The sequence below is a fragment of the Cebidichthys violaceus genome, unplaced genomic scaffold (genome assembly GCF_023349555.1).
Source record: "Cebidichthys violaceus isolate CVI_PGR_0920_01 unplaced genomic scaffold, fCebVio1.0.p SCAF_22, whole genome shotgun sequence".
NCBI classification, from domain to species: Eukaryota; Metazoa; Chordata; class Actinopteri; order Perciformes; family Stichaeidae; genus Cebidichthys; species Cebidichthys violaceus.
In genome coordinates, this window is record NW_027176395.1 from 1,120,097 (window position 1) to 1,228,847 (window position 108,751).

Here is a 108,751-nt window from a genome sequence, read left to right on the forward strand (position 1 = left end):
GCTTTACTGGCAGTGATTAGTTGTGTGAGAAGGATGCAGTAAGTATCTGAGCTGGTGATTTTGATCAACATGCTTTCCACTTAGCTGCAGGGTTGGAAATGAATCATCTCTTCATGCGTGATTTGATTCTCCGCAGACACGAAAACTTCCCGAAGTTTGAATGAAGAGGCGTGTTCAAAACGCTGCACTGACATTCTTTCACTTTACATCATTTGAAATGCATTTTTTTATGGACTTATGACTCAATCTGTGTCACATCGTATCATGTGGCTTCTTCATGTTGTTGCATAACAGAAGCCAAAGTACTTTAGTTTTATTTATAGGAGAATATGATCAGAATGCAGACCGTGTGGAATCACTCATGATACAGTTGAATATGGCAATAAGGTGGACTTGAGGCTGTGGGATTGCTTGTTTGAATCCACACACACACACACACACACACACACACACACAGGTAGATACAGAGCTGTCCCGAGTGTTAATGTGTTGTTGAGCTGGTGTGATTGTGCAACAGGGCGTCTCTGGAAGAGGAAAACCTCAAAGGGTTGATGGATAAAATACCTTGGAATGTGTCCATGGTTGAGGTCCTCTCTGCCGTTCATTATGGAGATTACAACACTGTGTTTGGTGTTTGGAGGATGAGGGTTGATGCTCGTGTCGCACAGAGCGACAGACCTCCTCTGTTTCTCAACCTGGTGATGAGGGATGAGTGGAATAATTGACTGAGCCTAAACACGTTACGTCCTTATTCCAGACAGAGTGACTTCCTGAACTTCCTCTTTAAGAGAAACTCTCAAGATTCAATCATCCTGACATTTGCGTTTGCTAATTATCACTATCACATTACAACTCATTTAACAACAATTTGCACTAATTTTGTGCGTTCGGTTATGACTGAAATTCCAAGAAAATCTGGAGAAAAAAACTTGAAACCTGTGCAAGAAAGAGGAACAAGCATCGGATTGATCCTCGTCTTCATTCCCTAAGTGATTGGTTTACTTCCTGATTCCTCCTGTGACCTCTTGTGCAAGTTAAGTGTGACGTTACATGAGGACATTTATTGTCGTTGTTAACGCTAGCAGCGTGGCTGTAGGGATGCTAAGGTCAGTCGGTTGGTCCGTCTGTCCGTCTGTCCGTCTGTCCGTCCGTCCGTCCGTCTGTCCACCTCTTTGGTCCAGAAGGAAAACATGTCAATCCAGCCGTTGGATGGATTGACATGTTCCCCAGAGATATTCTTCGAGCATCAAAACTACATTTTAAAGGCAAATACCTTCAAAACTTCAAAGCGTGTTGGTTTTAATGTGCACTATTCATTAAGATGTTAGCATGCTAACATGCTAAACTAATCTGGTAAACATTATACCAGCAACCCCTGAAATAACACTCCAGAGTGACACCAACCCTTACAGAGTCAAGAAAAGGATTTAAAACAGTTTATTAAGTGATTTCTATCATTCTGACCGTGAATAAAGCATTTCCTCCAACATTAACTTTCAACCCTAACCCTAACCCTAACCCGTACTTAATAAACGTGTAAAGAAGACATTGTAGTCCTCGTTTCTCCCCAAACATTTCCAAAGCTCTGACTGTCAGAGATGCAGTTTGGAAAACAGCCAAACCCACCAATCAGTCGGCATCAACAGAATAACTGTCTCATGCTTATTAGGAAAGTCAAATTTGATTTTGTCCTCGCTTGCAAATACCTCTGGCAATGCGTCGAGTTTGGGGGAAATTATCAAAATGTTTGATACCTACATACACACACACACACACACACACACACACACACACACACACACACACACACACACACACACACACACACACACACACAATCTGTTCATGAAAATCAAATCATAACAAAACAAATATGTGTGACGCGTTTAATCCTCATCTAATTTATACACAACCAGTTACTTCTACCTTAACTGCTGGCTCACCCAATATTAGATGAGATATAATGTTTATATCCACTCTGGCGGTACAGTTTGTACTCACGTATTTTGCAATCACTCTTGCAGGTGCTTTCCTTAATTGTCATAATGTCTGTGATTTATCTGCACGTCTGTCGTTTCAGTCATGTGATAACCACACACGTGTTCACTCGCCACATGGAACGGGTCTCATCTGCATGCGACCAGCGGCTCATGACTGTGAGTAATGGCGTCCGCTGTGCCTTTAATTACCCACATTTATAATTAATTAGGAGTGAACTGTGCAGCCAGTGCAGCCATACGCTACAGAGTCACGAAGTCCACAAGTATTAGCAGCAAAATGTACTTGAAGTATCAAAAGTAAAAGTACTTTTGCTACGCAGAAGTACTCCTGTGAGCGTTACTGATGGTAGACATGCTGCAGTTCATTTTGTGATATATATCGTTGAGGTTTATTAATCGATATAAAGCATGATATTATATTCCACATCTGATCTGTTGCATTGACAGCTACCTCTTTAACGCACAGATCCAGTGACGGACACAGTTTTGTCGTTGGCTGCTTGAACGTGACCTGATCTCTAACTCCCCTTCATTCCCCGTCTCAATGAGCGAGTCCTCATGTCTCTGTGGGGTCACAGACAAATCACCACGTTAAGAAAAACAACATACCAGCAGACCATTTGTTTCCCCTCGGAAAAAAAATGAATGTGTGTGTGTGTGTGTGGGGGGGGGGGGGGGGGGGGCCTATAGATGCCGGTTCAAATCCATTTGTACGTTGGACGCGTGAGGTTCAGGTCACGTCTCGGGACCTGCACTTGGATCTCCACACTGTGTAGGGGGGACCTTGTAAATCACTTAGACACGATCAGGACCAGGAGGAATGTGTTCCTCGGGGTCACGGAGCTCGTCGAACACATTCCCACATCTGAGTTAATCAGGGAAGAAGACAGGAGATTTCATTCATGTTGATATCCCCGTGTCACACACAGACACATGGTGGTGTTGTTGTTTCGTTCTCAGACCGATCCCCCGATTAGGATTCATGTTTCCGCTGAATTTGAGTCAAACGTTGCCTTTAAAAGCAAAACATTTGTGTGTGTGTTTGTGTGTCAGGGTTTAAACCATGTTGTAACTGAAGTAGGTTCACTTCATCTCTATTCCTTTAAAAAAGAAAGTCACAAGGTACTTCACAAGTCCATAGAAAAAACAACAGTCAATAAGTTCCAGTTTTTCATTTTGAGGATTGGTTCTTTGTCTTTATATGTGATGCTGCATCAGTAATTTAGACTATTGATTTGACACAACAAGCTATTTGGAGACATCGACTTCCCATTTTATAGAAACAATCGGTTGATTAATCAAGAAAATAATCTGCAGATTAATCGATAATGAAAATAATTGTTAGTTGCAGCCATAAAATAAAGTCAAATTTAATTTATTTTAATAGACCTTTAGACTAATGGGGGAGTTTTATTAAAATATATTTAAAGCTTATAGAAGCAGATTTAAACACTGATACAGATATTTTAGCTGACATTTGTGCTGCTTCCAGTATTTTTAAGATGATTTTTTAAGTATTTACTTTCTAACCAGCAGGGTGCTGAAACTCTTCACTCAAACAGACCAATGGATCGAGTTAGCGGCTCTTTAAAAACGTGTTTCTTCTACATCTCTCAACCTCTTTATCTGAAGGAGAAATTGCAATTCATTTGGAAAAAACACATAATTCTACTATAGAATACAATAACGATACTTATGTAAAGTACCCAGCCTGTTTATCATATCAGAAGTGATCAAAATATTACAAAAATCTTTCTCAGATGTCACACGTTAGCTTCCAGTCGTAGTTACTGTAGAATTATGACTTCTTTGCCTCATGTTTACCAACATAACTTCAGTGATCCATAACCAGAGGAATGACAGGTGTGTGTAATATTCACTTTCTCTGGACAAGCTCCGAATAAATATATCAAAGGTGTCAAATGTGTGTTAAAGTGTATCAGAAGTTAGTGAGGCTTCAGTGTGTGTGTGTGTGTGTGTGTGTGTGTGTGTGTGTGTGGTGTGTGTGTGTGTGTGTGTGTGTGTCCTTGTTGTGTTGCAGCTCAGCACAGAAACACAAAGAGGGAATGTCACACTAAAAACAATTGAACTGAGGAAGTTATCGCGTTCTTGAGTTTAGATGTGTGCTGTTAAATTCTACACGTTTAAAAACACTTTTATTTATCCATCCGTCCATCGCCCTACCGGTCCATCCCATTGTGTTGCAGCAGCAGCAGCAGCAGCAGCAGCAGCAGAGCTCGTTTGTTCTGTGAAGTGTGCGCTGAGTCAGCCAAAGCTGGGCTTCACTCTGCCGCAGCAGACTGATGTCTGCCTGCAGAGACGCACTAAACCCACACTCTGCAGCACTCTGCTGGGCTGCGGGCAGACTTTTATACACTCCTACAGCTTGATTCCACTTTGACTGATGTGCGTCCTCACGCAGACAGATGAGGAGGTAGTTCTCCGGCTGAAGTCAGAGAAGCTTCCTCCACATGTGTTAAATGTTGGCGTTAGCAGCTCACGTGTTGCTCCTCCTCCTGTGTGACCTCTCCCTGAATTCCTGTCCTCTCAGCAGCAGCAGCAGCAGCTTCTACCGTAACTCTGCTTCTGTCTCGTTCTCAGCAGTGAAAAACAGACTCTGTAGTTCACCGGGAGAACAATGAAGAGCAGTGAAATGTGACACTGCGGTAAAAGACGATACGTGCCGCAAAAGACTCGTTTTAGCTGCTTCATCGTGATCAAAGTCCAACTAGAGACAGCGGCTGCAATGAAAAGCTTCAGCTAGAAGCCTGGACACTGTACATTAAATCTGTGTCAGTTATTTCCCCGTGCAGCAATGTTTGTCCGTAGAGTCCCTGTTAAAAACAGAAGAATGAACAGATGCATACGATGAGCCACGTTTGAGTCGGTTTAAACCCAGGCAGCCGTGTGGGAAGCTTTCTGCTGTTGTTGAAGTAGAGCTGACAGAGGTAGGAGGTAGGAGGTAAATAAGGACACTTATTGCATGTCTTGTACTCTGGGTACAATTTGATTTGATTATTCCTATTTTATGAGAGGTATTCACTCCAATTTGTCTCTTTTTACTCCACTGAATTTATCAGACAAGCACAAGTTACTACTTACTCTCAAGATCAAGATTTATATTTCTATATTTTATTTGTTTTATTTGATAGGGACAGATGCTTAAATCAGCCATCCAATGCAGGTGTCACACTGTTTATAGCGACCGCTGGTTTATAACTCAAGTCTCTAGAAGGCTTCTATGAAGACAAACAGAACGTGATGCACCTCCTAAATACCACTTACACGTTAACGTGCATTTGATGATACGTCCTCTTCTGTAATGCAGTATTTTCCCATCATAGAGTAAAGGATTTTAACACCTGTACTGATGTATTACACCTGCAGTACTGCAGATGTGTCTGCTGCAGACACATCTGCAGTACTGAAGGTGTGTCTGCAGCAGACAGGTAAACACAAAGACTTTACATGTTTTACTCAAAACGCTGGCTTTGAGCAAGAATCTTTGTCTGTGATGAAGCTGCAAAAACACCCGGACCACAGCGTCACCCGACACCACCCAATACACGTTTTAAATCTGCACCGTCATGCTTACCTGCAGCGCACATCGGTTCTCCAGTAACACAGCCACCAGAGGGCAGTGTCGGCTTCCTTTTGACTCTTATGGAGAACCGTACAAAAAAGGGAGATTTTTGCCCTGAGCTCAGCTTCCCAGGTAGTGTACTGCCTGTAAGGAGCTCTAACGCTGTAGGTTAAAATCAGGGCAAAGCAAAACCCACAGCATCCATGCAGCACATGCAGTCAGTAGCGTATTGACTAACGCCTCATTGTGTATGCATGGCTGGTGTGCAGTAAGGCACGCTTTATGAGAGGGTGGCAGACATTATGTGTAATAATTTGTCTCAGTTTATTGTAGTCTGGGTGTGTTTGTGTCTTTAAACACACAATCATGTCTGTTATGTAATGAGGTGTAAAGAATAAAGACTCACACGAGGCAGTTTGTGTATTTTTTTTTTTTTACTGTATTATTGAATAAAATCTATAAAATCTTCCACAAAAAAATACAATACATTATTATTCATCATCCTTCAGTTACATTTATATAATAATAATAATAATAATAATAAAACAGCGTATGCTTTACAGACCCGACTGACACTCTCACTTATAAATAACACCGCAGAGTCCTCTCTCATAGATTATGAAAATAAAACATAATAAAAACAACAGAGAAGTGGTTTTAATGCTGAAATCCAACACTGTATTTCTGTGCAGAGGGTCGGGAGCGAAAACAAGTTGTTGAAGGAGCAGCTCGCTCCTCGCACATCTCTCTCCTGATTGGCCGGTGGTCTGAGTCTGTGCAAAACAAGCTCTAAGCCCCTCCCACTGGACTAGTGACGCAAGCTGCTTCCTCCCTCCTCCTCCTCTTCTCTTTCCCCCCTCGCTGCCACCTCCTCCCTCAGCTAGTTTACTGTCATCCTGTCAGGATACGTTAAGCTCATAGTCACTAGTGTTCACCGAGCACCGGGGGAAGAAAAAGAAGGAAAAAGGCCGAGAAGAGGGAAGAAACAACGGAGGCTCCCGGCTTCACAACCACATAAAGCCTCCACAGAATGAAGAAGTAGGTCCAGTAGTAAGGCACATGGTGAGACAGAGACGAGGACGGATCGTTCGGGTTGGAGTTAAAGCGGTGAAAGAAAGAAAAGAAAGATGAGAAGCGGGAGTGTCCGGGTTCAGGAGGTAGAACGGGAGCAAAGCACAGATCATGAAGGTCCAACATGTGCTTCACTCGCTGGTGATCGGAGGTCCAGTTAGAAACACATCCGTAGAATCGTCAAAAACACACAGGCTTCTGTCGACACTTTACAATTCTGAGACGTGGCAAAAGTCCTGGTTGTCGACCGGAGGCGATCAGCTCCTCCGTCACAACCGGACTGAGATTACATTATTATTTAAAATACACGTTTCATACACAGACGTGTTTAAACACAAGCTGCCGAGAAGGATGAACCTCTGGTGGAAGGTGTGAACTCTGGTAGTTTGTCCCAAAGCAGAAGACCATAAAGAATCTGAATTATTAAGTTACACTCACGCCCCAAGCAATAGACTCTACATACACATATACCTGCTGCAGTTTGTGGCTGACTTTTCACTCATAAATAAGAATATGTTACGCTCTCTCAACAGCCAGATGTCATCCATTTCTATTCCCGTTTCTTGTGATACAAACATAAAACGTGGACTTCATCTCCAGGGATTGTTTATGAAACATCTTTGGCTGAACCACATTCAGCGGTTCACGTTCTCCTTTAATAAATACGTAGAGACACGACGACAACCGCTCAGTCCCGGAGCTGAGAGGAAACCCCGGCCTTTGCCCTCCCGGTTGGCTGAAGCTCACTTCCTCTTAAGTGATTGAAGGGATTTCAATTAATAATCAACCAAAGTGTGATCTGTGGCCGCTCAGGTCCCTCCGTCCTGACGTTTGAAACGTACGGTACGTTTGTGTTTAGACGTTGTCACGCGGTGACCTCACAAGCGTTGCGATATACTTCTGGTGCGCCGACTCACTCCAGACGCGTCTCATCTGCTTTTTTACTACAGATTATTGACTCGCCACTCAAAACACGAGCTACAGAGCCGGCGAATGTAGTTCCTGCAACTGTAGCTGCAGAAATTGGTCTCTGTGTCTGTTGAAAAAGTTTAAATCCACTGAGACTTGTAGAAAAATATCTGTATGTGCCTCCACCTGAGTTATAACAACCAGAAACAGTATAAGACGTCTCCTCAGTGTCTCCTTAGTGTCTCCTCATCTCATGAGATCTCTGAAACCAGATTCCTCATCTATAGCGATGAATATGTTTAATTTGAGGCACATAACTCAAGATGTTGGTTTCTTATAAATTAGTTAATGTGGGAAGAATTAAATAGAATTAAAACCGAGCCTTGAAGATCAACGGTCAGTCCCCGTTTGATTGTGTGCAGTAAATGTTCAGGAGTTCGTGCTTCAGGATCAGGACTTCACCAGGATCTCCATGATGTGGTCCAGGTCGTTCAGGTCCATCCGACAGGACTGGAGACCCCCGGCTCCGCCGTGTGCGGGAGGCCGCGTCTTTGCGTCCTCGTCGGCCCAAAGCGACACACTGACGGGCCACAGGGAGCCCGCCGCCCAGCTGGAGGGCAGATCCGAAGTCTCGTACATCGACGTGTCGATGTCCTCGAAGATGTCCATGTCCAGGGCGAGGTCGCCCAGGTAGCCTATGGCGTTTACGGCGTCGCTGAAAGTGTTGATCGCCGCAGCGGGTAGTGATTTCTGCTGCTGGTCGGACGAGCCGTCGGCCTCCTGAGAGGAGAATTCTGGAGACAGCGGAGGAGACGGAGACAGCGGAGGAGACGGAGACAGCGGAGGAGACGGAGACAGGTCGTCCACACCGTCCTCCGCACACCCGGGACACGTAACCGCCACGTCCTCTCCGAACTCGTCCCCGAGGAGGCAGGACTCGCCGTGGACGCCGTGGAGGAGCAGCGCCTCCGACGCCCCGTCGCTCTGCATGTCCTCCTGGATCTGCCGCAGCGTGTTGATGAGCAGCACGGAGCGACGCAGGCTGAGCTCCATGCCGGCCTGGTAGCCCCGGAGCTTCTCCATGCAGAGGCCGAGCACCAGCTGACGCTGCTGCAGGTGGCTCGGGTCGGACTTGGACGGAGCCGCGAGGAGGAACCCGTCCACGTCCTCCACATTATTCTGCTCCTTCTCCTTCTCTGCGGCGTGGAGGGCCTCGGCCTCCAGCTCCTCCAGGCAGCTCCACTTCCGCTTCACACCGCGACCCAACATCGCCCTGCATCGACGGACACACAGGTTAATGGATGCAGCGGAACGCACTTTTTAAAAGACATGTTCAACCTAAACACCACAGGTTCAGGTGGTTTTATGCTGAACTGACATTTAGTCAGATTGGGGGGAAAAATAAGACACTTGAACACAAATAGTAGAGAAACTGAGATATTCTACGACCTTTATTTAAATAATAAACCCAGTCAAACTGACAAGACATGCCAAGTAGCAACTAATTATGTAATTATTGATCGTTGTAAAATCCTGATTTACATAATTTGAATATACATATGTGTGGGGGTGTGTATGAAGTGTGTGTGTGCAGGTATTTACAATGATGGGCGTGGATGAAGTGTAGGTTTATAGTATTTATGAAAGTGTTTTTATTGGAATATATTCATCTTGTGAGACCAGAGTCACCCAGAAGACTAAAGAAAAGCAAAATATTGGATCATTCCTGCTCTTTTAAATGATTCATTGATTATGATACATGTTCTGTAGAGACATTAATCCACCAATCGCTTCACCCGTAATTCATAAAGTCTGCTTAACTGACAGCAAATTATAAACCAGCTTTGAGGGCAGCAGCTTAAAACCAGTCACGTACTAAACTATGTAATAAACTATGTAATAAACCTTGCATCCAGTTTATGTAACAGCACCAACCCAGCAGACATGGATAGTTTCTGCTTCACTTTCCATTTGATCAGCTCCTAAATAAACACCAGAAAACTCCAAAACTGTTCACATTTTATAATGTGGAGTTTGTGTTTTATCCATTGAAGACATTTGAAAAGTATTCTGTCTCTGCTGTGACTCACTGTGAGACACTCTCTACTCATCCACCCAGACATGACGCTGAGACCAGGTTAGGTTATTATAGATAGATGGATGGATAGATGGATAGATGGATAGATGGATAGATAGATAAATGGATAGATAGATGGATAGATGGATAGATAGATAGATAAATGGATAGATAGATAGATAGATAGATAGATAGATAGATAGATAGATAGATAGATAGATAGATAGATAGATAGATAGATAGATAGATAGATAGATTTGTAGGTACAGGTAAAGCAAATAAAAGCAATAAAACTATTGAATATAAAACGGCACAATATATACAATAAAATAGAATAATATTAAACTAACTAACGAAACAATAGTGCAAATAACAAATGAAGAACACATGAAGCCTAATTTGATGAGTTTAACCCCCATCTAGAGAGACTTAAAGTTTATTATATGATTAAATAACGTGTTCCTACGATGTATTCTCTTTGAAGTAGTAAAATAAACCGGAATAATGTCACACCATCGTACTTATTTCACACGAGAACCCCTTCACGGACTTGAATGGGGGACACACGCTCGCTCCAGTTTAAACCACATTTAAAGGGAGAACATATACACACAATATATTGTAAGTTAATGATTAAAAAGAGGTTTTAAAACTACCTTAAAGTGTCATGAGGCGTTAGAATCCGTCGTGTCTTCGTCGCCGCGTTCCTCTGCTCTCGAGCCCAGAGGACCGATGAGGCACCGCTCGATTCCAGTCCCACGAGCTCACGAGCGTGTTCGTGATTGGTCCGTTCCGCCGTCGATCGAAGGCACCCGCCTCCTCCTCTCACGTGGGCAGCGAATGTGCGGACGTTTGTTCCGACTGCGAGCTGCCGCTGCGTTCAAGTGCTGCTCAGGGAAAAAAGACATCTGAAAGAACATCCGGGGCGCACGTGAGCGGGGTGAAAAAGTGGTCAATTTGATCGAGGAAAATAGGATTTTAAATATAAAAAGGTCTATTGTTGTCTAACAAGTGATACAGTATGAATATAAGTCTTGATTGTAGTATAAAATACACATTAATACAAACTGTATTCATTGTGTGTACCCTGAATCACAACAAGAACATGGTTGATCATGATGGAAGAAGTAGTTCTCTAAATCACATTATTTACTTAAGTAAAATAATACCACAGAGTAAAAACACTCTGTTACTAAAAGACCAGTGTTATTAGTAAAAATGTACTCGAAGTTTCATATCTACAAATACGTGTTACGCAGTAAAACAGCCCCGTTTCAGTGTCGTTACTAATGAGATAACACGTATGCATTTTTACATTGTAGCTGGCTGATGTGGAGCTCATTTGACCTACTTTACTGGGTACTTTAGTACATAAGAATACATCATATTTCACAAACTGATCACATGTTTACGACGTAATATCTTAATCTAAAAAGTAAACAGTAGCTGTAGCTGTCAGATAAATACAGAGGAGTAAATAGTACAATTATGAAGTCGAGTGTAAAAGCATAGTAAAAGTAACATGAAATGGAAATAGTCACGTGAAGTACAAGCACCTAAACAAGTGCGTTGAAGTACAGTACTTGAGTAAATGTACTTGGTTACATTCCACCACTGCAAAGGGGCAGAGTATTGAGAGTATGCTGTATTTTGTGATATCAAATTGTTATTAATAACTCTTTAACTGGTGTCACGTGTTCCTATTTTAGTAACACAATAACTCTGTGTTTCTATGTTGTTTTTAGATGCCAAATATGTCATGACTCAGTGATTTAAGAGGCTCTCATGTGAGCTTCAATACATCAGGGAGTGCAAATGAAACAAATAGAAGCAACAACGTGTTTCAAAAGCATTTATGCATCAAAATATTAACAAACCAATATCTATATATCAGTGTTAGAAATATCTAGAAGGCGGAGGAAGTTGCAGCGAGCACCTGAACGCAGCATTTTAAAGAGACAGATGACTCAGAGAGGAGGGACGGAAGGGGGGAAGGACGTGACAGGAAAGCCCAAATAAGGAAACCCTTCATTCACGTTTTTCAGCTTCTTCCTCTTGAAGCTCTCACAGCTTCTGCTTCTTCTTTCCTCTTCTTCTTCTGCTGAACAGAAACTAAACACATCGCTCACAATGGTTGCTGAGCTACATTCTGAGGTGTTTTATTGGACTCATGTCTGGACTCATGTCCAATAAAACACATTAAAACCCCGAAATGACGACGTGTCTTTGAGCTCTTTAAACTTTAAAAGACACCCAAATTATAACCTTTATGCATGCAGGCATTAATTAATTAAGGATTTGTTGTAAAATAATAAAAAGTCTTATTTTGCAACAAACCCGTAACCTTATTTTATGTTATTTCTTTGGTACAGTAGTTATTTTAAAGTACGTTAACGAGCTTTGGGGTTAATTTTATTACTAAGCCCAAACTAAAATGTTTCTATTTTTTTGACGAATAGTTCTCTTGACTTCAGGTTTATGAGCGCCACGTGAAGTTATCACTTATTAACTTTTATGAACCCACTAACGTTGTTTAAAGGCGGTGCAGTCGTCTGACAGCAGACAGCACACGTGTGTTTTATATATATATATATATCTATATATATATAGATATATATATGAGAGTCACAGACGTCTCAGAGGTTCGTCTCTTGAGACACTGCAGGAGGTTTCTGCATCACATTCAGTGTTTTCTCCGCTGCTGCGTTTTTTTTTTAGGACACAATAGTCTCTTTCTGTAATGACTCGTCTCTCCTTCGGGCTGCCTTTTCGCTGAGTCACCCAGAGGCCATTAATCTTTAACTATGGGCAAACGAAGACTAGGCGGCAGGCCAACGTGCAGTAAGCTACAACTTCATGAAACAAGCACCCTTTGACAGCTTCAGACGAGACTTTGTGGATGTTTAAGACGACTGAAAAGTAGCATTCGTCATCAAGAGAAACAGACAGAAGTCCTGTTCGGTTGAACCCAGCTCTGGATTTTTATGCAACGTTATCATGTGAGAGCACCAGAGGACAAAGGTGGAGTCACATCTTATTCTCTCCTTTAACTTGATGTGATTACAAACACAAATCTGCACTCAACAGTTACTGTTAGCAGTGCCCTTGAGCAAAGCACCTATAACACCTTCAGCACTTACCTGATCCGGCCAGCAGTGGAGATGTATTCTGAGGACAAACTGTAAAAGAATGGAGCTTAGTGGAAGCACCGTGAAGACGACTCTAAATACTGATTTAGGCGTGTTCAGTGTCTCGGTGTTGTGCAGACACGTTGGAGACGCATTGATACGAGAACTGAACCGTTAAATACTATTTCCAGCCACACTGGAACTGTCCATTTACTCTAATTCAGTTCCACATAGTTACCTCGGTCAAGGATCAATTTGTTCCTTCGTCAGAACCGATCTGTTGGCAACCTCCGCTTCTGCAAAATGAAGTTTATGCAGAAGTGTGTTAAAGCTGCATTCTCTCTAGTGTCCACCAGGGGACGACTCCTCTGGTTGTATAGAAGTCTAGTCTAAAATGACTCTACTTCTCTCTTGATTTATTCCCTCAGTAAACATTGTAAACATGAGTTTATGGTCTCAATCTCTAGTTTACAGTCTTCTTCAATACAGCATGATGTTCATTTAGTACATTATGCTCCATTTAGAGTCAAACAGACCATAAAGCAGGGGATGCTTTAGGGGCGGGGCTACACAGTGATTGACAGGTCGCTACCATGGGGTAGTCCGGTCTGGGAGTCGTCCTTGTTTTCGTCTTAAAACTTTAACTCTTTCAGTGTTTTCAGTTCATGAAAGTTAATTGTAACCTGTTTGGTCACATAAAAATTCAGCGTCCGGTTGTTCTTAGCTCCGCCCTCTTGTGTCACTTCTGGTTCGCAAAAGGCCAAAATGGTGACGACCTTAAAACCAAGACGGAGACGGACAAAACCCTGAATTCGAGGCTTCAAAGCGGCGGTCTGCAAACCAATGGGTGACTAAGTCCTCTTCTTATATACATACAGTCTATGGTACCGATCCAATACCAGCGTGAACAGCCGTTTTAGGAAATTCTGCTTTTCAGATGTATTTTCCTGCAGTAGGAATGAAGGTTTTGGTCTTTTAGTGGGTATTAACAGTAAAATACTGTAGATTATCAGCTGTTTTCCTCAAGTTCTCCCAAATAAAAAGGTCAAATCTTTGTAACGTTAAAACAATAAAGTAAACCTCTGAAGAACAGTTAACACTTTATGTCCAATAGTAAAATAAGTGAGCCAACACACACATCAATAGTTGCACCTTTTATTATAAAAAATATTTACAAAGATGCTACAATGTTTTTTCCTTAATATAAAAAAAATGCATACATTTTACAACGGTAATTAGTCTTTGAAGTTCTAGCTCCCATTCAGACCAGAGTGACATCCTTCAGGAGTGTTGTGGTAAGGTATTAAGCGTGTCGTAATACTGTATTTGTGTCAATACATTTTGTTTGCCTGAGTTAAATCTTTTCATCACGATGATAAGGAACAATTTTGAAAAATGCATTTGATTTTCCACATCTTTAGGAGAAAGGCAACTGTTTGCATAAAGGAATTAAAGGACATTTGAGTCGTATACAATCATTTTGAAACACGTATGACAGAGCTGCATAGTGATTTGAATAGTAACCCGGATATTATTATTATTACTAATAATAAAAAAAAAAAAAATGTGAGGAATAAATAGGTACTGCATTCAAAACGGAGGGCAAAATTTGGATAAATATAATTTCATCAGGCCTCATGGTTGATTTGATACGTCAATATGGCATGTCTGTACCTAGATATAATAAATACAATAAATAAAACAACAATAAATTAGATTGTGTTAACACACAGAACTCTTCATTTGTTGTTCTAACAAATGAGAGAAAGAAATATGGCTTCTTGATGCAGTTATCACCCCGGGGTTTCTCCAGATGCTTCAGGAAAAAAGCTGTTGTTGTTGTTGTTGTTGTTGTTATTAGATCTGTATGAATAGCAGGGCGGGAGGATTACTGGACCCTGTAAACTGAAACAGTCACATGTTAACCAGCGTTTGGGTTGGTGGCTGGCAGCAAACCCCCCCCCCCCCCCCCCCCCCCCCCCCCCGCGCCCCCCCCCGCCCTGCATAAAGCTTTTGAGAAAATGAAAGAACAGCGCCTTTAAAGTGTGACGATGCCAGTCCTGACACCTGTTACAGTCGACTTGTTATACCAAACCATGGGAAGACACTGTCTCGAGTCTGGCTACATTAAAATCTTAAAAACCGCTTGGGAGGGAAAAATAATAATAATATCAAATGATACTTGCAAAATCCCCCCAGCTGTATAATGCAAAAAAATATATTTCTATATACACATACGTACATATACATATATTCCATTCATAATTGCTCAAATCTTTAGGAAAATATGCATTGATTCATAGATTTGGATTTACAATTTGTTCTGGTTTCTGATGCATGTAGTGTGATGAATTGTTCCTCAGTCCATGTTACAATAAATAGAAATGGACAGAATGGCAGAGAGTACGACCAGAAGGAGCTAGTATGACAGAATGTATGACAGACGTAAACATGGAAAGTACGTAAATAAGAATGCATCATGGTATAGGTAATTATCTTTGCCCTCTCACGGATATTGTCAAGTTTTGGATTTCATCAACAAAGTAGGAAACTAACCGCCAGCAAGGCTTGTGAATCCCAAAATTCATTAATTTCACCGTCGCTACTTTTACTGCCAATTACATTTTTCTTGAATAGAAGATGAAGGTCCCAACAGCAGCTGCCGACTTGCCTAAGAGGCCGTTAGAGCGGACTAACTACACCTCTAACAGCCCGTCCCAAAATCTACTTGGCTTGCTGTTAATTTCCCACCTTGTCCCCAAAACCTTCAACAATCTCCACGTGTAACAATACCACATACAGAACATGCACATGTGTACTGTGCATAGTCTGGAAAGAGTCTCAGGGATCAGTACAGGCCAGAGGAATGTTCGGAGTTTCAGGATCCCACTATGATCTCCATGATGTGGTCCAGTTCATTCAGGTCTGACCTGCAGCTCGAGCTGGAGCTGAGGGCCGTGGGCCCGTGAGAGGAAAGGCTCTCCAGCAGGTCGTAGGGGCCCATCTTTGGGGCGCTCTGCATGCCCGTCAGCACCGTGTCGAGGTCATAGTAGGACGGGTCCACGTCTGAAAACAGTTCCTCGAGGGCAGGGTCAGGGGGCGGCGCCGGGTGCTTGATCTCAAAAGTCCCAAAAACCTGCTCCCCTGTCCTGGAGTCTGCGCTCAGGTGGTCCCGGTCACCCTCCTCTCCTTCCGACACACACTCCTCGCTGTCCTCCTCTTCGTCCTCCTCGCACTCACCGTCTTCCTCCTCCTCCTCCCAGCAGGGCCCCATGCCAAAGGGGCCCGCCAGGTACGAAGCAGAGGACAGCTGGGGGGAGACGGGCGACAGAGTGGACATGGTGACCTCTGTCTCCACGTCTCCCTCCATCACCACCTCCTCGGCGTGGTAGCCTTCCTCCAGACCCACCACGGAGAAGGGCTTCGGGCTCTGCCCGGCCTGAGCTGCCGCGTCCGTCTGCCGGCATAGCACCTCGGTGGCCACCAGGCGGTCCGTGGGACACTGGGCGGCCGCCAGAGCCTGGGTCATGATCTGCCAGGTGCCGTCCTGGGTCATCTCCTCCTGGATCTGCCGCACCGTGTTGGCGATGAGCACCGAGCGGCACAGGTTGGGCTCCACCAGCATGTGGCAGAGCTGCAGCTTGATCAGCGACATGTCGAGCAGCGACTGCCGCTGCAGGCTGTAGGAGGACGTCAGCGTCCGAGCCGCCGCGGATGGGGCCACCGGGACCTGGTCACCGCCGGGGACCGGCTCCTCTCCGGAGTCTGAGAACTTGCGCTTGGTGCCCTTCGGGAACATGTTGTCTCTCTGTGGCGACGGCGAGGAGACAGAAACACGGTCAGACATCCCAACACTTCTGAGCATCAACTCATTTATCACACTGACAAAAAACACTAAATGTTCTGAATTTCACTAGCTAAGATCATAGTGAAAACAATAAGTGCCATGTAATTACTGCTGTAACTGTGTGATGCAATGAGGCTATGTGGTGTGTTATTGTGTATGGACATCAGGGAGCTACGGCTACAATCTGCTCAGCAGCAGCTGTGACTTTATAAGTAAACTACAGGTCTAAACTCTTTATGGACTACAGTAAACAGTAAATTGTTTGTTGTAGTTTTTTTCTTAAAGTTTGCTATACCTTTCCTGTTGAGAGGCACAGGCAATAGCAATGCAGCTCGGTCCCGGCTGCAACGCTTCAAGTACTTTTGTACGAGCGACAAGCAGCTTTTGTTCAGCACCATTTCTGCCCATTTTAGGCCAGTCTGAAGCAAGACTCCTGCTGGGCGGAACAACCACACTTTTAACAGACCACTGAGCCACCGAAAATAGCATGGTTACCAGCTAAATGCAAACGCTGCGTCAAAGTAAGCACAGGCTACAGAGACCTTTGTCAGGAAAACAAACACAGCACTCAAGTTACATGATCGGTGCACTTCAATTCTTTCCCACTGCCACCTGTGATCAAGAAAAGATCCTGATCAATAAGGTGCTTTTAAGGGGTAAAAGTGATAAGAATATGACAAATAAAAGCATTTACAATATCACAATACAATATACCACCATGAACCACTAATATTTACAAGGGATGTCAGGTTTCCGGGTCTACACACACACACACACACACACACACACACACGCGCACACACACACATACACACACACACCGAGCTTTTCAAAAACTAGTAGAACAAGATTTTCACTTTCTCTTCGCTGAGGGAGGGGAAGAAAAGTAGAGTGAACTTCCTTATTACACACCGTTGGGCACACAGATGTCTTACAGGAACAAAACAACACTCCTGCCAACATGATCGGCCCCCCATCTCCCCAAAATAACCGGGATGCAGGTAAACGGGAGACGGAGCTCTGAACAGCAGCCCGGGGCAGACAGACAGAGAGAGAGAGTCCGGCTGAGTCTCTGTCGGCAGGGCGCTTTTGGGTGAATGAGTCCACTTGGTTCAAATGTCCATTTGTGATACATTTCTTTAAAAAAAATAATCCCAACAAGTAAAAACCAGGGATACAATGGCAATAGCATTGACACATGTTGGACTGTGAAAGCATAGCATTAGGGTTTACAGAGTAGAAAGCAAACAGCAAAGAGTTGTTAACAAGTTTACAAAAATCTGCCCACTTTCCTGTGGAAACCAAAATTACACTAAATGCAAAACACACTGCTGTTATTGTCACAATTCACCTCCAATAAAACAGAATTTGTTTGACTTTAAATGCAAACCTAAGGCCCTATAATCGGAGCAAATTACACACCATCGTAAAATGAACACACTCAGGAGTGCCGTGCACGATTTTACAGCCAAGAACTGGGATGACGAAAACATAATTTTACATTGAATCAACATGTCATCAAACAAAGTAGAGATTTCTAATTGGGGATTGATTGTAAACTTCAGCCTTCAATAGGGGGAGTCACTGCGCTTCTTCTCACACATGAAAACCTGACATCAAATGAGAAAGCAAGATTAAAATGACAGCTACTGTCTTCACCTTCATACCAAAAAGAGAAGTGGATCTAAGGTACACTGTGTGGGAACCGTTACTTTCTTTGAGTCCTCGCTTGCAAAAGGGAATAACATTTCCTGACAATGGACAGAATAGGAAAAAAATAAAAAAAAGAGTCATTTATGAAAGAGCCCGAAGATCTAAAATACAAAAAAAAAGGGTGAGAAAGCAATTACGGACATATGTTGTCTTCTTGTGTGGTGCATTTTGTGGCTGGCCCCTGTTAAACAAGAGACACTAGAGAGCACTATTTCCTCAAAGGAAAAACAACAACAATGTGTAAAATAAGGAAATGAAATGCAACCAGGAAGACCTACAACCTGGGAGAAAGCACACTGCACAGTGAGGAAAGAACAGTTTGGGACATGACAGTTGTTTTTCACAAGTATATGTGTATATATGTGTATATATGTGGTTTTTGAACACCCTATAGTTTAGCATTTTGGGGTTAAATCTCAATGAATCTACTAATTTAAATCGTAAATCACTTAAATCCGGATCACTCCGACGTTGCACCTGCAGCAGACAAACATAAAGCGGACAACTGATGCAAAAACATCACTCACAGAATGTACAAGGATGAATAATAAAGATATATTAAACTTCTGACACCAATAGTGCTGCTACTAAATCAACTAGATGTTTTAATAAATTCAGAGAATTTCAACTACATGTACACCCTCTTAAACAAAACAACAAAGCACTGCAATAACACCAAATGTAAGCTCGTTACATAAAGAACTACAGCCTGAACGTGAACAGAAACCTCTGACAGTTTGTAAACATGAGAAACTTTATTGTTGTTTATTGAGCTGCCTACACATCTGTCACATCTATACATTGCACATATTCTCTCTACTTCATACCGTGTAGTTTTGCACATTCCTGCATTAACTGTATCAGATCTATCATTTTAAAAACAATGTATTTTACATATTTCTGTTGTAAATTTGTCTTTTCTATATTTGTTTCTTGACTTTAGCGTTGCTTGCTTTTAATTTAGTTTTTTTGTTAAAGACCAAAAACACTAAAGCAAATTACAAATGTGTGAAAATATGGTAATAAACCTGATTAAATGATATCTATTTGAAGAAATATGCTGTCTGCTACAGATGCTTAACTGTCATGTTTGAGATCCCAATGTAGTACAATCAATCACGTAAACCCACACATCCACAGTTAAATTCTTATTTAAAAAGGACATGAGTAGCAAGTTTGAGTCACACTGTTTCAACAAGATTTAACAAGAAGATGCTGACACACATATGGTGTTCAAAAACTTGTCTAGCCTATATCAGGAAATGAGTAATCAAATCACTCGTGGAAATTATGCAACTACTACTGAGGTCTTGTATTACACAATGACATACATATATATATATACATATATATACATATATATATATACATATATATATATATATACGTATATATATATATATACGTATATATATATATATACGTATATATATATATATATATATATACATACGTATATATATATATATATATATATGTATATATATATATATATATACATATATATATATATATATACGTATGTATATATATATATATATATATACGTATATATATATATATATATACATATATATATATACATATATATATATATACACATATATATATATATATATATATATATATATATGTATATATATATACATATATACATATATATATATATATATATATATACATATATATATATATATATATATATATATGTATGTATGTCAAACAGCGCTACTACATAGTGTTGTGTAAAAACATTACTACCAAACTGAGCTCTTGTATTATGCTAGGAGCCGAACAAAATGCAGCCTCGCTTTACGTCAATGGCTCCTACTTTACGTCAATGGCTGCTAGCATGACCCATCCCCCACACTGCACACTGGAAAAAAACCACCACTTTCACACAGCTCAACGTACTAAATTATGTACATAAACTTACAAACACGGCGGCGTTGTGTTTTTAAGCATTTCCCCATCAATAATATTATATTTACACTCTCAGCCGCCACTTTTAGAGCCGTTAAACAGCCATTAAAGGCGCCGTTGGCCGTGACTGCCGCATGCTTTGTCTTTTCAGCATCGCGAGCGACAACGAGGCCATTTTGCGCTAGTAGCTAACAGCTAGCCACTAACAGCTAGCCGGCTAGCTTATGCTAATGCTATGGATTTACGCTTTACGAGCTGCTATGCTAAGCTAACTGGTGCTAAGATGTTCAGTGAAACGAGGAGGGGGGAATAAAGCGATGGTACAAAAACGCTTGGCATTTGTCTCAGTTTGGTTTATTTATTTTTGGGTTTTACCATTAAATCACCAAAAAAAATGAATGCTAGCTAAAGCTAATTAGCCTAAAAGTGCCCACCCACACATCCTCCGAGGTCCTTCCTCCTTTTCTAGCCCAAAAACAAGAGTTTTCGCCGCGGCTGTGTCTGTTAAGTTCCTTTAAAAAAAACAACAAACGAGCACCTGGTTATAGCTGGTTTATAAGTCGACTAATCGCCGGGTGGTCGGTCGTACTCACCTCGTTGTTTGTGTTATTTTATTCCCGTCTCGGTCATAGGATCGACGGCAGAGAGAAAGCGGAGATCAGGTTCAGATGAGATCATTCATGCCACGGCTTCAAAAAACTGAACTACCTCCGTCCTGCTGCTGCGGAGCGGACGGCAGGAGGGAAGGAAAGGAGGGAAGGAAAGGAGGGGGAGGGGAGAGCCGACAAAACAGACATATGGGATTCTTCTGTAATGATTTCTCTTTTCTCTCCTCCAATAAATGATTTAATTTGACAAACAAAGTGAAAGCCTGTAGTTGTCCTCGAGAAAAACAAAATGTTTAAATATTACAAGTTATTTATGATATTTGTTCTGCAGTTGCTCTAATCTTTATTTTTTTTTAATCAAAGAAAAAACAATAATTAGTGGTGAGTAATTATTCAGAATATTCACAAATTCTAAACATAAAAAGCAGATCACAGCGGTGGAATGTAACTAAGTATATTTACTCATTTATTATTATTTCTATGTTATGTTTCTTTATACTTATAATCCAATATACTTTTATCTGACAGATATTATAAACCAGATATTGTAAACCAGATATTATAAACCATCCATCCAACCATATATAAACCATCTTAATGTATATAAAGTATTTAAATCCACCTCAGTCAGCCACAACAGTAACATGCTGCTTACACATGAATGCATCAGTATTAACAATCTATGGTTGTATCTGTCACAGGGGCCATTTTTTCGTTATCTTTAATAGAGTATATGTGTTGAATTTAGTGTCCATGTTTTTCCCTTTCATACATTTGTCACTGACATATTTAGCAGCTAGTTTTTTCACCATGACAGGAATATAGCTGCATTGTTTTGACATGACTTACGGGGACACTTAATGGAACTGAGCCTTCTTTTTTTAAAAAGACCTGTCATGATAAGTCAAAATGTCTTGTCGTGACAAAGGTCTATAGGTGGCGCTAATGCAGCAGCATAGACATGATCCCTCACCTGCCTCCCACCTCGGTAAAGTACAGACAGTAAGATGTTTTCTCAGTGTTCAGTGATACGTACCGCAGTAAAAGAAGTGCGGGCTGTTTGAAACCAGAGAGAATGAAACAGTCCCTTCATTTGCCTACTTACCGTCTAATATGTAAACTCAGTGGAATGTGTTTACTGAGAGCCATGTAAATGCTCCAGCCATGCCATTAGTGGTGCATTTAATGATCATCAATGTCAGAAAACTGTGAAAACGCTCATTGCAGTTTCCTGAAGGTGAGGTCTTCAGATGTCTCAGTTTGTCCGACCAACGGCAGAAAACTCAATGAAATGTATTATATCAAAAACATTTTTAACGTTATTTATCCCGAGGGATGCTGCTGTGAAGCGGTGCCACACGAAAGATTGAACATATACGTAGAGAGGGCCAATTTAAAATAACAACAAAGGTATGAAAGTATCAATAAACCGATGAATTTGTTGTATATACACTATATATATATATATATATATATATATATATATATATATATATATATATATTCCCCTGGGGATCAATAAAGTCTTTAATTAATTTGTTGATTATATTTTGTAATATTAATCTGAATCTGGGAGGTAATTTAAGCTATCACATAACTGTATCTGAGTAAAAAAGTACAATATTTACTTCCGTATTTTAGTGAAGTAGTACTTGAGTAAATGTACTTAGTTACATTTCACCGCTGAAGATAGACATGAACAATATTTTATTGTGAATTTTATCAATGAAATATCCTCTTGTTCTCTAAAAAGATCTGTTGAAGGACAATATGGATTTTCAATTTTTATTTAATTTGGCATTGTGCATATTTTGGAATTTGGATATCCAGATGTATACAACATATAACTAATATTCCAAAACATTCAAATAATACATTTTATTTTATTTTATTTTATTTTATTTTATTTTATTTTATTTTATTTTATTTTATTTTATTTTATTTTATTTTATTTTAAACAGAAGTACTAGACATTCGGATCCACCCTCCAAACCAGTTGGTGGCGGTAACTCACCAATTCATTGTAAACCTCAAAAAAGAAGAAGAAGAAGACAGCCAGCAGCAGCCAGAGGCTTCTAGAAACAACGTGCACCGGGACGGTCGCCGGTAAAAACCACTCTGCTCTCTGCTCACAACGTTACAGATCAACACGTCGGGCTGAACATGGCTAAATGGGGAGAAGGGGACCCTCGTTGGATCGTGGAGGAGAGAGCCGACGCGACTAATGTCAACAACTGGCACTGGTGAGATATAAAGAAAGGACATTGACTAGCTAGCTAGCTAGCTAATGCTAACATCACACACACACACACACACACACACACACACACACACACACACTGATACAACATTTATGTCGAGATTACAGCTGTTATTTTTTATTTTATGTTAGTCCTATACGCAGATTAACCTGTGTTTATTATTCATAGACATATTATGAGTGTAACATGTAGAATATTATTGAAATAAAGGATTACGTTCGAGGGATTTAATCGAGCTAACATGATCTTTTTCAAGTTAGCATTGCTGCTAGCTAGCTACTGTAGCTTCTGATGCTTTTACTGTAGCTTCTAACGCCTCTACTGTAGTTTCTGACGCCTCTACTGTAGCTTATAGTGCCTCTATTGTAGCTTCTAGTGCCTCTACTGTAGCTTTCAGTGCCGCATCTACTGTAAGCTTCTAGTGCCGTCTCTACTGTAGCTTCTGCCGCCTCTAATTTAGCTTCTAGTGCTTCTACTGTAGCTTCTAGTGCTTCTACTGTAGCTTCTAGTGCATCTACTGTGGCTTGTAGTGCCTCTACTGTAGCTTCTGATGCATCTACTGTAGCTTCTAGCTAGCTACTGTAGTTTCTGATGCATCTACTGTAGCTTCTGATGCCTCTACTGTAGTTTCTAGTGCCTCTACTGTATAGAGGTTGTTAGCCGTCGATGGTGAAACACATGTTTTGGTGTGTTACTGTTGTTTCACCTCTAATACGTGAGGTAACGTTAGCTCCATTTACTGAGTAACTTTAAGTTGTATTTTATGGTTTGTAGCTAATCGGTGGAATATTTATAAATGCATTGATTTTTGGTGATCAGACAGTTGTTTGACGTCAATTATTTTTTTATACCACAATGAAACTTCTCATTCAAGAAAGAGAAGATGTGAGTTTTGAGCCGTTTACCCATTTCTGACACGCTCACTTTGCAGGACCGAACGAGATGCAACAACCTGGTCGTCGGACAAATTAAAATCCCTGCTCCTCGGTCTGAGCGTGGAGAACGACGAGGGGAGCTGTGAGGTGACAGAAGTCAGCAAGGTGGAAGGAGAAGCCTCCATTAACAACCGCAAAGGGAAACTTATCTTCTTCTATGAATGGAGCCTGAAGGCTACCTGGACCGGTGAGTAGAAGCCCGAGGCTGCTGTTGCTGTTGTTTTGGGGGGAATTCAGTCAAATCTGTATGAATCTGTATCTGTGGTCATACGTCTGCTAACAGTAGTGGTGACTGTGTCTGCTGCTGGATGAATACACAGGAAACTAACTCGAGCTGCATTCTTCAGTGCTCGTTTCCTGTAAAACGAGGACCACGTTCTCATTTTGTCAGTCTAATGCTTCCTAAATTAGAAGAGGACAGGAACTCAACAGCTGATCAAAAAAAAGTTTTCCTTTTGTTAGTGACCGTGGCTAAGTGGAGAGCAAGGCCGCCTTTCAATCAGAGGGTTGGCGGTTCGATCCCTGGCTCCTGCTCTACTAGTCTTGTGTCAATGTGTCCTTGAGCAAGACACTTAACCCCAGAATGTCTCCCGTAGCTGTGTCTACGGTGTAGCTAGATACTGAATTGTAAGTCGCTTTGGATAAAAGCGTCTGATAAATGACCGTAATGTAATGTAATGTTATAATTCTAGAGAAGAGAGAGGCTTTGAATCTCTGCTGACACCTGTGTGGTCTTTTGTTTTCCCAGGAGAGTCCAAAGCAGGAGTCAAATATACAGGAACCATTGACGTTCCCAACCTCTCTGACGAGAACGACATGGAGGATCTGGATGTAAGTGTCTCCAGAGATCTTGTGTGTTTTTCTGACTGGTGATAGGAGCAGTGTGCTGATGACCGCTCTGTGATTTATTTATTTTTTTGTCCAGATTTCTGTTTCGTTGAATAAAGATGAACCGGAAACGCCGCTGACCAACCTGATGAGGAAAAGAGGAGCTGATAAAATCCGTGAAGCCCTGGGGAGCTACGTTGGGTTCTTGAAAACAGGCGAGTGAAGCCAGACGTTAATAAAAAAACAGAACGCTTCGGTCATCAGCCGCAAAATGATTGTCACAACAGCGCTCACTTCTGTTCTACGTGATCAGAAAACAGGATTGGACCTTTAACAGAGTCTTGATGATTCTTATTTTAAGGTTTAGGGTTTACAGAGATACATATGTGAAGTATATTCTTTATGAGTTAAAAAGTGCAATGGGAGAAATGAAAACACGAATGCTATAACATTTTAAATCTTTGTTTTCTCTAAGAAACAGTTCAAATCTACATCAAGGTCTCTCTTTTTGAATAGTAGAATTAACTTTATTTTGTTAAAATATTGACTATAAACATCCTCATTCTTTCTCTAATGAAGCGTTTTACGGTTTAGTTCTTTAGTGCTTGTTTGTTTAAAGTGGACTTCTTTTGTATCTGTGTGATTTAAATACTTTTAATTCAGTGTTTTTACGCTCACTTTGTTGTGATTGCAGAGTTCACTCAGGGAATGATCCTGCCGACGGCTAACGGCGTGCCCAAGTCCACGTCGCAGTCCAAGGCCACGGTGGACAACACTCGGGTACGTCTCTCACTGATCATCTCCGGCCGTCGGCCGCGTTCTACATTTACAGACAAAACTCTGAATCATTTACTGTAACAGAACCGTCGCGGTGTTTTCCTCAGTGATCGTCCCTCACCACGCTTTTGTTCTTTGAACAGATTTCCTCCTCGAGCAGCACAGCTGCTCCCGCCAACACCGGCGTCAAGATCCCCACCTGTAAGTTCAGCATGAGGGAGAAGTTCCTCACCTCCCCGGCTGATCTCTACAGAGTCTTCCTCAACCAGGAGGTGAGCGTCACCTGGTTGTCCTGTCTAGTCTGACGGACGACGCAGATTCACTGCAGACGGGTTCGATGCGGAGCTCAGCTTCCATGTTTGTTTTTGACGATTAACAAAGTGTGTTTGTCTGTGGTGGATGTGCAGATGACCCAGGCGTTCACTCACGCTCCGGCGACGGTGGACGGAGAGAAAGGAGGAAAGTTCCGTCTGCTAGAAGGAAACGTTTTTGGAGAATTCACAGAGCTGGTAAGTCTCAACGTTTATACTAATAATTATTTTATTTGACTGTTTCTTCTCATGTGCAGCTCATTTACTCATTGTTATACAACTTTTAAATGAAGATTTTATATATGTATATGTATATGTATGATTGATTGATTGTCAGCCATGCAAAGTTAAAGTTGTTGTTGTTTTTATTTTTGTACATTTTGTGGTGTTCGACCACATAAGCTTCAGATGAAATGAATAAATGTTAACGATGAATCCTCTCTCCTCCAGGTACCTGATGAGAAAATAGTTATGAAGTGGCGATATAACAACTGGCCCTGTGGTACGTCCATGTATTTATTATATATTTATAATATTTATGATATATTTAAAGAGGTGTGTGTGTGTGTGTGTGTGTGTGTGTGTGTGTGTGTGTGTGAGAGAGAGAGACTGACTGCCATAAAATAAATCATTTTTACTTAAACTGTATCGATTCAAACATGCTGAACATCACTTTTTTATTATAAAGCTACATTTGCAGAAACAAATTTAGTAAAAAAAAAAAGCCAAACATTGGATGGTTACATTTTCTTTAATATGACTATTCAAAAAAATGTAAGATTTAAAGGAATCTTTTTCTTATTTCCTCGTACAACATACAAATTAAAACTTTATCTTTATGTTCCTAACTTAAAGGTGCAATTTCATGTTTTCATGTGTGAATATATGAATCAACAGAAAAGTACCGAGTATATTAATCAACAACTCTTAATCAACGTACTGAAATATCTATTATAAGCTCTACTATTCAGAAACAACTAAATGTAGAATAAATAATGTTTCCTTTAGCTTTTACCGTGTTTATTTATTACTAAAGGTTAAAGTGTAACTTTGTGACTCTGATGATGATGATGATAATAACTTTATTTATATAGCACCTTTAAAAACAGAGTTTACAAAGTGCTTTGACAGACAAAGCAGCAAAAACAGAAAGCTCAGCGAGACGGTCGATACGAATAAAATCATTTAGTAAAATCAACAAATACAAATAAAACACAAAATGGACGAGCTCACTGAAACGCCCGTCTGTAGAGTGTGTTTGAAGAGGTGGTGTAAAGCAGAGCACTGGTGTTAAAGAGTGACTTTGCTCCACAGAGCACTACGCCACCATCTCCATGTTGTTCTACGACCGCAGCAGCGAGACGGAGCTGAAGGTGGAGTGTCGGGGCGTCCCGGACGAGGAGGAGGAGCGCACGAGAGAGGGCTGGAAGAGATACTACTTTGAAGCGATTAAACAGACTTTTGGCTACGGAGCGCGACTCTACTGAGGACGGGGTTTTTTCGCTGTAGTCGACGATTTTCTCCTCTTGTTTGGATATTTTTGTTTTTTGTTTTTTTTAAACTTCTTGTTCCTCCGATCTCTCTGACACCCGATGTCCCGCTGTAACGGCTTCATAGCTGGAGTTGACAAAAGAGACAATGAGGTGATTCTGTCACCAGTCTTGAGTGTAAATGTTTTAATTTTGTCATCGTATTTAAATTTGCCCCCGTCAGTATTTGGGTCAGTTGTTCAAAGGGAGCGTAAATGGACTCTGGATTAAATAAAGCAAAGATCTATTGAACCACTAATGCAAATTGGCCTCCGTCTATAAATATGTAATTACTGCAAGAGTTAAAATAAATGTTTGGGTTTTCTTTTACTGGGAAAAAAAAAAAAAAAAAAAGTTATGTTGGTTTTTTTTCTACTTATACTCTTTTCAAGTGTAACTGTAGTGACGATGCATGTTTCATTTCAATGACTACTGGACCTGAAGTCCGTCTCTTTCTTCGGTTTCCTTTCATTGAGACTTTTCTTCACGTTCATCATGAGGTCAGACCGACTCGGACCAAACTGTCCTCGTGCAGCTAGCTAGAAGAGGAACTCCAGTCTCACGGTGTGCTAGGTTTGGCTTTCATCATGTAAATTTACAGTAAAAATAAAAGAAAAACGGTTTTCAGAATAAAATGCATTTATTTATTCAGTCATTTCACCTCACAATGTAAAGAGATTAGTTTCTTGGAATAAACCAATCCCTGTATGCTCTCCATTTGTTTTTATTCATGTGACCCTTTTTATACTTCACATTAAATCACAGATGTTGGAATTATTTATTTACAGTTTGATTACATTTCATATGTTTACCGTCTTTAAAACGTTCGCTTACAAGTGCTCTGAATATTAAAGGCTCTGAACAGAAGCCAATCAGGCAAATATTCAGCAAAACAAGTTTAGTTTTAAAGGCTGGAGCATAAAAACTATTATTATAATTAACTGTAATTGGAACGGAAACATAATCTGACCGGAGCATATCTTCATATCAACGCTCAAAGGATGCTCTAAAGCAAATTGCCTGAATACAAAAAAATATATAAACAATTTAAATTGCATAATTTCAGTTCATTATACTGTAGTGTAAACGTACACAGTGCAATTTACTTTGAACTAATCTGCTACGAACAAAAAAGGGTTTCCAAACTAAATCTTTTTTTCACAAAATAAAACAAAAATCATAAGCAGCCAGAGGTCTAAAGTATTACATAACTGAATAATAATAGTTAATATCCTCACGTTAACCAGCGAAGCTTAGATAAAGATAAACGTTCAAACTAAAGTGATGAAGTGTTCCTCTGGTTGGTCGCTCATGAAGAGATGATGAAGAGCTCCGACTCCTGAAGAAACAAAGCAGTGATCTCAAACATCGTCTCCTCTCTCCTCAGCTCAGGAACAGAACAAACTACTTTAATCCTCAGACGAAACAAACGACACGTTAAGAAGAGTAGAGCTGGAGTGTAATGCCCATCCAAGCCTCACGGGGCCGCTGTTGTAACCGCTTCTGTTGTATTTACGGGAGAGGATGAAGGTCTGAGGTGTTTTCACCGATACCTACACAGGAGCTGGAGTCGTGGTCCAGTGAGCTCCGTCGAGGCTCCGCCTCTTCCACTTCAGCAGCTCTGTTGACAGAACCGTCGTGTCGTTCAGTCCTGAAGAGAACATCATGAAAGATGAAGATTAGAAACGATGAGAAAACTAACATCGTTTCATGCAACACATTCCAGATGTGTTGCTTTTTGCTGTCAGACATGACAATCAATTCTTGCAATTTAAAGAAACTAATTCAGATTATTTGACTGCTTGAGTAACAATCTACAGTTAAAGCAACACTAACGGGCTGCTTGTGATCACAGCTGATGAGGCGTTTCTACCTGAACGTCGGCCACACGCTCATCCCTCCGTCGGCCTTCTGGCCGGCCGGAGACGAAGCTCGCTCCACCAGGTCTTTGAGGAAGTGGAAGAGCTTCTCAAACTCTATGCACTGCTTCCTACACACACACACACACACACACACACACACACACACACACACACACACACTATATAAAAGTATTCTTTTATTGTCCTCCCTTCAAATACACACAGTAATACATTTTAATAAATATACGCTAAAAGAATCTGAAGAAGTAACCATGAGTCTAAATTTGTTGAACTGTGGAAGATGAAAGAAAAGAGTAATGTGTCGCCTTCCACTGATGTTCATCTGTATCATTTCTTTGATTTCTAGAATACCGATTTCACAATCAGGATACTATGAAGATAAAAGTGCATGTTGTACAATGTTAGTCTGTCATACAGGCAGTGAATGCATCACAGCTGGATTAGGGCTCATTTCTTCCTCACTAGGATGTAAAGATAATTAGTGGCTTCATGTGGACTTCCACAGGTCTGAGCGGAAGCTTCTACTCACATGTGAGCGACGGACACGACGTGGCAGCGCTTCGACTGAGTTATCAGACAGACTTTGGTGAGCAGAGACTTCAGGAACATCTCCAGAGCTCGAGCTGATCGCTGCAGTTCAGGACATCAACACACCTCTGCTCGTCTGCTTAGAGGCAGTAAAGTCGCCGTCTTCCCTCCAGGACTACGGCCCTGAGCAGATCGTATCACCTGCAGGGATGTTGTTTGATGGGGGGGGGATATCTTGTTGAATTAGTCACTGTTGCAGCACTTTGTTTTTGTTAATTAATGCCTCGTTTAAAAGCAGCAGTGAAGCCTTTTCCACCCTGATGATCATAAACAGGGATCGTGAGGAGGAACGTTGCACACTTTTGAGTTTTTGTAAGGCCATAGAGGAGAGACTACAACTCCCAGCATGCTTAGGGAGGAGTTGGAGGGAAACAGAGAGGGAGAGGACTGCTGCAAAACAACAAAGGTATGAAAGATGAATGAAAAAGCAGCAACACCTCCAGACAGCTGAGTAGTTCTTTATACATCAGCAGTATGATGTAAACACACACACACACACACACACACACACACACACACACACACACACACACACAGTTAATCCATGTAAACGTTTAAGAAGGATACAGATGATCACAGGAACAGCCACGGCAATCCTCCCCACCTCGGCGTCCTTCTGCATGATCTTTTTGATGCGACTCTGGGACCAAAAAGACAAAAACAAAGAATTCACAACAAATTCAGAGACGTCACAGAAGTTACACTGCTGCGTTCACAGGCGCCTCGTAAACCAGAGCCTCCTAGATCTGAAGTCATGAAAGCAACATGTAAAGCAGTCAGAGCTCACATTTCTAACTCTAATTATAAATATACCATAGACATTAGTTTCATTAAATGGTTCATTTGTCATTCATTCATTCATTCATTCATTTGGTAGCAGTTGACACCTCTGACTGGACCCATATGTGCACTTATCTCTGTTTACATTAAATAAATCCATATCAAAGAAGATTCAAAATACCAAAGAAGAAGAACAGAAACAAAACAGACGCACCAACATGCAGTTTGTTACTGATATTAGTTATTTGCAATAAAACGATTCATAATCAACCATGAATCTGCTCTTTATACAACTGATCCATGTGTTTTCATTCATCATTTCTTTCTTTTTTTCTTTTACCTCTTTATTCTCCTTCATAATGTGCAACGTTTCTGTTTTTTAACAGTTTCATTTTGCCATCTTGTCTCGTCCAAACCAGACCTGAACACACCTCTTACCTGTGGAGCACGTTCCCATCACTCCGCGCTACATGACCGCAGCTAACCGCTTAGCTTTGACTCTTCTCTTCCCCTTTAAACAGCTTCATTACACCAGAATAACGGCTCTACTCACGGGAGGGAAGCGTACACTGTATCGTCTCTTGTGTCCGGACATCTCACTCGCTTTAATCCGCGCGGTTCGGTCACATTCTTCATGTTTTTACCGCGAACCGCCGCTGAATCCATTTGTTTACCTTCAGCAGGAACACACACACCTGAGGTCAACCAGCGCGTGACCCCCAATAATGACGTCACGACCCGCGCAGTTTCCCCTCTCTAGTTCCTAATAAATAATAATAATAATAGCACCAAAACACCGAGGCACACCCTTCTATGTGAAAACATAACCTGATTGTGATTCTGATTTATGAGAAACAGTAAACTTTGGGATCAATGTGATTGTTCTCTGTTGATGTAAAGAAATAAAAGAAACACAAAGCTAAACATCAAAGCACACACACACACACACACACACACACACACACACACTTTTTAAGAGCTCCTGTCAATCAGAGACATACGAGCCTTTCTGACAATCATAACGTGAACATGATGTACTCTTATGTACTCTTATTCATCCAGGTACAAAGTCGTGTTTAACTTCAAACAATCTGCTGTGAACGGTTAAAGACCGTTAAGACAACACAGACTGCAATTATGAATGGATTATCGACAGTTTATGACCGAGAGGCTCTCCGACTACAAAGGTCAAAGATACCGGTATTCTTACGGTTATTTAAACACCAATACAGCTTCAGACCTGTTTTAATTCCTACATTTGTGTTTCCTCTGAGACAGACGACAACATGCTAACGACACGTGTGCTGCTCCTGGTGTGTTCATTAGCTCCGTGTCACGCAGACGGTGAGCTTTAGAATATCTCAACGTGTAGTTTCTAAAAACACCTCCTATATTTTACATTCACAATGTTTCCTCTCTCTTACAGGCTTCACCTTAGAGGAAGAAGAAGATTTCAACCAGGTATCGTTTCAAACATTCAACTCTGTTTTCTACGTTTAAACTTCTAGTACAGGTTTTATCACATGTTCCGTATTTATGCTTCAAGTTGTCTTTTATTTAAGGAGCGTTGGTTCTAAACCTGTAGCTGCTTTTTGTCACCGCTCTGAATAAGTTAAACACATTTTCTTTTATTAAATATCCAACCTGAAAAATGAGCCAGTAAATGATGTATAGCTACATTCTATTTATTGGTAAACCTTCATAATAACCATCATTAATTCATAAATACACACACTACAACATTTTACTTACTGTATGACGCATTTTGTAATGATTACCAAATGATTTGTAAACAATTTAAGAAATTGTTTGTAAAACATACAAATCAATTATTAACTATTGATAAAGTATTGACTCTCTATCTAAATACGGTTAATAGATGCTTTACAAATTACTTATTCACCGTTTCACAGTATAATAACGTGTTATAATCAGCAGGTGCATCGAGATAGTGTTTATTGACGGTTTAATAAACGATTAATAACGATTAACAAAGTGTTAATGAATGTTTAACAAGCTTTGCTTAAAGGTTTACAAATCATTTGGTAATCATTGAAATATGCTCAATATACTACATGGAATGTTATAAAGCTTATTCATTTATTAATGATAGTGATAATCATTGTTTGATGACATGACTTGTTAAATGAGCTTCAGTTTATTCAAGATGTGTGCTTTAGATATATATATATATATATAGTATACTAGAGATATATAATATATTAGATATATAGTATACTAGAGATATATAATATATTAGATATATAGAATACTAGAGATATATAATATATTAGATATATAGTATACTAGAGATATATAATATATTAGATATATAGAATACTAGAGATATATAATATATTAGATATATAGTATACTAGAGATATATAATATATTAGATATATAGAATACTAGAGAGATATAATATATTAGATATATAGAATACTAGAGATATGTAATATATTAGATATATAGAATACTAGAGATATATAATATATTAGATATATAGTATACTAGAGATATATAATATATTAGATATATAGAATACTAGAGATATATAATATATTAGATATATAGTATACTAGAGATATATAATATATTAGATATATAGAATACTAGAGAGATATAATATATTAGATATATAGAATACTAGAGATATGTAATATATTAGATATATAGAATACTAGAGATATATAATATATTAGATATATAGAATACTAGAGATATATAATATATTAGATATATAGAATACTAGAGATATATAATATATTAGATATATAGTATACTAGAGATATATAATATATTAGATATATAGAATACTAGAGATATATAATATATTAGATATATAGAATACTAGAGATATATAATATATTAGATATATAGAATACTAGAGATATGTAATATAATGCTCACAGTATATAACTGTTAACATTGAGCAGGTTTTAATAGCTGCTAATCCTAAAAGAAGATTGATTTAAACCACTTTCACACCTCAACCCTTTTTTGCATTTTTTGTTGTTTTGACGAAGCAAGAGCTCAATTCTGCATAAAATACTTCCGTTTTTTGGTATTTATTTCCAGAGCTCTGTATCAGGAAGTCTTCCTCTGTGGTTTAGTGGGAACAAAAGCAGCAACAGTCCCACATAAAGGACCAATGAGGTCGCAGGGCGAGCGAGCGAATCACTACTGTCCAGTCAGCTGTGGTCTGGACTCCTCACAACACATGGCTGCCAGATTTAGCTACCGCAACTTGTTCTTTTGGGGGGGGGGGGGGTTCAGGTTCAGGCTGAGAGTCAGTTACAGTGTGCAGCGCTCGGACCGGCGTTGGGCCAGAGTTAGCACTTAGCCCGGTACACTTGATGCATTATTCATCAGGAGTTCAAGCTGCCGGTGTAGCATTACCCCCTCCTATCAAGAAGGGTTGCGTAACGTCAGGAAAGACTTGGCGTGGATGTTTTTCCCGTGTGAGCAACAACAAAACAGTTTTTTATGGAGTCTTGGACTTGAATTTCACCTTTATCTAACCAGGAAACCCTCATTGAGATTAAACATGTGTCATGGTGGAGATAGGCAGCGATACCGACGAGATACAGACATAAAATCAATAAACCACATCGGACAGACTTAGCCACAAAATCTGAAATACACAGAAATGTGGTTATAAAATCCCAAATGTCATTTCCAATACAATCACGTAGAAAGATTTCATCCTAATAACAACCACAAGTGTAGTTTAAAACAACCCAAGAACGGTCTAAAACCAAAAGTATTGACCAATCAAACACCAGAACATCAGCTTTAGCTGCGTTTCCATCAAGAAGTTCTCCGTCATTTTAGACCCACGACTTCTTTTCAAGGAACTTCAGACCAAAAAACCCTTATGTTTTGTCTTACATTTACTGCTAAATAGAATTAAATGAATCACTTTGTAATAAATTAAATGCAGAGGAGGAAAATGAAACTAAAAGCGTCCGTCTGTTTGATGGTGACCGCGTGAACGTAACCGCGTTGAAGCTCGTCATCTCTTTTCTACAATTATTTGGGAAGCCAACAGCAAAGCCCAACTTGACTTTTCATGTTATAAAGCAAAGACAGATGTCCTCCCCTCATCCTAAAATGGTCCTGAATCGGCTCTAGAGTACTTTCTTGTTGAATGAAGCGGTACACTGGTTCCAAGCTGTGTGTGTTTGACCAATCAGCAACGGTCATCCCTTCAAACCTCACCGCCAAAGCTCCTGTACTTTCAGAAAGTGCTACGCCTCCGACCCAACCAGGGCTTTTTTGGGGGGTAAATTGTCCTTGAATTTAATTAAGACCCTGGTCCCTGTGTTCGAAACACAACCAGTTCCTCCAAAGGTTCCTCAAAAGGTTCCTAGTCCCTGGTAAAAGTCCATGAGGTCCAAATGCAACAGGTTCCTCAACAGGTTCCGCAACAGGCTCCTCAACAGGTCCCTCAAAAGGTTCCTCAAAAGGCTCCTAGTTCCTGCGCAAAATTCCTGCGGTTGAAACGCAATAAGTTCCTCAAAAGGCTCCTAGTCCCTGGTAAAAGTCCATGAGGTCTAAATGCAAAAGGTTCCTCAAAAGGTTCCTAGTTCCTGCGGTTGTAAAGGGGCAAATTTAAACATCCTGAGTAAACCATATCAGCTCCATTCAGAACAAACAACCCTGGAGTTAAAACTCCTAAACAATAAACACATTAACAGAATGTGTGGTGTGATGTTTTTCCTGCAGGATGTTCTAGGAACAGACTTTCTCCGGCGTCCTCTGCATCCTTCATTCTTTTGTCCGGACATGAGTCCGTCTCCCACCGTCCCCACCTCAGGTGAATGTCCTTAACCAGCTTCTATTCCTCCACGTTTCACCTGCAGAGATGATACTTTTCACTGCACCATAAATATGTACGACTATATATTATTATAGGTTAAGGTTTGGAAAGTTTTGGTCTTAAATACCGTTTTTGTGAGAGAACAGAAGAAGTTTATTCTTGATTATTGATCCTTGAATGTAATGGGTTAGTTTAAATGAGATATTCTGCCTGAATGACACTGTGTGTGCTTATAATATTACTATAATATAGCTTTTAGTTCCTTAAAGGGGCTCAAGAACAGCTGATCAGAGCTCTTCTTCTTGTGTTTGTTTGTCTTCTGTTGCAGTTGAATTTGTGAAAGCTGCAGACGTGAAAGTCATCGCTGCGCTGGGAGACTCTTTAACGGTGAGAGAAGCGCTGATTTCTTTCTGCACAAAGTTCTAGAAATAGAAATAGTGACAAATGTAATATTACAATGAACTGTAAAAGTTTATGTTGTTATGTAAATCATTACAGTTTATAGTGGAAACCATTACATGCTAAAGTAAAGTTAATAATATGTTCATTTAAATGCTACACTGTTCCTTTAAAAAGGAAAAATTAGATTTAATGTCATGAATATTATTGTTCAGTGGGGGAAGAAGTACAAAGTATTCAAAATGGAGGTCCTGCATTCAAAATCTTACTTAAAAGTACAAATAAAATTGGCATCAAAATACACTTAAAGTACCAAAAGTAAAAGTACTCATTATGCAGAATGGTGCATTCGTAAATATTGTATTTAATTGATTATAATTATTGAAACATTACTTTAGTGTTGCAGCTAGTAAAGGTTTAAACAGCCGGTAACTTACTCACATTTTATATCAAGTAAGTAATATCAAATATATGTAGTAAAAAGTACAATATGTTCCTATTATCTAGTGGAGTAGAAGTACAAAGTAGCAGAAAATAGAAATACTCAATTAAAGTACTCAGGTACTGTACTTGAGTAAATGTACTTAGTTACATTCCCCTCTTGTTATTATTATTAGTAGTGTTAATTAAAGCATATTAAGACTGTCACAGTGTTTCTCCTCATGAAGAACATTGTCTCATGTGTGTTTTTATTTGCAGACAGCTATTGGTGCCAACGGTTCCACGATTCTATCGATTCCTTTTGAATTTCGTCAACTGTCTTGGAGGTAAATCATCGCCTCCATTTCAGATGATCTTGTCTTATTTTGAAACCAATCAAGATTGTTTTAGCATAATTCAGTTACTTCATTTGAAGGAAGGGTTGGTAATCCTCTTCATAAACATTTTTTATGTTTTTGTTGAAAATGGGCGACCGGCCTTATGTGTGTTATTTACTTTCTTTATGGGTCTGTGTACGTTTTCATAGTTTACTTTTTGGTTTGACCCAAAAACCGAGGAAAAAAAAGCAGAAATACCATTTCTTCCAAAATTATTATTTTTGTTTTTATTGTCGGAAACAAAAAAAACAAAAACGAGAGAACCAAATTCAAACATGGTCCATATGCGTTCCTTTTTTTAAATTTGGGGGTGTGGCTTATGAGGTCAGACTTTCTCGCTAGATTTAGCAACTTTTGGAGCTAATGCTGCGAGCTAGCTTACTCTTGAGTACCACTTCACTTGTGTCTTATGTAGCCAGTCACATTATAAGTGTGATGATTTAAGCATGTTGGTCTGACTTCATTCATTAAAAACTCTTTCCCTTCTTCAGCATCGGAGGATATGGAACCTATCAGAATGTCATCACACTGGCAAGTAAGTTAGTTTACAGTCACAATATGATAACTTCAATTTGTAAAATAAAGACCACAGACGTCTGGGTTAGCAAATTGAAATAGCCGACCTACTCTAGATCATTTAGGTTTGTGGGATGACTTCTCCTGCAGAGATTGAGATGATTTCTGAATCCCAAAAAATTGTGAAACTGAAATCCCTTCATTCCAGGATGACTTGACTTCTTTGAACCAAAACGGTCCGTGTCTTCATAAAGCATTTTGTTTTGGTATACATTAGAGATATTGGTTGACAAAATCTCAGGATCCTTTCTTAAACTTTGAAACGTTTTCCGCTGTCCAGATATTTTCAAACTCTTCAACCCCGGTCTGCTGGGTCCGTCCCCCGTGTGGACCTTCCACGGTCAGCCGACGACCGTCAACGAGACCGGCTTCAACTTCGCCGTCACCGGCCACAACACGCTGTGAGTCACTCACTACTCTGTGGGATCCATTCATTGGTTCTTTGGATTTTCTCACGACTCAATTTGGTTTTTTGTTTCTTCTGTTGGTTTGTTGAAAACTCAATGTGAGCTGTGTGGAGTTAGCTCCGTAGGAAATGTTAAATAACTAAATAATGGAGTGTAATTTCAAACTGTACAATAAAGTTGTTTATTGATCACCAGAGGGGAGAATATACAGGTTAATACATAAGAATAGACGAAAATAACAAAATGACAGTCTAGTATATGCAGACAGCGTACACAAGATTAATAAATAACTAAATAATTAAATAAAATATATAATAAAAAACTGTATGAAACTTCAAGATGTTTGTCTTTGAGTTCAAAGATCAAAATAAGTGGTTGTAAATGGTTTGATAATGTTTTATTGATTGTAACACGGTGACTCAACAGTCTGCGTGTTCTCCTGCAGAAACGTCTCCGACCAGATACGACACATGATCGACACGTTCAAGTCTTATCCGGTAGGTCTCGTCTCTCGTCTCTCCGCTCTTTCATGTCCTTCATTTCTCTTCTGGGTGTCACGTTCACAAACCAGCTCTTTCTCCTTCAGGGTCTGAGCTTTGAGGAGGACTGGAAGGTGGTGACGATGCTGATCGGCATGAACGACATCTGCGACTTCTGTAAAGACAAAGTGAGAGACGAAGCTTTCTGGAGACTGAAGAGTCTGCGCTGGTGTTTGGTTTAAAGTATAGTGTGTGTGTGTGTGGGGGGGGCGTGTCGGTGCACCGTGACGTCACTGGTGGGTGTGGCTACAGGTCTGTTCAACCTTTTAAATTGAAAAAAGAATTGGTGTATCCGCCGCGTGATTCTGGACCGATTCCTCAAAACATGTGTTGGTAAAATTAAAACTTCCTGTCGGGCTAAAAGACATTCTTGAGGTTCCTGAAGATGAGAGCAATGATCCCACCAACATTTCATGAACATCAAAGGACCCTTTAGGCCAATTTTGCAACTATGTGCCGAATTTCCGTGGCTTTCTCAACATCCAAGGCTCCGTAAAGATGAGATTTGCACAATAGAATAATTGTAATCTTTACAAAAACAATAGGTTCCTGACTAGAAGAGCCCTCAGAGAGCGCAGACCTCTGACAGAGAAAAAATATTCCGATCCACTCCAGCGTTTTATGGGTTCTTCCTTGGCCGAGGTTACACCCTTACACCAAGTTTCATGATAATCGAAACACTGAACATCCTCGTCTTCACTCTCCACAGACTCTGTTCTCTACCGACAACTTCATTCGCCACATGACCGACGCTCTGGACACGATGATGAAGGAGGTGAGATGCTCCAGAGGCCTCTTTACACACCAGGACACAGAGTGTGTCAACCTAAATCAAAAGGATTTGTGTTGTTTTAGGACATTTCTGAAAAATCAAGTGAAGATATTTCAGTCTGGACCTACAGGCCCGGTGCTAAAAATAGAAAAAAAACAAAGGCAGGGTTCAACTTACACAACTGAGAGACTGTTCAGACATTGATGAACAACACTCGTGAAGATGAAATGCTGTCTGTGTTTCCTGAGTTGTGGATGTAATGTGGAACAGCTTCCTCGTGTGAAATGCTCCCCTCCCTCCCCTTTTTTGCTTTCCTGGGAACAGTTTGTCCTCTTCACTCCACTTTCACACTGAAACCATGAAGTAATGAGAGAGACGACGTCCAGACGTTTAAACACTAAAATGCACTCTTTAGTCTCGAGAAGTGACTTCAGTTGACGGACGTGATCCTCTCGGTTTCAGATCCCGAGGACGATCGTGAACGTGGTGCAGATTCTCTCCATGAAGCCCCTCAGAGACCTCCAGAGACCGACTCTGGGATGTCAGCTGCAAAAGTTACCTGAACATTATTTACCCGTTAATCCTCTCAAGTCAAACCCGCAGGAGCGAAGCGTTACCACCAATAGTGGTGGAACGTAACTAAGTACATTTACTGGAGTCCTGTGTTCAAGCACACATTTGACGTACTTTACTTGAGTATTTCCATTTTCTGCTACTTTAAACTTGTACTTTATTACATCTCAGAGGAAAATATTGTATTTTTTTTTTTACTTTAGTTACTTTCCAAATTTAGAATTTAACATAACTGACCTGATAATCTGTTGATTTGATAACCTGATAATCCAATAGTTTGATCATCTGCTCACAGGAGTTTCTGCTCGTGTCTCGTTCAACCTGAAGAAGACTCCACCGAGCTGCAGGAGCTGGTTGAGGTCAACACTGAGTTCCAGGTGAGTGAATGAAGATAAGCAGACCGTTCGCCCCCCAGCAGACGATGACGTCGAGCTCTCAGGCTGTGGAGCATCATCGCTCTCCTTGTTGTTGCAGAGGAGACTGGAGAAGCTTCTGGACGGAGAGCGTTTCTTCAAAAAGGACTTCGCCGTCGTTCTGCAACCTTATGTAGAGAACGCAGAACCGCCACATCTTCCTGTGAGTCTCACGCTGTCGACCGGCTTTCATTACTCACCAGTCATTGGTTTATCCGTGACTTTCTTTTGTGCTCCAGGACGGGACGATTGACATGAGCTTCTTCACCGCAGATTGTTTCCACTTCACTGTAAAGGGACACGAGGAGCTGGCAAAGGGACTGTGGAACAACATGGTGGATTTTTTTATTATGTTTAAAAGTTTGTTTTAGATATGAATCATTGTGGGGTCACCTTAAATATAGACTATTTTATTGTATTTATTTTATTCCTCTTATTTACCTTTATTTATCCTAATCTATCTGATTTATTTTATTTACCTTTATTTATCTTATATATTTTAGTTACCTTTATTTATTTCATCTATCTTATTTATTTTATTTTATTCAATGTATTCCTCTTATTTACCTTTATTTATCTTAATTTATTTTATTTACCTTTATTTATCTTAATTCATCTTATTTACCTTTATTTATCTTATATATTTTATTTAACTTAATTTATTTTATTTACCTTTATTTAGCCAGGATAATCCCATTGAGATCTATAATCTCTTTTACAACATTAAAACATTTTACCATAGAAAAACACAGAAAACCAACTTCAAAACAAAACAGCAAAAACTTAAAAGAAACCTAAAAACAAATAAAACTCACATAAAAGAGCTTTAAAACAAACCAGCATATTGCATCAACGTGTCAGGACAAACTCATTCAGTGCTCCAATGATCCTGTTGTTAAAATCATAATCTACATATAATTTCATTGGTATTTGTATCGATAGGTTTGATACAAAGTGACTTAATATTCAGTGTTAATGCATTTAGAGCTGCTGAAGAACATCAGATTGTCTCCATCATGAAGTCAGAGTTAAACTAACTTCTTCTTCAGTTCCAGCCGGTCGGACAGAAGGAGGTGATAAAGACATTTTCAGAGCCGGTGAAACTCACCTGTCCATCAAAGGTACAGCTTCATGTTGGACATCTTCACGTTTGTGTTTTGTTGGTAATAACATGACTATAATGTATTTATACACTATGTTCTCTCGTGTTCTCCAGGAGCACCCTTACATCTACACCCGACCCCGAGTGGAGTCGTCTGCAGCGCCGCTGAGACGTCTCTGCGTTCCGCTGATGTCTCTGCTCTCCGTGTTTCACTCGCTGTAGTCCAACCCGGCTGAGCAAGGCACCGGCGCTGCCTGGAGTTTGAGGGTTTGATTCCCACTCTGAGATGTTGTCAGTTGTCTTCAGGCTACAGTTTGCAGCTTCAATGGATGTATTTTTGAATTAAAACATTGACCAATATACTGTAATTGTTTTTGTCTCCTCTTCTGTGATTAGATATATTAAATATATTAAAAAGGTTTCTGAACATTTGCTGAAAATTCCTCAAAAATTCCATACAAATGGTTCAAACCCATGACTCATGAATCATCAAATCATCCTCACCTTTTTGTTTATAATCTCAACTGAATCGTCCCGTTAACCAGCAGCTTGTCTTCATTTATTGTGTGTAAATATATAACCAACAGTCATCTGTATGTTTACTTGTTTGTTTTCATGTTGACGATGACGTCAGCTGAAGCACAGTCATGTACACTTCCACACATTCACAGACTACAAAGACAAAGATGAAGCACTGATTCTGTCGTCTTCTTGTGAGTCTTTCTTCGCTGGGACAGAACCGCTCTGTGACAATCTTGAGATCTGAATATTCGGTGGTTTGGTTTGCAAATAAACTCTGAACTGAAATGTAGCTGTTGAGTTAACTCACTAATCAGACAATCCACCAGTACAACAGTTTAACATTGGCTGAAGCTGTAACTGGTCAGTAAAAGATAATCAGTAAACATGGTTAACAAATAACTGATCTCTTATTATGATTTATTTTACTGCAGTGGCTTTTAACGATTTCTTATTTTTGGTTGATAAGACATCGCTATTCCTCCACAAAAAATATATGAATAAAATACAATAACCAGCAGGTTCTTGCAGTACTTATATTTCTGTCAGAGATGAAATGAGAGTTGATACTTAAATAAACTTACCTCTTCCACTACTGCTTCATGAGTACTTTAAATTTGATACTTTAAGTATATGTTGTTGCTGTACTTCTGTACTTTTACTTGAGTAATATTTTAGAGTGCACTTTGACTTATAACAGAGTATTTTTACACTGTGGTACTGCTACTTTTACTTAAGTACATAAGCTGAGTGGCTACTTCCTCCACCACTGCTGACAAGGCTCTCTGCTTTATAGGTACTTGTACTTTTACTTTTGATACTTTAAGTATATGTTGTTGCTGTACTTCTGTCCTGTTACTTAACTAATATTTTGAATGCAGGACTTGTACTTGTAACAGTATCTTTACTCTGAGGTATTGCTACTTTTATTTCATTTGTAGAAAAAAAAACTGTTGAATGTAGTATCAATCTATGTGTTGTAGTACCGCCGCGTGGCCGCCGGGGGCAGCAGAGTCACTGTTTACAGGCAGACCAGCAGCTGGCTGCACGAGCTCTGTAGCTCGGTAGCGTGGAGTTGAAACCAGAGACACAGACAGCGAGGAGGTCGCTGTAGTAGTTTTGTTTTTTGGGGGAAAAAGTTAGAGAAACGTCGCACGTGAACCAGCGAAAGCGCGGTGACCGACTACAGACTCTGAGGTAACTACTTGTTGATATGAAACAGTCGATTCGTGCGGAAAACAACAACATTTAAGCTCGTCGATCTTCTGCATGGTCGCTAGCTAAGCTAACAGTTAGCTTCAGAAGCTACTTGGCTAGCTGGCTTTAGCGAGGAGGTCCAGCCCAAAAAAAAAGTTGTTTACCCACGAGCTTTTCGCGACTTTTTTTTTCTCCGGGATAACAGCTCGAGGACCAACTAGTCACACTGGATTTAACACCGCTTGCTGTTAGGAAACTAGCAGGATGTCCACGGAGGTCGAGTGTAGCCAGGTTGTTGTTGCCTCCTCGGGTTTGACAGGAGCGGAGGAGCAGCAGCAGAAGAAGAAGAAGAACCACAACAAGTCCGAGGGGCCTCCGGAGCCAGAAGAAGAGAAGCCGCTGCAGAAGGGCTCCTCGGACAACAACAAGCAGCTAGCGGACGGCCTCGGCTCCTCCGAGACGGACACGCACAAGAAATGCAAAGAAAACGACAAAGAAAACGACCAAAGCAGCAACGCTGCTGACTCTGCGGTCGAGGCGGTGAAGAGGAAAGTTGTCGAGGCTCCTCCGCCCAAAGTCAACCCGTGGACTAAGAGGACAACGGGCAGGGTGCCGGTCAACAACATCAACAACACCGGCCCTCCGGAGAAAGGTGAGTTTAATTTAATTGCCTAAAACAGCTCGACAACCAGCAGCAGTCGTTGAGCACGTTGTTTGCATCATTTTGACAGCTTCTGTGCACAGAAAAAAAAATCACTTTTAATGTCCCGTCATTCCTCATCTGTGCTATTTTTAAGGTTGGTTTGAATGAAGTGTGTTTTTCAAACTTGAATGTCAAGAGGTGTTGATGGTGGTCATGTGTGCACCATCCCCCCACCTGTGCTCGGATTGCTCCGCGTGCACCACGTGTTGACTGCTACTTCTTTTCTACCTGTAACTTCTACACGCCATCTAGCCCCTCGCGCTGCTTCAGCCACAATTTTTTTGGTTTAATGCAGCACGTGGGGAGGGGAAGAACAATCCTAGAAGCCAAAATGGGCCTCGTGTCGGTGCTGTGTTGGTGTATTTAAAAACACGAACGAGCTAAGACAGCCGAGGCTAGCTGCTGCTGTAGAGACACGTTTTGCATGTCCAATGGCCGGGCTTCCTGCAGGTCCTCCCACCAGCCTCCTGCTCTCCAGTGTCACCAGTGAAAGTGTGTGTGAACACGGTGGCCGGACAGCTGGACGACTTACAGTAGACTAGGGTTGTGAACTATTGTGTTTACTTTGGGTGAATCTAATTAGTGTATTTGTGAGGCTTCAGTTCATCATTAATTGTAGGAAATGAGGCCCTTAGAAGTGCGCAAATCTGCTCCAGACACATGTTGAAATCCACACTTTTAAATTCTATGGAATACAGAGAACCAGTAACAATAATATTTTAATCAGCAATAATAACAATAATACACATTATTTAAGCAGAGTGCTTTACATAAAATCAATAGTTGTTAAATGACAGAAAATATTGATAAATGAGCCTCAAAATGTTTTGCCAATTTGTGCTTTTTGAATGGCTTTAACTATTGATTTATACATTTTTAATTATGGCTGCAACCGCTGATTAATTTCTAGGTATAACTATAATAAAATAGAGATAAAAAATAAAGCCCAATGTGACGTCATCAGACCACCAGTCAAAGAGAACTACAGATATAAAACAGTTTATCTGACAAAGAAAAGCAGCAACTTCTTACCAGTAAAAGATCATTTTTGACTGAAAATTTACTTTTGTTCTGAACGTCGTTTACAAGGAAACACGAGGTACAAGAAATACAAAAACACTGAGTTTAAAAGAGGTGAATGTTTATCAGGCATGGAGGGTGTAATGGAAGACACTGTTGCATCATGGGAGATGTAGGATACAGTGTTTTTTTTCAGGATGTCTTCAGTATTAACCTTTTCACTTTCTTTGCCTTTAAACTTAATGGAAGTTTATTTTAAGGTGCAGTAGCCCTTTAATATTTGATTCATTTTGTGTCTATTTATAGAAACTTTATGTCACCTTAAAAAAAAAGTGACATAAATTGTCTGTCAAAACAAATAATACACATTTAAAATCACACAGACAGAATAAGACAACTCTCTGATCAGCTAATGGATCAATCAGCTGAAGGAAACAAAACTCCTCACTTCACATGTAAGAACTTACTGATAGAGGCTGCTGCTTCATTCTAGTGGTAGATATGTGTGTGACCTAGCTTTGTTAAACTGAGTGTGTGTGTGTGTGTGTGTGTGTGTGTGTGTGTGTGTGTCCGAGCTCGGGGTGTCCAGAGCGGAGCTATATTGGACTCTGACGAGAGCACCGGCATCGTTTTACAAGAGGAACTGTACCGCCGGCTCAGAGAGCATCCCGGTTGATATAAATATAAAGTAATATCAATATATAAAATATATATATATATATATATATATATTACACACACTGTTTCATTAAAACAGTAGTTCTTCTTTTGTGATTGGGTGACCTGGCCCCGGTCAGCACACACCCGTTTATCTCTTATCAACCCCAACCATCCTCTGCAGAGCGATAGGCACTGCCAGCCTGCTGAGGGCCACTCCCAGCATGCAGCTGGCTGCGGAGCCGCATACCGCCGCCGGCTGCACACAAAACACCCTCAACTTGTTCAGTCGCTTCGTGTCCCCCCCCCCCCCCCCCATACTTATATTCACTCTGAGCTGACAGAAAAACCTCCCAGCGCTGCACAGCCGAGCGTGAACGAGTCGAGCTCTTCTCAGCTCCAGTGTTGAGCAACCTGCTCGCTGGAGGGGGGGGGGTCGGGGGTGTGTCGTTGAATTGATTGATTTAAAAAAAAAGGGGGGGGGGGGATTTAAATGTCAAAGTGTGATGATGTCGCTTTTTGATTCTGTGTCTGCAGATCAACAAAACACCCTGAAAGTCGTACGTGCCAGCAAGCCCAGGACGAGAAAATCCAGCAAGGTAACGGCTCTCTACTTCAGTTAGATCTGAAACGAAAGGTGTCTGAATACTGCAGATGAAAGGGTTAATTCCATTAATGCAGCTTGCATGATAAACCCTAAAGCACCACTGAGTATCGGCGCATGTTGCCGGTATGCTCAGTTGTTTAATGTCTCGATCTTGAGCGCACGTTTATGTTTGAATTCAGCTTTTAGTCACAAGTTCCCGGGGCTCAGCTGCACACAGACCAGCGTGTCTCTGGTGTGAGGCTGACGTCGGTGAGCTGGTTTACTCGCCGGACTAGTTTCTCCACCGCGGTTATTTAATATTAAAGGTTTGAAGAGGAACCGATGAGTATTAATTAACGATGTCTGAGTTTGGGTGTCATTGTGAGGAGCGGAGTGTGTCGGTGGTGTGGCTCTTTGATGCTCCAGTTTAAGTTCTTTGGTTCTTTGTAATGTGACTTTATTGATAACTTTCAAACAAAGTGGATTCTAGCAGGAATTGTTATTTTAACCTGGATGCATTCTTGATAAAGATATTCTTATGTCTCATATGAGACCAAATTCTTTTTTGTTTTTGTCTAATTATTATTATTTTCCCTTCATTGTAGATTTATTTATATTTCTGGAGAATCCTATTTTCTCAAAGCAGAAAGTCTGAGTTTATATTTTTAATTAAGTTTTAATAACTTTTTCTCTTTCCTGCTAACATTATTCCACTGATTCACAGGTTGGTGGAATTACTAAAATATGTAACAATAGAAGCCAAATACAGTAAAGAAGAAGAAGAAGAGTTAGTATTTACAAAACTTCAAAATGAAAAACACCTTTGGAAACTGATTCAACTCATCTGTGAGAAACGGTGAATGTAAACAGAAACTCCACAGATCAGCTGAAAATGAAATGTTCAATAATAATTAAAAACACATCATTTAAGCGTACAAAGGCCTTTACACACCGAGTATTTCTCTGCGAACATTATATGTCCTAGGCTTTTATTGTGAAAATTAAGAAGGGAAGGAGTTAATCTGGTCTGCGCTGCCTTTTTGTTACGGTTGAAAGGAGGAATACAATTTGACAATTTAGGCGCAACTTAATTAGTTGATGTAATTACGACCGTTTTTTTATCCGTGTGATATTCATATTCAGTGTGAACGTCTTCATTTCCTTTGAGGTGATCAGAAGTTATCTCTGCATATTTCACCGATAGTTAATAAAACGGTAGTTTTTGTGATTTGGGAACATCACTTGGACTACAGCTGTAGCATAAAGCTGGTTTGAATGTCAGCGCTGCAGTGTTTGTGTGCGGCTCAGAGCCTCGTCTGTGTAACCTTGCTCTCCTATCAGGCTGTCCAAATGTTCAACATTCTCAGAGGTGGAAACTCGGCCGGTTTATCGCCGTTGTTTGTTTCCCCGACGGTTGGAGCGGCGGTGACCTCCTTCTCCTCCACGCCGGCCTCGACCAGGAGGAACCGTTAAGCGTTAGAATGATCAGAATGAGTCCAGCTGACTGGTGAAGTGACCCTTCCTGGGTGTTGATGTTTGTTTTCTTCTTTCTCTCTCAATGTTTTACAGTCCGGAGACTTCAGTGACATCACAAACTGGCCCACGCCTGGTGAGCTGGCCAAAGAGGTACGACGTGTGTGTGTGTGTGTGTGTGTGTGTGTGTGTGTGTGTGTGCCTAGATTAAACATTAAAGACAACTTGTGCTTCGGTGTTTTCTGCTTCTTTTAATAAACCGACTGCTCTGATTACAGAAGAGCGTTTCTTGTTTCTGCTCACGTGACGGAGCTTTTCAGATGTGGTGCATCAAAGATTACATTTTTTTTTTTTTAAAGTTCGTGGTCACATGGTCAAAAACAGTTTGAGTCCAACTTTTAGATGCTAAATGATTTCACATACTTTAATAACGTTCCAGGTCTTCTTGAAGTTTTCTTTGATTTAGTCGAGTTTAATCGTTTTAAACGTGTCCTTTGACTGAAACACTTCTAAAATAAAAAAGTCTCTGTGGTTTTGAGTCACTCTTTCAGGTCTCATTAACGGACCGAAGTCGAGATAAAGACAGTGGAACTTTTAGAACGCTGCTAGAAAACCAAAATGTAAAAGTCACTGCTTGACCCAGAAGAAGTGTGACAGTAAAGAGTCATTAGAGCAGTGGCTTGTGACCTAAGGACACAGAACAAGCAGAAGCAAACCAACTTCAAATGTGTGAGAATGACCTTTCACCAGCAGAATGTACTCAGAACCCGGGTCTGTCCGTCTCCCAGCAGCAACAAAATGTCCTCAACAACAACGGGAAGAAGCCGGCCTCGTCCTCGCGCAGAGAGAAGGAGAAGAGGAGCGATCGGATGGAGGGGAAGTCGGAGAGCAGCCTCGACGGAGGAGAGAGCAAAGAGAACCAGGAGGCTCAGCCCGACCCGCTGGGGGAGCTGCCCAAAGACGGGGAGTCCAAGGCGGGACAGGACGCCAAGAACGCCGCCCTGAAGAAGAGGGGAGGCGAGGGTGAGGACCGCTTCTCTCTTTGAACCCTTTCTAAACGAACAACTGTAGTGGCTTCAGATGCGTTTCTTCTGCTCTGCTGTGAAATGATTCATCTCCACATAATCTAATAGTTTTTGGGGCTTTTTGAAATGTTGTATTCTCAAGAATCGACTGAGCTGTTTTCTCGGTGTTTCGCATCCTTGGTTGCTGCGTAGAGGGAGCATGAGGCCCATTGGTCACGTCGGTCGGTGCATGTTCTGCTCTCATAATCTCATGTGCTGCACTTCATCTGATTCGCTCCCACCACAACATTTAAATACAAGAAACTACCAGGCACCAGTCTTTATGGAGACCCCAGCTCTTCATCAGCTCTTCATCAGCTCCAGAGTGTCTAAACCGGAGAGGAAGTGGAGAGTTTTGTTCCAAAATGAGATGAAATCATCCACCATAGATCCACATTTTAAGTCCTTTTTTTAAAAATCATTCTCCTGAGTTTTATGTTTTTGGAAGCCGGTCGATCTTTATTTCAGAGTTGATGATTTGTTTTGTCTCAAACTGGGTTTTCCAGCGTTTCTTTCCCTTCATTTCTTTGGAACAAAACTCTTCCCGCTCTGTTTTCCGGTGTGCAATCATCGCTAGGTAACAAACGTAAGTGGGTTTCTCTGCCGATGGAGGACGCGTCCCGGGACGACGGCGGCGGCAAGACGTCCGGCGGGGGTCCGGACACGGAGCCCACCAGCGACTCGCACGACCCGGCGTCGCCCAATCACACGCTCCACAATAACAGGGCGCATGATGGCGGCAGGAGTAAGTGGTCTTCTGTTCACGCCGTCAGTCTCTGTTGTGCTTCTTCACCCGCTCACCTCGTCTGTCTGTCCACTGTCTTCATACTAACGCGTATCTACGGCGGCCAGTTTGGGCTATTGTACTTAAATAAAACAGTGAGGTATTATTCAGAGAAAAATCTGATTTTTTTACAAGATTAAAGTCCTAAATTTACAAGAGGAAAAACTTTTCCGAGATTATTAAATCTTAAATTTGCTCAAAAAATAGTTGTTTTTGTCAATTTTTTTTTGCTAGGCCTCATCACACTACAGACGCCACCGTTAAAACATGAGCTGCAGAGTTCAACATTTATGAATTATTATTGATTTATGTTCATATAGGAACATGAAAGAGAAGCTGTATATGTATCTTAAAGGACTCTGGCCTCCGTCGTTACGATAAGAATACGACTTCAGCAGCGACGAGGCGTCGGTGGCGTCTGTGTTCGGATGCAAAGTGAAGCTTTTCCATCTAAATGTTGAGTTTTATTTCTCTGAATATTACCCTCCTCCGCCCCCGGCTCCATACTTCATCTGTTTTTCTACCTGCGATACGTCGCCGTAAACCGCAGAGTGAATATTAAAATCATATCGTTTGTTCTTGTTTTCTTTTGTTTCTTGTCTTCTGAGATCTGTGAGCGTTCAGATGGTCACACAGGTTGTAAATAAACTCCAGCTGCACCACATTTAATGGTTTGATGGTAATTCAAACGCACAAAGAAGTGTTTGTATTTCAAATGATGATTATGATAATCACTGTCCTGAGGGGAAAACCTGAATCTGACATTCTGTGGACCGGTTTCTGATCCAAAGTCCTTGAACTTAACGGATTTTTTCCTCAATTGATTAATTTATTCAGAAACAGATACGGTCATTTCAGTGATTAGTCAAGAGACAGACAAATGATCTGCATTTATTTCATGACTCTTTCCTTGGATTAGATTTATTTTGTGTTTTGGACTCATGTTCAGACAAAACACGATGAGTAAAGACTTTGATTCTTGGAGTTTGTGATTGACAGTTGTCATTATTTACTGACCTATTGAAGCCCAAACAAAACTAACTTGCAGATGAATTGATCCTGACTCCGATCACGTTAACGATAAGGTTAGATGGTCTGACTGAGAGCTTCTTGACGACCTGCGATCAACTGACCGCTATTCCCGGAGTAACTGTTGAATATTAAAATGTTAGAACCAGTTGGAACGATGACAGGAACTATAAAGAACATGAAAGCGTCTTCTAATGTCATTATTAGTATTAGAGTTTAGAGTTCCTTAGGCTTAACTTGTAATACTTTGTATCGAGCTCGTAGTTCTTCTGCTCTTTAGACTCCATCAGGTTTTTATCAGACTTTCTAGTTTTGGGATGAACTATGTGAGATGTGTGACGGAGCTCTTTGTGTTTTCCTGTTTTCCCGTCGTCAGGTTGGAGAAGAGAGCCGCGGGACTTTGTGGACGACACGGCCAGCGTCCGGAGCGACGGCGGGAGCGTTCGCGGAGGAATACGAGGCCGAGGGAAAGGTCGCGGTCGTGGCAGAGGCCGTGGACGAGGTAGTTTATAGCTTCTTTTTTACACCGGATACTCACACCTCTTAAACACACTCGTGTTGTGTCTCTACTTAAAAACAATAAATCATAGAGCCTAGTGCTCGTCTCTTATTCAGTGAATGTTCCTCTCGCGTCTCCTTCAGGCCGCTACGAACACTCTCAGAGCTTCCGGGACTCCCCGTCGTCCGACGGCTCCGTTCAGGCCAACAACATGGTTTACTACTACGACGACGGCAGCAGCAAGGTCCAGATGTACTCTGTGGACGAAAAGCTCCTCAAAGAATACATCAGACGCCAGATGTGAGTATTCGACGACGACCACCGCGACTGATCGTTTCTGACTGGAAGGTTTCTCCGCTAGAATAACATTTGACCTCAGAATGTCCAGATCAACTCAACCAGACCATAAACCAACCAGTAGTCCTAGCGAGACGTTTATATCCTTCATCTTCTTCTACTGAGATGCTTCAACAATTCAGCATGGTCGATCTTTCCTCTCCAGCAGCCTTCTTATTACTGATGATACTTTGAGTGCATGTTTCCATTCAAGGGACCATCGCAGGAATCCACCTCTCTAAGAAAATAGGGTTCTTGGCCTTAATACTAAAATGATTTCTTCCATTTTAATGTAACTTCACATTTTTTGAGACATTTCTTCTATGAGATTTAGTCAAGCATCAATTATATATTTATATATATATATTATATATAACAAAATGGAGCAAAAAGTTAAAAAATTCAGATAACAGACGACTGACTTACAACCAGAGACTGATATTCAATGTTTCCCTTCTCGCAAAATAAAAGCAGTTTAGTTTCTATTATAAAAACTGAACTTTGAGTTGTTTCTGTAAAACCCTCAATATGTTTAAAAGGCAGATTGTCTTGTCTGTTATTTATAAGCTGAGACTCAAACAGGTGAGCAGGTCAGAGCGTCTGAATGGCCGAGGAGCAGTGAACGCGGCGCGTGTTCTCTGGAGCTCCTCTGGCTGCGTTGTGTCCTGCAGGGGGCAGCGTTCCCTCTCGCTCTGACTGACAGCTCTGGCCTCATTTCAGAGCAGTGGAGGGTGAGGCGCTCTCCTAAATATAGCCTGAGTGCTTCGGAGGGGGACAGGGGATGAATTATATGCAGGGCTGAGCGAGGAAATGTAAAAAAAATAAAAAAGGAAGAAATACAGTGTTTCAGGGAGGAGGGTGGAGGGAGGGAGGGAGGGAGGGGGAGACATTCTTGTCTTCTCCTCTCTCGTCTCCCTCAGCATTATTCAGACTGCTCACTCAGCCGGCGTTACTCCACATGAACCAACGGCAGCCCACCGCCTGCAGGCTGATCTCCACGCAAAGACCTGTGTGTGTGTGTGTGTGTGTGTGTGTGTGTGTGTGTGTGTGTGTGTGTGTGTGTGGTCTGTCTTTAAGTGCTGTAACTCTGAGAGACGGAGAGCTTCTCCCGTCTACAGATCTGGTTTTCCAGTCACAACCTTCTACATTTATTGTGGCTCACAAGAACATTCAGAAGAATTCTAAAGTGACAGTTTCTATATAATGACAAACCTGTAATAAATTACACAAAACATCACATCACACCACTGTCACTTCTGCTTTAATGGAAATTAAATAATAATAAAAAAGAGGAGCATTCTAGACATAATTCTGACTTCACTGCACATTAAAACACTAAAATAACTGGTTTATAAACTAGGAATGTTGATATTTTGGTTACATTTTACCATATAAAATATTAAACTATTTGACTACATTTCACCTATATTAAACTTTCCCCTATTTATCTGAACTTATTTCAGCCGTTAAGCTGCTGCAACAGCTGAATCCCCTCCAGAGATCAATAAAGTCTGATCTTATCTGGTGTTTACTCGTACAACTGTCGAGCACTTCGAAACTTCCTGATTTGAGACATTGAGTTCTTTTATTTGTAGTAACTTTTATTTGTTATCATGAAATAATAAATGTATGTTTCTCAAAGTAAGATGTCAAAAAAGTACTTTAAAACTCCCGGTACTTTGAGTTTCGGTCCCAAAATGTCATTTTTACTTTGGTTTTAAGCAGCAGTGTGATCCGGATCAACTGTCACCGACTCACATTGTGCTCCTCTTCCTCTTCCTCTTCCTCTTCCAGTGAATACTACTTCAGCCTCCACAACCTGGAGCGAGACTTCTTCCTGAGGAGGAAGATGGACCTGCAGGGCTTCCTCCCCATCTCCCTTATCGCCAGCTTCCACAGAGTTCAGGCCCTCACCATGGACATCAGCCTCATCATGGAGGTAGAGTGTGTGTGTGTGTGTGTGGGTGTGGGTGTGGGTGTGGGTGTGGTGTGGTGTGTGTGTGTGTGTGTGTGTGTGTGTGTGTGTGTGTGTAAAGCGTAGTTCATACTCGCTTTAGAAACACTTTTAAAAAATGTACATTTGAGTAAAAATGTCGGCAGTCAAGTCAGATAGTTTTCAGTATATTCAACCTTATTTCTTTACGATGCAGTGAAGACGTCTTTCCTCTCAGGGCTCGTATGAAGGCTGTAAAGCAGTCAGTGAATATGATATACGGGTTTACGGTTAATTAAAATTCCTCCTCGTCATTGTTTGAAGTTGATTTATGGCGTTTTACCGGTTACACTTCCTGTCGTCTTGCTTCTTCACAGTACAAAATGCTTCTTACGCCTTCTGGGGAATATTTAACAAACGCGAGCGCCGATGCCTTTGAGCTTCTTCTTCTTATTAATTATTAAAAATCACGAACACATAGAGTACAGTGAGTGCTGCATCTGTATGCCTTTCGCCTATGATGTTTGATGATTTAAAGTAAATAAAATGGCGGGTAATTGACGGTATTTTTACAACGAGAAAGTCTGAAACCCAACCAGTGAACGCTGCAAGCGTTCACTGGTTGGGTTGCAGCGCTTCTGGGGACAAAGCAATCGGCTCGCAACAAAGAGGCCACGCCTCTAACGGACGCCGCTCTTATTTGCCTATAATTAAGTTTTAATCCCATAATGAGAGAATTAAATGAGAGGAATAATACTGGTAAAGATACTTTGTCCTTTTTAATGAATCTGATGAATGTCCACATCTCCAGGCGCTGAAGAGCAGCAAAGAGGTGGAGCTGGTGGACAACAAGGTTCGCTGTAAAATCGACCCGGAGCGCTGGCCCATCCCGACCCCTGCCGTCGTGGGTTCCCCCCGGACCGACTTCTCCCAGCTCATCAACTGTCCCGAGTTCGTTCCCCGACAGACCCTCAGCTCCACCAACTCAGGTCAGTGTTGAGCTCTTCTTGTTGACCAAGTTGAAAGACGTCCCGCGGCTTTAAATGAGAGCCGACGTTAACGCCGCGTTGGAGGTTGTCTAATGGTGTGTGTGTGTGTGTGTGTGTGTGTGTGTGTGTGTGTGTGTGTGTGTGTGTGTGTGTGTGTGTGTGTGTGTGTGTGTGTGTGTGTGTGTGTGTGTGTGTGTGTGTGTGTGTGTGATGTGTCGGGGCCCCTTCAGCTTCGTCGCCCGAGGAGAAGAAGACTCCTCCCGAGCGCGACGAGCCTCAGGACTCGGCTGAACCCACCAGCTCCTCCAGCCAGGAGGCTCAGCCGGCCAAAGACCCCGACGTCTGGATCCAGGTGGAGAAGCGCCACCGTCAGCCCTCCGGAAAGGTACCGAGTCCAAAATCGGCGTAAAGTCTTTCAAGCGTTTCCTCATCCCTGTCCGTCCCCTCATCGCGTCTTCTTCATGTCCTCCGTCCTCTTCGTCTCTCTGTGTTCATCCGGCAGCCAGCTGCTGCTGATGATGATGTGTGTGTTGTCGCCTCTTCTCTTCCCTCAGCGCTTCAACCCCTCCTCTTCCTCTCTGCAGTTGAGTTCTTCCTCCTCTCACTCTGAGTTTTACTGTATTTCATCATCACTTCTTCTGCTTCTCCGGCCCGTTTGGCTCCTCTGTCTCTCATATTTACTGACAAACTTTTCTCCCTCAGTTGTCATTGTTGCTCATGAGTTGTTTTTTTAATCTCACTTTACTTTTCAACGTGTTTATGTCAAACATTTGTCCTTTTCTATCCTAGTATTGTTCGTAATCTATCGTAGCCGTGCGGCACATGATTATATACGATTTTCAAAATATCTTCTTGTAGCAACGAAGCAGAAGATTCCCAATAATTTGATTGAAATTATTTGATGTTATCATATTTCATTTATTTTTTATTTATCAGTTTATCAGTTGTAAACGTGACGACAGATGTTAAAAAGATCAAGAACAAAAAAATGTATGTAAAGATATTTTGTGATATTGTATATAGAAGTAATAACTGCATATGTAAAATATATGGGTTTTTTTATAATAAAAATTACAAACATTCCTTTCCCAACACGCTCCTTTATAACACGCTCCTTTATAACACGCTCCTTTATAAACACGCTCCTTTATAAACGCTCCTTTATAACACGCTCCTTTATAAACACGCTCCTTTATAACACGCTCCTTTATAACACGCTCCTTTATAACACGCTCCTTTATAAACACGGTCCTTTATAAACGCTCCTTTATAACACGCTCCTTTATAAACACGCTCCTTTATAACACGCTCCTTTATAACACGCTCCTTTATAAACACGCTCCTTTATAACACGCTCCTTTATAACACGCTCCTTTATAACACGCTCCTTTATAAACACGCTCCTTTATAACACGCTCCTTTATAACACGCTCCTTTATAACACGCTCCTTTATAAACACGGTCCTTTATAAACGCTCCTTTATAACACGCTCCTTTATAAACACGCTCCTTTATAACACGCTCCTTTATAACACGCTCCTTTATAAACACGCTCCTTTATAACACGCTCCTTTATAACACGCTCCTTTATAACACGCTCCTTTATAAACACGCTCCTTTATAACACGCTCCTTTATAACACGCTCCTTTATAACACGCTCCTTTATAAACACGGTCCTTTATAAACGCTCCTTTATAACACGCTCCTTTATAAACACGCTCCTTTATAACACGCTCCTTTATAACACGCTCCTTTATAAACACGCTCCTTTATAACACGCTCCTTTATAACACGCTCCTTTATAACACGCTCCTTTATAACACGCTCCTTTATAACACGCTCCTTTATAAACACGCTCCTTTATAAACACGCTCCTTTATAACACGCTCCTTTATAACACGCTCCTTTATAACACGCTCCTTTATAACACGCTCCTTTATAAACACGCTCCTTTATAACACGCTCCTTTATAACACGCTCCTTTATAAACACGGTCCTTTATAAACGCTCCTTTATAACACGCTCCTTTATAAACACGCTCCTTTATAACACGCTCCTTTATAACACGCTCCTTTATAAACACGCTCCTTTATAACACGCTCCTTTATAACACGCTCCTTTATAACACGCTCCTTTATAACACGCTCCTTTATAACACGCTCCTTTATAAACACGCTCCTTTATAAACACGCTCCTTTATAACACGCTCCTTTATAAACACGCTCCTTTATAAACACGCTCCTTTATAAACACGCTCCTTTATAACACGCTCCTTTATAACACGCTCCTTTATAAACACGCTCCTTTATAACACGCTCCTTTATAACACGCTCCTTTATAACACGCTCCTTTATAAACACGCTCCTTTATAAACACGCTCCTTTATAAACACGCTCCTTTATAAACACGCTCCTTTATAACACGCTCCTTTATAACACGCTCCTTTATAACACGCTCCTTTATAAACACGCTCCTTTATAAACACGCTCCTTTATAACACGCTCCTTTATAAACACGCTCCTTTATAAACACGCTCCTTTATAACACGCTCCTTTATAACACGCTCCTTTATAACACGCTCCTTTATAAACACGCTCCTTTATAAACACGCTCCTTTATTCTCCATGTTGTCTCTCGCCCCGTGGTTTGGTGCTCCTCTCGGTCCGTCATTGATTGATTTCCGTGTCTTCCAGGAGCGCAGCGACGCTTCTCCCCGCAGCCACCCGGCCGCTCATCAGGCCGTTCCCGACCAGGAGGAGCTGGACTTCCTGTTCGACGAAGAGATGGAGCAGATGGCGCCGAGGAAGAACAAGTTCACCGACTGGTCGGACGACGACTCCGACTACGAGCTGGACGACCAGGACGTCAACAAGATCCTCATCGTCACGCAGACGCCGCCTTACATGCGCAAGCACCCCGGAGGAGACCGGACGGGAAACCACGAGTCCCGGGCCAAGCTGACCACGGACCTCGCCAAGGCCATCAACGACGGGCTGTTCTACTACGAGACGGACCTGTGGAAGGGAGAGGAGACGCTCGAGTGCAGCAAGGTAGGAAGCACACCGAGGAAACGACTGGCGCCTTCATGAAGTTAAGATGAAGCTGTTAGATGTTGATTCACGAGCTGCTGGCAAATTCTTTACATTCCTTCTTTTTATTTATATATGAAAAACCATAATAATAATAATAATAATGAGACTAATAATACAAAGAATGATAAACATAATGAAAACGATGATGACAATAATAACAATAAAAATTAGACAAATAATACAAATGATAAGAATAATGATGAGGATGATAATAACAACAGCAGCAGCAGCAACAATAATAAACTATAATAATCAATTAAAATATATGAATAATAATAATAAATAAATAATTATGTAGGACTTTCCTTAACAAGGTTAGAAAGTGCTTTACATAAAAACAATAGCAGATAAAAAACAGAAACAATAAAACAAAAAAAAATTATGAAAATGTTAAAAATATAATACTTTAAAAAAAGTATAACTTCTGTTTTGAAATAACATAAAGATCGTTGACATTACTTCCATCTTCAAACGTTCAAATAAAAATCCCACTCATATTGTATTTGAATTATTGATGCATTCATGTTAAAGGTGGAGGTAATTTAAACTCTTTTATATACTTAATAATAGGACTATACTTCCTTAATAATACATCATTGTTTATGAGTTGATAAGGAAGCCGAACTAGTAACTAATATTATAAAATAAATGCAGTGAAGTTAAGCCTCTGACATGTGGGTTAGAAGTATAAAGTTACATGAAATGTAAAAACTGAAGTAAAGTAGCAAAACAATCATTTCTCTTTGGTGAGAAGGAGAGTGGGAGTAATGAGTGGCTGAGAGAAGATGGAGGCTTCTTTGTTGGTGTTCAGCGGTCGTTAAACGTGATTCACTTCCTGTAGTTGAATGAGCTGCCGTGTTGTTTCCCTCAGTGGGTCAAAGGGCTCGAACACACTCCACGTTCTTCATCCGTTCCACAGTTTGAGGCCAAAACGGGTCCAGAAGACCTGAGACTGATTCTTATGACTCAGTGCAGTCGTTCTCACAACACTGATCAGAGATCTTTAAACGTTGCGGCAGCAGGAGGGTTGAATGCAAAGATTCATTGTAAAGATGAATATGAGATCATTCAGCTCATTCTGGTGAGGAACACGACATTTAATTAAAAGGACGGTTCAGGTGTTCAGACGCCTCTGAACTCTTTGACATGAAGACTTCCTGACAGAGCTGTTGAATCTCTCGCTGTGCAGAGGGACAGAAATGAAGCCCTCTGTCCGAGCTCCCACACACACACACGTGTGTGTCCCACAGCTGCTGCTTCCACAGAGCAGTGAAGCTGCTTCGTCTGCAGAAACGCAGCGTGTGCAAACACCGTCTGTGTTACACAACGCTACGCAATCCAGAGCCACATTAATCAACAGAGGAACACAAAAGCTGGATCCCCTTCATCTTGTTGGAGAAAATGGAGCAAAATGAGTCTCTTTTAGTGAAAGTTAGAGGAAGTTAGAGGAAGTGAAAGTTGTCCCTCTGAAATGAAATAAAGTTAATATGTCAAGTTGCAAGTGCTTCAAAACTGCACAGTCAGCAGGACTTGAGTAAATACCGTCCGTGGTGATAAAATGTGAATTGTGTAAAAGCTGAAACCCCAAACTGTCAAAAGGCAATTCATCAAACAACTTTATTTATTGTGTGGTTGAGTTTTAGTTGTCGGCTCCTTCGACGGCTCAAAGGTCGTCGTTGATGTCGCCACATGTGGGAAATGTCACGTCTTAACACACACACACACACACACACACACACACACATAAACACACACACACACACACACACACACACACACACACACACACACACACACACACACACACACACACACACGAAGGTCACCTGGATATTTTTATTTTGTGACGCCGACGTGTAAAGTTCAAAGTACGCTGCACATCTGCTGTGTGTCACACGAGCTTCAGGCGCTGCTGGCAGTCCGTATTCTTACCGCCGTGTCGCCGTGTTATCGGTGTCAACAGCCCCGAACCGAGAGGAAGACTGTCGACTCTACTCAACCCAGAGTCCATCAGCATGCTGCCTTCATCATTATGTTACAACACGGCATGAAATCCAGACAATGAAGACGTTTGAACATCCCCCTCAAACCAAAACGAATGAAAACTCAACTAACGACAAAAATAAAATGACCAAAAATTTTGCAAAAAATCAGTCGATAACAATCCAATAAAACCAAAGAAACATAAAAAAAACAATACGAGGACAAATGGTCCAACAATTAAAATGTCTTTTTATTTGTTTCAAATAAAAAAATAAATAATAATTTTCACCACCGAACCATAATAAAGAATATTATCATGATTTAAAAAGTGCCTTCACAGAGAACTTTATTAAAGTATGATTAGATAATTAGAATGAAATGATGTAAACTCTAGCTGTTAAATAAAGGTATGTTTTGTGCATTACAATAAGTTGTTGTATTTGTACCTGTGATCTCCAGCAGGAAGTGGAGAACTTCAAGAAGCTGAACGTCATCAGTCAAGACGAGTTTGACACCCTGACCCCCAAAGTGCCCGTTGACCCGAACCAGGAAGTCCCGACTCTGCCAGGTGAGCCTCATGTTTCATACATTTCAACATCTATTAAACTCACTTATAACCACCTTTGTGAAGAATATGAGCGTTAGAATACTTGAGTTCAATATATAGATTAAAAGCAAACGATGAGACGATTATCAAACGGTTGCTTTGCTTTTAAGTATTAATGATGTGTTTCTGTTCAACGTTTTCTCTCAGTGGACAGCGGAGCAGAGTTGTCCCGCTCTCTGCCTACAACGGTCCCAGAGTCGCCCGTCGCTCACCAGCCCAGAACCCCCCGAACGCCTCGCACCCCCGGGCGCCAGGACCCCAACAAGACGCCGCGCTTCTACCCCGTCATGAAGGAGAGCGGCACCATCGATGGACAGGTGGGTCCAGGGGGAAGAGACGCTGCTTCATGTCCAAGAACTTAGAGAACTTAGGATTTACTTAGAGGTCTCGGTTTAGTCCTGATCCTCTATCAGACCTCCATCAGTACAGAGACCATCAGAGAGAAGATTCTCTGTTTCTACAGAGTTATTCTTGAAGCTCGTCATCGGTGCCACCGGGTCGGATTCTGGTGAAATCAGATGAACTCATGCAGGTTCACCAGAAACTCCTTCAGCTCAGACTCCAGCAGAGACCTGGTCCACCGTGGACAGACCCAGATCCTCCAGCAGAGACCTGGTCCACCGTGGACAGACCCAGATTAAATACACAGCGATTCCCGGTTCTAGGCCTGCCGACGTTTCCCTGCTATCTAATTTGAATGTTACAGTTTTTGTTTGTGCAGCTGTTGACATCGGACTCTAGACTGTCAGCCGCTGCCGACCCGTTTTCTGTTTTGCATGTTTACATGGTCGTTAAACACAAACAGTTGCAAATACTTCTCTGTTTTCACGCGTATCAGATGGAGTTTACAGGCCTCTTTTCACCCGATGCCACCTCTGAGGTGTCCACTTACACGAGCAAACAACAAAGCCTTCAACACCATTCAGATTATAACAAACCGTCCAGTGTGCCGGTTATCAGGGGCTTTCTGCAGCTAAGAGGTTCATCTCTGTCCTCTCCTGGTGAAGCGGCTCTCTGTAACATGAATCTGTCGTTGTTGTGGTTTCCTGTCGCAGACGCCGAGGAAGAAGAAGACCCGCCACAGCTCCAACCCTCCGCAGGAAGCCCACATCGGCTGGGTGATGGACTCTCGTGAGCACCGGCCGCGCTCTGCGTCCATCAGGTCCGGGTTTCCTTCGTGACTGTAAAGATGCTGCTTGTCACTTGTTTCAGTTATAAACTGGGGAAGAAGAAGAACGGATCACTTCCGTCTTTAACTGTTTAACCGTTAGTCACTTCTCTTTAACAAAACCAGTTGCTGAAGTCCTTTACATTCCACAAATGGTATTAGTTACAAATAACTTTAGAGTCATTTTAATGTGAAGTTCTGCAAGTAAAGACAAGATGACGTCTTCCTTTTTCCTCGTTAACACAGCCACACGGTGCAGTTTGTAAAAGCGCTTAATAGACGTGAATCGCTCAATAAGAAGATAACAAATATAATAACTTTAAGTTAGGATCTTAAAGATCTCTGCGTTCCTTCTCTTGTGGTGGTAAGCGGTACTGCAGGTGTGTTTTGGGATCTAACGATTTCCCGCCGGTCCTCTGATTGATTGTTTCAGCCGTACATGACAGCTGGTTGTACATCACAGCGTATAGAAGGGCTTAATTGATACAGTAAATAAAAACATGCCTCAATGGGATTAGATGGATTTTTAATAGGAGCTGTCACTCAAACGTCTTCCCTCCTTCCGACTACAGCAGCTCCAACGCCTCCCCGTCAGAAGGAGCTCCGCTGTCGGGAAGTTACGGCTGCACCCCCCACTCTCTGCCCAAGTTCTGGCATCCGTCCCACGAGCTGCTGAGGGACAACGGCTTCACCCAGCAGGGATACCACAAGTACCTGCGCCGCTGCCTCAACGGTACGGAGGACAGATCCGCCCGCAAGCATTAGATGGACTGCAGACGTGTTCGTACTCACAAAGTCGGTGCTTTTTGTTTCTCTGCAGAGAGGAAGCGGCTGGGCATCGGTCAGTCTCAGGAGATGAACACTCTGTTCAGGTTCTGGTCCTTCTTCCTGAGGGACAACTTCAACCGGAAGATGTACGAGGAGTTCAAACTGCGTGCGCTGGAGGACGCCAAAGACAACTACAGGTGAGGAGGACATTAAAACGTCTAAAAAAACCGACTAGGCCCATGTTATACATTGTACTCTGTTGTCCCAACAGTGTTCAAACTCAGACAAACTTTATTAGTATAGCGCCTTTCATACAGGTCAGTGCCGTGTTTCACAGCCGAATGGTTCGTCAGAGACTGAGGGAGGAAGTCTGCTGAACTCTGAAGAACCGTTCAGCTGTGAAGTCTCATTGTGAGATTCATGGGGACAGAGACGTACAGAGATATCACCGCTTTTTATGGCTTGACCTGCAAACAGTGCAGAAAGGCTTTTATTTGCGAAAGACTCCCCTCCCCTCTCTGTGTCAACTTGACTTACATCCGCGTGTCAACAGGGGAGGCGGCTCTAAGGCCGTTTCTGCCACCAGCGGTTTTATATCGCCTGCCAAACCCACATTCTTGTCTGGATGGCGCTCACACCACACGCCCTGAAACTCCCGCTGCCACCGGTCCACTGACACCGTAACAAACCACATCAGCTCGTCTTCATCCAACCGGTCGACCCGTCCGCCCGGTTCCTCCGTCGGCGACATTAACGGCATTTAAAAGCCTGTGAGATTTTGAGGAAAACAGCTGCAGATGAGCCGAAGCAAAGTTCACACTCCTCTACGTGTCTGGAAGGCGTTGTGGTTTTCTGACTACATGACTGTCTGACTCACACGCCACGAGATCTCTCATCACGAGGAATCCCTGATGAAGTCTCCCAACTTTGTTTTGTCTCGGTGGGGGGGGGGGGAGGACCCACGTGAGAAGCAACACAGGTGTGGTCGTGCTCGTCGTCGTCACACCTGTTCACACATCGGCCTGTTTCCACACGTCTTTTACATTTTCCCCGATGTAGGTCTGTCACCGTGTTCTAGTAATGCTGAGGTGGATTATTCTTGTGGAACAACAGGATGTTAGCATCGCACTGGTTTCCTCGAGGAAAAGGAGGAACATTGGATTTTGGATTATTGCAGAAAATGAACTCTGTGGCAAACAGACGTTTATGATGCACAAATCAACACAATCATCAGAAGTAAAAAGCTTAACGTTGTGCTAAAGGAAGCTCAGCTAAAAGTCACAACACGACGTAACGCATCACATCCTGTCCATGTAGACACACTTGTGTCTGTGGTCAGAGTGCAGGTAAATATTAGTCCCCCCCCCTTCCCTTCTCTGCAGGTACGGACTGGAGTGTCTCTTCAGATACTACAGCTACGGTTTGGAGAAGAGATTCAGGCTGGATCTGTTCAAGGACTTCCAAGAGGAGACCCTCAAGGACTTTGAGAGAGGTAATCAGAACCAGAAGTGGTCCTGAACACGCTCACCGGCTCACCGGGATTTTCACAATAAAATAACTGCTCATTGTTACAGCACGGAGACACAAACTTGGTTCACCCATAATGTTGTATTTGCATAATCCACTCAAGTTTTAACTGCAGCACAACTTTAATAAAAATCAATAATAAACACAACTACCGGACATGATGTAAATAAAAGATAAGTAGCATATACTTATCTAAATAATCCACAATGTAGTGGTTTAACTCCATTAAACCTCAATGTTGCACTTTTTCTTATTTGTAAACATTTCCCCAAAAAAAGGGGGGAAAAAAGTGAAACTGTCAAGTCAAATTAAAATGACTCACAGGACACTTTATATAATTATAAGCTTACAGATGCTAAAATATCACAACCGTGACCCGTAAACCTGCTTGACCCGACTTAAAAGTTCACTTGCAGACCCCCCCCCCCCCTAAGCTGAATGTGTGGAAAGAGGGAAAAGAAAAATGGGATTAAAGTCGATTTCTCAAACGGTCTCCGGAGGACTGCCGCTTCAGACTTCAGCAGCCACTTATTTCCGGCCGAGTTATTTCGGTTCCTATTCAAACCCGATCTGTCGGAGAGATGAAGGGAACGCTGAAGTCCTCCTTGGACCGACGCGGTCACGAGCCAGATAACTGCGCTCATGAGTCACAAGCAGCGGTTATCAAAGAGGTTATCAAAGCACCAATCAGGATGTGGACGGCTCCATGTGACTCCAGCTCTTCTCTCAAAGCTCTCGCCAGTTATTTCAGTGTCAGGGAAATAGATTCATCTGATAAATAAGAAGGCGTTTAATCAGCTGAAGGGTTGTGGCTTTAGTTTGTTAGACAGAAACACATCATGTGACGTATGTATACTCTATATATATATATATATATATATATATATATATATATATATATATATATATATATATATATATATATATATATATATACGTGATGAAGGTGGTATTTGACAAAGAACTGTGACTTTGTACTAAGTGCGTTGTGCGTTGTGCTGTCTGGTCCTCCTGCAGGTCAGCTGTACGGACTTGAGAAGTTCTGGGCCTTCTTGAAATACTCTAAGATGAAGAAACAGCCCATCGACCCGAAGCTGCAGGAACACCTCTCCCAGTTCAAGAACCTGGAGGACTTCAGGGTGGTGGTGAGGGTCCACGTCTCATGAGAACAAAACTGACGTCAAGTATCTCAGATGTCTATTTTTAGAAACGAATCTCCAAACTATGTTGGATTTCCTTTTGTTTAAGTTGACAACTGGAACGTTTGGAGTTAATTCTAAGGGTTGTAAAATGTGTCTGTGGCCATCGTCTACTCTGACCTCTGACCTTTGTGTCCGCAGCCCCCGATGGGAGAGGAGGGAGGCAGGAGGAGACGTCACTCGTCCTCGGCTGGGGATGAAGGGAGGCGTCGGCGACATCCTTCCAACACTACCTCAAAGCCCACGCAGGCCTCCAAGTCCTCCGCCGCCGCCGCTGCCGCCGCCGCACCGAGCACAGCCAAAGACAACGCCCAGAAAACGGCCGCCGCCGCCGCCACCACCACCACCGCCACCACCGCCACCGCCACCGCACAGGGGAAGAAGGCCGAGCCCGGAGCCGCCAAGAAGGAAAGTGTTGCACCAAATAAATGAAGCTCCCTCCGGTTTAGGCGTGGGTTTGGATAGAAGACGTGTAGAGTGAGGCGGCTGCAGCAGCTCTGAGATCAGAGTTTCGCTCTTTTCAGCGGTCAAAAGCCGTTTTTGGGAATGAAGAGAGGCGGAGTGCGGTCAACTTAATTTGATTGTTTTTTATCTGTGCATTTCATTTGCAAAGCAAGCAAGCAAGCATAGGCAGTGAGCCGGCATCTGTGCGCCTGACGGCTCGTATAACGTTTACAACAAAACAAACAACAAAAAAAAACTAAAACTAAAAAAAAAAAATGCATTCCCTGCATTTTTTCTTTTTATTCTCTCAGATGCCAAAACTCTTCAACACTTTTCTGTTGAGCACAATCTGTAAAGAGCTCCGGTCTGTAAGGAGCTCTCCGCCTGTTGATCTGTGATTCTAGTTTGCCAAGATAAGAGATCCTGCAGATTGTCTTGAGTGCCTTAATCTGATTCAGCGGTGAGGACAGGAGGGCCGTCGGTCGGAGACACAATAGTCCAAATTTCACTTTTTAAAGTCTTCCCACAATTCATGATTTGGGGTTTGAAAGCGTTTTTTTTTAAAACTTGACACCATTCGCAGGTTTAATCTCTTCTCGAGACGTAAATATCTTTTTATTTTTCTTTTATCACGACAATCACGCTTGACAGCTGCAGTCATAGATTTGTGAAGGACTGACCCCCCCGAGGCTGCTGCTCACTAACAGATGTGCCCAGATGTTCAGACCGACAGACATCACAGCTAAACCTCTCATGTTGGTTTTTAAATTAACACCTGCAGGAATTATGACACATTTTTTGAAGTGGGAAGCTTTATTTCAAGTCCCATTTGTACACCCAGAGGTAGTATAATTTATTGTTTTATTCTTGTTTTTATTTTTACTTGATTTGAAATGTGTCTGCTGGAGTTATGGGTGTGAAGCTAGCGTCATAAAACCACAGTATAATTTAGCTTACTTCATATTACGTTTGAGGCTTTGTGCTCTAGAGCGCTTAAATCATTAACTTTCCTTTACTTGATCAATGGACTTCAGAGGTTTTTAGAGTTGAATTTAAAGAAGAAAAAAAAAAATGTAAATACTATAAAAAATCATTTGCTATTCAATTATTCTTTTTTTTTTGATTTTAAGAATTGATTTGTTTTATCGGTAGTGTGGTGTTGAGTGTGTTTTAGGATAATGCATGTTAATGCTACGGTCTTGAATTGTAAAATGCAAAAAAATATAAAATAACAGTTGATTGTATGAATGCGTGTCTTGTGGTCTGTGCTGCCGTCTCTTATTCTGCACTCGTCCAGCCGGACGAACAGGTTTCTGTTTACTTGAGGGTGAAATTTTAACAGCTGTAGATAATAAAAACAAAATGTCTGATCCAAATCAACCGTAGACTTTAAGTACGGTTTATTTCACAGAGTGCATTTCACCCGTTATCACCTCCAACAGAGTAAATGAACATATGTAAGCAAAGGTGTTTACATAAAGTGAGTAAATAGAAAGATAACGGCCGAATAAAAGGGCGACTCTAAGGAATGGACGAGGTGTGAGCTAAAAGCCAAACACAACCAGTGATGTAACGTTAAGTAAAACATTTATCACTAAAATGAAAGAAATGTCATTTATAGTATTCATATTTGGGCCTGAAAGGGCCTCTGTCTGCTCACATGATCATTTTTAACATTTAAGAAACTGATATAATCTTCTAAAAAGTGTTTTCAGAACATGAAATACTTCAGTTACTGTGTAATTCTACTTTGATCACAAGTTAGTGCCTGTGACACTACGGGTCCCGATGAAGGGACAAAAAGCATCACGTCGCAAATTAAACACGGTGGAAGGCGTGTGTTTTGATGCCTTCAGGTGTAATCGTAAACGTCAGCTCTTAAGTGAGAAGTGGCTCTGAACGGGACTGTCAATTGATGTGTAATTTCTGTCGTTTTAATATTTTATAATAACTTTTTTTATTTAAATTTTAGTACTGCCAAGCTAGTGCGAGATTATGAAACATAAAATATAAAATGTATCTGATCTGGCATCATATTTAATTTTCCTCATTGTTGTACTTTGAAACAGTTTTATGTCACAACATAATAAATGTGTAACCACTGACTCAATCACTGACAGTTAAACTATAAAAACGCTATAATGTCAAATGATGCAATGTAATAAACTGTTCAGACCTGATGTAAACACTCATGAAACAAGTTTTAATTCATGCTCACAGTGATTCGCTTTTTGATTGTTTTGTTTTTAATTAAAGGGCAAAATTAAGATGTAGAGGTTTAGAGATGAGGCCAAATCAACAGGAAGGCTTTTAGAAAGAGATGATATCAAGCTGCATTGTGGGAAATGGAGAACCCAGAGCTCAACCCAAACGAGTGGCTATAAGAACAGTTTCTGGTTTTCTTAGACGTCTATGATGGTAAATAGTAAAATGAATAGTTGGTGAGTAAAACAGATGTGTGCTGGATGGATCGTAAACAGGTTGGAGATCACACACACTTTATTTTTTATGGGATAGTCCAGAACTGAAGTCATACTAGGAACCATTTTGAACATTGATATATACACTTAACCTGAGCAATGAGCTCAGTAAAAAAGACAAAATAAATCAAAACTCAAAACTCCATGTTTATGCCTCCAGAGGGCTCCTCTAAAATAATTTAGTAAAATCAACAAATAAAAATAAAATAATAAATAAATAAAATATATATATATATATATATATATATAGTAAAATAATTTAGTAAAATCAACAAATAAAAATAAAATTATATATATATATATATATATTTAGTAAAATAACTTAGTAAAATCAACAAATACAAAAACAAGATTAATAAATAAAATAAAAAAATATATATATTTAATAAAATAATTTAGTAAAATCAACAAATACAAATAAAACAAGAAATAAATAAAATTATATATATATATATATATATATATATATATATATATATATATATATAGCCAAATAATTTAGTAAAATCAACAAATAAAAACAGAAATAGAACAGAAAAGTGAAAAGTAAAAGTGAAATGATTGATTCGATAGTGAAAGTAATCGAGAGTTAAGGCCCTATAAAGCGAACAAGCTTGTTTACATTGCACCAAAGAAGACCACAATGTAACCAACTCGTTCAACTGGTGGTTCCCGCTTGTTCTCCGACAGCACCTGAACGCACCATCTTACCAGTTGGCTGGTAGGCGCTAACAACCGTGTGCAGTATGGCGGACGATGGAGACAGTTCGAGCGGACCAGTTGACACGAGCGGCGGGGCAGCAGCGGACGAGTCGGACGGTCTCACGCTCTACGGCCTCGGGGCGATGTTGCTGAACATCAGTATTTTGGCTCTGGTGGTGGCGGCCTGTGTGGCGGCCTACCGGCGGTGGGGCAAGCGGCTCGTCGCTGACGCGGCCCAAAGCGACGAGGCCTCGGCGCTGCCCAAGATGAGGAGACGGGACTTCTCTCTGGAGCAGCTGCGGGAGTACGACGGACTCCAGAACCCGCGCATCCTGATGGCCGTCAACATGAAGATCTTCGACGTGACCAGCGGCAAAAAGTTTTACGGGAAAGGTGAGTAGATGGAGCACTTTAACATCCGGGTGAGTTAGCTGACACGTCCAAGTTGTCCCCGAACAAAAACATCATTTTTGGGCGCAAACGGTTGTGGTTAGCTTAGCTTAGCTCTTTTGTCTGTGTTATTGAATAGGATATGCTAGCTGTTGGCTAACTAGCACTGGCTGTGTTTTTTTTTTGGTGGGGTCGTGCCTCCTGTGGTGATGCGTAAACACCCCTGAACTTTATATTTATGAAACTTTTTACTGAAAGTTTAGTTAAGCCTGGAGGATTGTAACTAACTAGCCTGCTAGCCTGTTAGCTTGTTGACGTGCACACAGACACACTGTCTGGGTGTCTGGTCTGGAGTCTTGTTTACACTGATGGGACTCATCATGCATGATTATTGGGAACTTTGCACCACTGTTTTAAAATCTTAAAATAATTAATGCATCTTGCTAATTTTCTGCAGAAAATACGTATTGTGGTTTGTTTTACTGGCATCTCTGCTGTGCAAAGTAAAAGTGAACTGTAGCTCTATTATAATAATCATAATCTATTTCCACTAAGCATGCTTCAGTCAGCCCATAAGTGTTTCTATTTCTGCCAAGCTAGGCTAACCAGCTAATCAACATTTTCCTTCCCAGCTGCAGGACTCGCCCCTCAACTCTGTAATAAACTATAATTATTCAAGCAACATTCCCAGCAGTCTCATGTGTCACGTCCTGCTATCCGACACCACCAGCACCGAGCCAAGTAGGCCTGAATCAGTGCAGTCCAGTCATGATGTCACACACACACACACACACACACACACACAGAGACAGACAGTACAGACAGACAGACAGGCAGACAGGAGTTGACTGGGTCACATCATAAACTGTCTTGTGTGTGTTTATCACGCTGGACTTCATGCTGACACAGATGTCGGTTCATAAGTCGTTTGGTTACGAACACAAAACATTTTCTTGGCTCAGCTTCTGAATATTGAAAGTTTGGTCTATTTTCTAGAAAGTGTGCCTCCTGTTGATACTTTTTTGGGGGGTTCGGTTGACTTTAGGTGCTCAGACAAGATCGTGCGCATTTATTAATAAAGTAATGGAAATGTTAAGTAGTCTGTTGCAGACCTGCACTACTTGTTAGAGGAGAGTCCAGCTGGAGCTCACACACTTTTTGCATTATTCAGAGACGATCGTCTCTTCTTTGTTGTGAGTCTTGACACTTCCAATATAAATCATAATAATAAGAACATCAGCATGTTAGTAGTGTTACTCAAGCTTTCGGTTTTATCTGTAAAAATGCTAATAATGCACGGTATGAGCACATCTAATCTGTGAGGTGATAAGGTGTCTCTGCTTCACGGTCGCAGTTCTTTTTTTTCAGCATGTGAAGCTCTGCAGCTGAGGGCCTGCAGAGCTTCACATGCTGGTCAGATGATGTTCTTCTGGAGGAAAAAGAAAGTTTCTTTTTTTCAAAAAACAGTAGAAACATCAAGGGAGGCTCGGGGCGCCGCTTGAGAAATGTTTCATGAAGGCTGAATGTGTTGGTCGACAGGACAACAACAACAACAACAACAACAACAACAGCTGCTCGTTAGTGGACAGAAAGAAATATCAGAAAGGGTTAACGCCTCAAAATGATAGTTATGATTACACTTTCTGTTGATACAGGTAGTGTTCTACCAGATCAGGTCCTCCACTGATGATGTGATCATATTATAGCTGAAGCAAAACGACTTGATTTGATTCCTAACAACAGTCAGATGATAGCGCTGGACCGATAAATCCTCCTTTATCGATACTCGGGCTGATATTAGCTGAGTGTGTCGTAATAATAACAACATGTCAAAGGTGTGTTTGAGGTCATATATTCATGTTTAAAAGTGATATTGGCCAGTATATGGTTACATATGCAGGTAGAAGTGTGGGTTTCATTTAGAATCATTCATTACTAATGTTTTACTCTTCTTGAAAAGTTCAAGTTTAGAACTTTTATTAAACTTGCAGCTGCAACTAACTTCTAAACTAGAAGTTTTTTATATTTCAGTTTACTCATATATGACAAAGAGATGCAATAGATTGAATAGAAGTGTCTGCACACTGGATTATTTCTTCTTCTTGTTATTATTATTTTCATATCACATAATTATTTCGAGTTTTGAGCCGATGCAGCATAAGAAAAGCAAACACATCATCACAAATGAGCAGCTGGAACCAGTGAGCAATAAATCAGTGATCAGAATAGTTTAATTTAATTTAGTGACAATCAGCTAATGGCTTATTGGACTAACTGCTGCAGCGGTTCTGTAACTAATGCATGCTGGAGGCCCGTTTTGAAAGGGACTCTTTGAGATCACGTTTCACATCATAACATCACGTCCATATTAATACATCTTCCAGCTCTAATAACGGCGTCGCTCTGAACCACAAATTCTGCTTTCGTCAGCACTTTTTTTGTTTGTTCTGGAGTCTAAAGGCCTTTTGTACTCTCGCTGCGTTCGAGTGCTTTACTTCTTGGCCGTCTTAAAGGCTTTTAACGTGAAGCGGCAGTCTCATGACGTGGTTCTGGGTTAATCGCAGAGGGTGAACTTGTTGCTGGTTTTTTACCACTTTTCTCCGTCTCTGTATTTGAAGCCGTGTCAGACGGTTCAACACCGGTGGATTCCCGGTGAAGCGTCTCAGTGGGACTGGTTGTTCACCTGCAGCAGCGGACGGTGCTTCTTCCCTGGTTGGTGCTGACTCGTCCGTTTCTCCCTCAGATGGTCCTTACGGCATCTTCGCGGGCCGGGATGCTTCGAGAGGCCTGGCCACTTTCTGCCTGGAGAAGGACGCCCTGAGGGACGAGTACGACGACCTGTCGGACCTCAACGCTGTGCAGATGGAGAGCGTGAGGGAGTGGGAGATGCAGTTCATGGGTAGGCTTCTGAACTCCTGTTTCCACTCAGGAGACGCTCCACAGATCATTGATGTGGCTCAGATTTCACAGATGCCTCCACAGAGTGGATCTTCTCTCCCACAGGGCCTCGGATCAAACCGAGGATCCAAAACGCACGTTACAGTCGGAACAACATCCTGTACTTTTTAGACGTACTTTAAACTTCAATGACCTCAACGCTGGTGTTTCATTTCAAAGCAAAGTGTCTAGTTCTGGTTCTGTGCTTCCTTAAATATCCTCTGGATGTTCACAGATAAGACGTTTAAAGCTGGAAGAGGCAGCTTTAGCTTTTGGCGTCTCCACATGTTCTCTGATTACATGATGTAAGATGATGTCAGTGAATCACTCCCAGCATGTTGTCTACCAAGTCCAGAGTTCTCCCCGACACTCAGGGCAACATTCAGGGCAACTTTCAGGGCAACTTTCAGGGCAACTTTCAGGGCAACTTTTGATTTGTCAGTCATCATTAATAAGCAACAGTTTTGATCATGAGTTACGTGTTTGAGGAGTCGTAGAATCACAGATGCAAAACTAAATTTGCTCATTCGAGCTTCAAAAATGTTTTTTCTCTTAAAAACAACAAACTGAGATATATATATATATATATATATATATATATATATATATATAATATATATATAATATATGAGTGATCTTTTTCTAAGCAAAAGTCCAAAAAAACCCAAAAATAATAAATTCCATGTTTGAGATGTTTTTTGCTTTAAAATTTGAACATTCGTCAAAATAGTTGCAGATTAATTTTCTGTCAATCAATTAATTATTATTATAATAATTGTTAAAAGCATTTCAACTAATTCAAACGTTGAGTTAATTCATCCCTGAAGACATGTGAACTACAGTTCTCCTGTTCTGATTAATGGACATTAATAAAATAAAATCCTTAATAACAACATGAAAGTATTCCATCATATGAACAAACAGTTTAACTTCTGGTTGTTATTTTCACGACTGAATTGATGAATCCATTAATCACGTTTCACCTTTTTAACTTTTGTCAATAGTTCAAAGATATTTACTTTACCATAATATCATTTAGTTTTTATTAATTTAATATAATATAGTTTTCAACATTTTTGAGTTCGTTTTTTGTTTTTTCAAGCCTCTTAAATGTGAATTTCCTTTTGTTTTTCCATGATAGTAAATTCAATATTTTCTGATTTTGCACTTTAGGAAAACTGATGGACATTCTTCACTGACGCTTTTTCAGAAAATATGTTGTTGTTTTTTTGTAAAATCAAGCGATTATTTTAGAAAAGAAGGAGCTTAATAACAGATTAACTGATAATTAAATACATATCTAGATGTATATCTCTACAAGACAAAGGAAAAATACAAAGTGATTACATTTTGCATGAAGACCAACTCAAACTGCTTGGTTGCAGAAAAATACGACTACGTCGGGAGGTTGCTGAAGCCGGGAGACGAGCCGTCGGAGTACACGGACGAGGAGGACATCAAAGACCACCTGAAGCACGACTGAGCGGTTCTCCATCACACCGACCAAAGCCAGGAGCCCCCAAACAGCTGCGACAGACCTCCACCCACCTGCCCCTCCTCTCTCCCCCTCTCCCCCCCTCCCACCCTCCACTACTCCCCAAAGACTCTTCACCTCCTGAATCTGTCCGGTGTCTTTCGTGGCTGCTCTGGAAGGACTCACGTCTCCACGCCCAGACCTCCCTCCCTCTGGACCACCAACAGGAAGCGGGTGAAAACCTTTGGATGAGGGCTTTTTTTTAAATGACAGAAAACAGGGGGGGAGGGGGGGGGGCTGGTTTGTGCCATTTAGATGTATTTGAAACAAAACTACAACATATTTTTAGTCATTTCTCCAGAAGGGGGGGGGGGGGGGGGGGGGGGGTCAGAGGTGAGGATGATCGGGGACGGATTCTCTTTTTTTATCTCGGGTTAGTCTCACCTGAAGCCGCTTCAGCTTCGGACAGCTTATCAATCAATCTGTTTTTTTTTTTTTTTTTGTTTGTTTGTTTGTTTTTTGAATAATTTCTCCCGTCGTGGAGCGAGCGGCGCTGAGACCTAAGAACCAGCGCCGCTCAGATCCACGGGGCGTCGCATCTTCCTGTTGTGTTTGTAGTGTCTGCACTACTAGTTCTCTTTGTTTGTCACCATGTGATTGTATTTGTCGAGTAGCATAGAGGGAGGGGGGGGGTATTTTATTTTGGATGGGCTCGGGGGGGTTTAAAGGTCTTTGCCATATGAAAGCTGTTTTGAACGACGTCGGACGGACAGAATCACTGATCGGGAATACAAAGGGAACGTGATGGAAGGCAGTCCTAATCAATCGACTCAATTGTTTACATGCCTCACAAAGCCGGCTGCAAGTCTGTAGATTCCCCTGAAAAATGGTCCAAGTATTAATTGTGCCTTATTTAGTTTGTGGCGTCGGTCCTGAGCGTTCTAACGCGGAGGAGGGGGCGGAGGCCTCGGCTTGCTTTCTGGACTCGGTCCCCCCCCCCCAAGAGGTGGCGTCGGTCGTCAGCACAGACTGTAATATTCCCCACTTCACAAACGTTGTAAATAGACCGTATGAATTACTCAGTGTTACTGCCATATTTATGTAGGTGATGAACTCCAGATATGTATCATGCTATGTCGTATTGGCCAAAAAACCCCCATTGTTTCTTTTTCTTTTGGTTCTGAACTTCTTTTTAAACGTGGGTGACCCCCCCCCCCCCCCCCCGTTAAACAACAACAACAGGAGTGTTCAGAGTGCTGCAGGGCGGGACCGGGAGCTGTTCTTGCGAGTTTTGTTCGGAGACGTTGCTTATCCTGTAAATATATCTATCATTTTATTAAAGCATGTGCAACAACAAAGTGAGCTATGCCGAATTTCCCACCACGTCATGTATTTAAATGTTGTGTGTGTGTGTGTGTGCGTGTCTGCGTGACAGAGGCAGGAAGGGATTTGTTCATGCATAATAAATCGATTTGGTTAATAATTGAAGACGTCTGGAGTTTATTCGCTTTTAGAGGCGGCGTGATTGTTGTCCGTTAGGACGTTTAAAGTGTCCTCGGTCAGCGGAGAACTTTGATATAGGATCAAACTCATCAACAGATTATTATCATAAGACATTCATGTTTGTGTTTGGCGCAGCACCTCTGTGTGTTTACTCCACAGTTCAACGGTTGGGGATCATTTTCTTCTTCCTCCTGAATGTCTTCAGAGCAGAGGAGCTGTGACCGCGTGGAGTCAGGAACAGAATGTACCAACGTCTCACAGAACGGTTATCGACTCCAGATGTTCACAAGCACCAACAGAAAACATGAAGGAAGGAAAGTTCAAGCAGGAAGCCAACACTAGAAGAGAGGAGAGGTTTTATTAATGGAGAACTGTTGGCTCCTGAATGTATCACTAATTATGGGCTTAAATAACACAAATGTGACATAAACATAAACATTGTGTAATATATGAGATAGTAAATCATTTGTATTTATGTGATGTATATACATCAATACAGGAAAAATATAAATAAAGGGGGTAAAGTATGTAAGGACATAATGAGAATAATATAATAATATAGAAGTTATTTAATGAGAACACAAACTGGGAAATATATAAATAAATATATATAAATATGGGAAAAATCTTTTTGGGACCAAATTAATGTAACATTTTTTTTAAATAAAATGTATTTGGAAAAAAATAAATTAATGAAAAATTTATAATTAATAGTAATATTAAGTATAAATAATATGCAGATATTTTAATGTGAAAAAATAAATAGGAAAATACAGATATAGATTAAAAACATTCTGCGACATATTTCAATACTCAAAAAAGAAAATAAATACAAAAATGAACAAGATATTAAATAAAACTAAAAGTGGGACAAATTATTTTTACAAAACAGAAGTAGTAATTTATAAACAGAAAGGTGCAATAAGGAAATACAGAAAATAATCTTTAAATTGATAATTCAGTATATCTTTAATAAACTAAAGGATGTGAATATTTATGTTACTGTTGGACCCATTTTATCTCTATTGTACAAACAAGTAAATGTCAATCAAATGAAATGTATCTCTGAAATTTGCCAACTGCAAGTATAAGATTTATCATTTAACTCAAAGACTCAGAATATGATTATTACTGACAGTCTTTAGGCATAATTGATAAAGAATTCCCAGTCTTGTTATGAACAACAAAACAAAATGTGTATTTAACATCTTAGACAAATTAATTAGACCAAAAAGGCGCACAACCACGCTTTGTGTCAGTTTATATTATCTTTAAATATATATACTTTTTGTATTTTTCCCTTTAGGGTCAGACCAGAATCACAGAACCACACTCATAATCACTACACAGCTCAACAGCGCCCCACTGGTGCTGCGGATGATCTCGGAACTGCAACGTCTCACAGCGATGTGTGTGTGTGTGTGTGTGTGTGTGTGTGTGTGTGTGTGTGTGTGTGTGTGTGTGTGTGTGTGTGTGTGTGTGTGTGTGTATGTATTTAAGTGAAACTAGTCGCTGCTTCTTATCGGCCATCACAGCAGCGAGACGCCGCAGAGGATCATCTCTAGAGGTCCGGAGCAGCGATGCGTTTCCCCCGCTGATGGTCCGTCGACCGTTTCGGTGCATCGCTCCTGAACACACCAGCGACATCTTGGCTGTTTTTGAGCGATAAAAATCGGATCGTTTTAGCAGCTTTTCCGTGCAGCAGCACCGGGAGAGCGGTGATCCGAGAGACGGTGTGTTTTGTCCAAAGTTGCGTGGATCGCTCCGGTTATTATTAACGCAGTTTAGATCGGAGCTTAGCAGGAGGATGGCAGAGCATCTGTCCCAGAGTGAGCTGGACTACCCGTTCAAACTTCTGGAGTATTTCAACGGCTTCAGGGTCTCAAAGGTGACGTTTGTTTGATTTATGCACTAATGTATCATAAAATGTCCCAAAGCCCAAGTTACACATTTTCATGTTGTCTGTTTTGTTCCTAAAACCTGAAGATATTTTGTGTAATATCGTAATAAAACCAAAAAACAGAAAATAATTCACTGTTACACGCTGGGACGAGACTTTTGTTGTTGTTGTTGTTGTTGTTGTTGTTTTGTTGTTATTTTGTTGTTATTTGTTTTAACCTTTAATTATTAATCTTATAGAATTTTTTATGTGTATATATGTGAATATGTATGTGTGTGTATGTATATATTTATATGTGCGTATATGTATGTATATATATAAACATATATATATATATATATATATATATATATATATGTATGTATGTATGTACATATGTATGTGTGTGTATGTATATATACATATGTGTGTATATGTATGTGTGTGTATGTATATATACATGTGTATATATGTGTGTATATTTATGTGTGTGAGTATGTATGTATATATATGTATGTGTATATACTGTATGTATGTATGTACATATGTGTGAATATGGTCCAGTATCATAAAATACAGTAAAATAATCACATTTTCAAAGCAGTTTTTTTGTATTTTGCCAAAAAAAAAGTCACTTGTATGAATAACAGTTATCAAAATATTTGAACATGAAATAGTAAGAGATGTTTATAAAAATGTTTGTTGTCTGTAATGACGTAGAAGACGAGCTGTTTGAATCCCGTGTTGAACCCTCCAGGTGATCTTCTCGGCCTGTGAGCTGGGAGTGTTCGACCTCCTGCTGAAGGCCCAGGAGCCCCTGAGCGCCCAGCATGTAGCCCTGGAGCTGAGCACCAGTGAGGACGGGATGGAGCGGCTGCTGGACGCACTGGTGGGGATGGAGATCCTGGAGGTGGAGACCACAGACGGGACAGGTGAGGAGGAGGAGGAGGAGGAGGAGGAGGAGGAGGAGGAGGAGGACATGAACCGACAGAATAGACCACCACATTAACTCTGTGTCAGTGTATCAATACACACTACAAGTGGACACCCGAACAAACCATGAAAATACATGAACGTTGACATCTGAGGGACACCCAGATGTCTGCGCTTCCTTGAACACACCAACAAGGCAGAGCTTTAGGATGAACTTTGTGCTATTTTACATTTTTCTTATTGTCAGTGAATCCCAAGAAAAAGACCAAAACCAACAATAAACTGACAATATTAACAAGTATTGTGAGTAATGCTATTTCTCACTTTTTAAAGAATCATTTTACAAAACAACAACAACAAAAAAACTATCTGCATAACTGTTACTGTATTTCACGACAAGTAAAAAAAAATAATTTAATTTTTTAGGATTTGTTTGAACTTTAGGGCTGCAACTAACTTGCATTTTGTCTAAAAAAAAAATCACAAGGAAGCATAATAAGTCCAATGCCACATAATAAAATAGCTTGTTTTATTTGAACAGCAATCCAAAACCCAAATATGTTCAGTTTAATATCATGTGTGACAAAGAGGAGCGTGAAAATCTGCACATTTGAGACGCTGGAACTGGAGAAAGTTCAGAATTTTATCTGTCGACGGTCGACTGATCCTTTATCTGACTAGCTGCTGTTCATACTGAGAGCTGATTTAAACTGAGAATGTGTTGTTGTTGTTGTTATGCAGCTTTGTACAGCAGCTCCGACGTGGCTAATCTCTACCTGGCCAAAGGCAGCGGCAAGTCTCTTCACGACATGATCATCTACCAGTCCCAGACCATCTACCCGCTGTGGAACAACCTGGTGGACGCCGTCAGGTCAGCGGCTCCAAACCAGACGTTTTGCATTTCTTTGTCCTCATTTCACAAGGCTTCGTTAAACTCCAGTTACGTGCCTCTTAAAGGATCTTATCAGCGTCGAGTATGGATGTATTTGTGTCGAGTACAAACAGTCTGGTTTTCATCACGCAGGGAGGGGAAGAACCAGAACGAGAAGACCTTCGGCCTTCCACCGGAGGACATCTTCCAAGCTGTTTACAGGTGGATTTCACTGCTTCACATGTAACCGTGTGACTTCTCTCACACCTGTCAGAGTTTTATGATCCTGTGAACGTTTCCACTCAGATCAGAGGAGGAGATGCTGAAATTCATGGGTCTGATGAACTCGTCGTGGATTCTTGACGGACACGACATCGCGACGGCGTTCAACCTCTCCTGCTTTCAGAAGATCGTAGACCTTGGCGGTAAGAATATATATATATATATATATATATATATATATATATGGCTATACATTTTATTGGTATTTTTTAATGTCCAACTATGTGTCTTTTTGGCATTTTGACCAAATGGAAATGATAAAATATATGAAATAAATCACTGAGATACAATTTATTATATTATTATTAAGTTAAATTAAATTATATCATATTATATTATTATTATATTATATTATTATTAAATTATATTATATTATATTTTTATTAAATTATATTATTATTATTATACTATATTATTATTAAATTATATTATTATATTATATTATTTCCATGTTGCTGATGCAAAAGATTCCCTTGTTTTTTTCAAACTAGATTTTACTCAAAAATAAATTGAGTTCCTGTTGTTCACATACTGACAGTACTTCAGTAATAGTACTAATACCACACTGTAAAATTACTCCATTACAAGTAAAACTGCTGCAATGAAAAGGTTCCATCAGTAAAAGTTTGTAAGGCCTATATATATATATGTCAGTATAATCAGCTAAATGTTACTTTAAGTCTTAAAACTGTGACTACTATTCTATATTATATTGTTACATTATTATTACTCATGTATTCATGTGAAAGCAGGATTTTACTCTTGTAGTTGAGGTGGAGCTCATTATGAACTATTTACTGATGATTCTTTTCTCCATTAATTGATTGTTTGCTTTGTGAAAATAGTGACGATAGTGAGAAATCACATCACAATTACCTGAAAGCCAAAGTGACGCCTTCACAATGTTTTGTTTCTTCCAAACTCTATTCTCACACTGACATTATTTCTGCGTGAACAACTCCCAGGATGCACCGGGGCTCTGGCCCGTGAGATGGCGAAGGCGTACCCGTCCTCCAGCGTCACGGTGTTCGACCTCCCGCCGGTCGTAGAAACGGCTCAGAAGCATTTCTGTCAGGAGGACGACGCCGTCCTGTTCCAGAGCGGTGAGTCTCAGTCCTCTGCTGATCAAGAGAGGACGAAATGACACACATTATTTAAAACATCTGAAACAGAGTGATTAAAGCTGGTTCAGACAGCAATACATATAATATACACAGTATATAAATAGTACTAGAAGTTCTGTTATCTCTGTTATTTGTACTGTGGTTTTAAACATTATATTTAGATTATACAGTCATGAATTCAAATTATTTAAATTGTACTGAATCACACAGTGTCAGTTTTTTTCAAAATGAATTAATATTTACATTGGAACATATTGAAATACTCTCTAAAAGTCATTGTGTTAGCATCTCTCCAGAAGAAGAGTAGATAAATAGATACAATGGATGTAGTATCTGCTCATGTATTTCTTGAATGTATATTTGTACCTTGTATGTATACTTTGTTGCCATTTTATTTGGTCCGCCTCCATAAAACGTTCTGAAATATCTCCTACCGTCATGAAGGTTATAATAGATTTATTATATATAACAGATATGAGAAAATCTCACCACAAGGTCCATTTAATAGCTCTTCTGGAGCTTTGGGTCACATCACATGAACTTCATCTACACATGGAGGTTTTTTGTTGTTGTTGTTGAGCGCGTTAAAGGACTTCTCATCTGTGCTGGCAAACTCCATCTGCAGATGAAGTTCATAGAATGTGATTGAAAGCTCCAGAACAGCTACTAAATGAACCCTGTGGTGAGATCTTTCTGTTTTGATTCAACGTTATTTTGGAGGGTGTAGTTTGTGACTACAGCGGTCACATACTTCCTGTTGTTCATGCAGGGGATTTCTTCAGCGGTGACGTTCCTCCTGCTGACCTGTACGTTCTGGCCAGAATCATCCATGACTGGCCTGAAGAGAAGTGCCTCATGCTGCTGAAGAAGCTCTACGACGCCTGCAAACCAGGTGAGTTTAAAGGGACAGTTCACCCCAAAAACGCACGTTTTACCCTCTTACGTTTCCGTGCTCAGTCGCTTTGTTCTTGGTGCGTCGTCCTCCTGACAGGCGGCGGCGTCCTGCTGGTGGAGGCCATGCTGTTCGAGAACAGACGAGGCCCCGTCACGGCTCAGATCTTCTCCCTCAACATGCTGGTGCAGATGGAGGGTCGGGAGCGCCCGCCGTCCGGCTACACCAGCATCCTCAACAAGGTCGGCTTCCACAACGTTCAGGTGTGCCGGACCGGCAAGTCCTACGACGCCATCCTGGCCGTGAGATGAGCTATCGGGACGGTCGAGAGAGGCGGCCATGTTGAACCTTTCAAGGCCTTGAAAAGGTTTGGAGTGGGACATCAACGTTTAAGCTCTGTTTCCAGTCTCTGCACATAGAATCCCAGTTTATGTCGTGGTCAAACCCCAGTGATGTTTTCAGATCTTGTGATAAGAGTTAAACTTGTTTGTTTTTTTGCAGATGAAAAGATTGATACCACTCTTACGTCTGTACGACAGATATGAAGCTTCAGGCAGCAGCCAGTTAGCTTAGCTTAGCATAAAAGACTGAGGAGTAAGTCTTTGAAAAACCTCAAGAGTATAAACAACACTGCTGCCAGAAAGCATTTCTACAAATGTTGTGTATCATTATTCATGAATGGTAAAAGCATCCATAAAAAGAAAAAGGTGAAAAGACATTTTAAGAGCTGGGAGAAGAAAACCAACTGTTCATTATTCCAAAGAGTATATTATCTATTCTGTCCGTCTTGCAAAGCATGAATCACTGAATCTGTCTTTGTGGAGAAGTCATCTGTTTGGTTATTTATCTGTTTTCAAGAATTTAGGAACCGTCAGTAAAAAAAACGCTGTGTTGTGCTGTTGTGTGACTGTGTTGTGTGTCTGTGTGTTGTGCTGTTGTGTGTCTGTGTGTTCCCGTCTGTCCTGTTCCCTGCGATGTGTTCAGGGTCCCTCTCAGGCTGCATGTTGGACAAACCTCAGCTTATTGCCGTCTGCTAGTGGTGAAAAGTTCTCATTTTCCTGTTTTTGGTCTGTTAGTTGAGAAGACATTCTGATGAAGGAAAACCATTGTAGTGTTATTTTACTTCACCCTAGCTGTTCATATATTGAATACATAGCAGTGTCAGTGATGTGCTTGTGTCATAGATGAGGTGTGAATGCAGAATATCAAGATGTTTGATGGAAACCTATAAAAACTGTCCTTTTTTTATTAAGCACACGTTTCTGTACGCTTGTTTTCTGTCCTCTGATCGTTCCACGTTTTGGCAGCATGACAAGTAAGAATAAACAAGACACAAACCAAATACAAAAATTATTATTATTATTATTATTATTGAGAACATAAAAAGACAAACAAGATATAAACCAAATAAAATAAAGATACATAAATAAAATACATACATAAAAACTCTCAAGATCATTCTTTAAAGTTTCAGTGATCATTTCCTAACTAAAATGCATTTCCTTTTTCAAAATTCTAGTTTATTCTGTCTCTTTAATAGATAATTCTGTGTGTGTACTTTCCAAAAAAAGGAGGAGTGAATGGGACATCCTAGAACGACACTAGAGACAAAGAATATTGAAAATACCTATTGAAACAAAAATGTATGACTGCTTCTATGACTGTTGTGTTAAAGTATCTTATATTTTCGACTTTTTCTTGTATTTTTTTTGTAAATAACAAAATGTATAAACTTTATTTGTAATTTTTTGTAATTTTTTTATTTTAAAAAACGTTATTTTTTAATTAATTTATTTATTTTCCTGGCGGAAATGGTCTTCCATAGTTTCCTGTATTGGAAGCCGTTGGATTATTTGACACCGGGTTCAGGGGGGTTCTGCTGCCCTCCAGCGGCGAACAGGCGCAGCTGCAGTCCGGTCTGGGTAACCTCCTCCCCAGTGTTTGTGTATGTGGAATGCGGGTCAAGCGGAACTCACGGCCAAAAAACCTGCGCTTCACACATCAAAAAACTCTAAAACACCGGCTTTCATCGGCCTGAAGTGCTCTGTATGTACCGTCCTGTTCCTTTCTTCAACTACAAGCAGGTTTTAAGTCATGTTGCATATATATATTTGTCAGAATGTTTCTTAACGATGTTTTTATTTTGAACGAGTCGATGTTTTTCTAGTATGGTCGCGCGAGCAACGCGACATCGTCATTTCAAAATGGCGCCAAAGATTAACCTCAGCCAGTGGATCAGCCAGTAAAGCCAGTAAAGCCCTGTTGGCTAGCAACCTGAAGATAGCGCAACAACACTGTTGTACTAGTTAGTTTAGTTAGTCAGTTAGAAACATTCATGAGCGTGTTCACGTGACGGGTAGTTTGCTTTTGAATCAATTATTGACCCTTAACCCTTGACAAATAACTGACCTAAAGAAGCTAACGTTGTGCTAACAGCGTTAGCTAATGCTAACGAGCTACGTGTAGCCTCCAGCTAACGAGCTAACCGATGTTGCTAACCTTCAAACGTCAGCTAAAGTTAACGTTCAGACTTAACGTATGTATCGAATAATATGCGTAGCGTTAAACCCTCCTGATATTAACCGCCATGTAATGCAAAATGGCTTATTTTAAGTTACGTTGCAACATTCTTATGGTAGAAAAACATTTCCACGTATGGGCCCGCGTGTTGCGTAACGGTTGATTAGCTCTGGCTAACGTTAGCTAGCAATTTGCAGTGTGATTCAAAACATTGCAACGCTATGTGGTCTGCTTTATTAGCTAATTAGCGTCCACGTTGTGAAAAGTACACGAATCAACCATGTTGTCAGGCTTTAACAGTACGGGCCAGCTTGTGTTTTTACTCTAGCTAGCTAAAGTTAGCTGCGTGTTAGTTAGCCGATACTTTTGGTTGCATGTTTGCTGGAAGAAGGGGCGTCACACAAACTAGCTTACTGTTAGCCTAGCCTGTTAGCACTTTCTCTCCTTGTGCACGCTGCTGGCAGATCCTAAAAGATGTCCACATGTCGGGACTATTAGAGTCCCTGCTGATGCTTTCTGCACGTCGCAAGCTGAACTCGTACAAAGGCGTTGTTTCGTTCCTGTGTTGCTTGTGGTTACTTCTTGTTGTGCCTGTGGTATGTATGCACACATCAACATTAGATAACGGGGGCTGTCTGTGTGCTGTCAGATAGCGACAAGTCATTGCTACTGTTTTACTTTGATATCTACCTGTTTATGTTGAATAAACCTTGTATTTTAATAGAGTAGAGCTAGTGTAAACATTGAGAGACATTCAGAACTGTCTGCAGAAGATGGGCAAGAGGCTGCAGGGACAGTCTGCTGTGTTGTTTGGTCTAGAAATGATCTTAAATCGGCGCATTAACTTGTGTTCAGCAGCAGTGTGAGTGCCTCAACGTGTTGGTAATGTTTGTCATGCCTTTGCTTTTATTTATGGTGGAAACTTTATGTGTAATGGGTGTAATTGTCGATGATTTCTGTTGCCTTCTAAAAGTTGTTGCCGTGTTAACTTGCTCTTCAAGTATGTCATGGATTAATCATTGTATAACATTGTGCGCTGTGACATCATGTCAGTTTGTGAGACTCCCAGATGTTTAAAAATGTTCTTTATCATAGCTGCTATATCGATCCATTGTTTAACTGAACCTCTCGTCTGCTTTGTGTGAAGTGTCCCTACGATGATGAAGAGGAGCAGGCACCCCAGCAGCAGCGATGACTCCGACAATGGAAGTAAGCGAAAATATTGTCTCTGCTGACTCATTCATACAGAGTCCAAATATAGACCTGAATCAGGCCAAGCTCCTTCCTCAATTTCACAAGTGAAAGTGAAAAGCTGCAGAGGACAAGCCAACTTTTATCCTTAAATACCACAGAATATAATTTAAGGCTTTAAGTAAACTATTGCATTGAGATCATGTGGCAATGTTGTCATATTTGTTGCCGTTTTCATCTGTAAATGTCTTTTTAATCAGCCAAGCGATTTAGATTTTGGTTTAACAGTTTTTAGTTTAGTTGTCATGTCTCCTATCTTGTTACTGTCAGTGTCAGTAAAAGTATACTTCATGTTCAGGAAGGAAACCAAGAGAGAGAGAAAAGGAAAGAAGGGCCGATAGACAAAGATTAAGGAAACAGCAAAGAAGGCCAACATCTGAGAGACAGAGTAGGGACACTTCTAAAGACATCCTCCCAGGTCAGACAGACCGGCTCAAATTTGACATCAGTGAACAATTTCAGAAACACTTTGTCGCGTTTTGTTTCACCCGCATCCATATGTTTTAGAGGACGTGAGTTTCTTCATTAAAGAAGGAAATGAGACGATTAACACCTTGTTGTGTTTCTCCTCCAGGTAATTCCACCTGCTGGTCGCAACACTCCTCACAGCCCAGGAGGGGGACCGGTCAGAAACCCTCCGAGGTACTGAACTCTTCATCATCATCATCATCATCATCATCATCATCAAGAGTGAATTATGACATGTTTAGGTCACATTCTAAATCTTGAATGATTTACTGAACACAAAGGGGTTTGAACTGATATTGACGTTGTGCTGTGGCAGTGGGCTGGAAACATGGCTGCCGTTATCTACTGTACAGTCTGTGGACTTGGTCCCTGCAGGCCACATGTTCACGCCCACTGACCATGAGCCAATCAAATCAAATCAAAACAATGACTCGGGCCTAAGCTGAATGCTGATTGGCTGGTTCCCCTCTGGCTGTGTTTTGACAAGTAGTTTTTTTAATCTGTGTTAACACTGATATACAGTATCTCTATGGAAACATATTTATTGGCATACATTGTACACTTCAGTTGCGTCATTGCTTGCTCTAAACCGTACTGACTCTTGTTCTCATGCGACTGCTGCAGGTTTTCAGGACCGACCTGATCACCGCCATGAAGGTGCACGACTCGTACCAGCTGAACCCGGAGGAGTACTACATCCTGGCCGACCCGTGGCGGCAGGACTGGGAGAAGGGCGTCCAGGTTCCCGTCAGCCCCCAGTCCATCCCACAGCCGGTCACCAGGTTAGGACAAGGAGAAAGGAGACGAGGAAGTCACCTGTTCAAGTCCTGAGACTACTTTAAAAGGCCGTTTCTTTAGAGAGCCTTTGTTTTTGTTTCGGTTTGATTTGACGGGTTCACAGTCGGAAAGTTTGGGACCCGGGGAGCACAAAGTTAAAGAGAAATGCTGAGATCAAATACCTTCTCATATCTAAGACCAAATACCTTCTTCTGTCTAAGACCAAATACCTTCTTCTGTCTACTTTGCTTTTTGATTGATCTATAATGTTATGAGAGAAATGGACGGTGAACCCACATGTCTCCCGTCGGTGCTGTGCAGGGTGTTGGCTGAGAAAGGGAAGGAGGTCATGTTCGTCAAGCCAAAGAAGATGATCCGGACGTCGGGCGCCGAGGCGCTGGGCTACGTGGACATCCGGACGCTGGCGGAGGGGATGTGCCGCTACGACCTGAACGAGGAGGACGTGGCCTGGCTGCAGACCGCCAACGCGGAGTTTGCAGAGATGGGTGAGTCACAGAACAGACGGGACGTTTGGCAAAAGGCTGGTAGTTATTGTCACTGTTGGTTAAAATGTCAGCTGTTCATGAACACCTTATGAAATGAACATTTTTCCAGCCATGCCGCCGCTGGACGAGATCACCATGGAGCGGGCGATGGAGGAGTTTGAGCGCTGCTGCCACGAAAACATGACGCACGCCACGGAGACGGAGGAGGGGCTGGGCATCGAGTACGACGAGGACGTGGTGTGTGACGTCTGCCGGTCGCCCGACGGGGAGGACAACAATGAGATGGTGTTCTGTGACAAGTGCAACATCTGCGTTCACCAGGTCAGACACACACACACACACACACACACACACACACACACACACTGTAACTCGCTGTGCAAACAAAAGATCTATAAATGAAATGCTGCTCATTTCATTTTTAACCAAACCGTGATAACGCTGCAGCTCTTAGGGACTTAATTTGCCTTTATGATTATGTTCGCTTCGCTGTGGTAGAAAACCAAATTGAAAGTGCCTCGTCTTACACATCAGATCAGCTGTTGCTTTGGTTTCATCTGAGACACACACACTCACACACACACACACACACTTTCTCTTGTTGACGCTGTATTGATTTCCTCTTGCTGAAGCCGAGTCGTCCTCTCTCTGCGTTTCTCTCCAGGCGTGTTACGGCATCCAGAAAGTCCCAAAGGGCAGCTGGCTGTGCCGGATCTGCGCCCTCGGCATTCTGCCAAAGTGCCAGTTGTGTCCGAAGAAGGGGGGGGCCATGAAGCCCACCCGGAGCGGAACCAAGTGGGTCCACGTCAGCTGTGCCTTGTGGATCCCAGAGGTGGAGATGAGATTCTAATTTTACACTCTTTATTTTTGTACCAAATCATTCATCTTTTTTTACATTTTTAGATACATGTCACTCCTTCTGGTTTGATGCACTGTTCCAGTACTGTTTGAATCTTTACACATGACCAGCAACTCAACACATGGAAATAATTTAAAGGACAATTCCAGCCTTTTTTCTCCCTTTTCAAAACAACTGTTTTTAATCTTAAAGGTAGATTTGTCAGCCTTAAACGATGGCCCAAAGCCCACTCTCAATATTGAAGAAATTAAGAAAATAGATTATTATTTAGACATAAACGTTATCTTTAATCTCACCAACTCCGTTTCTGCCTTCTCTTATGGCGGAAAGATAAAGAAACGTCTGGTTACTGTATTTTACATTTCCATCGGCACAACATTTGAGCGTCTTTAATAGTGATTTGTTAAAAACAATGCTGAATAATTGTGCGTTGCTCTGCAGGTGAGCATCGGGAATCCGGAGAAGATGGAGCCGATCACCAACGTGTCCCACATCCCCAGCAACAGGTGGGCTCTGATCTGCTGCCTGTGCAAAGAGAAGGCCGGAGCGTGTATTCAGGTAGAGTCTCACCGTTCACCCCCCCCTCTGAGGGGGCGGGGCTTTATTTCTGGTCTGTAGTGACGACGCGACTGTTGAATGAATGCACGTTAAATGAGTTTGTTAGATGTCATATCTGTGTTCTCGAATGCTCAACAGCGCTCTCATGTGTGTTTGCTGCTGTAGTGTTCGGCGAAAAACTGCCGGACCGCCTTCCACGTGACGTGCGGCCTCCACGCCGGCCTGGAGATGAACACCATCCTCACGGAGGACGACGAGGTCAAGTTCAAGTCCTACTGCCCCAAACACTCGGGGCTGGAGGGCGCCGAGTGCCGGGAGCGAGACTCGGGAGGCGAGGAGGAGAAGGAGAGCGCCAGAGACAAGAAGGGCAGGAGGAGAGGCAGGGTGAGAGGGGAGGAGGATGCCTCCCCCTGCTCCTCGTCCCACGCGGCTCCTCGCCTCGCCGTCGGGGCGCCCGGCGACCTCGAGCTGCTCGCCAGCCGCCAGCAGGAGAAGAGAGTCAGCCTGCGCAAGCTGAAGCTGCAGGAGATGGAGGAGGAGTTCTACCAGTTCGTGGAGGTGGAGGAGGTGGCCGGTCACCTGAAGCTGCAGCCGGAGGTGGTGGACTTCCTGTTCCAGTACTGGAAGCTGAAGCGCAAAGCCAACTTCAACCAGCCGCTCCTCACGCCCAAGAAGGACGAGGAGGAGAGCCTGGCGCGCCGCGAGCACGAGGTGCTGCTGCGACGCCTGCAGCTCTTCACGCACCTGAGGCAGGACCTGGAGAGGGTAGGTTTCAGAAGATCACTCGAGTTTATGGTCTCAATCTCTAGGTTCAAGTCTTCTTCAATACAGCATGATGTCCATTTAGTACATTATGGTCCATTTAGAGTCAAACAGACCATAAAGCAGGGGATGCTTTAGGGGCAGGGCTTACTGTGATTGACAGGTCCAGAGACGTATCTGCCGTCTCTACGTCACTCCTCCTTATTCCAAATACGGTGACTTTTGTTCTGTCACATTTAGATTGCCGTATGAAATTTTATCGCAGACTAAAATACAAAAAATATATTGTTTTTATGTTTCTGCAGTTAGTCCATAAGTCCTTTTTGAAGCCCTGTTGAAGTATAGTGACTTTAGCTACATGGTTCTACTCCATTATTTGTGTATATACACTGTATATAAATAAATATAGACACCAGTATTTATAATGAATACAATATGCAGACATGTTTAATAGAAATACAATGGAACATATTTCTAAAATATGGCTGCATAAATATTTCGTTGAATCATTTCATGACACTTTGTCGCTCCTCAGGTCCGTAACCTCACCTACATGGTGACCCGGAGGGAGAAGATGAAGCGCTCGCTCTGGAGGGTCCAGGAGCAGATCTTCCAGCACCAAGTCCGGCTGCTCGACCACGAGCTGCTCTCGGGTGAGTCGGCAATATTATTTACAAATCAGGTCGACTGTGGGAGACGAAAAAATGTAAACGTTTAAATGTAATTCTAAGATCACATCACAATATGATTCCACTGAAAGTCAGTCGATGATATGAAAACATCACTCGTGTGTGTTGCAGGTGATCCTCCAGAGAAGGATTTGGAGAAGCTGTTCTCTCTGGGCTGGTTGTCCCCTCAGGGACCCCAGTCTCGCTCCTCCATGAAAACCAAACCGGCGTCTTTAAAGCAGGAAAAGAGGAAGAGCGGTGACAGAAAGGGCCTCTCTGACTCCGCCCACACTCACAGGAAGGAGAATCTGAGCAAACCGCTGGAGACGAAGGACGGTAGAAGCTCCCGGGTCAGAGAGTCGGGGCCCGCCGAGGACACCAGCGACGCCAAAATCCACAAGTCTGACATCAGCCAGGAGATCCGGTTCCCAAAGTTTCAGGAGACGATCACCGTCAAGCTGCACCGAGCCGAGTGCAGGAGAGGCCCCAGGAGGGAGGCCCCGGGGCCCGAACACGAGGCGCTGGCCAGGCGGAAACGAGAAAACGACCACGAGCAAGAGGAGAGGAGGAGGAAGAGGAGGAGCGACGCAACGGAAAGCTTCCCCAGCCAGCTGAAGAACAGGTTCGGGTCGAAGCACCTGGAGAAAACTGTGTCCATCCGGCTGGTGGACATCAGGAACTCTGACAACGACGACTACTTCCTGGACGAAAGGATGACCAAAAGAAGCCCCGCCTCTCTGGAGCTGAGGACCAACACTAAACTCAACCGGGCCAACGAGATTTCAGACGCCGCCGCCGTCACCAAAGCCAACGGCTGGCTCAGGAAAACTCAGGCGAACGGCTCGCACACAGCCAACAGACACGTGGGCGGACACCTCAGAAGCTGGGGGAAGTTCAGGATCCCGAAGAGGAGGGGGAGGCCTCTGACTGCAGAGGAGGAGGAGGAGGAGGAGGAGGAGGAAGAAGAGGAGGAGGAGCACCGCAAGCCGCTGCTGAGGCCCCTGACCAACACGCCGGAGCCGTCGTACCCGAAGACCAGACTCCGCTCGGGGGCGGAGAGCGACGGCTACGCCTCCGACTCCAAACCGGGCGACGGCGAGACGGAGCCCTGCCTGAAGCGGTGCCACTCCCACCAGCTGAGGGGCGACCCGTCTCTGGGCCGGCGCTACGGGTCCGACATCATCCGCCGGGGCGTGCTGGCCTCCTGATGGCGGAGCAACACTTTACGAGATAAGCTGCACTGTGTCAGTCGGAGTCGGGCGTCGTCGCTCTTTGTACCTTTTTTTTAATTTTATTTTTCTCGACAAATCATAAAAATGCCTAGATTAAAAAAAACACAGAGCTGATATTTATTTTTTATTTGTAACATATGTAAATCTGGGAAATATTTTACTTTATTTTGAGCTAGGTTTTTTCTTTTTTCTTAAAAGTAGAAAGATGTCAAGTTGCCACTTAAACGCTCGCTCACATATTTACAAGCAGAAGCATCGACGCGGGAGAAGAAGTCGTGAATGTTGCTTGGGACCATAAGCTTTTGCAATGTAGTTAGTTTTTTGACAAAGTATTAAACTCAGTTGCACTTAGACAAAGAAGCTGACCCGGTTAATCGTCATGTCAGCGGAATAGGACTCTTTAGCTCTTTCTTTTTTTTAATCAAGCTTCATCAGACGCTAACGGCTCAAACAGTCAAACTGCCCTTTTATCGCTATTTAAACTGCGTCTGTCATCGTTTCTTCAGTCTGCGATTGTTGAACATTATGAACACGGAAACCACAAACACACAGAAGGACTTCAGAATGACGTTTTACTTCATCAGCACTTAAGTGTAATTGAACTGCGATCGTATCGTATCCATCATGTGCCTAACTTTTATTTGAAGCGTTTGCACTACGAGAGGACGGCACAGCTGTGAGGTGTGAGTAGAGTTATTTTTACACTGAAAGATTTAAAGAAGCGTTTTGTACCCTCGGCCGCTGCTGTACTACTGTTATGCAAAATGAAACTTGTTTTTGTCGTTGTCTTAAAGAGCAATAAAGACTCTGGAGGACTGAAGTCTGGGATCAGTGTTTATCTTTATGAACGGCTCCCGAACAAATTCACACGTTACAATAAAGCAGATGTTATTCTGAGGAGAAAACAATACTTAACTTTCTACATAAGTAACAAAAGAATGCTTTTTTTTTTTAGCTGAAATGAATTGTTAATCTGCAACTATTGTGGTAATCAGGTAATAATTAAAGTCATATTTCAAACATAAAATAAAAACATGCTAATTCAAGATATTCTTTGTTTTATATAGTTTCGGACTGTTTGTCGGCAAAAACGAGACATTTGAAGCTCGGGGACATTGTGACGTGTTCAGTTTTTTTGCACATTTTATAGACCTAACAATTAAAATAATCTGCAGATGAATCGGTGATGGAGTTGCAGCCTTTTCTATTTTACAAAAGCATTTCAGAGCAAACATCCTGAAAAGGTGTTTATTCATCTACGGTAAGTTTTGTTTCAAAATAAAATGTTGGCACATTATACTATGACTGACTTTATTATGACTTTTTTCGACATGCTATACTGTGACCATTTTTCAACAGGCTATACTATGACTGTTTTCGACATAATATACGAACACTGTTTTTTTGACTTTTTTCGACATGCTATACTATGACCGTTTTTCACTTTTTTCGACAGGCTATACTATGACTGTTTTCGACAGGCTATACTATGACTGTTTTCGACATAATATACTAACACTGTTTTTTGACTTTTTTCGACATAATATACGATGACTGTTTTTTTGACTTTTTTCGACATGCTATACTATGACCGTTTTTCACTTTTTTCGACAGGCTATACTATGACCGTTTTCGACAGGCTATACTATGACTGTTTTTGACATAATATACTTTGACCGTTTTTCACTTTTTTCGACAAGCTATACTATGACTGTTTTTCACTTTTTTCGACAGGCTATTCTATGACTGTTTTTCACTTTTTTCGACAGGCTATTCTATGACCGTTTTTCACTTTTTTCGACAGGCTATTCTATGACTTTTTTCGACATGCTATACTGTGACCGTTTTTCACTTTTTTCGACAGGCTATACTATGACTGTTTTCGACATAATATACTAACACTGTTTTTTGACTTTTTTCGACAGGCTATACTATGACCATTTTTCACTTTTTTCAACAGGCTATGCTATGACCGTTTTCGACAGGCTATACTATGACTGTTTTCGACATAATATACTATGACTGTTTTTTTGACTTTTTTCGACAGGCTATTTTTTGACCGTTTTTCACTTTTTTCAACAGGCTATACTATGACTGTTTTCGACATAATATACTATGACTGTTTTCGACATAATATACGAACACTGTTTTTTTGACTTTTTTCGACAGGCTATTTTTTGACCGTTTTTCACTTTTTTCGACAGGCTATACTATGACTGTTTTCAACATAATATACTATGATTGTTTTTTGACTTTTTTCGACAGGCTATACTATGACTGTTTTTCACTTTTTTCGACAGGCTATACTATGACCGTTTTCGACAGGCTATACTATGACTGTTTTCGACATAATATACTATGACTGTTTTTTTGACTTTTTTCGACAGGCTATACTATGACTGTTTTCGACATAATATACTATGACTGTTTTTCACTTTTTTCGACAAGCTATACTATGACTGTTTTTCACTTTTTTCGACAGGCTATTCTATGACTGTTTTTCACTTTTTTCGACAGGCTATTCTATGACTGTTTTTCACTTTTTTCGACAGGCTATTCTATGACCTTTTTTCGACAGGCTATTCTATGACTTTTTTCGACATGCTATACTGTGACCGTTTTTCACTTTTTTCGACAGGCTATACTATGACTGTTTTCGACATAATATACTAACACTGTTTTTTGACTTTTTTCGACAGGCTATACTATGACCATTTTTCACTTTTTTCAACAGGCTATGCTATGACTTTTCGACAGGCTATACTATGACTGTTTTCGACATAATATACGATGACTGTTTTTTTGACTTTTTTCGACATGCTATACTATGACTGTTTTTCACTTTTTTCGACAGGCTATACTATGACCGTTTTCGACAGGCTATACTATGACTGTTTTCGACATAATATACTATGACTGTTTTTTTGACTTTTTTCGACAGGCTATACTATGACTGTTTTCGACATAATATACTATGACTGTTTTTCACTTTTTTCGACAGGCTATACTATGACTGTTTTCGACATAATATGCTATGACCGTTTTTCACTTTTTTCGACAGGCTATACTATGACTGTTTTCGACATAATATACTATGACTGTTTTTTGACTTTTTTCGACAGGCTATTTTTTGACCGTTTTTCACTTTTTTCAACAGGCTATACTATGACTGTTTTCGACATAATATACTATGACTGTTTTCGACATAATATACGAACACTGTTTTTTTGACTTTTTTCGACATGCTATACTATGACCGTTTTTCACTTTTTTCGACAGGCTATACTATGACTGTTTTCAACATAATATACTATGATTGTTTTTTGACTTTTTTCGACATGCTATACTATGACTGTTTTTCACTTTTTTCGACAGGCTATACTATGACCGTTTTCGACAGGCTATACTATGACTGTTTTTGACAAAATATACTTTGACCGTTTTTCACTTTTTTCGACAGGCTATACTATGACTGTTTTTCACTTTTTTCGACAGGCTATTCTATGACTTTTTTCGACATGCTATACTGTGACCGTTTTTCACTTTTTTCGACAGGCTATACTATGACTGTTTTCGACATAATATACTAACACTGTTTTTTGACTTTTTTCGACAGGCTATACTATGACCATTTTTCACTTTTTTCAACAGGCTATGCTATGACTTTTCGACAGGCTATACTATGACTGTTTTTCACTTTTTTCGACAGGCTATACTATGACTGTTTTCGACATAATATACTATGACTGTTTTTTGACTTTTTTCGACAGGCTATACTATGACCATTTTTCACTTTTTTCAACAGGCTATGCTATGACTTTTCGACAGGCTATACTATGACTGTTTTTCACTTTTTTCGACAGGCTATACTATGACTGTTTTCGACATAATATACTATGACTGTTTTTCACTTTTTTCGACAGGCTATACTATGACTGTTTTCGACATAATATGCTATGACTGTTTTTCACTTTTTTCGACAGGCTATACTATGACTGTTTTCGACATAATATACTATGACTGTTTTTTGACTTTTTTCGACAGGCTATGCTATGATTGTTTTTCACTTTTTTCAACAGGCTATTCTATGACTGTTTTTCACTTTTTTTGACAGGCTATTCTATGACTGTTTTTCACTTTTTTCGACAGGCTATACTATGACTGTTTTCGACATAATATACTATGACTGTTTTTTGACTTTTTTCGACATGCTATACTATGACTGTTTTTTGACTTTTTTCGACATGCTATACTATGACTGTTTTTCACTTTTTTCGACAAGCTATACTATGACTGTTTTTCACTTTTTTGGACAGGCTATTCTTTGACCGTTTTTCACTTTTTTTGACAGGCTATACTATGACTGTTTTCGACATAATATACTATGACTGTTTTTTGACTTTTTTCGACAGGCTATACTATGACTGTTTTCAACATAATATACGAACACAGTTTTTTGACTTTTTTCAACAGGCTATACTATGACCGTTTTTCACTTTTTTTGACAGGCTATACTATGACCGTTTTTCACTTTTTTCGACAGGCTATACTATGACTGTTTTCGACATAATATACTAACACTGTTTTTTGACTTTTTTCGACAGGCTATACTATGACCGTTTTTCACTTTTTTCGACAGGCTATACTATGACTGTTTTCGACATAATATACTATGACTGTTTTTTGACTTTTTTCGACAGGCTATTTTTTGACCGTTTTTCACTTTTTTCAACAGGCTATACTATGACTGTTTTCAACATAATATACTATGACTGTTTTCGACAGGCTATACTATGACTGTTTTCGACATAATATACTATGACTGTTTTTCACTTTTTTCGACAAGCTATACTATGACTGTTTTTCACTTTTTTCGACAGGCTATTCTATGACTGTTTTTCACTTTTTTCGACAGGCTATTCTATGACTGTTTTTCACTTTTTTCGACAGGCTATTCTATGACCGTTTTTCACTTTTTTCGACAGGCTATTCTATGACTTTTTTCGACATGCTATACTGTGACCGTTTTTCACTTTTTTCGACAGGCTATACTATGACTGTTTTCGACATAATATACTAACACTGTTTTTTGACTTTTTTCGACAGGCTATACTATGACCATTTTTCACTTTTTTCAACAGGCTATGCTATGACTTTTCGACAGGCTATACTATGACTGTTTTCGACATAATATACGATGACTGTTTTTTTGACTTTTTTCGACATGCTATACTATGACTGTTTTTCACTTTTTTCGACAGGCTATACTATGACCGTTTTCGACAGGCTATACTATGACTGTTTTCGACATAATATACTATGACTGTTTTTTTGACTTTTTTCGACAGGCTATACTATGACTGTTTTCGACATAATATACTATGACTGTTTTTCACTTTTTTCGACAGGCTATACTATGACTGTTTTCGACATAATATGCTATGACCGTTTTTCACTTTTTTCGACAGGCTATACTATGACTGTTTTCGACATAATATACTATGACTGTTTTTTGACTTTTTTCGACAGGCTATTTTTTGACCGTTTTTCACTTTTTTCAACAGGCTATACTATGACTGTTTTCGACATAATATACTATGACTGTTTTCGACATAATATACGAACACTGTTTTTTTGACTTTTTTCGACATGCTATACTATGACCGTTTTTCACTTTTTTCGACAGGCTATACTATGACTGTTTTCAACATAATATACTATGATTGTTTTTTGACTTTTTTCGACATGCTATACTATGACTGTTTTTCACTTTTTTCGACAGGCTATACTATGACCGTTTTCGACAGGCTATACTATGACTGTTTTTGACAAAATATACTTTGACCGTTTTTCACTTTTTTCGACAGGCTATACTATGACTGTTTTTCACTTTTTTCGACAGGCTATTCTATGACTTTTTTCGACATGCTATACTGTGACCGTTTTTCACTTTTTTCGACAGGCTATACTATGACTGTTTTCGACATAATATACTAACACTGTTTTTTGACTTTTTTCGACAGGCTATACTATGACCATTTTTCACTTTTTTCAACAGGCTATGCTATGACTTTTCGACAGGCTATACTATGACTGTTTTTCACTTTTTTCGACAGGCTATACTATGACTGTTTTCGACATAATATACTATGACTGTTTTTTGACTTTTTTCGACAGGCTATACTATGACCATTTTTCACTTTTTTCAACAGGCTATGCTATGACTTTTCGACAGGCTATACTATGACTGTTTTTCACTTTTTTCGACAGGCTATACTATGACTGTTTTCGACATAATATACTATGACTGTTTTTCACTTTTTTCGACAGGCTATACTATGACTGTTTTCGACATAATATGCTATGACTGTTTTTCACTTTTTTCGACAGGCTATACTATGACTGTTTTCGACATAATATACTATGACTGTTTTTTGACTTTTTTCGACAGGCTATGCTATGATTGTTTTTCACTTTTTTCAACAGGCTATTCTATGACTGTTTTTCACTTTTTTTGACAGGCTATTCTATGACTGTTTTTCACTTTTTTCGACAGGCTATACTATGACTGTTTTCGACATAATATACTATGACTGTTTTTTGACTTTTTTCGACATGCTATACTATGACTGTTTTTTGACTTTTTTCGACATGCTATACTATGACTGTTTTTCACTTTTTTCGACAAGCTATACTATGACTGTTTTTCACTTTTTTGGACAGGCTATTCTTTGACCGTTTTTCACTTTTTTTGACAGGCTATACTATGACTGTTTTCGACATAATATACTATGACTGTTTTTTGACTTTTTTCGACAGGCTATACTATGACTGTTTTCAACATAATATACGAACACAGTTTTTTGACTTTTTTCAACAGGCTATACTATGACCGTTTTTCACTTTTTTTGACAGGCTATACTATGACCGTTTTTCACTTTTTTCGACAGGCTATACTATGACTGTTTTCGACATAATATACTAACACTGTTTTTTGACTTTTTTCGACAGGCTATACTATGACCGTTTTTCACTTTTTTCGACAGGCTATACTATGACTGTTTTCGACATAATATACTATGACTGTTTTTTGACTTTTTTCGACAGGCTATTTTTTGACCGTTTTTCACTTTTTTCAACAGGCTATACTATGACTGTTTTCAACATAATATACTATGACTGTTTTCGACAGGCTATACTATGACTGTTTTCGACATAATATACTATGACTGTTTTCGACATAATATACGAACACTGTTTTTTTGACTTTTTTCGACATGCTATACTATGACCGTTTTTCACTTTTTTCGACAGGCTATACTATGACTGTTTTCAACATAATATACTATGACTGTTTTCGACATAATATACTATGACCGTTTTTCACTTTTTTCGACAGGCTATACTATGACTGTTTTTCACTTTTTTCGACAGGCTATTCTATGACTTTTTTCGACATGCTATACTGTGACCGTTTTTCACTTTTTTCGACAGGCTATACTATGACTGTTTTCGACATAATATACTAACACTGTTTTTTTACTTTTTTCGACAGGCTATACTATGACCATTTTTCACTTTTTTCAACAGGCTATGCTATGACTTTTCGACAGGCTATACTATGACTGTTTTCGACATAATATACGATGACTGTTTTTTTTACTTTTTTCGACATGCTATACTATGACTGTTTTTCACTTTTTTCGACAGGCTATACTATGACCGTTTTCGACAGGCTATACTATGACTGTTTTTGACATAATATACTTTGACCGTTTTTCACTTTTTTCGACAGGCTATACTATGACTGTTTTTCACTTTTTTCGACAGGCTATTCTATGACTTTTTTCGACATGCTATACTGTGACCGTTTTTCACTTTTTTCGACAGGCTATACTATGACTGTTTTCGACATAATATACTAACACTGTTTTTTGACTTTTTTCGACAGGCTATACTATGACCATTTTTCACTTTTTTCAACAGGCTATGCTATGACTTTTCGACAGGCTATACTATGACTGTTTTCGACATAATATACGATGACTGTTTTTTTGACTTTTTTCGACATGCTATACTATGACCGTTTTTCACTTTTTTCGACAGGCTATACTATGACTGTTTTCGACAGGCTATACTATGACTGTTTTCGACATAATATACTATGACTGTTTTTTTACTTTTTTCGACATGCTATACTATGACTGTTTTTCACTTTTTTCGACAGGCTATACTATGACCGTTTTCGACAGGCTATACTATGACTGTTTTCGACATAATATACTATGACTGTTTTTTTGACTTTTTTCGACAGGCTATACTATGACTGTTTTCGACATAATATACTATGACTGTTTTTCACTTTTTTCGACAGGCTATACTATGACTGTTTTCGACATAATATGCTATGACCGTTTTTCACTTTTTTCGACAGGCTATACTATGACTGTTTTTCACTTTTTTCGACAGGCTATTCTATGACTTTTTTCGACATGCTATACTGTGACCGTTTTTCACTTTTTTCGACAGGCTATACTATGACTGTTTTCGACATAATATACTAACACTGTTTTTTGACTTTTTTCGACAGGCTATACTATGACCATTTTTCACTTTTTTCAACAGGCTATGCTATGACTTTTCGACAGGCTATACTATGACTGTTTTTCACTTTTTTCGACAGGCTATACTATGACCGTTTTCGACAGGCTATACTATGACTGTTTTCGACATAATATACTATGACTGTTTTTTTGACTTTTTTCGACAGGCTATACTATGACTGTTTTCGACATAATATACTATGACTGTTTTTCACTTTTTTCGACAGGCTATACTATGACTGTTTTCGACATAATATGCTATGACTGTTTTTCACTTTTTTCGACAGGCTATACTATGACTGTTTTCGACATAATATACTATGACTGTTTTTTGACTTTTTTCGACAGGCTATGCTATGATTGTTTTTCACTTTTTTCAACAGGCTATTCTATGACTGTTTTTCACTTTTTTTGACAGGCTATTCTATGACTGTTTTTCACTTTTTTCGACAGGCTATACTATGACTGTTTTCGACATAATATACTATGACTGTTTTTTGACTTTTTTCGACATGCTATACTATGACTGTTTTTTGACTTTTTTCGACATGCTATACTATGACTGTTTTTCACTTTTTTCGACAAGCTATACTATGACTGTTTTTCACTTTTTTGGACAGGCTATTCTTTGACCGTTTTTCACTTTTTTTGACAGGCTATACTATGACTGTTTTCGACATAATATACTAACACTGTTTTTTGACTTTTTTCGACAGGCTATACTATGACCGTTTTTCACTTTTTTCGACAGGCTATACTATGACTGTTTTCGACATAATATACTATGACTGTTTTTTGACTTTTTTCGACAGGCTATTTTTTGACCGTTTTTCACTTTTTTCAACAGGCTATACTATGACTGTTTTCAACATAATATACTATGACTGTTTTCGACAGGCTATACTATGACTGTTTTCGACATAATATACTATGACTGTTTTCGACATAATATACGAACACTGTTTTTTTGACTTTTTTCGACATGCTATACTATGACCGTTTTTCACTTTTTTCGACAGGCTATACTATGACTGTTTTCAACATAATATACTATGACTGTTTTCGACATAATATACTATGACCGTTTTTCACTTTTTTCGACAGGCTATACTATGACTGTTTTTCACTTTTTTCGACAGGCTATTCTATGACTTTTTTCGACATGCTATACTGTGACCGTTTTTCACTTTTTTCGACAGGCTATACTATGACTGTTTTCGACATAATATACTAACACTGTTTTTTTACTTTTTTCGACAGGCTATACTATGACCATTTTTCACTTTTTTCAACAGGCTATGCTATGACTTTTCGACAGGCTATACTATGACTGTTTTCGACATAATATACGATGACTGTTTTTTTTACTTTTTTCGACATGCTATACTATGACTGTTTTTCACTTTTTTCGACAGGCTATACTATGACCGTTTTCGACAGGCTATACTATGACTGTTTTTGACATAATATACTTTGACCGTTTTTCACTTTTTTCGACAGGCTATACTATGACTGTTTTTCACTTTTTTCGACAGGCTATTCTATGACTTTTTTCGACATGCTATACTGTGACCGTTTTTCACTTTTTTCGACAGGCTATACTATGACTGTTTTCGACATAATATACTAACACTGTTTTTTGACTTTTTTCGACAGGCTATACTATGACCATTTTTCACTTTTTTCAACAGGCTATGCTATGACTTTTCGACAGGCTATACTATGACTGTTTTCGACATAATATACGATGACTGTTTTTTTGACTTTTTTCGACATGCTATACTATGACCGTTTTTCACTTTTTTCGACAGGCTATACTATGACTGTTTTCGACAGGCTATACTATGACTGTTTTCGACATAATATACTATGACTGTTTTTTTACTTTTTTCGACATGCTATACTATGACTGTTTTTCACTTTTTTCGACAGGCTATACTATGACCGTTTTCGACAGGCTATACTATGACTGTTTTCGACATAATATACTATGACTGTTTTTTTGACTTTTTTCGACAGGCTATACTATGACTGTTTTCGACATAATATACTATGACTGTTTTTCACTTTTTTCGACAGGCTATACTATGACTGTTTTCGACATAATATGCTATGACCGTTTTTCACTTTTTTCGACAGGCTATACTATGACTGTTTTTCACTTTTTTCGACAGGCTATACTATGACTGTTTTCGACATAATATACTAACACTGTTTTTTGACTTTTTTCGACAGGCTATGCTATGATTGTTTTTCACTTTTTTCGACAGGCTATTCTATGACTGTTTTTCACTTTTTTCGACAGGCTATTCTATGACTGTTTTTCACTTTTTTCGACAGGCTATACTATGACTGTTTTCGACAGGCTATACTATGACTGTTTTCGACATAATATACTATGACTGTTTTTTGACTTTTTTCGACATGCTATACTATGACTGTTTTTCACTTTTTTCGACAAGCTATACTATGACTGTTTTTCACTTTTTTGGACAGGCTATTCTTTGACCGTTTTTCACTTTTTTTGACAGGCTATACTATGACTGTTTTCGACAGGCTATACTATGACTGTTTTCGACATAATATACTATGACTGTTTTTTGACTTTTTTCGACAGGCTATACTATGACTGTTTTCAACATAATATACGAACACAGTTTTTTGACTTTTTTCAACAGGCTATACTATGACCGTTTTTCACTTTTTTCGACAGGCTATACTATGACTGTTTTTGACATAATATACTAACACTGTTTTTTGACTTTTTTCGACAGGCTATACTATGACCGTTTTTCACTTTTTTCGACAGGCTATACTATGACTGTTTTCGACATAATATACTATGACTGTTTTTCACTTTTTTCGACAGGCTATACTATGACTGTTTTCGACATAATATACTATGACCGTTTTTCACTTTTTTCGACAGGCTATACTATGACTGTTTTCGACATAATATACTATGACCGTTTTTCACTTTTTTCGACAGGCTATACTATGACTGTTTTCGACATAATATACTATGACCGTTTTTCACTTTTTTCGACAGGCTATACTATGACTGTTTTCGACATAATATACTAACACTGTTTTTTGACTTTTTTCGACAGGCTATACAATGACTGTTTTTCACTTTTTTCGACAGGCTATACTATGACTGTTTTCGACAGGCTATACTATGACTGTTTTCGACATAATATACTATGACTGTTTTTTGACTTTTTTCGACATGCTATACTATGACTGTTTTTTTGACTTTTTTCGACATGCTATACTATGACCATTTTTCACTTTTTTCAACAGGCTATACTATGACCGTTTTTCACTTTTTTCGACAGGCTATACTATGACTGTTTTCGACATAATATACTATGACTGTTTTTTGACTTTTTTCGACATGCTATACTGTGACTGTTTTTCACTTTTTTCGACAGGCTATACTATGACTGCTTTCGACAGGCTATACTATGACTGTTTTCGACATAATATACGAACACTGTTTTTTCACTTTTTTCGACATGCTATACAATGACCGTTTTTCACTTTTTTTGACATGCTATACTATGACTGTTTTTCACTTTTTTCGACAGGCTATACTATGACTGTTTGACAGGCTATACTATGACTGTTTTCGACATAATATACTAACACTGTTTTTTGACTGTTTTTGACAGGCTATACTATGACTGTTTTCGACATAATATACTAACACTGTTTTTTGACTTTTTTCGACAGGCTATACAATGACTGTTTTTCACTTTTTTCGACAGGCTATACTATGACTGTTTTCGACAGGCTATACTATGACTGTTTTCGACATAATATACTATGACTGTTTTTTGACTTTTTTCGACATGCTATACTATGACCACTTCTCACTTTTTTCAACAGGCTATACTATGACCGTTTTTCACTTTTTTCGACAGGCTATACTATGACTGTTTTCGACAGGCTATACTATGACTGTTTTCGACATAATATACTATGACTGTTTTTTGACTTTTTTCGACAGGCTATACTATGACTGTTTTCAACATAATATACGAACACAGTTTTTTGACTTTTTTCAACAGGCTATACTATGACCGTTTTTCACTTTTTTCGACAGGCTATACTATGACTGTTTTTGACATAATATACTAACACTGTTTTTTGACTTTTTTCGACAGGCTATACTATGACCGTTTTTCACTTTTTTCGACAGGCTATACTATGACTGTTTTCGACATAATATACTATGACTGTTTTTCACTTTTTTCGACAGGCTATACTATGACTGTTTTCGACATAATATACTATGACCGTTTTTCACTTTTTTCGACAGGCTATACTATGACTGTTTTCGACATAATATACTATGACCGTTTTTCACTTTTTTCGACAGGCTATACTATGACTGTTTTCGACATAATATACTATGACCGTTTTTCACTTTTTTCGACAGGCTATACTATGACTGTTTTCGACATAATATACTAACACTGTTTTTTGACTTTTTTCGACAGGCTATACAATGACTGTTTTTCACTTTTTTCGACAGGCTATACTATGACTGTTTTCGACAGGCTATACTATGACTGTTTTCGACATAATATACTATGACTGTTTTTTGACTTTTTTCGACATGCTATACTATGACTGTTTTTTTGACTTTTTTCGACATGCTATACTATGACCATTTTTCACTTTTTTCAACAGGCTATACTATGACCGTTTTTCACTTTTTTCGACAGGCTATACTATGACTGTTTTCGACATAATATACTATGACTGTTTTTTGACTTTTTTCGACATGCTATACTGTGACTGTTTTTCACTTTTTTCGACAGGCTATACTATGACTGCTTTCGACAGGCTATACTATGACTGTTTTCGACATAATATACGAACACTGTTTTTTCACTTTTTTCGACATGCTATACAATGACCGTTTTTCACTTTTTTTGACATGCTATACTATGACTGTTTTTCACTTTTTTCGACAGGCTATACTATGACTGTTTGACAGGCTATACTATGACTGTTTTCGACATAATATACTAACACTGTTTTTTGACTGTTTTTGACAGGCTATACTATGACTGTTTTCGACATAATATACTAACACTGTTTTTTGACTTTTTTCGACAGGCTATACAATGACTGTTTTTCACTTTTTTCGACAGGCTATACTATGACTGTTTTCGACAGGCTATACTATGACTGTTTTCGACATAATATACTATGACTGTTTTTTGACTTTTTTCGACATGCTATACTATGACCACTTCTCACTTTTTTCAACAGGCTATACTATGACCGTTTTTCACTTTTTTCGACAGGCTATACTATGACTGTTTTCGACAGGCTATACTATGACTGTTTTCGACATAATATACTATGACTGTTTTTTGACTTTTTTCGACAGGCTATACTATGACTGTTTTCAACATAATATACGAACACAGTTTTTTGACTTTTTTCAACAGGCTATACTATGACCGTTTTTCACTTTTTTCGACAGGCTATACTATGACTGTTTTTGACATAATATACTAACACTGTTTTTTGACTTTTTTCGACAGGCTATACTATGACCGTTTTTCACTTTTTTCGACAGGCTATACTATGACTGTTTTCGACATAATATACTATGACTGTTTTTCACTTTTTTCGACAGGCTATACTATGACTGTTTTCGACATAATATACTATGACCGTTTTTCACTTTTTTCGACAGGCTATACTATGACTGTTTTCGACATAATATACTATGACCGTTTTTCACTTTTTTCGACAGGCTATACTATGACTGTTTTCGACATAATATACTATGACCGTTTTTCACTTTTTTCGACAGGCTATACTATGACTGTTTTCGACATAATATACTAACACTGTTTTTTGACTTTTTTCGACAGGCTATACAATGACTGTTTTTCACTTTTTTCGACAGGCTATACTATGACTGTTTTCGACATAATATACTAACACTGTTTTTTGACTTTTTTCGACAGGCTATACAATGACTGTTTTTCACTTTTTTCGACAGGCTATACTATGACTGTTTTCGACAGGCTATACTATGACTGTTTTCGACATAATATACTATGACTGTTTTTTGACTTTTTTCGACATGCTATACTATGACTGTTTTTTTGACTTTTTTCGACATGCTATACTATGACCATTTTTCACTTTTTTCAACAGGCTATACTATGACCGTTTTTCACTTTTTTCGACAGGCTATACTATGACTGTTTTCGACATAATATACTATGACTGTTTTTTGACTTTTTTCGACATGCTATACTGTGACTGTTTTTCACTTTTTTCGACAGGCTATACTATGACTGCTTTCGACAGGCTATACTATGACTGTTTTCGACATAATATACGAACACTGTTTTTTCACTTTTTTCGACATGCTATACAATGACCGTTTTTCACTTTTTTTGACATGCTATACTATGACTGTTTTTCACTTTTTTCGACAGGCTATACTATGACTGTTTGACAGGCTATACTATGACTGTTTTCGACATAATATACTAACACTGTTTTTTGACTGTTTTTGACAGGCTATACTATGACTGTTTTCGACATAATATACTAACACTGTTTTTTGACTTTTTTCGACAGGCTATACAATGACTGTTTTTCACTTTTTTCGACAGGCTATACTATGACTGTTTTCGACAGGCTATACTATGACTGTTTTCGACATAATATACTATGACTGTTTTTTGACTTTTTTCGACATGCTATACTATGACCACTTCTCACTTTTTTCAACAGGCTATACTATGACCGTTTTTCACTTTTTTCGACAGGCTATACTATGACTGTTTTCGACAGGCTATACTATGACTGTTTTCGACATAATATACGATGACCGTTTTTCACTTTTTTCGACAGGCTATACTATGACTGTTTTCGACAAGCTATACTATGACTGTTTTCGACATAATATACTATGACTCTTTTCGACATAAAATACTAACACTGTTTTTTGACTTTTTTCGACATGCTATACTATGACCGTTTTTCACTTTTTTCAACGGGCTATACTATGACTGTTTTCGACAGGCTATACTATGACCGTTTTTCACTCTTTTCGACAGGCTATACTTTGACTGTTTTCGACATAATATACTATGACTGTTTTTCACTTTTTTCGACAGGCTATTCTTTGACCGTTTTTCACTTTTTTCGACAGGCTATACTATGACTGTTTTTCACTTTTTTCGACAGGCTATTCTTTGACCGTTTTTCACTTTTTTCGACAGGCTATACAATGACTGTTTTTCACTTTTTTCGACAGGCTATACTTTGACTGTTTTCGACATAATATACTATGACCGTTTTTCACTTTTTTCGACAGGCTATACTATGACTGTTTTCGACAGGCTATTCTTTGACCGTTTTTCACTTTTTTCGACAGGCGATACTATGACTGTTTTTCACTTTTTTCGACAGGCTATACTACGACTGTTTTCGACAGGCTATACTATGACTGTTTTTCACTTTTTTCGACATGCTATACTATGACTTTTTTCGACATGCTATACTGTGACTGTTTTCGACATAATATACTATGACTGTTTTTTGACTTTTTTCGACATGCTATACTGTGACTGTTTTCGACTCCTGCCCGACCACTTCGCTCTGCTGCCTCGGGGCGATTGGTTGCCCCGTTGCTCAGAGGTCCCTGCGGCTGATCGACCCGGTCACGGCATTTTTCTGTCCTGGCCCCACAATGGTTAAATGAACTTCCCACTGACGTCAAGACAGCAGAGTCGCAGAGTCGCAGCATCTTTCATCAGGCTGAAAACCCTCCTCGTCAGGAAGTGCTACCCTGAGCCTTCCACTTAGCATTTACTGTATTCATACTAGCTTGTTGCACTTATTGTATACGTATTACTTTTTACACTTACTGTTTTTGTTTGTTTCTGCACTGTACTTTGGCGCCGAGTTATGCTCTTAGATGCTTGTTTGGAAAAGGAGATGTACTTATGACTTCTGGTGACTAGTAGTTTTTTTTGAGTACCTATGTTGATGCACTTGTTGTAAGTCGCTTTGGATAAAAGCGTCTGCTAAATGACTGTAATGTTATTTAATGACGGAGAAAAAAGTCATAAAAAGTCATAGTATAGCATGTCGAAAAAAGTCATAAAAAGTCATAGTATAGCATGTCGAAAAAAGTCATAAAAAGTCATAGTATAGCATGTCGAAAAAAGTCATGCAATACTATTACTTTTTTATGACTTTTATGTCGAAAAAAGTCATAAAAAGTCATAGTATAGCATGTGATAAAGTCATAAAAAGTCATAGTATAGCATGTCATAAAAAGTCATAGTATAGCATGTCATAAAGTCATAAAAAGTCATAGTATAGCATGTCATAAAAAGTCATAAAAAGTCATAGTATAGCATGTCATAAAAAGTCATAAAAAGTCATAGTATAGCATGTCATAAAGTCATAAAAAGTCATAAAAAGTCATAGTATAGCATGTCATAAAAAGTCATAGTATAGCATGTCATAAAAAGTCATAAAAAGTCATAGTATAGCATGTCATAAAAAGTCATAAAAAGTCATAGTATAGCATGTCATAAAGTCATAAAAAGTCATAAAAAGTCATAGTATAGCATGTCATAAAAAGTCATAGTATAGCATGTCATAAAAAGTCATAGTATAGCATGTCATAAAAAGTCATAAAAAGTCATAAAGTCATAGTATAGCATGTCATAAAGTCATAAAAAAGTCATAGTATAGCATGTCGAAAAAAGTCATAAAAAGTCATAAAAAAGTCATAGTATAGCATGTCGAAAAAAAGTCATAAAAAGTCATAGTATAGCATGTCAAAAAAAGTCATAAAAAGACATAGTATAGCATGTCATGAAGTCATAAAAAGTCATAAAAAAGTCATAGTATAGCATGTTGAAAAAAGTCATAAAAAGTCATAGTATAGCATGTCATGAAGTCATAAAAAGTCATAAAAAGTCATAGTATAGCATGTCATAAAGTCATAAAAAGTCATAAAAAGTCATAGTATAGCATGTCATGAAGTCATAAAAAGTCATAAAAAAGTCATAGTATAGCATGTTGAAAAAAGTCATAAAAAGTCATAGTATAGCATGTTGAAAAAAGTCATAAAAAGTCATAGTATAGCATGTCATAAAGTCATAAAAAGTCATAAAAAAGTCATAGTATAGCGTGTTGAAAAAAGTCATAAAAAAGTCATAGTATAGCATGTCATAAAGTCATAAAAAGTCATAAAAAAGTCATAGTATAGCATGTCGAAAAAAATCATAAAAAGTCATAGTATAGCATGTCATAAAAAGTCATAAAAAGTCATAGTATAGCATGTCATAAAGTCATAAAAAGTCATAGTATAGCATGTCATAAAGTCATAAAAAGTCATAGTATAGCATGTCATAAAAAGTCATAGTATAGCATGTCGAAAAAAGTCATAAAAAGTCATAAAAAAGTCATAGTATAGCATGTCGAAAAAAGTCATAAAAAGTCATAAAAAAGTCATAGTATAGCATGTCGAAAAAAAGTCATAAAAAGTCATAGTATAGCATGTCATGAAGTCATAAAAAGTCATAAAAAGTCATAGTATAGCATGTCATGAAGTCATAAAAAGTCATAAAAAGTCATAGTATAGCATGTCATGAAGTCATAAAAAGTCATAGTATAGCATGTCGAAAAAAATCATAAAAAGTCATAGTATAGCATGTCATGAAGTCATAAAAAGTCATAAAAAGTCATAGTATAGCATGTCATGAAGTCATAAAAAGTCATAAAAAGTCATAGTATAGCATGTCATGAAGTCATAAAAAGTCATAAAAAGTCATAGTATAGCATGTCATAAAGTCATAAAAAGTCATAAAAAGTCATAGTATAGCATGTCATGAAGTCATAAAAAGTCATAAAAAAGTCATAATATAGCATGTTGAAAAAAGTCATAAAAAGTCATAGTATAGCATGTCATAAAGTCATAGTATAGCATGTTGAAAAAAGTCATAAAAAGTCATAGTATAGCATGTCATAAAAAGTCATAGTATAGCATGTCATAAAGTCATAAAAAGTCATAAAAAAGTCATAGTATAGCGTGTTGAAAAAAGTCATAAAAAAGTCATAGTATAGCATGTCATAAAGTCATAAAAAGTCATAAAAAAGTCATAGTATAGCATGTCGAAAAAAATCATAAAAAGTCATAGTATAGCATGTCATAAAAAGTCATAAAAAGTCATAGTATAGCATGTCATAAAGTCATAAAAAGTCATAGTATAGCATGTCATAAAAAGTCATAGTATAGCATGTCATAAAAAGTCATAAAAAGTCA

General features: G+C 40.0%; 9 protein-coding genes across 19 annotated transcripts; 6 read left to right on the top strand and 3 right to left on the bottom strand.

Annotated features, from left to right (window-relative positions):
- Positions 1–6,018: 6,018 nt before the first annotated feature.
- LOC137877900 (SERTA domain-containing protein 2-like) lies at positions 6,019–10,376 on the bottom strand. Its single transcript, XM_068718079.1, has 2 exons — positions 10,297–10,376; positions 6,019–8,836 (listed from the first exon to the last, which is right to left on the bottom strand). Exon 2 carries the CDS (start codon positions 8,830–8,832, stop codon positions 8,014–8,016), a length of 819 nt encoding a protein of 272 aa, XP_068574180.1. The 5' UTR covers positions 8,833–8,836; positions 10,297–10,376; the 3' UTR covers positions 6,019–8,013.
- Positions 10,377–14,764: 4,388 nt separating this feature from the next.
- On the bottom strand, positions 14,765–20,984 carry cdca4 (cell division cycle associated 4). 3 transcript variants are annotated; one of them, XM_068717877.1, is made up of 2 exons: positions 20,845–20,984; positions 14,765–16,576 (listed from the first exon to the last, which is right to left on the bottom strand). In XM_068717877.1, the coding sequence occupies exon 2, from the start codon at positions 16,565–16,567 to the stop codon at positions 15,647–15,649; it is 921 nt and encodes a 306-aa protein (XP_068573978.1). In that variant the 5' UTR covers positions 16,568–16,576; positions 20,845–20,984; the 3' UTR covers positions 14,765–15,646. The 3 variants fall into 3 exon arrangements, with proteins under 3 accessions (XP_068573978.1, XP_068573977.1, XP_068573979.1); XM_068717876.1 differs by having other exon boundaries at positions 14,765–17,048; XM_068717878.1 differs by lacking the exon at positions 20,845–20,984 and adding an exon at positions 16,911–19,631.
- Positions 20,985–22,921: 1,937 nt separating this feature from the next.
- Positions 22,922–28,213, top strand: ahsa1b (AHA1, activator of heat shock protein ATPase homolog 1b). Its single transcript, XM_068717999.1, has 9 exons — positions 22,922–23,102; positions 24,052–24,242; positions 24,804–24,886; positions 24,981–25,098; positions 25,578–25,663; positions 25,804–25,932; positions 26,068–26,169; positions 26,422–26,473; positions 27,286–28,213. Exons 1-9 carry the CDS (start codon positions 23,023–23,025, stop codon positions 27,456–27,458), a joined length of 1,014 nt encoding a protein of 337 aa, XP_068574100.1. The 5' UTR covers positions 22,922–23,022; the 3' UTR covers positions 27,459–28,213.
- On the bottom strand, positions 28,122–31,468 carry LOC137877847 (dr1-associated corepressor). 2 transcript variants are annotated; one of them, XM_068718002.1, is made up of 6 exons: positions 31,305–31,468; positions 30,539–30,611; positions 29,913–30,006; positions 29,374–29,490; positions 29,058–29,151; positions 28,122–28,839 (listed from the first exon to the last, which is right to left on the bottom strand). In XM_068718002.1, the coding sequence occupies exons 1-6, from the start codon at positions 31,344–31,346 to the stop codon at positions 28,810–28,812; spliced, it is 450 nt and encodes a 149-aa protein (XP_068574103.1). In that variant the 5' UTR covers positions 31,347–31,468; the 3' UTR covers positions 28,122–28,809. The 2 variants fall into 2 exon arrangements, with proteins under 2 accessions (XP_068574103.1, XP_068574102.1); XM_068718001.1 differs by having other exon boundaries at positions 29,054–29,151.
- Positions 31,469–31,850: 382 nt separating this feature from the next.
- LOC137877785 (phospholipase B1, membrane-associated-like) lies at positions 31,851–41,535 on the top strand. The gene is made up of 17 exons (XM_068717891.1): positions 31,851–31,938; positions 32,030–32,095; positions 32,178–32,212; positions 35,480–35,570; positions 35,902–35,960; positions 36,672–36,739; positions 37,282–37,325; positions 37,647–37,767; positions 38,219–38,270; positions 38,360–38,440; positions 39,022–39,087; positions 39,547–39,638; positions 39,953–40,034; positions 40,132–40,233; positions 40,310–40,405; positions 41,120–41,191; positions 41,287–41,535. The coding sequence occupies exons 1-17, from the start codon at positions 31,893–31,895 to the stop codon at positions 41,392–41,394; spliced, it is 1,281 nt and encodes a 426-aa protein (XP_068573992.1). The 5' UTR covers positions 31,851–31,892; the 3' UTR covers positions 41,395–41,535.
- A 1,230-nt stretch (positions 41,536–42,765) lies between these two features.
- larp1b (La ribonucleoprotein 1B) lies at positions 42,766–65,994 on the top strand. Of its 4 annotated transcripts, none has more exons than XM_068717566.1 (19): positions 42,766–43,540; positions 45,806–45,867; positions 47,424–47,480; positions 48,116–48,350; positions 48,969–49,136; positions 50,581–50,706; positions 50,847–51,003; positions 52,834–52,978; positions 53,784–53,961; positions 54,192–54,346; positions 56,656–57,012; positions 59,497–59,605; positions 59,792–59,961; positions 60,700–60,806; positions 61,385–61,545; positions 61,633–61,777; positions 62,963–63,072; positions 64,125–64,252; positions 64,448–65,994. In XM_068717566.1, exons 1-19 carry the CDS (start codon positions 43,153–43,155, stop codon positions 64,736–64,738), a joined length of 3,249 nt encoding a protein of 1,082 aa, XP_068573667.1. In that variant the 5' UTR covers positions 42,766–43,152; the 3' UTR covers positions 64,739–65,994. The 4 variants fall into 4 exon arrangements, with proteins under 4 accessions (XP_068573667.1, XP_068573668.1, XP_068573669.1 ...); XM_068717567.1 differs by having other exon boundaries at positions 59,500–59,605; XM_068717568.1 differs by having other exon boundaries at positions 48,119–48,350.
- Positions 65,995–67,920: 1,926 nt separating this feature from the next.
- On the top strand, positions 67,921–74,221 carry pgrmc2 (progesterone receptor membrane component 2). Its single transcript, XM_068717830.1, has 3 exons — positions 67,921–68,325; positions 71,066–71,221; positions 72,645–74,221. Exons 1-3 carry the CDS (start codon positions 67,977–67,979, stop codon positions 72,740–72,742), a joined length of 603 nt encoding a protein of 200 aa, XP_068573931.1. The 5' UTR covers positions 67,921–67,976; the 3' UTR covers positions 72,743–74,221.
- A 1,425-nt stretch (positions 74,222–75,646) lies between these two features.
- asmt2 (acetylserotonin O-methyltransferase 2) lies at positions 75,647–81,474 on the top strand. 2 transcript variants are annotated; one of them, XM_068718072.1, is made up of 8 exons: positions 75,647–76,124; positions 76,873–77,047; positions 77,790–77,919; positions 78,073–78,141; positions 78,226–78,344; positions 79,167–79,304; positions 80,095–80,217; positions 80,317–81,474. In XM_068718072.1, the coding sequence occupies exons 1-8, from the start codon at positions 76,044–76,046 to the stop codon at positions 80,526–80,528; spliced, it is 1,047 nt and encodes a 348-aa protein (XP_068574173.1). In that variant the 5' UTR covers positions 75,647–76,043; the 3' UTR covers positions 80,529–81,474. The 2 variants fall into 2 exon arrangements, with proteins under 2 accessions (XP_068574173.1, XP_068574172.1); XM_068718071.1 differs by having other exon boundaries at positions 80,095–81,474.
- Positions 81,475–82,150: 676 nt separating this feature from the next.
- Positions 82,151–90,638, top strand: jade1 (jade family PHD finger 1). 4 transcript variants are annotated; one of them, XM_068717803.1, is made up of 11 exons: positions 82,151–82,263; positions 83,885–83,946; positions 84,563–84,630; positions 85,081–85,238; positions 85,555–85,739; positions 85,849–86,060; positions 86,404–86,571; positions 87,040–87,156; positions 87,322–87,921; positions 88,454–88,571; positions 88,719–90,638. In XM_068717803.1, exons 2-11 carry the CDS (start codon positions 83,895–83,897, stop codon positions 89,792–89,794), a joined length of 2,754 nt encoding a protein of 917 aa, XP_068573904.1. In that variant the 5' UTR covers positions 82,151–82,263; positions 83,885–83,894; the 3' UTR covers positions 89,795–90,638. The 4 variants fall into 4 exon arrangements, with proteins under 4 accessions (XP_068573904.1, XP_068573906.1, XP_068573905.1 ...); XM_068717805.1 differs by lacking the exon at positions 82,151–82,263 and adding an exon at positions 82,330–82,573; XM_068717804.1 differs by lacking the exon at positions 82,151–82,263 and adding an exon at positions 82,582–83,333.
- Positions 90,639–108,751: the final 18,113 nt, after the last annotated feature.

Excerpts from the sequence above, each read along its gene's own strand:
- LOC137877900 (XM_068718079.1), bottom strand. The coding sequence starts at position 8,832 with ATGTTGGGTCGCGGTGTGAAGCGGAAGTGGAGCTGCCTGGAGGAGCTG.
- cdca4 (XM_068717876.1), bottom strand. The coding sequence starts at position 16,633 with ATGCTCAGAAGTGTTGGGATGTCTGACCGTGTTTCTGTCTCCTCGCCG.
- ahsa1b (XM_068717999.1), top strand. The coding sequence starts at position 23,023 with ATGGCTAAATGGGGAGAAGGGGACCCTCGTTGGATCGTGGAGGAGAGA. Across the intron at positions 25,933-26,067 it reads GAGTCTTCCTCAACCAGGAG|ATGACCCAGGCGTTCACTCA; the intron begins GTGAGCGTCACC and ends GTGGATGTGCAG. Across the intron at positions 26,170-26,421 it reads TTGGAGAATTCACAGAGCTG|GTACCTGATGAGAAAATAGT; the intron begins GTAAGTCTCAAC and ends TCTCTCCTCCAG.
- LOC137877847 (XM_068718001.1), bottom strand. The coding sequence starts at position 31,346 with ATGTCCGGACACAAGAGACGATACAGTGTACGCTTCCCTCCC. Across the intron at positions 30,612-31,304 it reads ACAGTGTACGCTTCCCTCCC|AGTCGCATCAAAAAGATCAT; the intron begins GTGAGTAGAGCC and ends TTTTGGTCCCAG. Across the intron at positions 30,007-30,538 it reads GGCTGTTCCTGTGATCATCT|CTCGAGCTCTGGAGATGTTC; the intron begins GTATCCTTCTTA and ends TGCAGCGATCAG.
- LOC137877785 (XM_068717891.1), top strand. The coding sequence starts at position 31,893 with ATGGATTATCGACAGTTTATGACCGAGAGGCTCTCCGACTACAAAG. Across the intron at positions 40,035-40,131 it reads AGGTCAACACTGAGTTCCAG|AGGAGACTGGAGAAGCTTCT; the intron begins GTGAGTGAATGA and ends TTGTTGTTGCAG. Across the intron at positions 41,192-41,286 it reads AACTCACCTGTCCATCAAAG|GAGCACCCTTACATCTACAC; the intron begins GTACAGCTTCAT and ends CGTGTTCTCCAG.
- larp1b (XM_068717566.1), top strand. The coding sequence starts at position 43,153 with ATGTCCACGGAGGTCGAGTGTAGCCAGGTTGTTGTTGCCTCCTCGGGT. Across the intron at positions 48,351-48,968 it reads GAAGAAGAGGGGAGGCGAGG|GTAACAAACGTAAGTGGGTT; the intron begins GTGAGGACCGCT and ends AATCATCGCTAG. Across the intron at positions 59,962-60,699 it reads GCGGCACCATCGATGGACAG|ACGCCGAGGAAGAAGAAGAC; the intron begins GTGGGTCCAGGG and ends TTCCTGTCGCAG.
- pgrmc2 (XM_068717830.1), top strand. The coding sequence starts at position 67,977 with ATGGCGGACGATGGAGACAGTTCGAGCGGACCAGTTGACACGAGCGGC. Across the intron at positions 68,326-71,065 it reads CAAAAAGTTTTACGGGAAAG|ATGGTCCTTACGGCATCTTC; the intron begins GTGAGTAGATGG and ends TTTCTCCCTCAG. Across the intron at positions 71,222-72,644 it reads GTGGGAGATGCAGTTCATGG|AAAAATACGACTACGTCGGG; the intron begins GTAGGCTTCTGA and ends GCTTGGTTGCAG.
- asmt2 (XM_068718071.1), top strand. The coding sequence starts at position 76,044 with ATGGCAGAGCATCTGTCCCAGAGTGAGCTGGACTACCCGTTCAAACTT. Across the intron at positions 76,125-76,872 it reads ACGGCTTCAGGGTCTCAAAG|GTGATCTTCTCGGCCTGTGA; the intron begins GTGACGTTTGTT and ends TGAACCCTCCAG. Across the intron at positions 78,345-79,166 it reads GAAGATCGTAGACCTTGGCG|GATGCACCGGGGCTCTGGCC; the intron begins GTAAGAATATAT and ends AACAACTCCCAG.
- jade1 (XM_068717802.1), top strand. The coding sequence starts at position 83,511 with ATGGGCAAGAGGCTGCAGGGACAGTCTGCTGTGTTGTTTGGTCTAGAA. Across the intron at positions 86,061-86,403 it reads GCAACATCTGCGTTCACCAG|GCGTGTTACGGCATCCAGAA; the intron begins GTCAGACACACA and ends GTTTCTCTCCAG. Across the intron at positions 87,157-87,321 it reads AGGCCGGAGCGTGTATTCAG|TGTTCGGCGAAAAACTGCCG; the intron begins GTAGAGTCTCAC and ends TTGCTGCTGTAG.